The sequence below is a fragment of the Podarcis erhardii genome (genome assembly GCF_964252035.2).
Source record: "Podarcis erhardii genome assembly, chromosome: 8".
Taxonomy (NCBI): Eukaryota; Metazoa; Chordata; class Lepidosauria; order Squamata; family Lacertidae; genus Podarcis; species Podarcis erhardii.
The window spans coordinates 37,345,239-37,489,417 of NC_138499.1; the positions used below are offsets into that span (position 1 = coordinate 37,345,239).

Sequence of the window (144,179 nt, forward strand, 5' to 3'; positions counted from 1 at the left end):
ATTCATTATTTCTTTGGTTTTAAAAACTGCACTTTTATTATGTGACCTTTTACTCCAGCCCTTGTTTGTTCACATGAATTTTAGCTTCTCCCACCTCACTCAGTTACTTTAGGTAATATTTAATTTCTGACCCCACCACAATAAATAAAAAGACCAACTAAAGCCAAGAGTGTTCCAAATGACCTGATTAGTCTCCCTAATTCTTTCAGGAATTCCTTCTGGCTTTCAACCTGATTAAGATTAGGTGAATGATCTTTCAGGACCTCATGACGGCAGTTTTTCTTTAGAAAATCTCATTCTATTCCTTTTATTGAGTTTGAGTTTATGGTAAAGGCCATAGCTTAGTGATAGAGCACATGCTTTTATTGCAAAAAGATCTCAAGGTAGGACTGGTGACTCCTGTCTGAAACCCAGGGCAGGTGCTACCTCCAGACAGCATAGACAAGCTACGTGGACCAATGGTCTGATCTGGTACAAGGCAACTTTCTGCATGCTATGTTGCTGTGCATTTTGTATCCTGCATCTTTCCTACAAAGACATCATGGATGAAATTCAGCATCATGCTATGACAGACATTCCATCTTCATCAGCATTTCAGTTTTCCAAACAGAATGATCCTTGCTCTCCTTCCCCTGTGTGTCGTTCTGTGGTTTCTACTGACCCCCTGAGCCAATTAAGTGGAAGTCTCTGCACAGGGCTTCCACTGATGGAGTTTGTTTGGTTAATCCTGTTCCATATTGCTATTTCATACCCCTTGTTGTGTGTCATCTCCTTCCCTTGCTCTGCGTTACAAAGTTCTTGTTTCCTCTTTTGTTTTCTTCTTCGGCTAAATATTTTAGAAAGTCTTTCAACTATCTTGCCAAACTGAATTTTGTTGTAGCTGTAGCTTTTCCCCTCCCATAGTGTTCTTCAGATTTAGCATTGCCTTGTTAAACATGGAACTGAATCACTGCTTGTATATATGCATATTGGTAGGTCATCACACACACTATAAAGCAATGGATGTATCCTTCATATTTGATAGCCACCTGGGTTACTAGCCTGAGTCTACTAACCAGCAGTCAAATAATGTAAAGATAGCCTAGGGGTGTGTAAAGATAGCCTATGGGGTAACAGATGCCCCCTTTTCCACTTTAGAAAAGTAGCTTTGATCGACTGGGATCATGTGGGTCAAGCAGGGAAGATTCACAATCATATGTCTATTCCAAAACTTCCCCTAGTGACTCTCTACCCTTAATGTTCAAAATGAGTGCTTTGTGCAGGCAGTAACACTTCTGAAACCTCTTGGGAGAGCAAAAAAGGGCAATTTGGAGAAGGGTGTTGAGATAATTAAACACTGTTTCCCTCACATACGTAATTCCTCTACTCCCAACCATCTCCTCTCAGAGCTGCTTTTCTTAAAAACAAGTAAAAGTGATGGGTATCTACTATACATAAGTGTACACATTGTGTAACCCATGCTGGTGGGCAGTACAATAAAATTTCCCCTGAGTTCTGGCCCAGAGACAACACTGAATAAGCAATGTTACCTTCTTTATTATGGAAAACCCTTATTATATAAGGGGTTTTCTGTTTTCGTTTTTCTGAAAAGTTAATCTTTCCCCCAAGCTTTGTTTACACAGCCTCACTGCCCTTGTGGCCATGTAGACTTATAGTTGGGCACATCCTTGTTTAAAGCAAATGTAGAAAGAGGAATAACCTTCTGGTCCCCAAAGGGTCAAATTAGATTCAGCACATTGACTCACTTCAGAGTCTTGCTCGTTGATCAAAGAACAAACAACAAAGGTCCTGCAAAAAGAAGCTTGTGTTGACATTTCTGTTTCAGGGTTTGGTGTTCTTTGTCTTCTTCCTCTTTGCACCTTCCTCTAATAAAAATGTACAAGCACAAAATGTAGTTCATAATTTGTTCTCATGTTTCTGAGCACCTTCTGCAGCTGTGTATAATGTGTCTACAATTTTCACTGCCAAGATGCACGCAAAGGGAAACTTTGGAAGTCACTCAGGACACTAAGTGCATCACTGCTACGAAACAGCCATGTTGAAATCCATTTTAAAATGATGTTTATGGCATGTGTAAAGAACTACAGGCAGGGCTTTTTGAAGGGTTCAGCTGGGCTTGTTCAGTACATCAGATTGTGTATGGCAAGCAATGTTGATCTGTTCCACAATAGGTTGACTAATCAGTGGCTTCAGGATAGGCCCACTACTTGCATAGCCTGATGTGAAGAGGCCCTACAGCACTGTATTTTATTTACTGTTGCTACTAGGAACTTCTCCTAAATTTCCAGTTTGGTTCCAAGGCATGCACAGCCTAAGATATGGTTGTTAAGGTGTTTTCTTATAAAATTAACCCGGGAAGTCATCCTGCTCTCCACAGTGATCATTACAGGCTGGAGGTTTAGGATAATTGGTACCTAAGTAAAGTCCTGTCGAATTGGACATGCATATGAGTGTGGCAATTGAGTTATAAGACAATGAGCATTTGTCTTCTTCATTCATCCTGATATGCTTGTAGGGCCTTTACACATGTCTTCCCACTAGTCATTCATTCACCTCACACTTTTTAGTGCATTTTCACCATCACTTTCCAAATGGCAAAAAGTCATGTTTTTTAAAAAATGAATTTGTTGCAGCAGGGTTTTAATCCGTTTTTATTACACAAACATAAACTTCAGATATGTACTTGAACCCCTCCCTCAAAGCAATGAGAGTCTGGAATGCTTAGTAATAGCATTCTAGGGCATGAAAAAGAAGTAGTCCTCCTTTCTTAAAATGCAAGTGAGTCTAACTCAAGACAGATCGCTAGAGGCTCTCCAGCATACAGAGTAAACTTGCTACTCTGGAGTCATGTGGTCAGTGCTTTGGTCATTGTGTCCTGGGACTTTGCAACATATCTTTCACCAGCTTTTCCACATAATAATAATAATAATAATAATAATAATAATAATAATAATAATAATTTATTATTTATACCCATAGCAATACAGTGGTACCTCGGGTTACATACGCTTCAGGTTACACACTCCGCTAACCCAGAAACTGTGCTTCAGGTTAAGAACTTTGCTTCAGGATAAGAACAGAAATCAGGCTCCGGCAGCATGGCGGCAGCAGGAGGCCCCATTAGCTAAAGTGGTGCTTCAGGTTAAAAACAGTTTCAGGTTAAGAATGGACCTCTGGAACAAATTAAGTACTTAACCCGAGGTACCACTGTACTTGGTTCTTTGAACAGATGCATTCTAACATGGGACAGTTCCTGCTCAAATGTTGTCGGCTTAGCTACAAGTCTAGACACAGCTGGACACACACGTCACAGTTCTCCAGTGAGTTGGTTTCAAACAGGGAAGTTGTGGCCCTTCAGATGTTGTTGGCTACAACTCCCATCCTCCCTCTCCATTGGCCATGCAGGCAGGGGCTGATTTGTGTTGAACTCCAACAACATTTGGGTCCTCACCCCTGTTTTAGAGGCTCCTGGAGGCAAACAAATCCCTTCACCTTGTAGAGCATCTATCTTTCTTCACAGCCTAATTGTTTGCCTTAAATGCCTGGATTTGATTGCTCCACCTACCCACCCATCCCTGTACTGTATTATATTTCATTAACCCATATCATACACTGACTAATAATACCATCGCATTTCAGGATTCTCTAGAAATGCATATAAAAGTGAAAGGGGGCAAACAAACATCAACCAAGCTTCCTGACTCTCGTATGTGTTTGTCACACGCAGTCATAGACGAGCTGTTCTCCAGTGCGAGTCTCTAGCTCCTGCTTTGCGCGCGCACGCACACACACAGAGAGAGAGAGAGAGAGAGAGAGAGAGAGAGAGAGAGAGAGAGAGAGAGCCTGGCTGCCTGCGGAGAACAGACTTCCGCAAGGCAGCCTTCCAGAGACAGCCGGAGTGCTCAGAGAGACGGAGCTGCTGGAGAGCGCCTGGGAATGGCTGACAGCTACATTGAGGAATCGGATCTCTTTCCTGAGAAAGAGGAGACTTTGGAGTGGGGTTATGAAGAAGGTAAGGAGGCTGGGGCTTGAAACTGTGAGCTGTTAGGTGGGCTGAGCGAGTGAAGCATTTTCACTGTGTGCCTGAGTGTGCATGTGTGTGAGAGAAAACTTAAATATAAAGTTCACATTTACTCTTGTCACCAATACGCCTTGGAAATACTGTTTGAAGATCAGGTGTCATTTTAGCACATTGAAAAAGGGTGTGTGTGCAAACTATTGGGTTAAGAAAAGCATGTTATTTAATTTTAGGTTAAAAAAAACCAAACAAACCAACAAAACACAGAAACTCTAGAACTGCTTCAGCAGTAAGCCCTTCTCTTTCTGAAGGCAAAGATGCAGCATTTCCACAAATAAGTTGCACATTCCCTCGCTGTGTTTGAAAGCCAAACACTGTAGCTCTGACAGCGCCACTGGCTGTACACACAAAAAGCTGGATTGCTTTTGTTGCTTTTTACTGTCCAGTGAGCACAGACTGAGGGAAATCAAAAGGGATTTGTAATCTCCACACACATTTGATAATCCAAGCTGAATTTAATAACATGGGTACAGAAATGTTTGTGGCTAGGACTCACAAATGTGTAAATGAAGCACACAGTCACAGTTGTATATGAGTTGTGGAAATGATGGTCTTGTGACAGAAGGCTAAGAAAACAAAAATTGCTGGTTAGATGTGTTAGCCCACTAGTGGGGGATCCTAAAAGTTAGCAGCTGGGTAATACCTCTTGATTGAAGCCAACTAAACCTTCACGAAGTAGTGGGTGAACTTTCAAGCTTACGGAGTGTGTGTGGGGTGGGTATGGGTATTACCTGCAATGTTGCTTTTTCACTCCTGAAAAGATCCAAGTCTACAGTTTCTATGATGAAGTGAAGATGTTATGAAAACTTAATGAGATTAGTAAAATCAAGATCTTGGGTGCAAGCATAGTCTGACATTTTCTTCAATCCGAAGAAGCATTCTGGTGAACACAGATACTTGCTTATTTGTTTCATGATGTTTCATTTGAAACTGATTTTGTCCCAGCAAAGTTTCTCTTCAAAACCAGAACTGGGTTTCCATGATTTGGGCTTAACTGAATCAGATGCTGGTTAAAAAGGCATTGCTGTCCAGTTCAGATGGGTCATTGATCGTGGCAAGCATTTTACATTTGCTTCTTGGAATATAGAAATGTTAATTTCTTTTATCAAATATATTTTGTCCCCTAATGAAACTTCTTTGGCATGTTTCACAGCCACCTGGACCAAATTAAATGTGCCCTTTTATTTAACGTGCATGTTTTAAAAAATATGAACGGCAGGAGCTGGGCTGGGCTGGGGGATGATAAATAACCTGATGAAAATTGCTCTTTGAAGTTTCTGTTTTCATGGCAAATGTAAATTTCCTCCTAATGCAAACAGCAGCTTTCAATGAGTGTTTTCCTATCAGGACTGCAGCAGGGGAGGAGAGGGTTAAAATCCACTTCCCTATCTGCTGTGGATCTTATTACTTTTAGCACCCTAACAGTTTTAAAATATAGGCACAGTAAGTGTAAAGATTCACTTAACTAGTAGTGGCTAGCGTGGTGTTGCAGAACCACCCTCCTAACACTGTCATTACTGCCATTTATTTGGATGGTGCAGGGAGGCAGGGGACAAGGTGTCACTGGTCATGTCAGGGCTGTGTTGACACTGATGGAGCCAATCCTGCACTCCTGCAAATGTGCCCACACAGCTCCGAACATCACCACTGCCCTGCCCCACCAGTGACACTAGGGTCAGGAGGCCAACAACACTCCCCACTATGAGGACCGATTCTGCATGTAATATCATTCATATATATATATATGTGTGTGTGTGTGTGTGTGTGTGTGTGTGTGTGTGTGTGTGTAAAGGACTCCTGACAGTTAAGTCCAGTCATGAACGACTGGGGTTGCGGCGCTCATCTTGCTTTACTGGCTGAGAGAGCTGACGTTTGTCCACAGACAGTTTTTCCGGGTCATGTGGCCAGCATGACTAAGTCGCTTCTGGCGAAACCAGAGCAGCACACGGAAACACCGTTTACCTTCCCGCCGGAGCAGCACCTATTTATCTACTTGCATTTTTACGTGCTTTCGAACTGCTAGGTTGGCAGGAGCAGGGACCAAGCAATGGGAGCTCACCCCATCGCAGGGATTCGAACCGCTGACCTTCCGATCAGCAAGCCCTAGGCTCAGTGGTTTAGACCACAGCGCCACCCGCGTCTCCTGATATCACATATAGTTTGGCCTGTTTTGTATTTTGGACATCCAGAATGAACAGGATGATTTGGGCAAATCCTTTTAAGAGTTTTGAGAAACTTGCATCAGCATAAGGATGTAGATGGAATATATTTTAGGGCTCATGATTCGAAGAGCATATAGAAATACTTTAATATTTAATTTCAAACAAGTATGTTTTCTTTTGTCCTAGGAGTTGAGTGGGGATTAGTCTTTCCTGATGCTAATGGAGAATACCAGTCTCCTATTAACCTGAATTCAAGAGAAGCAAAATTTGACCCCTTGCTGTTGGAAGTATGTTTATCACCAAACTATGTTGTGTGCCGTGACTGTGAGGTCATCAATGATGGACACTCGGTTCAGATCCTCTTAAAGTCCAAATCAGGTATGCTTTACTATTCTTTATTGTTTGCTTGGGGATATGTCCAAACCATCATTGCTGTCACATTTTTAAATTATCCTATCCTTATCAACAACAAAAAGCAGACAGTTTCATACACATTAGCTCAATATTCTCACAAGCACCCTGTAAGGTCGGTGTTATTATCCCCATATTACAGGTGTGAAGACTGAGGCTGAGAATGGCTTGCCTAAGGCCACCTAGCAAGTCTATGGCTGAGGTGAGCATTGAACAAGGGACTGACTGACATGCTTCACACTCTTAGCTACTTCAGACACAGGCTCCCATTTCATTTTTTCCCTTCATTGTGCAAGTCATAAACCCCCGACATACCCTTCTTTTTTCTTTATTGAAAAACTCTCAGAGAAAACTCTGTGGATGCTTGTTTGTAACATAAAAATAGTCAGATACAAGTCATAAGACTGCAAAGAAGGTCCCAGAAGCGTTCAGGCAAGGAGTGCAATGCTTCAAGCGTATGTGCTTTCAGCCACTTTCTGGCTGCCTTCCTCTGGTTTAGACACATAAAATAGGGAGAAATAATGCTAGAATTGGCTTCTAACCAACAGAATTGTAATAATCTGTAACAGTGATGGAAACTGGCTTGGCAAAAATGGGCAACACTTAAGATGCCCTCTCCATAATCATGGGTCTTTGCGTGCCTGTCCCATCCCCAAATTTAAAACTGTCTCTATGGTTTGTTTTTTTTAACTTTTATTAAAAAGAGAATTCTCCAACTTGCCACTATATGCTGACATACAACCCCAGCATCAAGAGTTAGCAATAGGAAGAAAGCCTTTTATTTATCATATTCTTGGCAGTCTCTAAATGCTACGAAGCAGCTGGAAGACCACAAGGAAAGTTCTCACTGTGTCTCTAGCTGGCTGGTCAGCAGGAAATATTTGTCAATGGACCCGTACCGGATGCTTGCAACTCTTAGGTTGGGAAGAACACAGGAAGGCGGCTCAGTCCTTTGGTCTATCCAGCTCAGTATTGTCTGCACTTACCAGAAGCAGTTATCCAGATTTTCAGGCAGGGGGCATTCAAGGACTGAACCCAATACCTTCTGCATAGCTCTACCTACTGCTGAGCTATGGCCCTTGCCCACCTGCAGTCCCTACCTGCAGGCTCACAATTGAATAGACATGATTCCAAGGGGAAAAGGAATGGGAGGGAAGAGGAAAACCTTTGGCGCAGCTGCTCCTTCAGTGGCCAATGGATAAAGCCAGTTCAGTCTCTCTTCCCCTTGCCAATTTTCTTCCTGAGAGGCAGAGGGTGCTGATGTTGCAAGAGCCCTTTATCCCACAGTTGCTGGTGGGGGTATTTGAGGGAGGCTCCCTTTCTGCTGCTCTTCTTAGAGCCACTTAAAATATTCTGCAGAAGTGACAGGAGAGGAAGTACAATTGACTTGTGCTTCATCTGTCTGCACTTGGAGGCCATGTCCAAATTGGAGAAAAGCATCTAACTTGTATGGGAAAAGATCTTCAAATTCAGGGCAGAATGCACATCCTCAGGGATGCGCATAGATTTCCCCCCAGCAATATTATCTGGAAGCAAAGCAGATCCTCCTTCTCTTACCTTATGTGGAAAATGTCTGAAATGGTCCACGGTATTCAATATCAGGAAGAGGGCTATAAAAATCCCTAACTTTTTCACTGCTGCTAGTATCTCATGGGAAAAAACCTAACATTTTAGACATTCCCCACTGAAAATGTCCTTACTGCACCTCTAGAACTGATCATTCATGTACAGTATATATCTACTTTTTCAGCAGAGAGCAAACCATGAATAGATAATATGGGTAGAGTTAACTTTTAATAGCAAAAGAGATGTGTTATATGGTTAAAGGTGGAAATGTGCATATTCTGTCTAGATATTCTATTCATGTTCTGGAGGAGCAGCCTTATTACAGTGAAGCAGATGAAGAGTCTTATAGCACCTAAAAGACTATCTGATTTGCTGCAACATAAGTATTTGACAATGAAAGCCAGTATTCAGCAGTTCCTGCTGCAATAAACGAGTTAGTCTTTGAGGTGCTATAGAACTTCCTTTACCAGTTTGGAAATTTGCATTCAGTTTTCAAAGGGAGAAAAACTATGAAGAGGAAGCTGACTGTCAGCCTTAAAGGTAGCAGTTTTATATACAGGATCCAAGAGAGTCTCGTGTTTTGCCACAGACTCTGCCAGTTTCTGTAACCAGGGGAACACAGGATCACTAATTGCTCATGTAATGGCTTTTCTATAGACCATCCTCTGAGTCTCAGCCCTGAATCTACCGGAAGCCATCCTGGAAGAATTGCTTCTAGCATGGGACTCATAAAATACCCATTAGAATTGAGAGTAGTTCTTCAAAGCCCTGTGCCTACTGAGTCTACAGGCATGTGGCAAAATATTGTCTTTTGAAAAGTCAGCCTTGGGAGATCTTCCTTACTTTCTCTGCTCTGAAAGGACTGAATCAACTCTCTGAAGAACGTCATGGTTACTTTTCTATTATCATCCATTCGTATCCCTTCCTTATGCATATCTCATTACAATCTGTGTCAGTCAAACCTGGGTCACTTTGTTGCTTTTATGTAGACTGTAAAAAACCCCAGTGTTCTTGGCAATATTCCAAATATATAATGCTGTGACTTGTAGATCCATGCCATATCACTGTAGATCATTCACTCAGTGTTCTAGTTCTTGTAGAAATTATATGCAGATATATATTTTGATTTTCTTCTTCTGGGCTCTGACATTTGGATATGCTGGGTTTGTGAAAGATTAGCAAGTTATACTTTTTTAAAAGCGAGGCCATAGAATAATAGACAGTTTATTTCATGCATAAGATGATATTGCTGAGGATTCAAGCTTATCTTATCTATCTATGTCTGTCAGTTAGGACAAGCTGTTAGTTTGTTAGCCGTTATGGGCCCAATTCAGATGAGCATGGATGCAGCACCCATGTTCAGAGGGACCCTGCCAGGCTCAATAGACACATGTTTTCTCCCGACATGCTGGATGGGGAAAACAGGGCTCCATTAATCTCTTTAATGCATACAGGTGCTGTGCCTGCACTTGACTAGACTTGGCCCGTATGTGACTAAAATGGTTGGGAATTTGTTTTGTTTTTTTCATGTTCAGCTTCCTCACAACAAACGTAAGTTACATAGTATGCACAGAACTCCATCAGCTAGTAAAGATGCAGGCCTGATGTATGGGTATATACACATTCACACCTAGAAGGGATAAATACAGACCAGAAAATTTATCTTCATGAAAACTGCTCTGCCTCATCAAATTAAGAACGCAACAAGAAGTGTGCAGCCATGGAGCACAGTTTGTCACATGTGACCTCTATCTCATTCTCACTAACTATTGTTCTGTTGGCTGAGAAAATCTTCAGAAAATGGCAGGCTATGAATGTCACCTGCTATTATTTGTGTTCTTTTGCAGCGTTAGCAGGAGGACCCTTGCCTCGGGGGCATGAATTTGAACTGCACGATGTCCGGTTTCATTGGGGGAGAGAAAATCAGCGTGGCTCTGAACACACAGTTAATTTCAAAGCTTTCCCCATGGAGGTAAGAGTGGTCTTGCCCTTATCTAGCCTTACACTTTTCCTTTGAATTTGAAACCAATGTCTTAAAAACCTGTTGGTTTGATTTTAACCCTGCAGCTTATTGATTTATAGTAACTTTTAAAGGCTGTCATCTTAAGTATGCATTGGGAATTTATAATTAACATGTATAGCATTGTGCCTCTGGTGCAAATTCTACTGCATGATTAATCGGTCATAAAGTTAACCTTCAGCACTATTAACTTCTGCATTAATAATATTCTAACAACCTCTGCTAAACTTAGCATTTCCTTGACTACTAGCTGGAACATGGGCAGAGGCACACCTGGCTTCCTTTTTTTTATTGACAAATAAACGTAAACCAAGCCAAAATCATCAATGGATTTGTTCGTAAACAGCTTTCATTACTTAAAAGCAAGATCTTGAATGGTACTGATCCACAGTTGGTTTCCAGTTTTTAGTGAAATGCAACTTTTAAAAACAGGTATAGGGTTACTACAGTCCACAATGTGAGCTATGCGCGGTAGTCCAACTCCATGCGTGCATTTATGGTGCTAGTTGGTGGGTGATATTGAAGTGTTTCCTCATGCTATGCAGTTAATCTTTTTATATTATAAAAGCTCTTTCAGTGCATATTTGTTTGGCTTTAAATATTTTCATGCTATTTATCTTAATCCCCTTAGAAGCTTGAAAACAAATTTCCTTGCTATTTTAATTCTTCGTGGGATTTGTTACGAAGCACTGAGCTGCTGCGATAAAGGCTTGTTTTTAAGTACTATGCCAAAAGGATTTTGGGCCCACTTCAGACATTAGCTCTGCTCTGTCACTAAAAGGGAAACATTAAAACAGTTGAAAATCTGCACAAAACCTCGAGCAGTTAATTTAGAAAATTAAAAGTAGGAAGGGCCAGTTCTGTTCCTTTAGAACGTCAGGAATTTCATCATCATTTGTTCTGAAAATGAGCATAAATCACAGTGCAGAGGTCTACTCAGGTGTAAATCCCATTGAGGTCTAGGTAAGTGTGCCTACTCAGAAGTAAGTCTTATAGAATTCAGTGGTGCTTACTTCCAGGTATGTGGTGTTAAGATCACATCCTTGATGTATGAACTCCCTGGGAGCCCGCGTGGTGTAGTGGTTAAGAGCGGTAGACTCATAATCTGGTGAACCGGGTTTGCTTCCCCGCTCCTCCACATGCAGCTGCTGGGTCACCTTGGGCTAGTCACACTTCTCTGACGTTTCTCAGCCTCACTCACCTCACAGCGTGTTTATTGTGGGGGAGGAAGGGAAAGGAGATTGTTAGCTGCTTTGAGACTCCTTAAGGGGAGTGAAAGCCAGGATATCAAGTCCAAACTCCTCCTCCTCCTCCTCCTCTTCTTCTAAACATGCATTTTAGGGGGAAACTTTTCTACTGGAACTAAGGAAGTTAAACACAATTTTAATCTTTGTATGATTGTTGTGCAACAATCTGAAAGCACAAGGAAGGCATTCTCTTACAGAGTCAAGTTCAGAACTGTTTTGTCTGCTCTTGAGCCACAGGTTGCTTCCAGGTGACCTGTTTATTGAGCTTCATCCTGAGTTACACAAGCTACACAACTTCCCATCAATCGTTATCCCACGTTTACTAGTCATGTATGTTCCATTGTTTTCCTTACCACAGTCAGTTTTTGAGAAACAAGCAGATCTGATGCACAATAGCACTTTAATCTACTGTAATTGCACAAAACTGAATTTGCTGGTATTCAGCTGAATCTTTCACGCAAAATTCTCATAGTCTGGAGGCAATCCCAGTGAGAGGCAGGGAAAGACAACCTGGAGGTGATATTGCAGCAGGAAAAAGTAGGGATGAGTAATCAACCCTGCCTCCTCCTCCCCCCCTGAAAATCATTCCTTTCCATACAAAACAGCCCCCATGGTTTAAAAACAAGCATTTGAATGTAACCGCTAGTTTGGCTCTATGTGTATGTTGGGTTGCTGCTCCCAACCAGATCCTATGCATCCGGTTATTAACATGGAAACAAAGTCTCATGTTACATCACCCGCATAAAACTTGGGACCAATTTACCTAAGGAACCACCTTGCCTCATCAATCCCTGCCCAGTAACTGCACTCCTCAGATGGGGCATTGCTGAGAGTGTCACATGTCCCAATGGTATGCTTAGTTTATACTAGAAAAAGGACATTTAATGTTGCAGCTGCAGCCCTCTGCAATCAATTCATATCTGAAAACAGCCTCATTGCCAACTTCCTCCAGCTATTCCCAGTTTAGTCTCAGTCTGAGGGCCTGTTGAAGCTTGCTGGTTTTCATAAAGATCATTCAAATGAAATAGGCCTGCCTCACCCCCCCCTTTTGAAAATCAAAAGCCCTGTCCTGATTTTTAAAAAGTAGGATGAAATTTCAATGGGATCAATGGGAGAGGATGCTATTTCTTTTGGCCCAAACATTCTGAATCTTGTGGAACACATGAGATCTTGCCTCAGATTGGCCGTGATGCTAATGCTGCTTCTCAACTGGTGGTGGAGGTGGTGGGGCTGGCAGTGCAGGCAGCAGTGGCAAGATGACATTTCCCGTTTCGGCTCAAGTGGTGAAACAGGATGCCCTGCTGATCTCAATGGGCACCAGCCCGCATTGCCTAATAATATGATAGAGGAAACGTGCCCTTTAAAAACTGCATGCAGAAGGTGGAGTAGCATGATTGGCTTTGGATCTCTGCAACCTATATACACAGATGAAATTGCATGTTATCATCACCCACCTTTGGGTGTAGACAGTAAATATACAGTGGTACCTAGGGATGCGAACGGAATCCGTTCCGGAGCCCCGTTCGCATTCTGAAGTGAACGCAACCTGCATCTGTGCGTGCGCATGTCGCGTTTCGCTGCTTCCCTGCATGCGCGTGACGTCATTTTGACCGTCTGCGCATGCGCGCACGGTGAAACCCGGAAGTAACGCGCTTTGTTACTTCTGGGTCGCCGCGGAGCGCAACCCGAAAATACTTAACTTGAAGCACATTTATCCCGAGGTATGACTGTACTCATAATATACATGTAGGTGTGTACTCATTAATTTCATAACTTGTGAACCCCAGGTCTTCATGTATCTCTGTCTCTTCTAGTTGTACAAAAATTAAAAAAGAATATTAGCTTAATTTACAGAATTATTGGCCCTAAAATTCCTAGCTAATACAGCATAATGTTAAAATATATTTTTAAAATACTTTTTTTTTTTTGCCTTCGAAACCTGGAATATATTTTAAAGATTGACAATGAATAATCTGGATAAAGTTTTAAGGAGAAAGCTAATCATGTGGTACAAAAAGAGATTTAGCTAAATCTGTGAACAGCTTTAAGACGGGAACCACAGGCTTTAGCTACTGAATGATGTTAGATATCTAAATCTACTGAAGCCAATGGAGCAAATGACAAAAGATTCTAGCTTTGCATATTCACTTGCTTTTTCATTTTAGTTTCTGCCAGAAAGCTGCAGAATACCAAAAATATATCCATATAGAAACATTGAGAAGAATGTTATTATTATTTTTTCCAAAACTTGGAGAAGCTCAATACTGCCAAGTTCCATGTTATTTTTCATTTTTAAAATGAGAATAAAACAACATCCTGTATCTTTAAATGAAACAATGTAATTTCATTCTTCCTGCATATCTGGGAAACTGGTACTCAAGGTTAGGACTTTTTGGTGCATGGCTTAACAGATTAGCTAACTAGAGGTTTCCAGTATGACCTCTGGAAACTGACATGCTCAAAATTAATTATTGCGTTGTCTATTGACCAACTCTCCTTATGAAATTCAGAAGTTGTTCTTGGTTGTATTTGTTAACCTTCAGTAAAATCTTCACAAAAATGCTCTGGACAGCTGCAGCCAGGCATGGTAGACCAGGGGTAGGCTGAAGGTAGATTGGAATCTCCTGGTAGACCTCTGGATGACTTGCAGTAGATAGTCAAGGGTATCTGCTTCCCAGTTGCTTACTCATAGCCACAACTAAAAAAGCTCAGCCCTCTCTCACAAAAATTAGCATGCTGAGAAAGAATGCTTTACTCCTTTGCCCCACCATGGTCCCAATCAAAACTAGGACCCCCCAGTGCCTGCTAGTTGCTCCAGGAGGAAAGCTTCCATTCAATGAAAGCTTCCCACCTGGAAAAATAGCAAAAGCTTGGTGTCCAAATTCAGATTAGAACTGGGTGGGGGCAAAGGGTTAAAGCTCCTCTCCTCCCCAGGCCATTGTCCCTTTCCCATCCCACCCTCCACCCCTGTTGAAAGGCATTTTTAAAGTCACTAATTTAAGGGCTCATGACACACTTAATACGCCATCTTATTTGACCCTTAGAGCAGGCATAGAGAACAGCGCAACAGCAGATGTTTCACAGTCTTCCGTTCACAGTTGTTAAATGCATTCAATGTTTTCCTAGTAGCAGATTGTAGAGAATGGTAAATTTGTATGCTTTATAAAATTGAAGTCTTATCCTTAACCTTCTGTCACAGAATGAAAAGTGTGTGTGTGTGTGTGTGTGTGTGGGAAGCAGTTGATACCACCTTTAAATACAAAGAAGAGGCATGAGAGCGTAGCAGTTATTTTATTATCTGTTGATAAGGTCTTCAGAATATTGGGTTTGTTTGATCAGGTTTTATTTGATGCAAGTGGTACATTCGCAGGGCCTAAGATGGACTTTGGTTTCAGGTAATTGAGTAATGAGGGTACTGAATACTGCAGCTGCTAATTAACTAAGACATATTAACAACACATATTACTTGCAGATAGAACACTTAACAACTTGGCACTGCACTGCTGTCGGGACTGCCCTGGGGCATTTTCAAAAACTGGTCTCCTTTCCTGGGAAATGTTGCAGGAAAAGCTAGGGTGGCCTCAAAAGCTAAGTCATCATCCAAAGAAGAGGACAAGGAGTATACAGATATGTATAACATGCATATATATATATATATATATATGCTAATTTATATGCATTGATGCTAATTTAAAATACTTCAAATAATATTTTAAATAGCAATATAATAGCATAGTGAAAAAGGCCATGAATTAGGAACCCATCTGCACTATACATTTAAAGCAGTATTATACCACTCAAAGCAGTATCGAACCCTATGGAAGTAAGCAGATCACAGAAGAGCTGAAAGTGAAAATACATATCATTTTAAGGCTCCATGTTCTCCATATTTTCCAGAGCTATTTCTTGCATAGATAAAGACAGATGCTGCAAACCTACAGAGGCACACAGAACAAACAACAGATCCTTCTAACTGCTCTACGGCTACTTTTGAAACAATAACATTAGAATTTTGATCAGAAGTGGTGTGTTTTTCTTTCGATCTGTTCTGCACATAAAACTTAAGACGAGAGAGTGAGAATGATGCAATTTAAATCTAACACAGCAATATTGCCACAGCTACGCTGCTGAAATATTGCAGGGAATTGCAGAGCAGAGATTTATGGTGGTACCCTCACTGCCCCTCTTTCCCCTCTTCTCAACTTTTTGTGGCACCTTGGGTTTCTAAGCAAAACCAGAATAAAAGGGTTTGTGTGGAGGGATTAAAAGGGGTTTGTGGATGAATGAGTCATCTATCCTTCCTTCCTCCAAGTCAGGGCAGCAGGGCAACGGGGATATGTGAATGCAGCTAGTGAAGTGTGCAGACTGGCATGAAAGCATAACCTCTCTGTGCTGCACATTCAAAGAGGAAGCCTTTGGTGGTTGGCTGCCCTTCCAGAGGGACTGATTGTTAGGAGTAGGCTTCGTATCCTATCGCCATGCTCAGTGTTATTCCTCTTACATCAGCTGAGGCAGCAATGGGTCTGAAGATAAAGAAAGCAGTGGTGTGTAGCTTCTCATAAGAAGCCACACGGCTTCTGATTGCTTTCCAGAAGTGGATAAGGTGACATGAGACGTTTCATGCTTTGCTGAAAATTAACAGTGTGCTACAAAAGTAGCCGGAACAGATCTACCCCGGGGTGCTTTATTCATTAGACCATGTTGCCTAAGTCAAAAGGATGGTCTCTAATCTCATATTCATGAAAAATAAAATTTCCTCCTGCCACATAGTATGCTAGGCTGAAAATTCCTTTCCAGCATTACATGGCAGTCCCATTAGGTGTGCGTTGTACAAATTAAGCCGATCCACCCTCAGGAAATGGGAGCTGAGGAAAGGAAACAGATCTTAGGTAGTGCCAAAGAACCGAGACTATGGAAACCTGTTCCCTGAAAAGGTGTCTAGTCTGGACTAGCCTGGACTAGCATAAAACAGCTTACCATATTAAATCTCTGCCCTTGTGGGAAGTCCTTCTGATAATGCCATACTACTTAAAAAAATATTTATTCTGTTTGGTTTGAGATGAGGTTACTAACATGTACACTCTTTGATTAAAGTAAAGATATCCCACTTCTACTTTATCTTCCACAATTGTTTCCCTGCACCAGAACTTTTGTTGTTGCTGTTGCAGTTGTTAACATTGTACATAGAACTTTTCCTGAAATGTTAAGAAGAGCGAATGGATCAGGTCAGTTTATTTCTTGAATCTTTTGAATTTCAGGCAAGCATTCTGTCTGACCATTTGCTCCAAATTCACAACAAATCTTAACTTCATTGCCTGTAAAACTGTTGCAGCTGCTCTGTGGATAGGAATGGTGTAAAATCTGTGATGTGTGGTGCTTAATGCCCCATTCAATTAAGCACAAAATAATTCCAGTGGTCTCTGAGATTTCCATATCATTAACTATTCATCGTTTCCCTAAAACCAATGTTCTGAACAAACACTGATTTGGCACTATCCCATCAACAAATCCATTCTCTCAAACTGGCCATTTCTCCTATTCAGAGCTTTTCTGCTTTTGCCCACTTTATCATTCCAGACATATAATCAGCTTCATCTCACCGAGTTGCTGCTATGTTTACTGCAATAACATTTCACTGTTAGTTTGAGGCTTGTCTATTGTATTTGCTTGCTATCTCTCATTTCAAGTTGTAAGCTCACTCATGCCTGGCATTTCTGGGTGTGCGCTGCTATCTTTCATAATTTGGCATGTCATGGGTTTAGATCATTATACACGGCTGGGCTTACTTTTCAAGGGGATTTACTCCCAGGTTGGTGGGGCGCAGGTGGCGCTGTGGTCTAAACCATAGAGCCTAGGGCTTGCTGATCAGAAGGTCGGCGGTTCGAATCCCCGCGATGGAGTGAGCTCCCGTTCTTCGGTTCCTGCTCCTGCCAAACTAGTAGTTCGAAAGCACGTCAAAGTGCAAGTAGATAAATAGATACTGCTCCTGCGGGAAGGTAAATGGCGTTTCCGTGCGCTGCTCTGGTTCGCCAGAAGTGGCTTAGTCATGCTGGCCACATGACCCAGAAGCTGTCTTCGGACAAACGCCGGCTCTCTTGGCCTATAGAGTAAGATGAGCGTGCAACGCCAGAGTCATCCGTGACTGGACCTAATGGTCAGGGGTAGCTTTACCTTTACCTTTAAGTGGGTATATAGAACTGCAGCCGAAACAGAGTGATCTTTAGCAGGATTTCGTTATAAGTCCTTTGAAAACAGATAGCTTTTATATTCAATGGGATCCTTTTCCTCCAAAGCTTTCAGTGAGTCAGGAGGCTGAGAACTTGTGGTTCTTTAAGGCAATTATTGGAAAGGGTTTTTGTGGGAGGGGATGGCGGCAACCTAGGGGCCACCCCCTCTCCTTACTGCATAGTTGGCACTGAAGCTCGATGCTGCCATGCCAGAGAGGAACTGGCTGTGAAGCATGCTGCTCAGTCAGCTCCAAACTGGCAAGACACTGTATGCATCTGCTTTATTTTAATGTTTAACTTTTTGTGAGCTGTGCTGGGAGACAAAGTATAAATAAACTGAGTAAAATGCATAGTTCTGAGGATGAGCCCCAAACTGCTGTAGGCTGGCAGGACTGATTGCACAGTAAGCTAGCCATTAACATGAGCAGTAGAGTTTTATCAGAGTTACTTGATCCATCTCTAAGGATGGGGGGAGAAAGTGAAGCACACCGCCTTTCTTCTGCATCAATATTTTTAACTGTTTCTAATATTCCACTCTTTTGGGAAGGCTTTGTTCATGTGCATTCCTCATGACACTTTGGGGGAAGGTTTGTATATCCTTTTTTTAAAAAAAATCTATTTTTTTAAGGTATGAACAATTTTTTGTTCATACCTAACAACTCTTCAAGGGACGTGGGTATGCTGTGGGTTAAACCACAGAGCCTAGGACTTACCGACCAGAAGGTCGGCGGTTCGAATCCCCGAGACGGGGTGAGCTCCCGTTGCTCGGTCCCTGTTCCTGCCAACCTAGCAGTTTGAAAGCACGTCAAAGTGCAAGTAGATAAATAGGCACTGCTCCGGCGGGAAGGTAAACAGCGTTTCCATGTGCTGCTCTGGTTCGCCAGAAGCGGCTTAGTCACACTGGCCACATGACCTGGAAGCTGTACGCCGGCTCCCTCGGCCAATAAAGCGAGATGAGCGCCAGAGTCGGTCATGACTGGACCTAATGGTCAGGGGTCCCCTTTACCTTTAACAACTCTTCAAAGGGCTCCTCCATGCTGGTGGTTTTTTTGGGTGTGTGTGTGAGAGAGAGAGTGTGTGAATTTGGCAACATGTCATTGATGTGCTAATAGTGCATTAATGGTGGGATTAGACTGGACCGTCCACACATCATTCCGTTAAATTGTTCTGCAATGCTTCCCCAATGAGCCAGCATTATTGCCCTCTGGAGGAGGAGCACTAGTGTGCTACAGCACAATGAAAGTGGGACAAAAGAACACCCCGAAAATATTTGTGGTATGAAAAGTTGCAGAGTTTCAGCTGGAAGCTATGGGACATGCAACAATTGGGAACAAAGCAGCATGTCTACCCTGAAACTTTGTGAGCCAAAAAAGTATTGAAAATAGGATTGCCTAGAATCCACAGGGATGCTCACCACTTCAGAGAGAAGTAAAGGTGCAACAGAGGAGGTCAGTAGTTCCTGACTGGCAAGGCAAAGCTTTGGAGATGAAGTCAAGGTGTTGGTTCAGGACAACTAACTGTGCCCCTGAAGCTGGGATCAAACATTCAAGTTGTTTTAGTGAGGTCTTGGAGCAACTGGTTGAATTTATTGGCAGGGATACATAGTCATTGACTGGAGGCCTCACCGCTTGACATTTAAAGGGCTGGAACCTTCTTTTGTCATTCCACTGAGGTGGGGAGCTGTGCGGTTCCCATCTCAGGGCTCTCTGGAGCCCCTAAGGCATCTGTGGACCAGCCCATCAGAGTCTGGGGGGGACCAATGTCTCCTCATGGCTCAGAGGAAGGGAGGCAGGCTCCGGTGCCTGCGCACACATTGTACAAACCAGGGGGTGGATCCATTTTCTCCTCAGAGCTGCAGCAGTTGAAGGACAGTGCCTCCAAGGAGTCCTGGTCAATGGCCATGACAATGAGACCTGTACTCATTCAGAATTTGAGCAGAAGCTTGAAATAAATGGAAGCCATGGTGCTGTAATATCTTTTGAAAAATTGCCCATAGACTCAATAAATGGCAATTATTTGGAATCAAAGAGACACTTCGCCAGGAATCCAGCTGTAAGGTGGGATGGAGTCAGTCAACCTACTACCCAGAACACTGAAATGTTCAGATCGAAGATTTAGATTGCATAGGATTTTGTTTTCATGAAGTGCATTGAGGTTCAGAATGGAACAAATTGTCCAGAGTTTAAATAAGATGATTTAGTACCACATACGGTAATTCCTTAGGATGACATGGGCTGGAATCTCCATTGTGCAATCAAGCAAAAACAATTCAAATCCTGCTACTTTGAGATGACTATATAAGAATACTTAGATTTAATCAGGTGTTGAACCATGATTCCTTTAATTTCTTTTTCAGTTACAACCACTAACACTAAGATCCATATAATATGTAAGAAATTTCCAATGGTTGTACAGACTGGCAGTGTGATGTTATGCTTCCAGTTCAGCTGCAACACTTCAGGGAGGAACTTTGCCCAGTTGCAAGTTACAAACAGCGGGCAGAACCCTACAGTTTTTTTCCACTTGCTTGTTGAAAATGCTTTGCTGCGATGCCTTTTCACTGGCACAGTGCAGGGAAGTTCTGGGAAAGTTGCCATGTAATTATCTATTGCAGCTAACAGAACAAAGATTCCCGTGGCCAGCTGGGAAAACTAACTAATTTATTGCAGCTTGAACTTTTGTAGAGTCTACAATCAGATGCATCATGCATGGAGGCAGGGGTGCTCCAGTGGCTTTTGGAAAGCTGTAAGGAACTGTTGTTGGCGCTGCAGCTTCCTTCCTTGTCCCATTTCCATGCTCATCTGTGCCATGTAGTTACTTAGATGGACTGCTGCTATAGTAATGCTTGTGGCTACAGCTACGCCAGTCTTCTTCTTTAGGGATCACTCGTAGCTGAGTAAGATTGTCTTCCATAAACACAGTTTTAACAGTGAGTCCGTAAGTGACTGTGGAGGCCAATTCTGGATCCACACGTCCTTCCACAGTGGAGGCATAGGTTTCCAGGTGGGAGTTGATCATGGTGAGGGTTTGCCAAGCATGCCTTCTCCCTTTCGTACTGAGTTTGAGCATCTTCAAAGCCCATGACACCTTTAATAAAGGCTGTTCTCCAACTGGAGCGCTCGCAGGCCAGTGTTTCCCAGTTGTTGGTGTTTATACTACATTTTTAAAGATTTGCCTTGAGAGAGTCTTTGAACCTCTTATGTTGACCAGCAGCATAACGCCTACCAATTTTAAGTTGGGAGTAGAGTAGTTGCTTTGGAAGATGATAACCAGGCATCTGCACAACATGGCCAGTCCAACGAAGTTGATGTTGAAGAATCACTGGTGATCTTTACTTCTTCCAGTACACTGGCATTAGTTCACCTGTCTTCCCAGGTGATGTGCAAAATTTTTCAGAGACACCATTGATGGAATCTTTTGAGGAATTGGAGATGACATTTCTAAGTGGTCCATGTTTCACAAGCATGCAGTTAGATTGGTAGTACAACAGCTTCGTAAACAAGCATTTTGGTTTCCCTGCAAATGTCCTGGTCCTCAAACACTCTGCACTTCAGGATGAGAACAGAAATCACGTGGCGGCGGCAGCGGGAGGCCCCCTTAGCTAAAGTGGTACCTCAGGTTAAGAACAGTTTCAGGTTAAGAACGAATTAAGTTCTTAACCCGAGGTACCAGTGTACAGTGCTTGGAGACAGACAGTCAGATTGTGTATCCACACCAGAGGAGAAATGACCACTGGGAGGAGTGCAGAGAGAACAAGCATCTGCCCCAGCTTCAACAAAACATTTCTCTTCTATATTGGTCTCTACAGCCAAAGTGGGCACTGGAACTCTCCAATGACTTGACTTCATCCCCAAAGGTGCACTCCTCCATTTTCTCCCGAGACAGACAGATGCCAGCTATAAGGCCTACTATTATCTACCTAGTGTCCCACAGAGAATTTTCCCAATTTTGCTGCATTTCAGCTGGAGAGATAATGGACTGAACTTATGAATACAGTGGTACCCCGGGTTACATACGCTTCAGGTTACATAAGCTTCAGGTTACATACTCCGCTAACCCAGGGTTAAGAACTATGCTTCAGGATAAGAACAGAAATCGTGCTCCGGCAGCACGGCAGCAGCAGGAGGCCCCATTAGCTAAAGTGGTGCTTCAGGTTAAGAACAGTTTCAGGTTAAGAACGGACCACCGGAACGAATTAAGTATGTAACCAGAGGTACCACTGTACAACGCACATGGTCTACAATTAAGCTTTGAGCCCATCACAGTTTAGGAGCTGTGCTGATAATATTGAATTCTGTACTTCACCAAAACAAAGGGTCAGATTACCCAATGGTTATTCTTTCCCCACTTCATAGATCATGTGGGCTTCAGTCACAGCCCCCTCTAATGCAACAGAATCAGTGTTGCTCCCACAGCCTGTAAAATATCTGCTGCCATGGAGAAAGGAGAACAGGAAAAACAGCCTACATTTCCCCCAGATTTGCATTTGTTCAGTTTTATTTCTCTTTGGCTAAATTTCACTTTTAAAACATGCATCTTTAGTTCTGCTGAACTCTTGCCCCTTGCCATTCTCCATTTGCTCTTTGATGCAAAATGCCTTTTTTTGTTTTGGGCAATGCCAATATACCACTACGCTGTTTTCTTAAGCAGCCCACATACTGATTCTATGAATTTTAATTCTGTTCCTTTCCTCCTCCAGGCGGTTAATGGCTAACATATATTGTTTTAAATCACCTTTATTGAAATTGAATGCTCTAGTATCACCAAGTCAGAATGAACTCCCGTGAAGATATGGAGCTCAGTTATCATATCAGGATCCTTAGTGGCTTTCTCAATTGATCTAGATAAGTTTTCAACTTGGTACTGATGTAGATTCTTGTAAATTACTAGATGTTATTTTTATTTATAGAAGCTGGTTTTCCAACTTTACATTTTGCTAAAATGTTTAGTAGTTTATAATAGCTATTGATCAACAGATATAGCTTCCCACCATTCCTTCTATTAGGCTAAATAGCAAAGGCTTTTAAAATCACTGTAGCACTTGTAGGTTCAAGAGGTCATCTAGGTATTACTACTATGCTGAAGTCAACTCCTATATTTAGCTCAATAAGCCCCAAAGGTCTCCAAGAGATTTACTTACAATTAAAAACATACCATAGAAAAAATACTGTAATAGAAAACACTAACAGTTCATACAACAAACAATACAACCCCCCCCCAAGCAATGAGAAGCTCTGACAGCACACTAACAATAAAACAAAAACGACAGCATTTCAAAGTCCTGGGGAAAAGGTAAGATTTTATTTGGCACCAAAAAGCTGTTTAAGGTAAAGGACCCCTGACAGCTAAGTCCAGTTGCAGACGACTCTGGGGTTGCGGCGCTCATCTCGCTTTATAGGCTGAGGCAGCCAGCACTTGTCCGCAGACAGTTTTCCCGGGTCATGTGGTTAGCATGACTAAGCCGCTTCTGGTGAACCAGAGCAGCACACAGAAATGCTGTTTACCTTCCCGCCAGAGTGGTACCTATTTATCTACTTGCACTTTGACGTGCTTTCGAACTGCTAGGTTGGCAGGAGCAGGGACTGAGCAACGGGAGCTCACCCCTTCATGGGGATTCAAACCGCCGACCTTCTGATCGGCAAGCCCTAGGCTCTGTGGTTTAGACCATGGTGCATCCCCTGTGAGGATCAAACTCACAACCCCTCGTTTACAAGACCAGTGCTCTAACCACTGAGCTATGGAGCCACCCATACATGCTGTTAGTGCCCTGCAAATCTCACTGGGGAGAGCATTCCACAGACAGGGAGCTACAGCTGAGGTGGGACCTCCGATGACAATCTAAGGGTTTAGGTAGGTCCATATTAGCACACCATTAAAGTCACTTGTTTGCAATGTATTCCCAATTCAACACCTTAACTTGCAAGAAACGCAGCCTTATTAGCTCAAATAATAATGCTTATAGTATTAGCATTTATGCATCTACTTAAAATTTATCTGTTCACATAAGCTTTCCCTGAGGGGTGATCTAGTTATGTTGCTGTATTAATCTGATCTAGTGTTTACATGTCTTGTATATGTTTTATGAATGCAATTGATTTTATGCTGTTCACTGCCACAATTCCCCCCCTTAATGTTGGCAGCACAGAATTTTAAATAAAGAAGTTAGAAAACAGAGTGTAAGGCAGGAATGGTGAACCTGTGGCCCTCCAGCTGTTGTTGGACTCCGACTCTAATAAACAAAGCTGGCTGGGGCTGATGGGAGTTGTCAGAACAACATCTGAAGAGCCACAATGTGTCTATCCCCGGTGTAATGATATCTACCACAGAATAAATTTACAAACATATTTGTCCAGGTGTGTTTCAGATCCTCCCTATACATTAAAGCACATCCAAGAATCCTGGGGACTGTAGTTCTTTAAGTTTGTTAAGGGTGCTGGCAAATGTATTTCTGTAAGGACAAAACTACAGTTCCCAGGATTCTTTGAGGAATGTCATGTGTTTTAAAAGTGCATTGGATGATCTTTGAATTTTTGGTGTGGATCTACCCATCATTTAACCGTATGATGCAAAAGGCAGAAAAATGTTTTGGAGCATCCAGAATTTTGTCATCCTACTTCACAATGGTGTATTTCTCAATAGCTGCTTCTTCCTACACCTATAGCACCAAGGCTATAGGTGTAAGTAGGCATACGCAAACTCGGCCCTCCAGATGTCTTGGGACTACAACTCCCATCATCCCCAGCTAACAGGAGCAGTGGTCAGGGATGATGGGAATTGTAGTCTCAAAACATCTGGAGGGTCGAGTTTGCCTATGCCTGGTTTAAGTGTATACACCATACGTTTAAAGCACATCACTTCCCCCAAAGAACCCTGGGAACCATAGTTCCAAACACCCTTAACAAACTACTGCTTCCAGGACTTGGGGGGGGGGGAGTAATGTGCTTTAAAATGAATGCTGAAGGAAATGTGCTTCTAGCAAGAGGAAGGACCTACGATCTGAATCCCTCTACTAGTCTTGGTTTAGTGCAATGGGTGCTGAAACCGCTGCACTAAGCCTCTTCAGTCCATCTGGACTAATGGCGTGGAATTGCCACAGACTTCCTGTGATGTGCTGGTGTCTGGTGCCCAGATCCAGGGTCAGTGTGTCCTTACCAGTTTCTTATACTTCTAGCAAATGATGTGAACCGACCTTTCAAAGGGGGTGGGAGAGAAACAGCTGAACTTATTGAGTCAGCTTCCTACCATAGTTTCTGTTTCATGTCCTGCTCATATACCATAAATGTGACGAAAACTCCTTGAGCTTGGGCCTGAATATTTATACCTCTGGGATTCTTAAAGAAGAGGTAGGCACCAGGACCCCCTGGAGAAGCACCCCAGCTTCTTGTCTTCTACTTGCCTTTCCTCCAATACTCATTGCTTCCATGCAGTGTCTCTTTCCTCCATTCCCTTCAAATTCCAGGAAAGGAAAAGGAAGAAGCAAACTAATGAGAAGCAAATGTCTACCCAGGTCTCTCTTTTTTTTGGCCAGGGGCTCCTTGGTGGTGGTGGTGGGCTTTGTGTCTTCTACCTGTGGTTTTTCTTTCCTTTTGTGTTTTTGCCAGCAGCAAATTTGATTCAACTGTCTCCATTTGAATTGCATCAATGGAAAAAAATCTGCACCCCTTAAAACCATTGTCAGGGACAAATGCCCACACCTAGCGAAAGGGATCGTGAGCCTTTGTCCCACACTGTGTGGTTTTCTTTGCGGTAGTCCCTTTCTGTGCACTACTCTGAGCAATCCAGTGTCAAAGCTTTTGAAAGAGAGACCTTATTCGGCTGTACTAACTTGTCCAAAGCTCCCATGATCTCTGGCTGCCTGCATATTACTCTGCACCAGGCCCGTGCAAAGCTTGTCTGAGGCCCAAGGAAGGAGTCATGTTTGAATGCAGTTATAAACTCAAACAGAAAAGCAGCTGGTTCCTGGCAGGACCCCCGTGGGCTTAGCCCTCTGAGGCCCAGGACAAGTGTACCTGGTTGTGTCCCACTCTGCACAGGCCTGCTTTGCACTGCTAGGAGACTTTAATCTCCTGCTTGGTGAAGCTGTCTTTTGAGGTGGTAGATCAAATTCAGATTGGCCTGGAAAGGAAGCAAGCTTTTTCCTGCATTCAGGGAAGAAATGCTTCCACTTGCTTCCAGTCCAATGCAGTGTGAGAGATGAGTGGCTCATCTTTCCCTGGGTACAATCCCTAATTGCAGAGCTAAGTATCAACGTTCTTGCCTTAGTGTGCAAATTGCAATATGCTTACATTTGTTTGGGGTGCTGTAGTAAGAGGAAACAAGCTGTGGCTTTTTCATAGGGCATTGCTACATAGAAACTTGTCACAAATGATGTACTTTTCAAGAATGACGGAAGGAAATGAGAGAGGCGGGGTTCATATTGACCTCATTGCTCTTTGGAGGATATGGTCAGCTAGGAACAGTTTGGAGGAACAAGAGAGCTACATTTCAATCTTCAGTTTGTATTCCTGGATGTCTGAGTTCAGGCACCTGAGAAAGTATTTCCTGGCTGGGCTTCTTGGTGTGTATTCTGGTAACAGGGTTAAAGTGCATGCTCTTAGATCTTAATATAATATTTCTGTTCTCTGAACTCACAACCTTTGCAAGCCCCACATTAAAAAAATGAAACTTATTTTTCAAAAGCAAATACTGTCTAAATACCGTAAGCTTTGTTTTTAAATGAGAAAAACTTCCCCTGAAACTTCATCAGTAGTACTGAGAGTCCATTTAAAGAACTGCTTTTCCCCAGGCCATTTTCTTTTGATATTGAAAATATGGTAATTGTTCTGGTATTCCAAAATAAAGAGCACTTCTAAATGGCTCATTGGATATTGCAAGCAGGTAAATGGGAGCAGCATTTTTAAACTTGCCATCTTTTCAGAGTGTAAATCCAGATTAAATGGAGGGGGGGGGAATGCAGGCTGGCATTTTGATGCCAATGCACCCACAGAAATTCTGCCAAAATACACACACACAAAAACCCCCTTTCATGCATGAGCAGCACTGATCCTACAATAAATCCTCATGTGGAAGCACCCATAAATGTCTGAAGTCATAGAACTGTAGAGCTGGAAGAGCCCCCAAGGGTCATCTAGTCCAACCCCCTGCAACTAAAGCATCCATGACAAATGGCCGTCCAACCTTAAAAGGAAGGATTAAAAACCTTCAAGGAGGGAGAGTCCATAATCTCCCCAGGGAACTATGCTATTTGCATGTAATTTTTCTAAAGAAGAAACACCCCCCCCCCTACATTTCCAATTTTGTACCAGCCACAACTTGGATATTTAGTCGCTTAAAATTTCTTATTTCCCTGTATTTTAAACACAAACCACTGTATGGCATAGAAGACCCTCTCTCAAATATTATAACCATTTTCTGTAAATGTTTGCTGATTCAGCCAAATATTTTTTTCAGAACCCAATCCACTTCTACTTGAAATAATTCAGTAGCACAATAGCTGTGTGGCTTTTTGTGTATGTTTTTGTTCCCTAGTAACTTTGGAGCTACTGTAAATCAAAGTCTTAGATTGAGCAACTTGTACATAACCTTCACTTGTTTTCCTGGTATCTCTGGCTTGTTTGTACTGTGAATGATGGATGACCCAGTGCAACATAATGGCAAATTCCTGGAATCTGAGTCTGCTATTTGAAAAGATGCATGTTCATATTCACATCAGTTATTGATGTTTACTAGCCATATAGTCAAATCAGTGCAATATGTATATGTGTGTATTATATGTGTATAATATATGTGTATTATATCTCCATGCATCCATGTTGCTCCCCGCATCTATTCAAAGATGAATTGGATGATTTCATGAACAGCTGCAACAGGTTAAATATTGCTGTGAATTTCAGAAGGGTTGTACAGCTTAATTATCTAACAGACCCACTATCTAAAAAGAGGTGTTAGGCTAAGCTGTAGTATCTGACAACCCCTAGAGCTGGTAGGGTGGCCTGTGCTCAAAGTGGCCATGTAGGCAGAGCCAATGTGGTCACATGGGCAGGCCAAAGTTCTGGTTTTATTCCCATTCTCATTCTATGCAAAGGTGTAGACAAAACAGCCCTTAATGCCTAACTCACCTGAAAAATGTCCAACCTTAACTATTTGAAAATGATTCATAGATGGTACCTAACTCCAAGTAGGTTGGCTATGATATATAAAGTACAACAAGATATGTGTTGGACATGTAAAGAAAAAGAGGGGGCCTTTTTTCATATGTGGTGGACATGTAAAAAAGTAAAAGAATATTGGGAAATGATTTATAATGAGTTGGAAAAAATGTTTACAATTACCTTCCCCAAAAGACCAGAGTCCTTTTTATTAGAAATAACCCAGACAGAAATTCCTAGGTGTCAGAAAAGCTTATTTATGTATGTAATAACAGTGGTCTGTGTTTTGTTAGCCCCCAAATGTAAAATAAGCGAGGTCCCAGACAAAGAGGATTGGCAACTTAAGATGTTAGAATACGCACAACTTGCAGGTTTAACACATAGAATAAGAGAACAATAAGAACTTATATTTAAAGAAGAGCGGAAAACACTTATTGAATATATGGAAAATAATTGTACACAATTGAAAACGCTGGTTGCATTAAGATAAATTCAACAGTGTAATTAATGTTTGAATGGTGTAAAAATGCAAAACTGACTTGAATTGTTATAGTAAAATATGCAGGAATGGAAGATATATAAAATGATATCTCTCTCTCTCTCTCTCTCTCTCTCTCTCTCTGTGTGTGTGTGTGTCCAACCTTGGTTTAGAAGTGGTCCCTGCTGTCACAATGTCTAGTATGGGATAATGGGATAAAGTTGCAATAACCATATATTACTCAGACGTAAGCCCCATTAAATTCCATGGGGATAGCTCCCAGATAGGACTGGAGCCTGAACTGGTTAGTCTTAAAGCTGCCACACAGAACTATTAACAAAGTCCCCTCTAAACTTTTATTCCTCCTGCCACCAACTTACTCACTTCTATGCCTTCTTTCCAGAATGTGGGGTGATAGTAAATGGATTAGAGTGCAGGAGGACACGGTTAAAATCACCACTCATTTATGAAATCTCCCTGGGTGACCTTGGGCTATTCCCTGTCAGCCTAGGTTTCAGGGTTGTGAGGGTAAAATGTGGAAGAGGAGAGTCATGAATGCAACGTAAGTTCCTTGTAGGACAGAAATGAAATGGTTTAATTGGAGAACATATGTCCTCAAAAAATATTGCCTTACTGGCAAAATGAGGAATTAGGAAGGGGCCAAGTGCTCTGCTGGAGTTAGCAGAAGACCTCTCAAGGCCACGGATGACAAGAAAGATGTAGCAGAATTAATATCAGTAGGAAGGGGACCAAATGTTCTAAGTATGATTGGGTATGCACACACCCACCCAACAGAACTTTATGTGCATGAAAGGAAACCAGACTTGCTTGTTTTTAGTTGGTTCAATGCGGAATTTCTGGCCATGGGAGGGTAGCAACATGGACAAGCCAGTTACATTGGGTCTGTTCATGTATTAACTACATTTATATCACTTCCCTAAACAGGAATTCTCTGGGTGTGTCCCAAAGCAAAGCAAAACAGTTAAAACTGTAAATTAAAATCAAAGTGACAACCAGTGCCCATCTCAATACAACGTTACCTGCTTAAAGCAAAGCTAAGAAACAACAGGATCGATATGGTGACTAGCGCTTCCCAAACCAGCAGCAGGAGTGCCCCAGATGCAGATTAAACAGGACAGTGTATACAGAGCCTTACTCTCAAGTTTTTGGGGAGTATTATAAGTAAGTTTTGTGTTTCAGGTTAAAAGATAAAATGTGATTGCCCTGCACAAAATAGTTAGGCTCTTTTTAATGGGGAGTACAATATTTTCTCTCATTTATGGAGCACACAAACAAACATACTTTTCTTTTAAGAATCCTAAAATAACTTAGTTTTGGGGACTTCGGTGCGGGAGTGGGGAGGGAGTCTGTTTCAGATCCTTACCTCTCAAATGTGACCCGGCAAGAAAGTCGTGGTAGCTCCATCCAAGAGGTGGCAATGAGACTCAGGAAAGTGGTCACTCTAAACTTGGCTATTGTCCATTGGAGCATTGTTACAGCCGCTGGTGGCAAGGTATATGTTGACCTTAACAAGATAACAATAGGAGTGGAACTGAGCATTGTTTTCCCAATAGGGTCAGTAGCTAAAACGTTAACTCTTTAATTCAATAAGTTTCTTTCCATACATGGAGTTTCTTTTTCGCGCTGTATATATTATGCTCATCAGGCGGCATGAGTGCCCTCTTGTGGCGATCAAGAGCAAAAGCAATCGATAAAAGGCACAATCCTAGACAATCCATTCATTCAGCATTAATCTTGATTTCTTTGCACAAAGTTTTCCAGGAGATTAGATGCAGGTTGCTTCCAGATGGACCTGCTTATTAAGCATGCATCCTGATTTCTTTTTGACTATTTAATAAGCATTCCTTCTGAATCATTTGCAGAGAGGTCAGATGACGGTCACTCCCACCTCTTAGGCCACATGCACACCATACAATTAAAGCACTATGATACCACTTTAAAGAGTCATAGCTTCCACCAAATTATACTGGGAATTACAAATCCCAGAATTCTCTGTGAAGAGAGTTAAATCGCTCTGCACATTGCTCTGGGATGGGAATTGTAGCTTTGTGTGATCAGCACCTTTAAACTGCAGTTTGTAGGATTCCCTATGACACTGAAAGCAGGATAATCGTTCTTTAAATGTGTAGTGCAGATGTGACTGACACTGCATATCCTACACTTTCAAGTTCATTTCCCCATTACTTTCCTTGTCTGATTTGGGAGCAGAGGAGAAACTGGGTTTGTTCTGCAAGAGACCAAATCAACCGTAATTGTGCAACCTAAATTTGCCATTTTGTCTTGGGGCACCCATTACACATAGACTTCAATATCCCGTCTGAATAATGTCATTTCATTTCTATTGCTTTTCCTGTAGAAGAGACTGGGGCTGAAATGTCAACATAGGATTTGGTATTTAAATGGATAATTTAACATTAGTCAAAGTTAGAATTAAGCATGCTTGTAAAATTGACAAACAATTGAAAAGAGCAAAGTATAACAGCATAATTTGCTTCTTCATATTCATTCAACATGCCACACTTTCTGAATACCAAGCTGGGTAATAAGTACCTGATGTTTAATTGTATATTGTTTAATCTGAAGATATATATATATATATATATATAACAAAAGGAAAGCATACTATGATTACAGGTGAAGATTTTTCAATGTCCAGCACTTAACTAGCTGGTGGCGAGTAGGGCCAGCCCAAGACATTTTGGTGCCTGAGGTGAACCACAAAATGGTGTCCCTCTCTCTGCCAGGAAAGTAGGGGCAAGTGAAGAAATACATCAGGAACGGGGGGGGGGGGGAGAGGGGGGAATAATGATCTATACAGTGGTACCTCAGGTTACATACGATTCAGACTCCGCTGACCCAGAAATAGTACCTCGGGTTAAGAACTTTACCTCAGGATGAGAACAGAAATCGTGCTCCGGCGGCGCGGTGGCAGCAGGAGGCCCCATTAGCTAAAGTGGTGCTTCAGGTTAAGAACAGTTTCAGGTTAAGAACAGTTTCAGGTTAAGAACAGACCTCCAGAACGAATTAAGTTCTTAACCCGAGGTACCACTGTATTGGGATCTGTGGCCCCTGTTGCCTAAGGTGGTTGCCTGAGGCAGTTGCCTCACCTTGCCTTTATGGGTGGATCGGCCCTGGTGGCGAGTACTTTAGAATTAGGCACTTAAATTTTGGAAGCTTGGGTTTCACTATTCATTTTTCATCTTGTAACATATACTTGATTAAGACAATTACACACCTTTTTAACAAGACTTGCAAAAGATTATTGCAAATTCTGAGAGTGGATGCAGTGATATACTCTTCCTTCACACCTAGCGGGCAATTCCGGCCTCTGGTAGGCGGCAGCAGCATGGCTTAATGGCACAAGGGAGCCATTCCTGCATATGGACGCTTGCCTTTCACCCTGGGCAAAGCTCAAGGAGGAATGGGGCAGATAAGATCTGCACGTTAGCTGCCAGCTACTGTCGGTGGGACTAAAACTGAGAAAGCCCTAAACACTCCAGGGCTGGATCTATGCTCACTCTTTAAATGTTCTTAGAACAATTTTTTTTTATATCACTTTAAAACATAAGGTCTACCCACTTATTTTACGGGGCAAGCTCTGCAGCACCCTCTGGTGTCACATTCTGATAACACATCATTAACATTTTAAAGAACATTACAGTGGTACCTCAGGTTACATACACTTCAGGTTACATACACTTCAGGTTACAGACTCCACTAACCCAGAAATAGTACCTCGGGTTAAGAACTTTGCTTCAGGATAAGAACAGAAATCGAACGGTGGCGTCGCGGCGGCAGCGGGAGGCCCCATTAGCTAAAGTGGTGCTTCAGGATAAGAACAGTTTCAAGTTAAGAACGGACTTCCAGAACGAGTTAAGTACTTAACCCGAGGTACCACTGTATATGGCTATATCAGGGGCCAGCAAACTTTTTCAGCAGGGGGCCGGTCCACTGTCCCTCAGACCTTGTGGGGGTCCGGAATATATTTTGAAAAATATATATGAATGAATTCCAATGCCCCACAAATAACCCAGAGATGCATTTTAAATAAAAGCACACATTCTACTCATGTAAAAATACCAGGCAGGCCCCACAAATAACCCAGAGATGCATTTTAAATAAAAGGACACGTTCTACTCATGTAAAAACACGCTGATTCCCAGACCATTCGTGGGCTGGATTTAGAAAGTGCTTGGGCCGGATCCAGCCCCGGGGCCTTAGTTTGCCTACCCACGGGCTATATCATAACCCTTTAAAACTCAGTCTTAGCGTTAAAAACCACGAGTGTAGAGGAGTCCCAGGGCTAGGGTATCTGAAGGGTGTCCTTTTTCTATGTAAACTTGGCCAAATTTACTGATATTATTAGAAGGCCTGCTATAGCTTCCCGTTCCCTTTTGTGCTTAGGTGGGTGGCTACTAGACAAGGACTTTTCTGATGCAGCATCCCAAATTCCAAAAGAGTAATCAGGCGCAATCTCGTTTTTTTCAGGTGGAGCGGGGAAAAAGAATATTTTCCCGTAAGGAGCGTGCTGATTTATTATGGCTTTTACAGTGTTTGCTTGGGGTTTTTTTAGTATATTTGATGATGCTATATTACTGTTCCTGTGTAATAGTTTTAAAATTTGTTTTGTGAACCATTTTGGAAATTCCTCTGCTAAGATAGGACAAAAATATTGTAACTCCCTCTCTGTTTCTCTCTCTCTAGCTCCATCTAGTTCACTGGAACTCCACAATGTACCACAACATTGATGAAGCAGTGGGGAAGAAGAACGGCATAGCCATTATTGCTTTATTTGTGCAGGTAACTTTCTGCTGTCTTTGTCATAATCATAATCATCATTAAATCCATTAGTTGCTTTTTTGCCACAGGCAGCTCATGACCATTTATCATGACTATTTCTTTTAAACGGTGTGTTCAAAAAAATGTCATAATGTGTGCAGTAGAATATTATGAAATACTAGGTTTAAGAGAAGAAAGAGAAGGGCATTCTGAACATAGTCAAACTTAGGTTATAAATTGTCCCTGGAAATGAAAATGATTGTGTGGGGGTTATTAGTGGGCTGGTGAGAAAATAACATTATTTTTTATTTTGTAGTGGGCATTAGAACAATTCTACACTTTAGAAAGATCAAAATGGATCAGATTTAATAACTTGGTTAAAGAAACTTAGGATTTGCAGTGATAATATTTCAAATAAGGACAGCTGCAAATGGTCTTATTTTTTATGATATGGCAGAGTTTATCTCTTTGCAGAAGAGCATGAATATGGTTTTCAAAGTTCAGCTTTGTGGCTTATTTGAGTTTGTAGATGACATACAGCAATCAGAACAGGAATAATGCAATGAATGAATGAATGAATGAATGAATGAAGGCAGCAATTCCCATTCTGATCTGTTTTCATCTCCATCAGCACTGTTTCCATTCCACTGCACTTTGGTTTCTGCCAAATACTGTGTTAATCATCTTGCTGTCTGCTATTTAATGTAAGTTGGATGATTTGTGTAACTATTTATGTAACTTCCTTTCATTTCCACGTAAAGGAAATGCCAAAATGTTTTTTAAGTCATTAATTACGTATTGTATGTGTACTAACAAGGATGATGTGAACTACTACCAATCGCTGAAGAGACTTCTGTTCCTGACCACAGACAAACATGCAAACTGATGCCAATTTCCCTTCCTCTTTCCATTTCCCCCCCAGAATTCTCCAACATTCCTAAGTGAGAATGGCGTTTTATATTAAGATATAAATTGCCAATCTAAATCCAACTTTACATAAAACATGCTGCTTATCTATTTAAATGCTTGGAATATATAAACAGAAAGAATGGTTTGATTATATCAAAGTGAAAGGGATGTGGGCAGTGCTTCCCCCCCCCAAAAAAATGTTTAGGGGTACTCTCATTTTCCTACTCATATTGAAATAATGCCCCTCAATGAGGCCAAACTTAGATTCAGAAAATGTTTAGGGGTATGTGTCCCCTGTGTCCCCCTAGAAAAAAGCACTGGATATGAGTGTAGTGGTTGTCTGAGGTTTCTGTGAAAAACAACTTCATTCCAGAAGAATTCACGAGTGTTTATTGCTTTAAGTACTAGGCAAATGCTCCTTTATGAACCATATTTGTGCACCATGACCCTAACTATGTTTATGTGGAAGTAAGCCCTACTGATTTCAATTTACTTCCAAGTAAGTATGCTGAGGATTGCAGTTTTAGCCAGAACAAATTACCTTGTTCGCTACAGAAGCCAAAGAAGACTGCACAAATCTTGTTCTAAGACTTCTATGCAGCCCAAACAGGTGGTTGGGCTACCCCTCTGCCCTTCACATATTTTGAGCTTCAATTCCCATCAGCCCAAGCCAGCAAGAACACGTTGATGCTGGTTGATGGGAGTTGTAGTCTCAAATATCCAGGGGGCACCAGGTTGGTGAAGGCTGCCTTTTCATAACTAGTTGTGCCATTTCAATATTGTATGGATGGGGTGGGGAAAGTTGTCCTTTATGTTTCAAATTGATTCTGGGTTAGCTTATTTTATTTTTTTTGCTTCTATTAATTTGTCATGTTTTATAATATGATTATAAATGCCTCCAAGACTGTTTGAATGTAAAAGTGTATTGATTATGGTCTTGATGCAGAAATAGGACCGTTAAAAATAATGGAAGCAGCTCTCAGTTCACTCGGTTTTGTATCCTAGAGGACTCTTCCATAATTGCTTCTGAAGCGGCCTTCCAATTTCAGCAGAACTAACCTTGGAGTTACTCAGAAAGTTATGTAAAATTGTTAAATAAAACTCTTTAGCTTAATAATCTCTCTCCACTTTTTCAATTCAATTTAATCAAGGGGCTCCCACCCACCCCTTTTTTCTTTTTCGCGTTGCTCAGTATTTTTATTTTAATTGAAAATGTTTCTGCACTGCATCCTTAAACTTGATGGAGAGTTGGGTGCCCTTTGCTTAATGGCCTACTAGAAGAAAGCCAACTTCACTCAGTGGATTTCATCCAGCTGTAGTTGTCCTGTTTCAGTCCCCAGCATCTCCAGGCAGGGCTAGGAGACATCTTTGCCTGAAATCCTGGGGAGCTGCTGCTGTCAGTCAGTGCCAGACAGAACTTGAGCAAGATGAAGCAGTGGTGTCACTCAGTATGAGACAGTTTCCTACATTACATTGAAATATTCAAGGAATAGCTTTCTTATCAAGCAGTTGAAAAATGAGGAATATTGGTCAACATTGCACAAAATTAGAATTTCTTCTGGCCAATGAAAACAAAGGCATTCCTGGCACCATGGCTACTTTTGCCTTGACAGCCACAAAACAATGACAGATCCATTACAATTCTCGTAAATGGATTGTAATCAAGAAGCAAGCTCTTAAAGAACTTTCTGTGTACGTTTCAAAGTTGCTATTTGTGTCTCTGTTCCCTGATAGCTGAGATTTATTTATTGCTTAAGTGGTAACTTTTGTCTGACATTTTTCTTGTTATGGCCTATGGCTTAAAGCAGATCTGATGCTAAGCTGAACAGATGGCAATTGCATTGGTACGTCTGCACTGGCAACACATGTATAAGGTTGTTTAACCACACGGATCCCTCTTGCTGGGTTGGGGTGAATGTTTTGACACTTGAAATGCTTCTAAACATGTTGTTTGCATTTGGCATCTGAAACAAATTTATCTAAAGTAAGAGAAATCTTCTCTTGGCCTGACAAGAGTCCCGTGTACCCTGCAATGTTGAGATAGGAGTGTCCTCCATTTGCTTTACCTTGTGAATGCATCCCTTCAACCTCATGAGGGGTGAGGGAAGGCTTGGTACATTTGAGTTTTCTTAGTTTCTAATTTTTATCAATCTTAAATTCAGTTCTCCACATTTGTCCAGCAAGTTGTGAATTTTTCTTTTTTAAAAATCCTGAAGGATTTCTCCTAAAAACCACAGTTCTGGATGCAGTTTTGACCAACATACACATTTTTGCAAGCAATTTCCCCTAACATAACACATTTCTGTAAGTTATTTTCACCAATGCATTCATTTTTATTTACATTTCCCCTGATTTACACATGTTCATAAGTGTTGTTGGGTTGGAGAATTACACTGCAAAATTCTGATAAGTGCAACTGCTGACGAATGTCTTTGATATGGTTCTCATATTATTATTATTTTTTGGGAAAGTGCAAATTGGACAAATTCAATTTTAAATGTGAACTGATTAAATTTCTCCTCCAGCCCTACTCATGAGTTATGGAAGCCCCATATGTACACAGGATCCCTCCCCAACATGATTGAGGTGACTGAAATGCTGGCTTCCTGGCCTTCTCTGGATACATGGTATAAGGCAGCTTTCAGTGAAACCATGCTGACTTCTTCAGCCACAATGAACCAGCTCTCTGTATAGACTTCTAGCTCTCAAAAACCCGAGTGAGGTGTATGGTGTTGGCATGCACATTATCCTCACGGTTCATAGCGTATGGTCTTCAGTTACCTGTGTAGTAGTTAGTTGTGCTAGTTGTGTAGTAGGTTATATCAGATTTGAACTGGGGCTCAAACTCTGCAATGAGGCTCCCTAGGGTTGACCTTGGGCTAGTCACCTAAGGTGGTTGTGAGGATAAGATGGGGGCGGGGAGAGGATATATATATATATATAGAGAGAGAGAGAGAGAGAGAGAGAGAGAGGCCACCTTGAACTGCTCAGAGGAAGGGCAGGATACAGTGCCAGGAGTAAAATAATTTACTCTTGCCCTCTTTGTAATGTGCAGATCCACTCAGAACAAGAGGAGCCAAAGATCTGAACTTTATCTGTTTGCTCAGCTTTTCAGAGCTGAGCAAACGATACCTTGCTCTCTATGTCACGCAATGATGCTTGATTATGACATGACAAATGATAATTACTGAAACATTAAGGCAAAAATAGGCAAGTTGGCTTATCCTGAAGTTTGATACCTTGGTACTCTTGTTTTTATCTTGTCCACTCTATTTACCTCTCTGTAAGTTACTTCATTCTGCATCTTTGCTTGAACTTCATGCAAAAGGTCATCCAATTTGGTGGAAATGAGTACGGAACTGACTTCACTTGTTGAGAACTTTGAAACCTGTGTTTCATCAGAGGAGGGAATACTGTGTGTTTATCTTTATTTATTGTGCATTATGTTTCAGATAGGAAAAGAGCATTCAGGCCTGAAGGCTGTTACTGAAATTCTGCAAGACATCCAATATAAGGTAAAGCTGTTAATTCTCCTTTCTAAAAATGTTTTGAAATGAACTAAGTATGATAGCTGCAGGCTGCATTTGAGTTCTCTGATTTATTAAGTAGCTTAGCTATATCCAACATAGGCGGCATCATTTTGTAAAAATAGAAACTTTTTTTTTAAAAAAAGAGAGAGTTTGATAAATAATTTATCTTATAATTTGGTATTTTTATTAGATAGTCAATTGTTTCAAAATCTGCTCTCTCTTAAAAACTAGAGAGACAAGACTGATTTCTGTTAAATTTTCAGGGAAAGTCCAAGACAATACCGTGTTTTAATCCCAACACATTATTACCAGGTAAGTGCTTATTTGTATGCCACAAAACCATGCATGCACAAAAGACTATAGAGGCCAAGAGTGGTGCTGCCAGTGCCTGCAGCCAGACCCTGAAAGCTTTGATAGAGGCAAACCCATGGCTGTACCATGGCTGCTCTAGGCATGATTCCTCTTTAGAAGGTAGTTACCTGGCCATGGAATGCACCTTGCACAATGATGGCAGCAAGTGAGAAGCACAGGCTGACCTTCATATTTGACATGCTTAGACTGCCTGTATTTGGGGAAATCTGAGCTTTACTGAGAAAGCCCTTGTTATGGTGTTGCACAGAGATACACATAAACTGAGAAGGGGCATGCTAGTGAAAGCCCTTGCTGGTAGTCCGTGACGAGAGGAGAGTATCCCACGCCAGTGGGGATTGCAGCCCATCTTAGACCCTTCTTGGGAAAAGAATTCAGATGCAGTTTGCTGCAGATGTTCCATTCAACATCTCTTTGCAGGGATGTAGTTTGGGGATGAAGTGCCTGCAGCTAAGACTTGTTTTCCAACATGCTCCCCTCCGGCTGCACCTGGCACAGCTCTAGATAGACTGAAGACAGGATTGTGCCCTTGATTTTGAAAAGAAAGATGGAGCATAATGGCAGGTTTTCAAACCAATCTCTTCCATTTAATTTCAGACCCCCTGCTACGAGATTACTGGGTGTACGAAGGCTCTCTCACGGTTCCCCCCTGCAGCGAAGGTGTTACATGGATCTTATTTAGATATCCTTTAACTGTATCCCAACTTCAGGTAATGGCTGTGCTTATAATGACCTTAGAATGTAATTCCGAGTGAAAGGTTATAGCGTGCAAAATATATTGCAGGGCAGGATACCTGCTTCATCTTGAAGATCTCATTAGATCAGTTGGAGCATGGCTTTTAAAATAAAGGTTAAATCTTTTGTGTCACTGAAAGCAATAGAAAGGTCAGAAATGGAAAAAAGAACTCTGTTGACTTTTATCCTATGCGCCAAATATATATATATATATATATATATATATATATATATATATATATGCTTTCGTAGATTTTCACGGGTACAGGAATGCAGGTTTTGGTGTCCTCGGGTGTCTTCCCGTGTAAAAGTTGGGGTGTCTAAGAAGAACAGAAAGCACTCACCAACCTGAGGAAAGACAACAACATAATCATTCTCCCAGCAGACAAAGGTAATGCCACAGTGGTGATGAACACATCGGACTACCAAGCAAAACTATCAAATCTACTCCAAGATCCTGCCTACAAACCTATAAAAACAGATCCCACCACCTACCTGGAAAAAACCACCAAATCCAAAATAAAAGCCTCTCCTATCAGTGAAGAAATCCAGCTAAGAATCATCCCCAGAGAAAAATCATCCAGATGCCCCAAACTCTACGGCCTCCCCAAGATACACAAAGAAGGAACACCACTCAGACCAATAGTCAGCTCCATAGGCTCACCTCTACAAAATCTCGCTAAATTTCTCGCCAAGCAACTTCAGCCTATGCAGAATCCATCTCTTCACACGTACCAAACTCCTTCCAGTTCATAGAAACAATAAAGAAGCAAAACCTACATCCTAATGACCTACTTGTGAGCTTCGATGTTGTATCTCTCTTCACACAAGTGCCCATTAATGAAGCCTTGACAGCTATTCAAAACAAATACAATCCCCCCGAATACATCTTGGACCTGACCAACCACTGCCTAACCAACACATACTTCATCCACAATGGACAAAGATACAAACAGATAGAAGGAGCACCTATGGGATCACCCCTCTCACCGGTCATCGCAAACCTGTACATGGAACACTTTGAAACCAATGCTTTAGACAAGTCAGAACACAAACCCAAACTTTGGCTCAGATATGTTGACGACACCTTTGTAATTTGGCCACACGGGAAAGAAAAACTGGATAGCTTCCTCACACATCTCAACAACTTACACCCCAAAATACAATTCACTATGGAAATAGAAGCCAACAACCAACTTCCCTTCCTTGACGTCCTAATCTACAAAAAACCTGATGGTTCCCTAGGACACACTATCTACCGGGAAAAAACACACACCAACCGCTACTTACATGCACAATCACACCACCACCCTGCACAAATAAACTCCGTAGCCAAGACTCTCATCTCCAGAACCAAACGCCTGGCTGACAAAGACCACTTGACAACTGAGTTACAGAATCTCTCAAACGTGTTAATTGCCAATGGATACCAGCAAAACAGGATTACGAAGCTAATCCAAAAGGAAACACCCCCCAAAAACCAAGACACAGAAGAAAACAATGGCATGGCCCTCCTTCCTTATATCAAGGGCACTACAGATAAAATTAGCAAAATCCTCCATAAACACAATATCAAAACAGCCTTTTGCACCAACCAAAAAATAGCCAATATCCTCAGAAACCCCAAGGATAAAATCCAGTTGGAAAACCAAGGGATCTATGAAATACCCTGCAAAGTCTGCCCAGCCACGTACATTGGACAAACAAACAGACGAATAAATGCACGTATCGCAGAACACAAGAATGCCGTCAAAAAAGAAGAAAAAACTTCCTCTCTTTTCCAACACATGAAAGAAACAGGACACGAAATTAATTTTGCAGATTCCAAATTGCTCTTTAACACGGAACATCACCACAAGAGAATAATCATGGAAGCCATCGAGATAGAGAAACACCCTCACAACATGAACAAGCGTGACGACACATCCCGCTTGCCAGACATCTGGAAATTAGCCCTCCCCACAAAAACTGACACCAGATCCAGAGGCACACAGAACGCCAACACCAATCAACCACACCAGACCCAAACCCAGACCCTCTCCACAGATGAATTACAGACACCATCCAGTAGCCAATCCATGGTGGCACCTCCGGATGCTGCACCCCCCTGCAATCCCTACACAGATCTGGCTGACACAAGCCACAAAACCACAGCTCGCCCCTATACACGAAGCCAAGCCAGAGCACAACTAAGTACAGTACAGCCATCTTCTCAGGAAAACTCTTCACAAAGTTCAAGAGGTCAAGACACAAAGACTTTAACAACTAATCCACACCTAATGACCCACCTAAGTGGTACTCAGGATATCACTCAAGAAATCACTCAAGATATCTCTCAAGTAATTAAGGAACAAAATAAGAAAAGGCACACTAGCCTGGGAACTTCCTCTCTGCCCAGAACATTGGAGGCTATACACCACACCCCCTCTACAGTATTTATAGGAACTCAAACACTGAGATCCTGCTCTGTTCCAGTAACAAGAAGCCGAAAGCACCAGCCTGAAGATGACGAGTGAGACCTCGTCGAAACGTCGCCTAGACACCCCAACTTTTACACGGGAAGACACCCGAGGACACCAAAACCTGCATTCCTGTACCCGTGAAAATCTACGAAAGCATATATATATATATATATATATATATATGGGAAAGACAAAAAAAAAGATCACAGAGTAAAAAAGAAATGAAGCCCCTTGTCATTGTCTGCCTTTAAATAATTACTGCTAGTTGTTTGAACAAAGGCACACAATAACTCTGTTTGTGCAGTGAGGGTTCCTGTGGGTACTGAACATGCCCGCCTGCTTATGTCTGACCCCCCCCCCCCCGCAGACACAGGGCTCCTGTTCTATTGGGGATCCATTATGCAACATAGTATTGACAAAATAACAGTGCATTAGTGGTAGATTCCTTCAGCTTTACTTTGTTCTTCAACACTTCCGCAATGCTACCACGTTAATGGTATCCAGAGGGGCTGTAGCGCAACAAAACCAAAATTAAACCAGGATATTTGTGGTATAAAAAGCTATGGGATTTCAGCAGGGTGCTACAAGAGATGAGCTAATGTGAAACGAAGCAATGTAAGCACCGCAAAATCTTTGCTGGCATGTGTGTGTGAGAGAGTGCTTCTACATTAAGCATTTAACTTCCAATGGTATCCTGCAACCTGCTGCACTTTGGGTGGGTGCAGCAGAGGCCCCCGTGGGGGTGGCCAGTGTGGTCACTGGACTAAGGGGACTAGGCTAGTCCCCTAAATGTTCCCCTGGTGTCTCATTCCAAAGCCTGGGAAGCTTCTGCCCGGCTTAGGGAGGAAGGCACAAGTCTCTGATAGGTCCAAGAGCTGTCCTGCCATCTTCCCAAAGGCCATCTGGCTTTTGGAAGGAGGCGGGGGGGTTCAGTCATCCTGTCAGAGCCCTGGCAGCTCCTTCACGAAGCCTGGGAAGCTTCTGCCTGGCTTAGGGAGGGAGGCACGATGCTCACGTGCACAATGTCAGGACGTCACAACATCCCACGCATGACATTGACCCCCCATGCCCCTTGCAAGCTGGCACCTCTGGCCCTAACTGTTCCCCTATGAAAAATTTCACCGCATGCCACTGGTGGTGGAGTCACCTCATCAGAAGAACCCAGTGAAGGGGCACCTCTGCCAGATCCTCCCCCTGCTAACCACCTTAGGATTTCTCTGCCCATTTATGTTCTGTTATGGTTGTCCGGAGTAAACAGTTGTTAAGTATATCTGGTATTCACTTCTCCTACTGAAGTAAGGACTGAGAAGTGCTTCCCACTGAATGATGTTGACTCTCTCCCTTATCAAAAACATCATTAAAATAAAGCTTTTGTTACAAGTGTGAGGCACTCTATTCAACATGCATTTATTTGAAGGTCTCCTAGTACTACTCAGAAGTACTGCAACTGTGATGGAGCTTTTTTCTCATCTCATTTTTGTTTGCTTTATCTCTCCAAGACTCCAAAGATTGAAACTTTTGAAGTGTGTTGGAGAAATCACTTTTTCCTAAACTGCAGTGACATCAAACTATCTTAGTGAAGTTTCAGTTCAGGTTTCATTTGAAGCATGTTACCTCTCTGTAAGATACTCAAAATCTCACTATTCTTCTGTAAGATACTTACGTTTTCAGAGAAGCTTATTTTTTTTCTTAATCCACTTAAATAGACATAAAATCAATGAACATCTTCACAATCTGAACTTTTCAAGTATCTCCCAAGAACCTCCACCATCTTCCTTCCTTTCATCTCTTCTATGAAAGCTGCTCCATTCTGCCTTTCAAAGCTAAAAAGAAACAATATGGATTTCAAAAGCACTAGTCTGAGGAACAATAATCTTAGCAACCCAAGCTGTTCATCAAATAAACAAGCGTATTGAAAGAAGTCAGTTTTGAAGTAGATGGCAACCATAATTATAGTTATCTTCTAAAATGTCATTGTCCTTGCACTGTACCGATGTGAAGATAAATCTTGAGTTGAATCTGATCCTACATTGACTTGCACACAGAGAAGCCTCCTGCCCCCATTCTTAAACCGTGGCAATATTTTCTATGAGGTGTAAAATTTGTCATCTGGGTAAGGGCAAGAATAGATTGTTGTTGTTGTTGTTGTTTTTAAAGCATGGGGGTGTGAACGTACCTCTTGTGGAATATATGATACACCTAATGCTATCTATTTTAGGGGTGATTTTTTCCCTTAACTTTGGGTTCAGAAAAATAGGGGTTGTCTTATATGTGGGGACTTCTTATACATGGAAAAATACGGTACAGTCGTACCTTGGTTATCAAACAGAATCCATTCCGGAAGTCCATTCGACTTCCGAAAACGTTTGACAACCAAGGTGCAGTTTCCGATTGGCTGCAGGAGCTTCATGTATTCAATCAGAAGCTGCAGAAGCTGCATTAGACATTTGGGTTCCAAAGAACGTTCACAGACTGGAACACTCGCTTCCGGGTTTGCAGTGTTCAGGAGCCAAAATGTTCGAGTTGCAAGGCGTTCGAGATCCAAGGTACGCCTGTACTTGCTTAGCATATAACCCACATTTTCATAAAAATATATCAAGAAGGTGTAAACCTAATAAGAATAAAATCAGAAAAAATGCATTAAAATATAATTGAAAACATTAATAAGAACCAAGTGGTTAAAAAGAGAAAATTCATATTGCAGAGGTTTGTCTAAGCAATATATATTTAACATCTCAGCTATTGTGTGGATCCCAAAGCAAATGGCTCATTATGGAGTGGGAGCTTTGGGAGAAAGAAGCTTAAGGAAGAGCTTAGTAGGAAATCACATGCTTTGTATGGCGAAAGTGCCAGGTTCATTTCCTGGCGTTTCCAAGCAAAGTGTGGAAGGGAAACACATCTGAAGCCCTGGCAAGCTGCTGCTCATCAATGTAGAGAAGTTGTTGCTGTTGTTGTTGTTCCTGTTGCTTCTATACAACCTGGCTTCCCATAGGAACCCAGGGCAGTGAACATCATAAAAACAATCCATGAAAATGTGTTACAATACCACAAAAACAGAAAAAAACCCATATGCTAAAAGAATACCACTAGCTGAAATTGCAGTCAACACTAATGTCTCAAAGGCCCAGGAGAACAGATATGTTTTTCATTTGTGTTTAAAAGCCTGTATGGGGACAGACATACCTTCCCAGGGAGGGAGTTCCACAATCTGGGCATTATCACAAAGAATGCCCTGTCAAAATGCGGCAAGGCAACTTGTGGGATCTAATTTGTTTTTTTAGAACCCTGAGGTTTGCCAACCACAGTCTGGAGCAAAAGACACAAGGCACTTAAAGAATTCTGGGCCTAGGAATTAGTACCAGCACTGAACTGGTGTCACAGTCCTTCCATATGAAAACTCACTTGTAAACAAAACCCTGTTTTCTGCAGGATTTGGAGTAAGAATGTGTAGGGATTATAATAAAATTCCTGATTTTATAAGGTTTTCTAAGGAAAAAAAAGCCATAGCACAAATAGTAGAATGGTGGAATATATCGTAAAACACACTTTTTCCATCCTAAAAAGTAAGGGGAAATGTGTGTACGTCTTATGGAGCGAATGCAGGCTGCGCAGCTATCCCAGAAGCCAGAACAGCAAGAGGTATCGTTGCTTTCGCTGTGCAGCGATCCCTCTTGCTGTTCTGGCTTCTGGGATTCAGAATCCCCCCCCCCCGTGTTTTCCTCCTCCAAAAGCTAGGTGCGTCTTATGGTCTAGTGCGTCTTATAGAGCGAAAAATACGGTAGTTTAGGGAGAGGAGAAAAATAAACAGTATTTACATTTCCTTACAATGGAGCTGATGTATAAAACAACAACTGTTTTCTTGTTTTTATTAGATAGAAGAGTTTCGAAGACTGAGGACACATGTTAAAGGGGCAGAACTGCTAGAAGGCAGCGATGGAACACTAGGAGATAACTTTAGACCCACACAGCCACTAAGTGACAGAGTCATAAGGGCTGCCTTCCAGTAGCAAAGACAAATAATGGAAATAATTATAATGTAAGTAAAAACAAAATAGAAAGGGACATGTGGGAGTGGAGACCAAATGCAAAGGGGGCAGAACTCTTTAAGGTTTGTGTCCAACTTAGATTTTGGGTAGGTGTAGTTTGCCTCCATCCTTACAGGACAAGCAGCACCTGTCAGAATTCACTCTTCCACACAACTGTTGATGGCCTACAGATAGAGGAGTGCTGTCTCCCTTATCATGAGCAGAGAAGAAAAGAGAGAGTCATGCATGTCATAGAAATAGCAGTTTTCTTGCATTGGCACTCAGTTAAATGTGAGTCCCACATCTGAAAACTTTGCAGATGACTGCATAAGCCAAGGAACCACTGCCCTCTCTTCCTGAATTTTTGCTTGTTGTCCCGTTGTGTGCCTGCCCTTCACCATATTGGAATTTCAATTATATAGTACTCTTCTGCAATTCCACAATGTAATTACTTTGTTTTTGGAAGGAGTGATTTCAAATGCATCTGGATTCCTGCATAGAGATTACTTGAGGGGGAAGTCACAGACATACTCATGTAAATTTTATTTGTGAGAGAATGAATAATGTCCTAAGGCCACTGCCGGTAATTCAAATATCAGTAGCATCAAAGTTATTTGACAAGATGACTTTGAATTTTAAGCATGGAAGAATTACTTCTAAAAAATATTGATCTGAAATGGCAAAGCTCTTTCAATACATTTAACAGCATCTAAAAATAATTCTTGGGAACAGCTTTGTCAACCTGCCCATAACTTACAAGGTAATACTTAGATCCAAAACAATATAAGTGGGTATTCACTGGAAAGTTGAGCCAATTAAGTAATTTAGGAATTTAGAATCAAAAGAATGTGTTTTGCCACACATTATTTTATCCTACGCAGCAATTTAGTATCCTTCAGATCCTGTTAATCTTTGGTTCCCTTCATCCCTGACTGACCACAATAAGCACCACATTGACAGGCGCATTGTGGTCAGCTTCCCAAACCAGGTAGAGATTAAATAATGCAGGACACAGGTGTGGGTGGAAACAGGCCACAATATTTGTTGACCAAAGTGAGGTAAATGGGGGTTGGCATGGCATTGGGTCAGGATTCATTAACCCCCTAAGATCCAGTTACAGATAGGTAGCCGTGTTGGTCTGCCATAGTCAAAACAAAACAAATTCCTTCCAGTAGCACCTTAAAGACCAACTAAGTCAGTTCTTGGTATGAGCTTTCGTGTGCATGCACACTTCTTCAGATACACTGCAGATACACTTCAGTGTATCTGAAGAAGTGTGCATGCACACGAAAGCTCATACCAAGAACTGACTTAGTTGGTCTTTAAGGTGCTACTGGAAGGAATTTGTTTTGTTTTCCCCTAAGATCCGTGCAAGTTGACCAGCATACAGGGGCCCAATGTGGTGCACATCATGTGACTGGAATCCTGCTGGTAACCTGAGATGAATGGCCCTGGCTTTGGCCTAGACAGAGCTCAAGTGCAGAGCTGTGTGCCCAACTCAAGAGGGCCTTGAGATCCTACTCAATGCCATTTAAGCCCAAGTTATGATCAACAGCTATGTAGATGATGCCTAACAGTCACCTGCTATCCATTGAAAGAAACCTCTCAACTTGAAGGCTAATTGTGGTTAAAGAGTAATATTACTTTCCAGCTCTGTAAAATAGCAGCCACTCAATGCCTCAATGGAAGACCTAGGACGTGTGTGTGTGTGTGTAGAAGCTAGGAAAACCTCCAGTCACAAGGTGAGAGAGGACTAGAATGCCCCCAAGATCTTGCTGAGCCATGCAAGAGGAAGAAGCCCCACAAGATCCCAGGGAGTATTGGTCCTTCCCTTGGCCATGGCTATGTCACAATGCTGGGCCAACATTAATGCTGAGAAACTGGTAAAAAGTGTGCACCAATAGTAATAAATACAATATTAAAGTATTCATGTTGTGTCATGGCTGAGCTCTTCATAGTGACCTTGAGTTAGGGGATCATGCCCTGGGGATTCTGTACCCCTAGACTTACCTAAACAGATCAGTGGGCGGTACACCCCAAAGGCAGCACTTTCCAGGAGGACATGCTGCTGCACTCTGTTCTCAAGAGCAGTCAACCAGATCTTTCCAGCAGGGATTCTGAATCAACACACCGACTCACCTATTACTGTTTGTTCCCCTGTAGGCTCTTCAGTAAAGATGACTGGATGTGGAACATTAGGCCATTTATCAATGTCACAGAGCTAGGATGCAATCTGGAACACACTGTTCCTTTCAACCTCAGCTTAGACAGCCTTCAGATTGCACTGAACTCTGATGAATTTTATCCTTTATCGGAGTAACTTCTGTTACCTGTGAAGCTGTTCTAAGTTTGGCAGACCTTTGGTACCCTTCTACACTACCTGCTCAGTTCCAATTACAAATTTCCACCAGCTACTGATAACCTCAAGCACCTGAGTCAGTCATCCATGGCCTAGCCCAGGATCTAGAAGTTGTCCACGGCATCTGGAATAGGACATCTTGTGCCTGGTTGAATACATGCTTATTACTTTTGCTGGAGGAGAGCTGAAGGAAAATGTATCTTGGAATCTGTTCCCATATTGGAAAAGTCCAAGTAGTTATTGTATCCTTCTCAAGTGTTATTTCATTTATGTTACTGTCTATTTTACTTCTGCAATCAAAGAATGGAAGAATAGACCTGAAGGTAATTTGAGGCATCTACAGGTATGCAGAAAGCGAGGCGTCACTACACCCCAGAAAAACATTTGCCATTTTTTTGTCACACATAGCTAACCCATTCTAGGGCCCATCTGCACTATACATTTAAAGCAGTACTGTACCACTTTATGGCTTTCCCCAAAGAATCCTTGAAAGTGTAAGGTTGCTAAGGGTTCTAAGAGTTGCTAGGAAACCCCTATTCCCCTCAGAGAGCAACAATCCCCAGAAGTCCCTGGGGAAGAGGGGGTTGATTGTTACTGTATTTTTCCATGTATAACACAACCCCATGTATAAGACTATTTTTGGGAGCCCAAAATTAAAAAAATTAAAAATTAAGGAAGTTGTTGAATATAAGATGAACCCCAATCTATTACTAAAAATTTTAAGAAAAAAGGTTGTCTTATACATGGAAAAATACAGTAAACCACTTTGAAATTTCAGCTCTGTGAGGGGAACGGGAATCTCCAACAACTCTCACCACCCGTAATAAACTACAGTCATGACTGTTTAGGTGGTATAATACATCTTTTAAAGTATTTTGCAGATGGGACCCTAACATCCTCTTGAAAATAAGAGTTGAAAAGTGCATAGTAAAACCTGTGTAATCCTGGTAAATATATGACTCCCTCTGTATCTTACACATTTTGATTTACGATTCATATGCTTTGATAAACAATTATACATGATACAGTATATCCCTGTGAAATAAGATTGAATTAAATAAGTTGATTTCTGCTGGCTTGATGTTTTCTAAGAGACCTTGATGTTTTGCGTCGATATGTATTTATTCTATCCTGATTACTAGAAGCCTTTGTGGATTTCTGAGCCATACTAAGGAGTGGCCTGAGGGAGAGAAACATAACGTTTTAGAATTCTGTCCTTTTCCAATATGTTAACTCAGTAGCTGGAATGGTCTTCCATAAGTCATTCTTCTCTCTTTCCTGTTTTTTATTTAATAATGTAAACATAAGCCTATTTGAAAGTATGAATATTAATTTATTGAAAGTAATGAAGAAATAACAATGCGGGAAAGTCAGTATTTCTTTATTTTTGGAATCTAGAGATCAGATGGTCTCTACCAAGGGGATCAGATGCGCTCCTGCCAATATGAAGAGGCCTGACGGGAAAGATAAGAGACAGAGAATAAAGAATTCTCTAACACGAAGAAGAGAAAAATGGGACTTAGGAAGTAACAGATCTCACTCTCAGAATATTGAAAAAACATGAGCCCCTTTGAACTTGCTTCAATGTAATCTGTCCACAATATGTATTAGTACTAATTATTTGAAATATTGTTTACTGATCAGCATGCACTATAGCAAGAAGAGTATGCATCTCTATGTCAACCAAATCATAATTTCATTTAAACAGCATTGCAAATGATGAGTACTGTCTTTCCCTCGATTAAACTTATTAATAACAAATTCATTGGTTTTCCAGAAAATTCATGGGTTTTCAGCCAATAGTTTCACAATTACATTTTTGGAAGCTGTAGAATAATCTCCAGTTAAAAGTAAAACAGACAATACAGTGGTACCTCAGGTTAAGTACTTAATTCGTTCCGGAGGTCCGGTTCTTAACCTGAAACTGTTCTTAACCTGAAGCACCACTTTAGCTAATGGGGCCTCCTGCTGCTGCCGCTCTGCCACTGCACGATTTCTGTTCTCATCCTGAAGCAAAGTTCTTAATCTGAAGCACTATTTCTGGGTTAGCGGAGTCTGTAACCTGAAGCATATGTAACCTGAGGTACCACTGTATATGTAATGTATTGATGGAACCCTGAGCTTCCAATATTCTGTAAGCTTTTTCTGACAGGGTTATGCTAATATCTAATTCAAATTAATGTCATTCAAGTCAGGACATCACACAGGCCTTTAATATTTATTTATTTATTTATTTATTGTATTTATATGTTACCTTTTCTCTAAAGGTGCATACATACACAGTTTTCTTCCCCTTCTGTTATATTCTCACAACAACCTTTTGAGGTAGTTACAAAGAAAGAACAGAGCAGGCCTAATATCACCCAGGAGTGGGAATTTGAACCCGGGTCTTCTCTGTCCTAGTCCAACACTCTAATCATTGCACCACACTGGTTCTCATCAAATATAACATGTGCTATAATATAGGTGGAACATAAATAAACAAACCAACAAAAATAAATAACATGAATATATGAAAAAGGGATATAAATCCATATCCAAAAGCAACACCTAATGTCGGGATGTGTTTATTTGATAATTTCCAATAAAACCTTTTCCTAAAGCATTTCTAATTTTCATATTAAGTTTGTTTTTATATTGAGACTTTTACCTTTAAGGAAATCTATAGGTCACACATTTCTTTTCAATTAACCTAATTTATAATTAACACGAAAAGCTGTTTGTGTCGCCTCCTGTTCAACACAGCTATAATAAATGCAATAAAACACGCTTTCACATGGTTCCTTATAGTTATGTTTCATTTCTTTAATACAGTGGGTATATTTCACATGCTGGTACAGCTTAATTTCATTTCTGAACGAATATTCTGCTTGAACAAGTGAAAAGGGTATAATGTGTAAATTCAATTAAAGAGTAATTAGCTACTCAATCACTCTTACATCACACTTGGGACTGGCTAAGAAAGAAAAAAGCCACTGTTCACAAGTATATGGGAGAGCAGTGTGTTAATTAGTTTAGTGCTAATTGAAGCTGAGAAAGTATGTGACTGCCATGAGATAGATTTTAGCAAAAGCTGTCATAACAACAGTGCTTCAGTTTATTTCTGCATATTGTAACATGGAACTTTCACAGTAAGCCACAGCCCAAATTAAACTATGTGTTTTCATCTTCTCTGAGGAGTGCTTGCTTGGGGTGTGTGTGTGTGTGTGTAAACTGTGCTCTCTTAAATCAGTACTGTACTAATTTTCTCATTTAGTCAATAGCCAAACAATGAGCCAAAGATTCCTGTAATTGTATCATTCTATTATTTACAAGAGATGAGCCTGAGTCACTGAAGGTGACTTGTGATTTATGCAACTGAGATCCAACACAGCTCAGAATTTTAACTTCTATTAATATGACCCTTAATACAGTTCATTCTTATTATTTATTAGACTTATTAGCTGCCTGTTATCTAAAAGGTTTCAAAGCAACTTGTAATATACCATGGCGAGGGGGAATAATATATAATATCAACATTTTCATGCAGCACCGACAATTCATTCACAAACACCACATATCTACCCCCTATAACAGTCACACAAAGCTTTGGAAGCTAACAGCAGAACAAAACCAGCTTAGTCCCTCAAAGGCCTGGGAAGTGGTTAAATGGTTCTTTATCTCAATGTTTGACTGGTAATTCTTTGAGGACCACAGGTGTGATTCTGTTTGACTTAGTCAAGTGCCTAGCAATGGCCTGTGATGCAATCACCTATTTGGCTACATGGGTAGAGGGGGAAAATCGCCCACACTGAAAGGTGGTTTGCACTTTCAAAGCAAATTTTGCCAATCATCTGTTGGGTGGTTACATAGGTGCAGTTGCACCCAGTTGTACCTTGTCAAAATATTATAGTATAGACTTGTTTTGGACATTGTTATGGAAAACTGATACATGAGTCATTTAGCTGGGGAAACCCAGCCAGATGGGTGGGTTATAAATACCGTAATAAAATTATTATTATGATTATAGCTGAAGTGCTGTTAGTAAAGTCTGAAGCCAGTATGTAAACTATGCCAAAACTGATATATTATCAATATTCTAGCTCAGGGCCTGGCGAAAGTACCCACAGCTGATTATTCAGAGCATGGAGAAGACTGCGATAGTAATGTGGAAAGTACAATGTAAGTTTGATATAGAATAATAATTTATAAATCTAAGAGCTTGATCCAGTCCATGTCCTACAGGTGTAGGGAGGAAGAAATCAACAGTAGGGGAATATCACACATGGAAAAGCTACGAGCACGAGTGGGAAGTAATTGGTTAGTGATGGATCATTCTGTAGGTTTGGATATAACACAGGACACTGGAGGTTATAATTAGAGGCTAGCAGAAAAAAGCAAAACTAGACTTCTGATCATGGAAGCAATCAAGAACTTCTAGAATGTGAGCTACTGATGAGATCCTGTAAGGTATAGAGAGGAACTGGTGGGGCAACAACCATCAGACATACTCAAATTAATACTTGTGAGATGCTCAGGAAAAAGAGTTTAGGCAATCAGTGAGCTCACAGGTGACCTTGAAGGCAGTGCAAGCAAGTGTGAAACATCTATTCAGTAAAAGCGAGAGCTGCAGTAAAAGTCAGTGAACAACAAACATCTTCACAGTTCTGATGATAAAAAATAACAATTAGCAAAAACTCTGTGCAAGACTGAAAATAAAAGACATCAGTTGACAAGACATCTGTGGAAATCTGACTACATGTGCAAAATGCAAGGCTGCTTTCTCCATAATGCTAATTAACCATTCCATAATCATTAGAGTTTGGTGCAGCTTTCCAATTATAAGCTAGAATGGTTTTTTGTGTGTGTGCAGCAACTAAGAAAATCTGCAACAATAGCTTCAGCTTCCAAATAATTCAGAAGTAAAGTTAACACGTCAAATCAAAGCCTTATACCAGTTTGACTATGTAGACTATGTGTGCCATGAAAGGCTGACATTTTTCAGGTACTCAGTCCACCCCACCTCTACCCCACTGCTGTTTTGAACATGCTGCTGGAGGAGAGAGATTCAAGAAGCATGGAGCCCTGCAAAGGAGAGGAGGGAAGGGGAAGTTCTACTGTGTAAATGGAAGTCTTCTTCAGGTGTGGAACAGCAGTGTTGGAGGCAGTGAAGTCCCACTTCATTCTGGGACTTACTCCCAAGAGTAACTTCTTGTGGAAGGAGAGCAGGCTGCTTAAGATAATCTCTGTGCATTTGCTCTTACATGCTTATAGTATTCTTGGCGCAAAATTAATATCAGTAAAGAACTCTATTAAACAGACTTATATAATCTATAGTTGCAGCTGGGCAGTTGACAAGGAATTATGGGTGGCTATTCCTGACTCACCCCAGGAGTGATAGATCATTTGCTTTAGGAGCTGTGGGGATCTCATTGCCCTCTATGTACACAGCAAAAGGAACTAAATGTATCATATTCAATGGGAACTTTAAACAACTGGACTCCTATTAGCTTTTTCCTTTTTAGTTCAGGAAGGGAAACTTGGTATTATAGTTGTATACAGAGGATTTGTTCAAAGCAAAAACTGTGGGAATTTCCAAAGTTCTGTGCACCATTCAAGACATTGCTGTTTTCTGTTTCTGTACAAAACATAAGGCTTTTAGGTTACATTTGGAAAGAAGGTACGCAACTGATTGAAAGTAATAAAATCCACTGTGCACAGAGTGGGGCAACTCGATGAAAATGTCAGGGATAAGTGAGACTTGTTCTAACTAGTTCCACTCCATTAGCATTAGTGGATTTTCTCCTGATTTACACTGCTGAGAGAGAGAAGAGTCAGGCCCACCATACTATTGAAGAATATATCAAGAAACCTCCACCCCTGCTGTCATGAAACTCCTTTCAGTTTTCACTGTCTCCCTGGCTGGACATAAACAGTCTTTCAGGCTCACTGTGGAATTTCAGTAACATAATTGTTCCATTCTCTTTTCAGAGAGGGGGAAGACAATGTCCCCACAGTGCCTTTGGATGAGAAATGGAAACGTTTGAGGCTGCAGCTTCAGTCTCGCCACAAAGCCTGCTTTGTCTGCCTTCATCTAATTCAGCCTTGATAGACAGCTATGACAGTTGCCCTGTCCACACGGTCCAGTGAAATTCTGGGAATGAGCTTTATATTACAAGGAGAAATCACATTAAAACTCCCAACTAGCTAGTCTTAACTTTTTATTGCTCATGACAACCAGGTTTTGCACTGCACTACTCTATAGTAGTCTGCAACTCCCAGCATGTTTGGTGGGAAAATGATGAGTGTAAACAACACACCTCAAAGGGATTGTATAAATAATGGCAACTCTCAACATCTTTTTTTTAGTATTTATTCTCCTCTCTTGCATCATTCTAGTATAAAAGGCGCAGATGCTCCATCATCATCATCATCATCATCATCATCTTCATTATCAGCAGCCCACCTTTTCTCCTGACAGGACCCCCATTAATGGAAGGCAACTTGGACTCATTGACGTGATCTAAATGGAAGCCCCTTCTGCAAACAGAGCAAAAGTGACAGATCCAAACCACTGACTGCTTTTATATCCAGTGAAAAGTGATGCTGCAAAAAAGGAAGCTCTAACCACCACAAAGAGATTTAAAATGCTGGCTAGGCAAAAACCTTATAGCAGGCCATATTTGCCCAGATTTGTCCCCCACAGAGAGCGCCAATGGGGTGCCTTTTAGAAGCTGGTCTTCAACTTTCAACATCCCAGACCATAGCTGGGACTGATGGGAGTTGCAGTTCAGCAGTATCTGGTGAGTACCATAGTGGCTATTCTTAGTCTACTCTGCCTGACAGTGGCTTTCCTGAGTCTCAGACTAACATCTTTCCCAGCACCTGTAGCCTATTCCTTTTAACCAGAGATGCCACGAATTGAACCTGGAAACTTTTGCAGCTGAATCACTGAACTAGGGTCCTTTCTCAAATGAGAACAAAATTTATTTACAGTTTAGATCTTGACTAATATATCTGGGTACATAGTTCAGTTCACTGCTATTCTTTACCACACTGCACAGATTTGACTGTACAACTACAAAATATTAGTGCAGAACTTACACCTCCTCTTTTGAAGCAGCTAGGCTATTGGGTAGGGGATGAAGTCAAAGGCCTGGATATCGTGGCCAAAGCTGCTTCAGCAACAACAATGCAATCCTCTACATATTTACACAGACACAAGACTACAGTCGTACCTTGGTTTTCGAACAGCTTAGTTCTCAGATGTTTTGGCTTCTGAACATCACAAACCCAGAAGTGACTGTTCTGGTTTGTGAACTATTTTTGGAAGTCAAACATCTGATGTGCTTCTGCAGCTTCCGATTGAGTGCAGGAAGCTCCTGCAGATAATCAGAAACTGTGTCTAGGTTTTTGAACGTTTTTGGAAGTTGGATTCCATTCAAGAAGCAAGATACAACTGTACTGAGTTCAATGGGTTCAATGGGACTTAACTCCCAGGCAAGAGCATATAAGATTGTAGCCAAAAACATTATAGGAGTTGGCCAGAGATATTCCCTTCATCACAGGGAATAATAAGATTATATTGAGATTGGAAACCATATAAATCATATTTTTGTGATTGCGAAACAAAGGGAAAGCTGGTAAGACCAAGTTATAATGAAACACAAAAATAATAAAAATATCCTGAGGCTCACCATTCATTAAGACATCTGTAATTGTTATATATCTCCCACCTTTGCAATAGTCATTGATGCTAAACATCATATGACCTGCAAGTATGACATGTGCATTCAGTAACACACATCAAGCTCTCTTCCTGTGCAAACAGTCCTATTTATTTAATGCAGCAGAGCTGCTTGGTATAATAGTGTAAATGTAAACATCAGAGTCCAGATGAAACAGAGTTGCAGCAAATGCAACTATATATCTAGCAGTTATTTGGATTCTAGCACTGACCAGTAAACACACACACACAGGGTCAGGTCCAGAGATCTGTGAACAGTTCCTCTTCTGGAATGGGTGCTCTCAGCTCCCACAAATGAAAGGAGGAAAATAATTTCTGCTGATTCCCTTGCACTGTCTGAAAATTTGCACATACCCTATTGGAGAAAAGCATGGGAGGTGATGCGTATGTGTGGGTGTGTTTTTACAGGATGAGAGGGGAATAAACTAAAACAGCCCCTCCCCTTCCACTCATGGTATATACTGGATAGACCCATTCTATGAATGGAAGGAAAATTTACATGAAAATAAGGACTCTTCCATCTGCTGTATACACTTTTACATTTATATTTATGTAGAAACATGTCACAGTATAAGGATGGCAGCATTTTTCTTTATTTCTGCTGTGTTCTTTGAAATGTAGTTCTGAAGACAGATCCAAAGCACCCCACCCCCCGGCTATGCTTTGGGCAACCAGAGGTTTTTTTTACATTTGGAGTAATCTTACCTAATCAAGTTTTTGTGACGCCACTTCCATTTAATCTTAAAACCTATTACAAAAATTGAAGACTGGGGCTTTTATCCAGCAACATCTTTCTCTGTCCCTGACCCCATCCCTTTGTTTTGTTTCCATTTAACATGAAGCCTGACAAAGAGTTCTGACTTTTCAGTTAATCCCAATAGAAGGTGTTTAGGAAGTTTATTGTGGTAATAAATCAAGACGGAATAAGGTAGCCACAGTGACAAAGTCATGCAAATGTAAGAAAATTCTGTTGCATTTTCCACAAACGTAGAAAGCTTGCCTTGTACCAGGATTGAGCTAAGCCTAAGATTGTAGGCTCAGGCTCTTTGGCATCTTAGGCCAACACCATCATTTGCTCCATCATACTTTCAACTGGGTTTGCCACGCATTGAACCCAGGACCAACGAACTGTTGTTGTTTTTGGAGTATTTATGCTGCCTACTAACTGAAGTTCTTGAGGTAGCTTATAATGTAGTTTAAATGCAATATAACCGGCAATGATACAATAGTCACTGGAGTTGGGCAAAGGTGTCTATAAGTTCCACCTTAGGCTTTAGATGTTCCAGCTGCTACTCTGCACCTGAATCTCAGGACCTGGAACAGAGTGTTGAAGCAGCCTGGTGATAGCTCTCCATAGGCCAAAGTTTCCCTCCCTGGCTGCTGCTGATGTCTCCCATAGCCTCTGAACCTGGGGGCAGATGCAGGGGGTTCTGGGACAACAAATATGTTAGAAGTTCCCATCTCAGTCCTTAGATGTCCTGTCTGCCATTCTGTTGCAGGATTTTTGGCCTCAGCAGGTCAACAAGGAAATAAATCAAGCTCAGACATGGCTGCCTAAGCAGCTGCATGTTAATTCTTCACAGGCTCCTCTCCTGTAGGGGCCTCTTTAAGCATCCAAATGCCCCATTATTATTTTCTCATTTTTTTAAAAGAGACAATTTGTACTCCTGAAACCTTCAGGATATTCTTGTAAATAGGCTAGGACATTATTCTTTTAATATAAATATGGTCATTTCAATTCAGGAAGGAAGATCCATAGACAGGGCTAGGCTGCCAGGGTTACAAGTGATGCAGCGGCAAATGTCTATCTGGATATGTATCTGGGTAGCACAAGATTCATAAGGGTCCAGCATTTGTTGACTCAAGAAAATGTAACTTGATTCAGGACAGATGGCAGGGAACAAGGCTTTTTTCTTTAAAAGGGGGCATTTTTAAAGGAAACATTGAGAACAGTTATTTCAGATAGCAGACCATGTGTGTAGTATCCTGGGGGTTGGGGAAGGGTACTCACCGTGTGAGGAAACCTTGCAATGAGTCTGCCCAAATACTAGGAAGCAGAATGAATCAAGATAACATCAAAAACTATATTTATTAGTACGGAGTAATATTCAGCATAGGAGCCTGGACTTACAGGGAAGACTAAGGTTCTAACTAGTTCCCTCTTAACTATGGAGGGAACCACACCCACTGTAGGGTTGTCATATGTCCACATTTTCGTTAAAATAACCGAAAAATCTCAGCTTTGGGAATTTTCTTTAAAAAGCTCTGGATTTTCAGTACTTGAAATATGGCAACCCAAGTTACAGACCAAGCATGCTTCTTAAAGAGGCAGGCCATTTACCAGCTGAACTGTGGTGACATTTAACTAGCCATTTTTATGCTAACTTCACATTTTTAATAAGCAAAACATGGCCTTTATTCTAGAAATGAATTTGGTTTTATCAAGTGGAGGAACATTTGAAGAATTCTTTTAACTGGTAGGTTTTGTTTTTGTTTTTTATGAGGATATTTTTTACCTGAAGGGCTGGAAATAAACAATCTGTCAGGGCCCTGTTAAAATCACTTGATTTGATGTGGATGTGGATCCTTGTTCCAGGAGCTTCTTATTATCATGCATGACTAGCACTGGATCCGGGCCAATGTGCTCAAAATCAATGCTTGGGTAGTGATTGTGGGTTGTTGTTTTTTAAATACACATGTTGATCAACTACCTTTTCTCACTGTGCAGCTTTTAGCATTGGAAATTACAGTGTTAAGGTAATAACTGAAACTACAATAAACACAGGAAAGGAGCACAGGAAAGGGAAATAATGGTTTCTTTAAAGGGGAGACGTTACGTCATTTACTCTGCAACATATTCTCCATCTCATAGCCAAGATACTCTAGCGCAGTCTTAGATAAGAAGCATGTTTTATTTGGGGAATAAATATCTATTTAAATTATTTAACACAATTCTATACTACCCTCCATTAAAATAAATAAACGAGTTCCAGGGTAGTTTACAGGCAATGTAATCCAATCTCCATAAGATCAATACATGAAAACCACAATATGGGCAGGATCTAAAACAAGAGACTAAGTGCTTTTTATTCATGAACAGCAAGTGTGTTGGTAAATAAGTAGGTCTTTTAACAGGAACCTGGCATGTGAGTATCCTACATGTGCAATTTTAATTTATTTTTTTTCACATAGCTATACTACTGTTTTGGGAAAGATTGAGGGCACAAGGAGAAGGGGACGACAGAGGATGAGATAGTTGGATGGTGTTCTCGAAGCTACCAGCATGAGTTTGACCAAACTGCGGGAGGCAGTGGAAGACAGGAGTGCCTGGCGTGCTCTGGTCCATGGGGTCACGAAGAGTCGGACACGACTAAACAACTAAACAACAACATACTACTGTTGTCCTATCCATGCCACTAAGCGTTCTTGCCCCTCATCTCAATAATTCCTCTTTCATCCTCCACTACCTTTTCCTGTTCAGAGTCTGCATGCCGATATTTCTGAGTCTGAGCCATGAACATTTAAGCTATTTCTTTTTCACAGGAAGTATGCAAGAGCAAACATTAATAGCCCTTAGTTATCATGTTTCAAATTGGGCACAATGGAAGCTTGTGCTTTTTTGGGTGTGGTGCTTTTTTAAAAAAAACAGATACAGAGGTATTGTACAACAGTTATATTTAGCTTGCGCAAGACCTCTGTATTAAAACCCTCTATACCTGGGTTCTGAGGGGACTGCATCAAAGGAAAAAAACCCTCTATAGCTTCAAATGTATCAAGGTGCATGTTTACTTTCTTACAACTAAATATAGGGCACACTCTCCAGCAGATCCAGTTTTTATAATGATGGAAGATTTAAATTTTGCAGCACAACATGACTGCTGGAAAATAAAAAATATGTTACTTATTTCCACAGTTAAAGAAATCAGATTCCTGTTTCATGTCTCCTGGATCTTATGGTTCTTTTAAGCCTTTCATACACATGGAAGAAGGCATCCGAAAGGATACTTGTGTTGGATTAAGCCACTTCTTCAACTAAATATCCAGGAAACGGGGTATATATAGAAGCCAATCACCAGCACAGAATATATTTTATGAGAGTTTCATAAACCCTGCCTTCTTCAGTGTGCTGTGATATCTTTATACCCACACACCCACACACCCTGTAATTACTGTGAGTGGATGAGTGACTTTAAAAGAACATAGAAAGTTTCCTAATCCTTGACTCACAGCAGTGGATTTAAGATTCACAGAAAGGGAAGCTGAAAAGACATACTGATTCCTCTTCTGTTTAAAGGTGATACTCAATTATTTGAGAACAAACAACCCAGACAGCTAATGCATTCTATTCCTGTTGACATTAATGGAAGTTTTCTACACAAACCTGGTTCCAGCAACCAAAGGGTATAGATGGGCAGAAAAACATGTGTTGCTTCTGTTCAGTTCAGTAGTGCTTGTGATATGTTCCTGAGATTATTTGAGGAATTGGAACCAAGCTTCTACTTTCTGTCTTCAACATTTGCTATGCATGCAGGAGCATGCAGGTGTACGGACTTCAAACATGACCTTAGACACACACTCATAAGAGGCGGGAACATTTGCAGGAGAAGCAATCAAGTGCTGTTCTAAAGTGGGCCTACCTAACCCTTATTTAGTCCCCCAAACATATAATCATACAAGGCTTATTTAAAAAGTGATATTTTTCATTACAAGAAAGCAAGCATTTATTAAAGGAGTGGCAACCAATGTGGAACAGCATGTAGAAATACATGGAAATCATGAGTGCCTAACACACTCACCATTTATTTAAATGAAATACTCTAATCTACAAGAAAAGAGAGTGAGTGAGCGTAATGTGAGTTCTGAACTCTAAAAATAGGGACAGCAGCAAGGTTATACCTTTCTCAGCTTGTGTTAGATTGATCCTGCACTTGGATGAATAAAAACAACCAGGACCTAAAGTTAGATTTCTGTACTTGTGAGAGTTAAATTCTCCTTCTAAACCTGCAGACAGCAGACAATAGAGCCTTTACCCATTTATTGGTCTGATGTCCAGGGAAGCATAAAGTTGTTCCTGAGAGCGGTGTGGAGAAAGTGGAAGATTGTTAGAGGCACAATGTGATTAACTGAAGCCTTAAATGGGATTTTAGATCTCATAGCTATGCATGTAAAATGGGAGGGGGAGAGTTTAATTCATACATTGCAGGTGATGTGATATTGCACCTGCAAAGAGGCTTCTGGTCGTCTGTGCAGACCAACCACATCATGTGCTTGCAGCAGCCATGTGAACTAGCTAGTCCTTGCTTATTTGGTCAGTGCTTGACCATGGCACCTGCTGGAGATCCATCCCAACATTTACCTTCCCCCATGGGCTGAAGTAAAAGTGCCATGGGCACACCCTACACCACCTTGTCCTGGTCACTAGAAGTAAGCCATCAGCCTCCTTCTTTGTGGTCAAGAAAACCTGTCCCAGAACTTGCTTTAGCCCTTGGCATGGGAGTAGGTGAGTGCAGGGAAGGACCCTCCATGGCAGCCTCAACCAGCCTCTGAAAAATATCCGCCTGCTGCTTTCTTTTATGCTCAAGACATGTAGCAGAATAGAACCATTTGCTCATTCAATGGGTCATGTATAAATTGTTCTTAAGGAGCTCTTCACTAATGTCCACCTCCTGGTCGGCTTAAAATACATAAAACTGGCCTAAGGGAAGGGAGCCCACACTTTCCTTAGCATTAGTTGCATTTTCACTGGGCTTTCTGCTTTGCAACTTATTTTTGGGTGGAATAAATTGGTGTTTGTTGCAAATTGTCTTTTCTTATGCAAATTACTCAAAAAAAGTTGTCTGGCTGGATGTATAGAAATGTAGCAAATGAACAGTCAACCAAACAAACTCAAAAGACCTATTCTCATTTTTGACAAGTATGGGTCTATTACAAACACAGAGAATACACCACATTTACTGTAACAGCACTGTAAAATGAAATATGTTGGAGAGGACACACAAAGACTCTTCTTGCCAAGGACAACTCCATTAAGCTTAACTGAGCATTTATATTGTGTGTTGATTTCAGTGAGATATAAGTATGCCTATCTTGCTCTGGATAGTGTCTGTTGTCTTCAGCAGAAGAGAGTAGGCATAACTGAAAGGTTGGTGCCAAAAGTGATTAGTAGATCATATCCATAACTCATCTTAACACAATAATACTACTGACTGTTGACATGTCCCATGGGTCAGGGGGCTGCTGGGCAATGGGTGTAATGTGTACACAGATACTCAGAGGCGCATGGAGAATCAAGCCTGCTATCTTGGCATTGGACTGCTCCAGGTGTGAGGCGTATATTTTAGAAAAGAATGTCCATGACTCTCCCAAATGCCATCTGTTAGAAACAAAAGAGAGATCTGTTCTATTTCATTGCAGTGTGTACTGCTGGTATCTTTTTGGATTATTTCTTCTAGCTCTGAATTTCCAGTCACCCCTCGTACCCTGTTCTTTGTCTGGCCCAATTCCAACTGACTCCAGCTATAGAAGCTGGCAAGGCTGCCCCAAACCCTTTCTCTGCCTGATGCAAAATACAAGTTTCCTACTTCCCACCCCTTCAATTTCATGTACAGCAGTCAGCCAGACTTGACAGATGATTTCAGTAGAGGGAATGACCAGGGAGCTCAAGGAAATGGCTGGAGTGGTGGTTGCTGCTTTCCCCCTGCACCTGCTACCTGAGGACATTGCCTTCCTCTGCCTAATGGTGTGGTCAATCCTGGAGGTGCTCAACATTCCTGGAAACCACCTGCTACTTCATTGAAAGCCAGATTTCTTACTTTCTCTGGTCCATTTCCACCTGGTTTGGGGACTATAGTTACCAATGATGCTGCCAATTAATTAATGAATTTCATTTATTTATTCAATGCAATTGCGTGCATTTTTCAAAAATACAAATTGCTTGTGCAGACTGGGGCACAAAATCTCGCCCCCATGGTTCCTACCCAGATTGGGGACCCTGCACCTGTAATTTGCATGGAAAAAATACCTGCCACTGAAGTAAACAAGATGATGATGATTTTTTTCTCATGCACTGACTGGATTGGGGTGTTGAGCTGGATCATAACCACTGCAGGGATGTGGTAAATGCTTTAAAAAATATTTTTCAAGATGCACTTTAATGTAACTACTTTGCCAAGCTGGCTTCGATGCAAAATTAAATTACAAAACAAGCTCCCTACACTGATTTCTCAATCTGGATCAGGCCCTTTGCATTGGCCATTTGTGTGTGAAAGAAAAATAACCTGTGCATTTAAAGACACAGAGACATAGCTAACTAAACATGTGATTTGGCCCTAAGACAGTGCCACCTTCATCCTCTGAAGAAATTACCTACTTAGATGATGTAACTCGTTTCAAAATTATGTTCACATATGACATGAGATTGCTCATGTCAGTAAAAGTATATTTACAATTCAAGCCCATAAAAGTCTTATATGTTTTAAAGAGGATATACGGTACTTGCCACTTTTGCTTCCACCATTATCTTTAAAACATATAAATATATATACTTTTACTGACATGAGCAGTCTCACTGCTGACCTGCACCTGGTGATGACAATATTACATTTAAGAAAATACCTGAGTCTCTTTTCCAATTTAGAATGCAGATTTCTTGGTTACTCAGTTGCTAATAGAGGTTGACCCAAGAACTTGCCAATGTTGTTTCTCTCTATGAAACAGCAGCATGCAATATCAGACCTGTGGAGTGATAGTGCCATCAGCTGTCCTGAAACTACATAGCAAACAAACACTTGTATATCTGCTGAAAGCATTCCTGTGTGTTGTAGGGCAGCTGTCCTTCTGGCGCTTTGGGTTGCTTGTGAAATCTCTGTTTCCCATGCACAGGGCAAAGCCAATGTTAAAGAAAAGGTAACACAAATGCATTTAGAGCATTAGGTCAGCAAACAGAAAGACAGGCATTTCCATATGCTGCCACCAGAGGATGTACAAAGCACACACATTGCTGGACCAACATCTAAACAAAAATTAAGCCTGATCTCCCAGAGGTACTATATTTCTAAAGGGAAGAAAAATGTCTAAAATAGTCCATAAAAAAAGAACATGCTGGGGAGAGATATTTACTAAGTTAATTTACTAATGCATTTATCCCACAGTTTCTGTTAGCCAAAGAGTAAATAAGTATTAGTTAAGCTGTTTTGATGAGATACACTGCTAATGGAGATCAGAAGCAGTCCACCTTTAACTATATTCCTGGTAAACAGAGCAGTCATATTGTTCTAATACAGAAGACAGATGAAAAAGCTGTAGCAAATTAAGAAGACATGTGAATAAAGAGATATGTACAGGATAACGTATTTATTTTCCTCTTCCATTCCTTTCCTTCTCCTTTTGTTGGTTGTTACTCTTCTCTCTCCCTTCCATTGGCTCCTTTGTTGTGGAAACACCAGTGTGGAAACTTAGGGTGATACCTAACATTGTGCCAGCAAATGGGGCAGGATTTCCCCCTTCTTGCCCCTGCAGCTGCCTGTGTGCATCTAAAACCTGCTCTAAAAGGGTTCCTCAGCTAGGGGTGGATGAATCTGTCAATTTTGGTTTCTCCCAAGTCCTCATTTTTCCATTCTTAAGTTTGGTTCTCTAAATTTCCACATCCTTTTATCATTGTTTTTAAGAAAACCTTCTCACAAAATGTGTTAGCATTTCAGGTCCCTTCTTCACTTCAACCAGTACTTCAACCAGGGCCGTGTCATTTTAAGCAGCCATGGCTCCCCTCCCCACAAGAACCCTGAGAACTTTACTTCCCTAAGGGCTCTGAGAGTTGTTAGGGTACTCCTATTCCACTCCCAGAGATACAATTCTCAAATTGGTTTAACAACCAATTCCTCTTCCCAAAGAACTCTGGGAACTGAAGCTGTTAACCTTTTTCACACATTTGTTGTTGTTTAGTCATTTAGTTGTGTCCGACTCTTCGTGACCCCATGGACCAGAGCATGCCAGGCACTTCTGTCTTCCACTGCCTTCCACAGTTTGGTCAGACTCATGTTGGTATCTTTGATAACACTGTCCATCTGTCCCCTTCTCCTTGTGCCCTCAATCTTTCCCAACATCAGGGTCTTTTTCAGGGTCTTCTACACATATTTTTATGCAATTTCCCCACTCACACCCAAGTTTGCCGGGAAATTTGCCCTAACATAATACAGTGAACGCTCAGGTTGCAAACGTGATCCGTGCGGGAAGCACGTTCGCAACCCTCAGTGCCGCATTTGCACATGCGCAGGTTGCGATTTGGCGCTTCTGCACATGCACATGCACCAAAACCCAGAAGTAAACCATTCCGGTACTTCCGGGTTTGGCAAGGTGCGCAACCCGAAATTGCGCTACCCGAAGCGTCTGTAACCTGAGGTATGACTGTACATTATCAAAATAATAAATACATGTTTTATACACACCTCAACCTAGTACATGCATTTTTGGACACTATTTGACCAGAGAACTGTGTTGCAGAATTCAGAGAAGTGAAAATTTCAAAGGATGGCTGTGCTTTCTTCTTAGGTAGCTTTGCCTTTAAATGCAAACTAGGCCAAATTCCTCCCCAATCCCTACACTCCACCTTCCACCCTTCACAGTAGATGTTAGTTGTACAGCGAAGGGCTTCAGAAGCAGGATGACACCTAGAGAGCGTAAGAACTCAAGGAGTGAGTCTCTTTTTAAAACTGAGTGTGCACTCTCTCCCCTCTGGTCCCGCCAATGTGTGTGCATGCAAACAGTGTTGAAAGACCTGTATAATACCAGATTGCAAAAAATGACTCTCCAATCTTTGCAAAATGGCTTTTTGAAAAGAGCAAGTGTGTTTATTGTAGATTTCATGGTAATAGTTAAAACATGTATCTCACACTATGGGGATAGCTAATGTCTTCCAGATTTCTGGACTACAGTACAAGTTCCATCAGGCAGCATGACTAACTGGAGTTGTAATGCAACAACTTATGAAGGGAACCATGTTGGATATCGCTATCTCTACAAAGAGAAACATCAAAAAATACTGAATGGGCTGCTCCTGTGTCAGCAAGGTTGACTTCCTTTGAAAAGCTACTAAGACGGTCAAGTTTTCTTAAGAGAATTGCATGTTTTGTTCAGTATGACTGAACGAAGACATATTACTGTTGCGCTGCATGATCTAAGTGGTGTCATCTCTTGCAGTACCACTGAAGATGATAGGTCATGTTTTTGCATCATCAGTTGTTTCACCAGTGCCCCTAAAGCAGATCACCAAAAACAACTTGTTGTTTGTGTATTTGGTTTCCATTCCAAACCCTATTGCAGAATGAATCAAAGACATAAAAAAACCACTCGGCCACCTCAAAAGTAAGCTATGTGCAGTGAAAACACTGTATCCAACCCATTAAAAACGACAATTTTTCCCTCTGCTCTTTGAATAACACTTTTTTTTTTTTTTTTTTGCACAGCTGAGCTTCAAACACTCCTCATATTTAATTTGGAAAGGTGAAGATATGGTGTCAATGACATTATGATCAGTCTGGAAGACAATCTTACTCAGCTATGAGTGATTGCCGAAAAAGAAGAAAGAATATCAGTCTCAAATCTGCTTCATCATAGCCACCATGGCAGAGCTGGAGAAACAGTTGCCCTCTAGATGTTGCTAGGCTACAACTACCATCATCCCCACTACTGACCATGCTGCATGGGCTGATGGGAATTGGAGTCCAACAGCATCTGGAGGGCTGCAGGGTCCCCGCGCTTGCACTATGCTTATCATCTATTCTATGCAGTTCTCTGACTTCCCTGCTTCCCTGTCCTTAGAGTAGATCTATGCAGCCACTGCTTTAGTTTTGTTGTTGGAGACTTACATAAATATGAGAAACTGTTCCACTCAGTGTTGTGAGTAATGTGGCTGAGAGACATGAAGTGAGTCTGTGTATTGAGGTATACTGAGGGTGAAGGCCAGATCATAAAAAGGGAAATCAATGTGGCAATTCACATGTTGGAGTGAATGAGTGTAAAAGAAAAGAACTGGGTTGTGATTGCTGCCCAGCAATGTTTTGGAAAGAAATCAACAATATATATTTCAGCTAATACAGGCACAATTCATGGTCCTTTCTGTATGTTGTGATGCAAACACAAAGAAAGTTATGCAGGGATTGTGAGGCTTTCTACAACAGAGACTCCTCAACGTGTAAACAGTTAATAAAGTATATCTTATGTTTATCTTATGTTATCCTGTATTCTGCATGTTATTAATCTAAGAATAATACATGATACCAGAAGTGGTCAGGTGCGAGTTGGACAGACTGCACTGAGCAACAAGGAAGGTGGAAAAGATACAAAAGACCAGGAATAGAGGATGCTAAAGAAAAATAGATGGAACAACCCAGAACTCCAACACCTCTTTCTCTCTCTAGAAATGCAGCAGAAAGCTGGAAAAGGTTCAGACAAGAATTTGACCTCTTTATGAAAGCAAATGGAGCTACAAAGAAAGACGGTGAGCAGAAAGTAGCTATTTTTCTAAATATTGCTGGGTCAGAGCATTAGATGTATTTAACAGTTTGCAACTGAGTGAAGAACAACAAACGAATTATGAGACTGCGTTACTTACAGAGATTTCAGGAATATTGCATTCCCAAATTAAATGAAACCTTTGAGAGATACCAGTTTCATATGAGAGCACAGAAGGATAGGGAAACATTTGAATCCTTTATTACACATCTTAGACTGTTAAGCAAGACATGTAATTTTGGAGGACTTGCAGATTCACTCATTAGGGAGCAAGTTGCCATTGGAATTCAGGCTTCAGACCTAAGAAAAAGATTGCTTGAAGAATCTGACTTAACTTTGGAAAAAGAAATCAGAATTTGACACACACAGGGCCAGGTCCTGGAAGGAAAGCAAGAAAATGCAACTGTGTACGGAATCAGACAATATTTGAACCAAAGGGGCAAAGATGGACTATTCCAGTGTGAACTGTTGTTTGGGAGAAAGCTAAGAACCAGATTGCCTGGTTACTTGGAGACAGACTTGAGGCACAAAGATTATGTAAATTCATGGAGGGGGGGGGGGAGAGAATTCCAGACAGAAATTCTATTATGATATAGGCTCCAGTGACCTCAAATCTTTGCAACAGAGTGACAGTATATGTATATACAATGGAAAAATGTGGGCATAGAAGGCTGTGGTCACTTGAGAAATAGCTTCTTGGTCTTATGAGGTGATGACTGAAGGAGGCCAAACACATAGAAGAAGAAGAGTTTGGATTTGATATCCCGCTTTATCACTACCCGAAGGAGTCTCAAAGCGGCTAACAATCTCCTTTCCCTTCCTCCCCACAACAAACACTCTGTGAGGTGAGTGAGGCTGAAAGACTTCAAAGAAGTGTGACTAACCCAAGGTCACCCAGCAGCGGAGACGCGAACCCGGTTCCCCAGATTGCGAGTCTATCGCTCTTAACCACTACACCACACTGGCTCTCAGTGTGAGAAACAGAAGAGATTTTCAACTGGTTTGTAAAAAGGAGCAAAAAACAATGTTGGCTGCAGATACAGCAAAATCAGAAGAGCTTGGTGGTGATCAAAGGCATCAGGCAGCAGACATGACCAACTGCAAGCAAGAGGCTGAAATACTAACTACAGTGGTACCTCGGGTTAAGTACTTAATGTTGGATTTCTGCCTCGGGTCAGAGGTATGTGCCTATCTGTCCAGGCACCGGCTGAATTCCTTTGACCTCCCTCCGGCGACTCCCGGCAGGAAAAACACACGAGGTCCGTTCCGGCGATTTTCCTCAGGCTGTGAGAAAAACACACCACTGCATCTCCTGCTTCTCCTCCTCCCTGCATATCCCCAGGGAGGGGAATCAGACTCAGACAGAAATGTATCTACATGTCTTTATTTCTGTCTCTCGTAGCCATACAGTAAAAGATGTCTGCTCTCTTCAACAAACAGAGAGAAACTCCGAACTCCACCCATGTACATCCTGTACAGGTCATATGACACACACTGAGCTCACATCCTGTGCTCAATAAGAATGGACTGCCCCTTTGTTTCCATGGCAACAGTCACAAACATCCTGTCTGGCTTTGCAGCCACAAGCAGCTGACTGAGCTGCTAGAGCCTTTGCTTGCTGCAGCATTGCTGCTTTAGAATAACACTTAATTCATTCCGGAGGTCCGTACTTAACCTGAAACTGTTCTTAGTCTGACGCTGCCGGAGCACGATTTCTGTTCTCATCCTGAAGCAAAGTTCTTAACCTGAAGCACTATTTCTGGGTTAGCAGAGTCTGTAACCTGAAGCGTATGTAACCTGAAGCGTATGTAACCTGAGGTACCACTGTATACCTCATAGATCTACAAGGCTGAGGAAGCCAACCTAGAGGCTAATAGAGAACTGTTGACTGACACATTCCTTTTTGGAGGAAGTGGGTGTCAAGGAGGGGATCACTTTCCCAAGTCCTCCCTCCAGGCTACTAATCAATCACATGCAGGCACTGAACAGGTTATCAGGCTTTATTGGCTTCTTCTCTGGCACCCAGCTATAGAACATCAAACAGCAAGTCTAATACATTGTGTGTTCTCTCCTTCCCCCTACAGGTTAACTCAAAGATTTATAGGGGCTGGGGAATGCTGGCAGCCAGTCAGCCCCAACGCATGCTCCCACTTTGGGGACTAATTGTTACCACCTGCCTGAGAGGCCCCACCCAGTGATACTTGCTCACAGGATCACTACTTCATGATAGTGGGTTCCTCACTTTAAGTGGGTTTTGCCTAAGTGCATCACATGAGATGAGAAGGGGCCTCTGGGTAGCAGAATGATTCAGCAACAGAGAAGCTCTGGCTTTCTATAACAGAGACTCCTCATCTTGTAAACAGTTAATAAGTCTTACATTTAAACAGTCTTATATTTATGGACATCCTGTACTCTGCAAGTTATTACTCTAACAATAACACAGGGATTTTGTCTATTGTGATTAAAACTGCAAAGATCATGGAGGCCAGAACTGAACCATGTTATTGAAATAATCAAACAACTTCCCAAAAGTGTTTCTGACAAATTGCTAAATTAAAGACATACTTATGATATCATCAGGAACATCATATTTTATTTTGTAACATCTACACGGTTTGCCCCATTCACAAGTCTGCTTAATCATAATAATTGGAACTGCCCAATGCAATTAGCCCGAAGTGAAAGTGTTGCCATTATATTAGGCTGTTTAACTTTGAATGTCCCTGCATGAATAGGTAAACACCGAACAATTCAGTGGGTTGGAAAGCTAGAGGTTTCAGGTGAAACAAAGCAGGCTTTGGCAAAGGGAGCTGCTTTCTTGCAGCAAATGAATGGCCTTTATACTAAAATGAACTTTCACAGATTTTACTTATTCACTTTCAATTCCTAACTAATCAACTTGATCAATGTAAGCAATGTATTTTATCATTTATCTTCTTCATCATCATTAAGCCCACTTGTGGTGCTTATATCGTATTTTTGTTTTAACAATATTTTAGTTAACTATTCTGAGTTGCTAGATAAAAAGATAAGCTATGTAGAAGCAAGCAAGCAAGCAGGCAAGCAAACCAAATAAAAAAGCAACAGCCTTTTTAGAGGCCTCTTATGTTACAATCTTATATAAACTTACCTGGGAGGAAGTCCCACAGAACAGAGTAAGGGCTTGTCCACACTTCCTCTTGTCCTGCTGCTTCTCTCCAGGAAATTCTTCAAAGGTCAGATGCATATGCTTTTCCATGCAACAGTAACAAAACACAAGCAATAAAACTTAGGTTCCAAAATGGTAAATGTTTCTAAATTATTTCTATAGAAACACAAAGATGGCTTGCTTAAATCACAGAGTCTAAGCTTAGAGCATTCAGCCAGTGGCGTAGCGTGGGGGGTGCAAGGGGGGCCGGCCGCACCGGGCGCAACATCTGGGGGTTAGGGTTAGGGGGCGCAAATCCACGGGTTAGGGGGCACAAATCCATGGGTTAGGGGGTGCAAATTACTTGCCTTGCCCCGGGTGCTGACAACCCACGCTACGCCACTGCATTCAGCTTAGACCTTCTTACTGGTAGGGTTCACATGGTGGAATGGGAAGAACAAAGGCTTGATAACTCTTCCTTCCAAGGTGAGAAGGAGTGGCCTACCTAAGCCTGGCAGGACAACTTACTCTATGGTCTTAACCCCTTCATGCATTAATCCAAGTTAAGCATGTTGGTTATATGAGGCTGCTTATCCCACAAAGTATCCATCTAAAAACAAATGAGCAACTCAAGCCCTTTGTCTATTCACATGTGGAGTCAAAAGCATTTGATCAGTGAACCCAATAATAATAATTCATGCATCTGATCAACTAAGATTTCTTTAGTCAAGTGATCACCCTAATATACCCTAGCAGCTCACAAGTTAATCTATACATCAGGAGCAGTTTTTCACGCTGATCTTCAAAAGACTTGCCATGAAATGTTTGATCTGATGTTTTTCTGTTTTTGTGTAATAACAGAGAAATACCTTCCTTCCCCTCCCCCTTCTCCCACTCTTGAAGTCCCTGAAAAATTTGTTACACATGGCAGCTTTCAATTATAGTTATAGCATTCTGCTTTCTGTAATGGACATCTCCCCAGCCAATTTCTGGGGAGTAACTTAATCCACAAGTTTCCTTATTTGACTAGGACTTTTTGAGCTTTTTCTCAGCACAGGGCTGACAGAAACCTGTCTTGTTACTTGAGTCTTTGTAGCACATTTCCCAGTTAAGTTGTAAATCCAAATGAGATTTTATGACAGAACTCTGGAGCATCAGGTTGATCTAAGATACAGTACTTGCTTGAAGACTTTCAAAATATAAAACAATGGAATATAAAGCAATATCCATTTCTGGTCTGGGCAGGAAAAAGTTCTATTCCAAAAAATGTTCATGGTACTCTTTAATATAAAGCAGCTCTCTGCTGCTCAACCTAGCAATTTGAAAATTTAAGAGATAAGAAGAGCATTTATGTCAAGTGTGTTTAAAAATAAGATGTTCAGTCATTATGGCCACCCAAAATCTACTGCCTTAGATTTGTGGTCTGAAAGTCACAAACCCAGTAATGTTCCAACCTTGAAAACTGGGCTCATCCTGCTTCCAGTAAAGTTGATTAGAGTTTCCGCATTGAAATAAATAGGATTTCAGTAAGTTTTTTTTATGGTAGCTTCATAGGAGTTTTTATAAGCCAAAAACCTTCTGCTTTCAAGAGACTAAATATTTCCATCTGCACTCAGCTGTCCGCCACATCTCCAGGAAAGAATTATAAGGAAAACTCAAGCATGTCAATAAATGTATCTCCGTAGTGAGACCTGGTTCTGAAAATGTGAAGGAAGGGTTTTACTGAATTGCATGTGCTCTCTATAATAAGCATCTTATTTCAAAGCCTTATGTCCTAGTTATGAATTTTACTGCTGATGAGTGGACTCCAGAGATATGTTGGTGCCTTACTGACTACATGGGTGGAGGGGTCTTCTCGCACAGAGTTATTTGTGGTATCAGGGTCTCCAGGCTGGATTAGCCATTAAGCAATTTGTGCTTAATACAAGTATGAACACAGCCCATTTGGAGCCTTCTTTTAGAGTAATAGGGATGCGGGTGGCGCTGTGGTCTAAACCACTGAGCCTCTTGGGCTTGCTGATCACAAGGTTAGTGGTTCGAATCCCTGTGAGCTCTGTTGTTTGGTCCCTGCTTCTGCCAACCTAGCAGTTCAAAAGCACGTCAAAGTGCAAGTAGATAAATAGGTACCACTCCAGCAGGAAGGTAAATGGTGTTTCCGTGTGCTGCTCTGGTTTTGGTGCTATATTGCACCAGAAGCAGCTTAGTCATGCTGGCCACATGACCTGGAAAAAATGTCTGCAGACAAACGCTGGCTCCATTGGCCTGTAAATTGAGATGAGCAATGCAACCCCAGAGTCGTCTGCGACTGGACTTAACTGTTGGGGTCCTCTACCTTTACCTTTTTTTTAAGCGTAATTATCTTTGAATGGCTGAAACTGGAGATAATTATTCATCTATCACAGAATTTTATTATAAAAAGTCAGGATGATATCTACATCGTATATTATACAGCTATGAGAAATATAAAGTCACACCAATTCTGGGCAAGACAAACTTAACAAAACAAGAGTATATTTTATTTATTTTTTGTTTGTTTTACATATAGGAAATCAAAGTTGTCAGAATGATGGAAGAACAAAACTCTTACATGCTCATTCATAAGTAAGCTACACTGTGTTCAATAGGACCTGCACCCTGGATCAGGTTTTATTATTGTGGTCTGAGGATGTAGACAAGAAGTGCAGTCAACCACCTATCCTCTTGACCCTTGCCCATCTTGGCTTCTTAAAGCTTGCTGTAGGGGAGTGTCTGTGTGGGTCTAGGGAGTGATCAAAGTTTCATTGGAGGATGGAGAGGTACTATCCACTTTGAAGGAGGTGATGGTTCATTCCCTCCATAAGAAGGTATCCCTGGACCCAGAAGAGTTGAACAACTATTATCAAGTGGCTAAGATCCCCATTTTGGGGGCGGGGATTGAGAGAGTAGTGGTGGCGGTCCAGTTTCAGGCAAAATTGATCCAGGATAGAGTTTTTCTCTTTTTCTTTTGCTGGGATACGTCCCCCCCCCCCCGCAAGACACTTGTTTTGCTTTTAAGACTGAAGCTAACTATTGTGTGCAATTTCATACCTAGAAATAAAACTTAATAACGGATTTGTGCACCCCATATAATCCCATCTTCACACTACATCTCAGAACTGTAACTGTAGAGCTATGATGATGATGATGATGATAATACCCTCAAATATAGTGACCATTATGGGTTAATATTTATAACTGGAAAAATATCTTTTGACTTTTCTCTCAGTTTCTACCCAATGTATTTCAGCAATAAACAGCTATTTTCTTATTCCACGATAAAAGTGAGTCAGAGACATACCCAGATGTTCCGCTTTAGGAACAACTGCTATGCGAAAATTCACTTATCCGAACATGAGGAATTAGCATTTTTTACTTCCTTGATTGCCTTTTGCTAGTTGGCTGAGGAATGGAGGCAGGGAGGGTGTCAGGCACTGGCAAAGAGCAGCCTGAAAATATTTCAGACCATCATTTTATTCTGCAAGATGCAGCAATCAAACTGCAGTATCACACACAGAAATACCGCATCCACAAAAACATTGGGTGTTTTTGCAAGTGTGCACACTGCAAAGGCAGTGTGGACGGCTCCAGGAGAACGGTGGGAAGACAGGAGGTTTGCTGAAAAAACAGTACTGATAAATGCATAATAACTTTAAAGCACTTTGCATACTGAGAAGCAATATAAAATGCTAAAATAACAATAATGAATATATAGGAAAGTATGAAGAGCCAAAGCATTTTATACTAAATTTAGACAGATCTTTACGGTCTAGGAACTGGCATTTCCATTGTGAAATTTTAAGTTAATTTTGCCAGCAAATCCATAGTTTCAAATGGGCTTCTGGGCATTCAGCCCTTCTAGATTAAAATAAGAGATCCGAACAGTGTGTATTTAGAATTCTGCAGTATATTAAGTATCTTCCAAGCACAACTTAAAGCTTATTATGCCCTTTACATTTTCCTATGAAGTTCATTGTTGTCATAGTAATTCTGTCTCACTTTGGATGAAGAATGTATTTCATTTATTTGGGAATTACTAAGGTTTGAGGTACAGTGAAGTGGTTAAATAATTGCCAAGTCACCATAAAGACATGACTCTGTTTAATGTGCACAATCTTAAATCCATTCAACTACAAGCCAAGCAGAACTAATCAAAATATTGAAGATAGGTCCTTACTGCCAAGCATCTCTTCAGCATTTGCCATTCCAGGCATTTATAAGACCAGAATACGAGTTATTTTATAGCAAGGGAATTGGATTTTTGTATGTGTGCGTGTGCATGAAATAAGCCATAGCTTAAATGAAACAAAATAAAAATTTTCTAATATAATACTACAGAGTTAGAGGCTTGAGTTCTTTTTATTAAAAAGTTAATATAGCCAAAAGGAAGAGCTACTCTAATCTTGAAGCTCTCCACCATTCTATATTTCATGTTAACTATACTGTTACACCTTAAGTACCACATTCTGCTAGACCTAGTCTAGTATGAATATGAAACAGAGAGATAAATAAATGCTTGTTCAAAATTTGGAAATTTCATAATCACAATTAGATTTTTCTCGTTTGGAATGATAGTATCTGTGTGTCTGTTTATTTGTGTTTTTGTGTTTATTTGCATTACTTGGGAATAATCTATGACAATTGTGATTGTTCCGGGGAAGATAATGATCAGCATGAATGTATGGCAGGGGCAGCCAATATGGACTCCACACCCATCACCCCTGACCTTTGGCTATGCTGGCTGGGGCTGATGCTGTTCAACAGCATCTGAAGAACACCATATTGGCTACTTCTAAAATTCCACACAAATATTCCAGAATTTTCTCCACAGCATGTCTAGAAAATTGTTGTTAGCCCTCAGCCCAGAAATATGGGGTTGCCAGTCTTGGAAAGCTAGAATGATTAGGAAAGTGATGGGTATGAGGATGAGAAAGCATCCTTTTGGTCACTGAGTAAATAGTATCTGCTAAGAGCACAGCCTTTTCAGTGGTGGTCCTGCAATGTCTGAATGTCCTTCCCCAGGAAATCTACCTTCCTTCTTTTGTTGTCATTTTCATTTCATCAGGCCTTGGGGCTAAGCCTTTTGATTGGCTCATACCATAATGGTCCATATCTGGCTTCCCTCTTATGGTAGATGACCCCAAGTCAACAGGTTCTACCTGCTTCAAGGTAGGTAGAGAACCCTGACAAACAGCTGATATTTAGCCACCTTCACTTCGGCCAAGAAAGCATTGTCCTAGAAGCGGAATATCTGTAGCCATGAAGAGACTTAATGATACTGCTGCTGGGGGAGGTTGGCCCTAAAACATGACTCATCTGTATAATTCTATGGAATATTTTAACTTCCTGCCCTGTGTCTCTTAACTGTTAAAACAAATTTTGGATTGCATGTCTTTCCAACTACTGTAACCTCACATGTGGATTTCATTTGCTGTCTGTGATGCCTTCCCATTATGTGGCCCTTCTAATAAAGACTTCTTTGGGCGCTTTAACATTTCCCCATAATACATGTATGTCAGAATACACAATGATGCCCCTTTATTTTGCTTCTAATAAAAACATGAAATGTTGAAAGCACAGCTGATGGCTGGAGATCCATGCTCTCCTAACTGCTGCTCTTATTTAACTCCCTTCTTCAGAGGTTTCCTATGAATGCTCTTTCTCCTAAATGAGAAGTCTCCGAATATGTCTTCTTCTTCTTCTTTGGTGATCGCTCATAGCTGAGTAAGATTGTCTTCCATAAACACGGTTTTAACAATGAGTCTGTAAGTGACGGTGGAGGCCAATTCTGGATCCACACGTCCTTCCATAGTGGGGACATTGGTTTCTGGGTGGGAGCTGATCACGGTGTGGATTTGCCAATATGTAAATGCTGCTTGTTTAGAATGCTAATCAAAACAAAATGGAAGAAGCTACTTTCTTGGCTTGCTGGGCAAAATGTGCTGCTTCCTTAAGAATGGGCTCCTTTGGCATCATATTGAAGGGCAAAAACATATCACTAAGAAAAAGGCCTGTATCTCCTTCTCATCATAAGCTTCATTAGTGTGGAATAAATAGTTGATTCATAAGAGATGGATCACATTTCGATAGGATCAGAGTCATAGTGGAATATGCATAAACAACCTTTCCCTCAGAAGCAGTTCCGTGACCGGAAGTAACTTTGGTGTTATCGGACTTGTAAGCTGTGGCATTGTTTGATGGAGCTCTACTCTGTTAATAACGGGATCAACACTGAAAAGCATCAATATTGCTGCCATTCCTGGCAGGCACTGCAGTATTATGCACCCAGATTGGAGTTGCTATCTCATTGTGCAGATGCAGAGACCCGGATAATGTCCAGTTATTGAGACCCTGCAGTAGGAGGACAATGTTCTATTCATGGGCTCTGCAGAGCAAGGTCAGAGAATGAAACCTGAACTAAGTGTAAAGCTCAAATTAGTTTTGATGAGGACCTCCCTGTGATGAAGGGTTTGGAAAGATGGGCCCTTTCCCAGAGCTGCCTGCCAAAAATGTGGCCGACTCACCTGAATACACGTAACGGGATTATTACAGACAATATACTTGGAGAGTCAGTGTAAAGCTTGCAAGAAGGATTTTTTTTTTTTTAAAAAAAAAATGTTGATCAGGCTCAATTTCCTATTTCTGGAAACACAGTAGCAGCTCTATCAGTCCTTTTATAGCAGGACCACTATTTTAGGAGATCCTTTGGAGGCTGGCAATAGAAAGAGACACAATAATATTTATGCATGGTTGGCTGGCTAAAACTATATTTACATGAATTTAAAAGTTGGAGCTGACAGATATAATTACGTACACACACCCTCCTTAACATTGCTGACACCCTGTGGTCCTTCTTAATAGCTCTTCTTTATGTAACCGCAGCTTGCAGAACAAATTTAGAAAACTCTTTTTTTATTATTATTTTGCAGAAGGCATAAAATAGAAACCATGTCATCAGCATTGGTTATCAGGAATAATACTAGACAACCATTCTGTACCATTAGGCTTCTGCAAAATTTTCATATAAATTGAAAATAAACCTATTCTAAACCATTTCTGAAAACATTCTTATTTCATGGGAAGGCCAGTCCCAGAGCTACTATAGTTTTGCATAATAATATTATCACATTGTGAAGAAAGTGTGACTTGGATAGACTTTTGTCACTCAGGGGAAAAACTGTCTGCATTTCCTCAATACATGATGGTCATACTTAGAGAGAGGTAGCCGGGTGGGAGAGAGAATCAGAAAAAGGCCTAAATACAAATTTCTAAATATAAAGTTGCATATCTAGGTGACCTTACCTATAACACAATTTCAATGTTATTAGTGGTGGTGGGGACCCTCAATTTCAATGTTGTTAGTGAGGTTAGAAGTGCTTGTTTATTATGGTTGATGTCTGTAGGCTACGCAGCTTCATTTACAGTCCCTCAGACAGAAATGTGCTGAACTCTGTTTTCAATATGCAACTTTTGGATAATGTTATTGGTAATTGCTTTTTAATACAGAGCCTGCTTTGCACTAAAACAGTCACCAAGATCCAGATGAAAGCAACCTCAGTCTAATTCACCTTTTCTTTCTTTCCCCTGGATTTTCCTTTAAAATAACTCTTCACTGGCTTTAGATTATATATTAATACACACTTACTTTCATCCCCTCCCCATAATATACCTTTTCCATGCATGCAAATGCCAGGCATCAAATTTGCAGATGCAGTTTGTGCTTTCAAATGCCCTGGATATAAAAGTGGAGAGGCTACATGGAAGAGGAGGCCATCCTTGACTTTCAGCACTTGTGTTGCGTGTCAAGACCCCGCAGCCACCCCCTCATTGGGAAATAACTCACACAAGGACACGGATATTAGCTTTATGTTATTGGGCAAATTTTGGCCACAACTTTATTGAAATTACAGAATGTGAGTGGTATTGGCTTAGGCAGTGCCATAGCGTGGGGGGGTGCAGGGGGGTCCGGCCGCACCGGGCACAACATCTGGGGGTTAGGGTTAGGGGGCACAAATCCACGGGTTAGGGGGTGCAAATTACTTGCCTTGCCCCGGGTGTTGACAACCCACGCTACGCAACTGGGCTTAGGCATTGATTGGACCTGACTATATCTGACTCCTGCCCATTGTGCAGGAAGTCCAGTAAGGGTAAGCCACCGCTAGGGGGAGCCCTGTCGATGTGAACCAACTCAAGCCCTCCCTGGCGTTCCCGTCGGGGTCGTGTCAAGGCCTTAGTCCCCCAGCTGGGTTTCAGACTAGATCAACACCCCCAGGTTCCTTTAACGGAATACCCTTAAGCATGGAGGGCCAGGTGATGGCCACACCTCCCCTCCCCCACACAAGGTCAAACAATGCCTAACCGCCACAAGAGCCCCAAAGGCTCACCCCCAAATACCCTCACATCTGTAACCAAAGCCTCAGGCCCTCTGCAATGTCAGCCAGCCATATATCATTCCCCCAGTCGGAAAGGTGCACACCATCGTCGCGAAATAAGGCCATTTTACTGAAAACAATGGAAGGGTACTCCTCTGCCAGTTTTCACACCACTTCAAGAAGGTACACAGGCATTATTTCATCAGCACCATCACCTTCACCATCACAACCAGTATCATGTTTCTTGAAGATTGTATCACTTTTCTGATACAGATAAGCAAATATATATTGCCCCCCCCATCTGTCCGCCCTCAACACCACACCAACCTCATTTTCAATCTGAAGCATTTTAACAAGGGCACTTACAAATAGAAACATAGCCATGTTCTTGCTGCTACCTTTCTCTCTAGTTTCAGCCTGCGTTTATTTTAACATTTTCAATGCTGCTTTTCATTTGTGACAGTAGCAAAGCAGTTCACAATACAAAAAAACCCAAAAAATTTAAAAACTCTATAACACCAAAATTATCAGTTAAACTGTGACAAAAACTGAAGCACCCAGGACCGGTAGTAGTGGTCAAGCAAACTCAGGTAAAGAGATGGATTGGCAAAAGTACCCCTAAGTAGGTGCCCATCTAATTTCCAGTATCCACGTATTATATTCATTTCATAATTGGCAGCTTCATAACTAGTGCAGAAGATTATTGGAGGGGAGGGGGAACCCTACTTAACCACTGAGAGTGCCACACAAATAGTCCCAATAGCACAATAACCAACTTGAGAGTTTTATGTATTTATTTCCATTTATTTATTGAATTTATATACTGCCCTATACTCAGAGGTCTCAGGGCGGTTCACAGAAAAGATCACAATATATAAAATCAAAATAAGAACAATAATACTCCCCCCCCCCAACAGCCACATTTTAAAAGGGTATAGGATGTCAATCAAGTCAACCAAAGGCCTGGTTAAAAAGGAACATTTTTGCCTGGCGCCTAAAGGGATATAATGAAGGCACCAAGCAAACTTCCCTGCGGAGAGCATTCCACAGACAGGGAGCCACAGAAGAAAAGGCCCTTTCTCGTGCTTCCACCCTCTGGACCTTTTGAGGAAGAGGCACACCAAGAAGGGCCTCAGAAGATGACCTCAGGGTCTGGGTGGGTTCATATGGAAAGAGGCGGTCCTTGAGGTATTGCGGTCCTGAGCCATTTAAGGCTTTATAGGTCAAAAGCAGCACTGTGAATTGGGCCCAGAAGCTAACTGGTAGCCAGTGCAGTCAGACAAGGATCGGTGTAATATGCTCAAACCGTCTTGCAGCAGAGCAATCTGGTGAGTTCATAACAGATAAACACCTGAACAAGATGTACACCATAACATTCCCATCTCCAGTGACAGCTGCAACTGGGATGGACTACAGCTCAGTTGTTGGGCATCCAACTTTGCATATAGAAAGTCCCAGGTTCCAGATAGGACTGGGAATGTCCTCAGTCTGAAACCCTGGAGAGCTGCTGCCAGTCGGTGTAGACAATACTGAGCTAGATAGACCAGTGGTCTGATTATGTATAAAGCTGCATCCTGTGATCCCAACTCCAGCTGTGCTATCAGGATATGCTCCAGCTCACCTAAACGTCCCTGGATGTTGTGGTCGGCCCCATTTATACACGTCCCTGCAGCAACGCTTCCAAGCCTGACCAGTAACAGTCATGCACATCATGTTGATGAACTTGTATTTTTCTTTCAGAGGTGCTCTGTTCTCCCTCCCATTCTCCTGGACAAAGAGAACGAAAATATTAACAAGAGGCAAATAAAACAAGGGTTTTATACAGATCTGTACAAAAGTATGCAGACATGATTCATAACCAGGAAGTAACCTGCCTGCCTGCCATTATTTTAGGAAGGTTTCTCAGTAGGTATTTAATGAGCCTTAAATGCTATCTCCAACCAGCTTGAACAGGAAGAGGAATTATGTCTGAAACAGGTGATCGCAAAAGCTGTGGCCTAGTGATGATACCGACATGCACGGAACATGGATGCCTGTTGATCTCTGTATATGTACACAGTACAGTAATGTCTGCAGCAGCAATCTGTTCTTCCCCAGTAGCTATTTAGTTGTGGTAGCCAACACGTACATAGGCCCATCCTATATGGATGTTGTTTGATGATGGCAGCTGTGGATTGCAGCTTCCTTGGCCACCTTTTATTTATTTTGAAGTATTTACCTTGCATTTTGGTAAAACAAAAGGTAACAAAAACGCTCACAAAGCAAATATCAATAATAAGACAGTCTTTGTCCTTGGGCTTACAATCTAAAAGTCATGGCATGAAAGGAAGAGGGAGCAGGTTGGAAGAGGGGGAAAGCAAACTCAGACAGTAGTTCTTAGTTACAGAATTCTTGTAATGACCAGTTGGAATGGAATAATTTTCAAGGAAAGAAGGAGCCAAAAGCTGCTGATCTTTCAGAATAACCGGTGGAGAGACCCTGCAGTCTGTCCATCTGCTAGTGTTTTGTGCAATTAAATCATGAACATAACAAAGGTAAGCTATTTGAACCTTGCTGTGAGTTTCTTTGCCTCAACTGATATCTGAAAGAGCTCTCCTTCTGATCACTGCTGAATTTAAAAAATTATATGGATGTGCGTAACATGTTAGAGACTGTACACCAGAGCTTTCTTAATGATTGATAGAAATGCATTAATCTATCATTTCTCTATTGGCTTCGGTATTTCATTTTCTTTCTTTTTAGACATTTTGAATACAAATGTATGCTAGAGCATCACTTTATTATTTACTTGAACATTTATGTATCTCTTTTATTCCATGGGAAAAGAGAATCTGGCTCACAGTTCATGTAAACGTATTTGTAACCCTTTCTGTGAAGTTATTTCAACTGGTATTAGCTGAAGGTTCAGACGGGAAAAAGACCTCCAAACCTGAGCATCCATTGACTGGCCCCTCTGTATTTTCTAGAGTGGGTAATCCAATTTATTTGCCTTATTGGTCTTAATATTTTAGTAGATCTGAAGGAGACATGCAGAATCAAAACATAGTGTTTCAGACATATGTGTTTCCTTTCCACAGAGTACCAACAGAATACAATACCTAATTAAATTTTGTTCAGTGATAATGGGTACTAGCAACAGCAAGAATATAATCATTATTAGCTAAAGGGAACTAGTGAGAAAGAAGTGCTATCATGTACACTATGGTTGAGCCCTTGAAAAGAGTTGTGGCTGTAAAATCAATCTAACATACCAGCAAGCAAATAGACTGCCAAAGTATCCTTTGTCCATTTAATTTGGCATTACAGACAAACCTTGGTTCTCAAAGGGCTCCGTTTTTTTAGCGTTTCAGCTCCTGAATGACGAAAACCTGGAGGTAAATGCTCCAGTTTCCAAATGTTTTTCGGAACCCGAAAGTCCGACGCGGCTTCTGCTTGAGTGCAAGAAGCTCTTGTAACCAATCGGAAGCCACGCCTCAGTTGTTGAATGTTTCAGAATGGTCTTCCGGAATGGATTACGTTCGACAACTGAGGTTTGACTGTATATGAGAATCTGCCCTTCTCCACCTGAGGTTGCTGAAAATAAGGTGGTAGCTAGGGATGAGATTCAGTCCCACAGTCCAAACAAATGATTACATCAGTAATAGTGTCAATCTGTGTTGTGGTAGTTGTGTGTGTGCATGTGCGTAGATGCTAGATGCAGATTCACCCCCAGCACCATTTTGAGAGCACTGTGGTACATTGAGAAGGGCAAGACCTTGCATAGAATTTTTGAGTTCAGTCTGCCCCTCCACTGAACACTCATCTCCATAGTAGAGTATCATGCTTTAAGTTTCTGACATTCCAATGAAAGGGACTTGGAATTTCTTGTATGAACTGGAGCTTCAGTGCCAGAGGTACCTGAGCATCTCTACTACGCTGTGCAAATCCTTTATTTTACTCTGAATCCAGTTTCAATTCATTTACATTAGAATGCAATGTGAAAATGGCATTCATTCAGCAGGTATTTTTTTTTTAAAAAATAGTACTCTTGAAACTTTTAAACCTTGTAGATCAATAAAAAAGGGCTATGTGAACATAGCTTCCTAAAATTCTCAATACTATTTTGCAGAGAGCGAGATTCAGGGGTGGGAAGGCATTTTGCCAAATATTCTCTGGAGTGGACAGAAATTGTTCAAAGGCTTGGGAGCAGCATGAAGAAAGAAAAAGTTCAAAACTTTGTATGTGTGTGTGGGGGGATTCAAAGTAATTTTGGCTGAGACTTAAAAGAAAACCCACTCTAACCCCCTTGATATGAGGAGCAAAAGTCCCCCAACTACTCTCAAAATACGAACAAATGGCAATATTGTCCTATGGGGAAGAACTTTCTGTATTGATCAATTATTTCTCAGCTTGAAATGTGCTGCTACTGTACATCTACTTGATTATGAGCCTTGTTAGCACATCCCCAGTTGATTCAACTCGAGTGCTTCTGACATTAGCAAAGTTACTCACATATTCCACCAAGCAGCAGGGAAAAGCTTGCTAATGAAGAAATAACAAGTTGAAGATTTGAATAAATATATAGCTGATTGCAGGGAGGCAGAGTTAATTTTTTGTTTTTATGCTGGCAACTAAGAAAACACGGTTAAGATGGTTGCTCGCACCCTCTGAAAATATGTTCTTGTAGTGTTACTTTTCCTGTGCCACAGGGCAGTTTCATTTCCTGATTCTATTATATACTAAGTGGCCACCTGAACCTGCCAATGAACTTGTTCCATTGTGTTTTTCTATTTTTAATCCTGAAAGAGTAAACACATTTCTCATCAGATGTGTTACAGACTGCTATACATTGCCGAGATTTATGAAGGTGCCACTGGGTTATTACAGAGCCATTCATTTATAAATAAGTGTCCATTCGGAAAGGAAGCCAGAAATGATAGCAGCATTTTCCATCATTTCAAAAATCTATATTAAAAAAATGATGCACTTTTTACGGTGGCAACAGCTCTATTGCTGTAATTTGGACTTCATGCTTTTCGACGTCTGTATGCTTCCAGACCTAATGTATGATTCAGGTACAAAAAAAAGAAAAAGGGTGAAAAAGATGATACATTAGATCCTTAAGAACACAGGCGGCAAAAATGAATGTAACGGCTGTTTCAATATTCATTTATGAAAGGTGGAATGCATTCAGCAAGCCTTGCTCACTCCCCATCATCCAAGCTGCAAATAAATACTGTATTTTGGATTTCAGGAAGCCTTTGTGAACTTCTCTGTGAAATAACTTCTTTCACATGTTTTTCAGATGACACACTGGTTTTTTTCCCTGGGAATAGTAGCAGCTTTCCATAGAGATGACAATGATTCCCCACCCTTCACCAGAATGCTACTGCAAGGTGGGTTACTGCAATGTGAAACACAACATTAAGGGTGTATCATCGTGAGTGTATCCAACCCACTTGTGGGAGTGCCCACTTGCTTGCCCAATCCCATTGCTTGGGATGAGAGCAAAGCAAATGACTGTGCCCGCCCCACTCTTCAAAAGAGGAGCCCAGGGTGTTTGTCAGGTGTTGATACAATGTTTTAGCTTGTGCCTAGTCGTGTATTTTTGGGGGTGCGGGTGGCGCTGTGGGTTAAACCACAGAGCCTAGGGCTTGCCAATCAGAAGGTCGGCGGTTCGAGTCCCCAAACGGGGTGCAGTGGCGTAGCGTGGGGGGTGCAAGGGGTGCCGGCCGCACCGGGCGCAACATCTGGGGGGGGCGCACTCGCCGCCTCCAGAGTCGCCGAAGAGCCTCGGGGCTCAGCTCCTTTGGGAGGAGGGGTCGGGCTGGGCGACCAGGGGGAGCAGCAGGCGCCAGCAAGGAGGTCCGGAGCCGGAGCCGGAGCCTGGCCAGGATCGCGCGCAGGACGGGGCGCAAGAGGGAGGGGAGAGTCGAGCCTGTCCCCCCCACGAGGACTGCTGCGAAGAGGCGGGAGGGAGAGGAGGCCCCTTGGGAGGAGCGGGCAGGTGCTGGGGCGGCAGCGCTGGGCGGGGGCCGAGGGGTGGGCGCCCCCCTGCGCGGGCATCGCCGCGCCGCCGCCGCGGGCTTGGCTGGGCCGCCGGCCGAGGGGAAGCACCAAACAAGGCCAGGATCCAGGCCCGCCCCGCTCTCCTTATTTGGCGCCCGGTTCCGGCTCCCGGGTGGCCTCCTCCCACCCGCTCTCGCTACCAGTGGAAAGAGAGACGGAGGCGCAGCGAAACCCGCAGCCTTTGCAGGCGCCGCCCGGCTGGGGGAGGGGAGCACGGAGGAGCCCCGCGGGGCCTGGGCCCGGCCAGCCGAGCCTCCCGAATTGTGCCCCGCAGCCAGGATCTTGTGGCGAGGAAGGAGCCCAGTCTGCGCCCTCCTTCCCCACAGAGCTGCAGAGGGAAATCAAGGTTCTCCTGCTAGTTTCTCTTCTTCTCTTCCCCACACTGCGTTGCAACCGTGCCCCCCCCTCTCGGTGCACATAGCACGATTGCAATCTCTCTCTCCCCCCCCCAAGTTAAACTAATGGAGCAAGCCAGCGCCAAAGATTTGTAGAACTGTGAATACCCCAGCCCAGGCAGCAGCAAGAAGCTGGCAGCGGCGGCAGGTTAGGGGTTAGGGGCGCAAATTACTTGCCTTGCCCTGGGTTATGGGGCGCAAATTACTTGCCTTGCCCCGGGTGCTGACAACCCACGCTACGCCGCTGACGGGGTGAGCTCCCGTTGCTCGGTCCCTGCTCCTGCCAACCTAGCAGTTCGAAAGCACATCAAAGTGCAAGTAGATAAATAGGCACCGCTCTGGCAGGAAGGTAAACGGTGTTTCCGTGCGCTGCTCTGGTTTTCCAGAAGCGGCTTAGTCATGCTGGCCACATGACCCGGAAGCTGTACGCCGGCTCCCTCGGCCAATAAGGCGAGATGAGCACCGCAACCCCAGAGTCGATCACGACCGGACCTAATGGTCAGGGGTCCCTTTACCTTTACCCTAGTTATGTATTTTAGAACTCTGCTTTTGAACTTATGGACTGTAACCTGATCTGTGTTTAAGAAGTAGATTTGGAAATCCCCCAACCCACTCTGCTGTACTTACTGTAATTGTAAGTGATAAAGGTTATGACAGTATTATTCACAATACTAGTGTTAGTCTCTTTCTTCCCATATGTAGTTGTTTGCCCTGAGAAAAATGCACCATGGGAATCCATGAAAATACAGTGTTGTCATGCAACTGATCCAGCAAAAGCTGCAGTGCAGGCAGGATTTGATTTCTTTGTTGAAGTGCATCCTACAGGTGTAAAACTGTGCTACAAACTTCTGCACGAGGGACCCGAATCCATGTTGGATCAGCTCCCAAATATGATACCAAATAGATAAATGTCAGCTTTATGCAAGATCCAGTTCCATGGCTTCCTTCACAGATGTTTAACACCAATCTGTTTAACAAGCACCTGTATTCAGATCGCCATGTATATCTATGGGTTGAGTTCCTAGTTACAGAAGTCAAGCAAACACAGGATAATTACTGTTGTAAGCTTCATGTACTTTATTTAATCTGAGCATCCGATGAATGCATGTGCTATTTTGTACCTTCGAGATTGCTGTTTAATAAAAAAGCCAGATGTCATATTTTTGACAGGTGTTTGGGTCTTTATTTTGCCTTGAATCCAGTGAAAGGGTCAAAAAGAAGACCTGGATGCATCAGTCATCACTGCAGAGTTTCTTGTTTCCATTCAAAAATAATTTAATGGGATGTCTGGAAGGTTTGTAGTCTTTTGTTTTCCAAATGATATTAAACACTTGAGATGGTATCTTGGAGTAGTAGATGACTGCATACATAGATTAGGGAGGATGCCTAGCCCTGCTTAAATAAGATATTGTTCATTCTCGATCTGCAAGTTTAAAATAAAATTGCTTATTCCCCAAACACACAGCTGAAAAATTCTGTAGGCTGCAATCCTATGCATACTTGTATGAGAGTAAGTCCAAAGGAACTCAATCTGGTGGTGTGAGACACCCTGAATTCTTAATTAAGGTTGGGATGTATTTGGATATGTATTATGGTGTAATCAGAGGTGTGGTGGATCCCCAATAAGCCTCTGTTGTTAGCAGATATGACAGCTAATTAAGTCAGGCAGAAGTCTTAAATTATGACCCCTCCTTAATCCTAGAAAATGAATATGAGTTAGGTGCTAATTAAGCCAGGAGAGCTTCCTGGAGATGGTAGTATGGGCTAACAATTAGGAAGTTCAGAGCATCAAACGGGCTAAGTGTGAAAGGTGTAAATTGAATAGAATTCCTCCCTCAGGGGATAAAAAGCCAAGGATTTAGACCAGTGTGCTTGACTTAACAGGGATGTAAGCTGGAGAGGGCTCAGGGCCTGATGCTTGCTGTCTGAATGCAAGGCTACGGCTATGGAAGAAGCAGGGACCTTTTGGGGTGCCCATGCTGTGAGCCCCTCCATCTAAGTTCAGGTTGCATATATAGCATATATATGTGTGTGAATAAACCATATATCATAAAGACAATACAGTTTCCGCTGTGCCTCATTTGTCCAAAAGGAACACAGACCCTTCGTTAAGACATGCTTGCAAGTCCTGGAATCTCGCCCCGCTTGTGGAGATTGGGATGGCAAATAACAGTAGGATGTACTTTCAAGTAGACATGCCTAAGAATGTGTTGGTAGTTATAAGAATGTCCAAAAAGAAGATCTTTCTTTATTTCCATTGACATCTTAGGCTTAGTAAGGCAAAACTTGCTTACTGCAAATGCAAGAATTTACACCAGGCATCACAAGTAAAAAGGTTGAGAATATAGAAACCGTTGTTTTCCCCTTCATGTCATTACCCCCACTCCCGTTTTGCATGGGTTAATCTCCATACACCTTCACGTTGCTCTCAAAAAGCAGATTTAATGCTTTGTTGGAGATCAGACCAATGAATAGATAATTTCTCTATTGCAGGGCTGCCTACTGGATTAGGAGAACTGAACTCTCATGGGCAGTGAAATCTTGATCCTAATTTTGGGTCCAGAGAAATCCAAGCACAGGATTGCTCTAATGAGGAACTGAGAAAAGTATGTTTGTTCCCATCCTCTTTTTCAGAATTCCTTGCTAACATTATGCTCATTCACTTTGTTTCCTTGTAGATTTGGATCTTTCCTTTATTTCCCGCTGCCTGCTGAGTTCTACAAGGGCAGCACAGTGAGATCCACGAGGAGGAAGCAGACAGACAGGGCCACTCTTTGCACTGGTTGAAAGTAAGAAGGTAGACAGGTGAGGGATGGCTGATGGAAGATGGAGGTTTGGTCTAACATACCAGTCTCCACTGAATGGGCTAGATGAAATACATATCAATGACAGGTGTGGATAGCTCATCCGGTAGAGCACAAGCTTCTTCATAGAATCATAGAATCATAGAATCATAGAGTTGGAAGAGACCACAAGGGCCATCGAGTCCAACCCCCTGCCAAGCAGGAAACACCATCAGAGCACTCCTGACATATGGTTGTCAAGCCTCTGCTTAAAGACCTCCAAAGAAGGAGACTCCACCACACTCCTTGGCAGCAAATTCCACTGTCGAACAGCTCTTACTGTCAGGAAGTTCTTCCTAATGTTTAGGTGGAATCTTTTTTCTTGTAGTTTGGAACCATTGCTCCGTGTCTGCTTCTCTGGAGCAGCAGAAAACAACCTTTTCCCCTCCTCTATGTGACATCCTTTTATATATTTGAACATGGCTATCATATCACCCCTTAACCTCCTCTTCTCCAGGCTAAACATGCCCAGCTCCCTTAGCCGTTCTTCATAAGGCATCGTTTTCAGGCCTTTGACCATTTTGGTTGCCCTCCTCTGGACACGTTCCAGTTTGTCAGTGTCCTTCTTGAACTGTGGTGCCCAGAACTGGACACAGTACTCCAGGTGAGGTCTGACCAGAGCAGAATACAGTGGCACTATTACTTCCCTTGATCTAGATGCAATACTCCTATTGATGCAGCCCAGAATTGCATTGGACACTGTTGGCTCATGTCAAGTTTGTGGTCAACCAAGACTCCTAGATCCTTTTCACATGTACTGCTCTCAAGCCAGGTGTCACCCATCTTGTATTTGTGCCTCTCATTTTTTTTGCCCAAGTGCAATACTTTACATTTCTCCCTATTAAAATTCATCTTGTTTGTTTTGGCCCAGTTCTCTAATCTGTCAAGGTCGTTTTGAAGTGTGATCCTGTCCTCTGGGGTGTTAGCCACCCCTCCCAGTTTGGTGTCATCTGCAAATTTGATCAGGATGCCCTTGAGTCCATCATCCAAGTCGTTGATAAAGATGTTGAATAAGACCGGGCCCAAGACAGAACCCTGTGGCACCCCACTAGTCACTCTTCTCCAGGATGAAGAGGAACCATTGATGAGCACCCTTTGGGTTCGGTCAGTCAGCCAGTTACAAATCCACTGAGTGGTAGCATAGTCAAGACCGCATTTTACCAGCTTCTTTACAAGAATATCATGGGGCACCTTGTCAAATGCCTTGCTGAAATCAAGGTAGGCTACATCCACTGCGTTCCCTTCATCTACCAGGCTTGTAATTCTGTCAAAAAACGAGATCAGGTTAGTCTGACATGACTTATTTTTCAGAAATCCATGCTGACTATTGGTGATCACAGCATTCCTTTCTAGGTGCTCACAGACTGTTTGCTTAATGATCTGCTCCAGAATCTTCCCTGGTATTGATGTCAGACTGACTGGGCGGTAATTATTTGGGTCCTCTCTTTTCCCCTTTTTGAAAATAGGGACAACATTTGCCCTCCTCCAGTCTGCCGGGACTTCGCCTGTTCTCCAGGAATTCTCAAAGATGACGGCCAGTGGTTCTGAGATCACATCTGCCAGTTCTTTTAATGCTCTTGGATGCAGTTCATCTGGCCCTGGAGACTTGAATACATCTAAATTAGCCAAGTATTCTTGTACTATCTCCTTAGTTATTCTGGGCTGTCATGGTCATGAGTTCAAGCCCCACATTGGACAAAAGTTTCCAGCAATGCAGGGGTTGGACTAAATGACCCTCATGGTCCCTTCCAATTCTACAATTCTATGATTCTAAACAAAAAACAAGTTTGTATTATGGAAAATCAGACTAACCAGAAATAAAAAACAGCTTATGAACTGAAAATAACAGCTGATCTGTAAAAACTGTGCGGTTCCTGGTTGTACTTAACTTGTACTCAGATTGGTGGATCAGACTCTTTCTGGGGCTGCCTTCCCCAAGTTGGCACCATCCATCAGCCCCAGTCAGCTTGGCCAATGGCCAAGGATGATGGGAGTTGTAGTCCAAAATTTCTGGAGAACATCAGGTTAGGGAATGCTATATACTCATTTAAGTACCTGACTTTGCTGGTAGCAACATTGATCATGTAGGTCTGGAAGTTGGTGCTGTTTGGGGACAACTGACAAGGCTAGGTTCCAGTGCCAGAGCAAGGGGACAAGAGGTAACTTTGAGATGACTTTCATGTTCTGTTGCTTACAAAGCAGAATGCATAACCAGGCTCAAAGCCCACCCTTTTAGCTCCCTTGGAGTACTTTCATATACAAAGTTAGTACAGGTGCTAGTAAGAAGATAACATGATGGAACTCACTATTCTACCTAAGCTGCATATTTCTATTTACTTTGACATACTCCCATTGATTCCTGAATAAATGATAAAACTATCAAAGCTGGTCAGATACCAGAATGCATTGTGTACCAGGGCCATATTTTATTGTACTTGGAGACACCATAGTTTTCAAAGTCTGTCTTTCTCTGGATCTGCAATCTTTGCTATTATCCCACAACAGCCTGCAAATGGTTATTTGCCTGTATTCAGTGATCCAACCCTCACACACTTGAAATTGCAACCAGCTAGCTCTAGCTCTGTTCATTTAACTCCCATTACCTAATACTTCCATTAAAAGGACATACTTAATAAGATTAGCAGTACAATCTGTGACTTTAAATCCACTGGGGAGTAAATAACAAAGACCCCAGCCAATGTAATGGCTCTTCTACATACTCGACTCCTCGATGTCTGCGTCTCTTCTGAAGTGGCATAAACAAAGAGCAGAAACATGGCCACAGCTGCCCGAAAGCAGGAGCATTTACTGTGCCTTGAAAGTTGGCCCCAGATGTTTCCAAGCATTGGCTCAAAAACTACACGGCACCTGGAATTTATTTAGTTTGTAATGTCCATAAAATTAAACCAATTAAATTAGTTGTAATTTACTGTAGTAGTTTTTTAAGTACATGAAGCAAAAGCGTGCCTCTGTTGAGGTCAATGGAATCCTTGCTGCTGAACGCAGGATTTATTGTGGAAAGGCATTTGGTGTAGAACCTACATGATTACAGGATTGGAGCTCCATCCATCTGAAACCCAAGCTACCTACAGCTCAGTTCTGATAACTATGGGTGGGTCTTCTCATGTGGAGCTTGCTCATCAGCTACCAGTCCACTGGAAGAAAATGTGCCTTCTGGGTGCAAATGACCTCCATGGGCTGTACAGTCTTAAGCAGTTGAACTTTTCACAGAAGCCTCGTTCAGGAATTCAAAGGAACAGATGGGGGTGCAAACTGTGTAGAAGCACAAGGATATTCAGGTTGGTTGCACCTCATTGTCATCGCCTACTTCTCCATGCCCTCTCTTGAGCTTTCATACAGTGAGCACAAAGGTCTGCAGGAGATTCTAATATCGGAATCTGCAACCAGGAACATGCAGAATTCATGATAAAAGGGAGGGTTCTAACCATGTCTGACTGAATATGGTCAGAATCTCAATGCAGATCTTTGTTCTCAATGTGCAAAACTTTTGGAGAGGATGAAGCAGAATCAGTGGACATAGGGTTGTTTGTTATAGGGACAGCATGCCCTACATGGTTTGAGCCCTCACAATTTCTTTTGAGTGCCTTAAGACATTTGAGCTATTAGGCCCCCCCCCCCCGCTTTTTAAAGAGTGTTATACTGTTGGGATACAGAATAAAATCCCCATCACCTCCTATATAAATCAAAACAGGTTCACACACACACAGTTATACACACATACTTTACTATCACAATATTCTTAGTTGTCCATCTTGGAAAGGTACAGAGGAACTACACCCACCCACACACCAAAGCTCAGAGCTTCCTTCCTTAACATATATTTTAAAGGTGCAAAACAAAGAAAACAGAATGATATTAATCAGGGTAGTGATTTTCATATAGAGTAGGAAACAATGTTTACATTGCAAGATGGGAGGAGCGACCCATGGAACAAAGGACTACTATTTCATTCATAGATGATAAATACTGGAGTCTGGGAAAAGAAAGGGAGGTTTACTTCTCACTGTCTATCCTTCAGATTTACAAGGTCGTAACATATGGATAAGAGTGAACTGTTACTTTCTTGTTAATTGCTTCTCAACAGGGAAGAGGGGCCTCATCGGGGAAAGTCAATGTGAGTCCCTCAGCAAAAATGGCACACAGATTCCTATAAAATGTTCATATTCTAATTTATGTGCATGAAACACATTTATAAATAATTACCATAATCTAAATAAACTTATTAGAGTAGGTAAAACTCAACAGGTGTTCTGTGTGGCTGCTCAGTTTGCTGTCCAAGTGCTGATTGTTGAGTGACAACTTCAAGGCCTCTGCTGTTAATTCTTATGGATATCCTTAAACTGAACTCGAACCAGAAAACCGCAGACCTTCAGACACAGAGAACTGTCCTTTGACAGCCAATGAAATAGAGGGCTGCCTCTGTAAAGTAGGACACAGGGCCACCCTGTTGATGGGAGCCTTTTGAGCAGTGACAGTGTCCCTACATTCAATCATATCAAGTTCTTATTCTTTCACTGAAGAAATGAGTTGTGCATCAATCATATATGTGAGAGTTATAATTGCAAAGAAAGGCAGTGTGGGTGAGTAATGCAGTTCTGAAAGCAAAAACCTCATATAAACATCATCGTATTTAAAATTATACAAACTGTAACCACACAGCTTGTTTATTTTTCACCTGTCACTAAGAAGCTTCTCAACCAACCACATGTTTCAGGAGGCATTGATGGGATTACATATGATCAGCTTTTATCATCTTATTATTTTGTGATATAGCACAGAAAGGCCAAGAGAGGTGCCAGCATCTGGAGTCAGGCATGGGTCAGCAACAAAACACTAAAGCACCTCATTGTTCTGCTTGGACACTGAAGTCTAGCGCTTTCTGGCAGTTCCCTTGCTGCAAGAAGCCAAGTTACAGGGAACCAGGCAGAGGGCCTTCTCGGTGGTGGCACCTGCCCTGTGGAACGCCCTCCCACCAGATGTCAAAGAGAAAAACAACTACCAGACTTTTAGAAGACATCTGAAGGCAGCCCTGTTTAGGGAAGCTTTTAATGTTTGACAGACTATTGTATTTTAATATTTTGTTGGAAGCCGCCACCCAGAGTAACAAAACAGCTCGGTCCTAGTGGTCACAGCAACTCTTTCCAGTAGACCTTGCCCCAATGAAGCTGTTGTGAGGACTGAAGGTCCCCACCTTCCCACTGCTCTCTAAGGCTCCTCCCCCTGGTTCCTTCCCCAGCAGCCCAAGGCTTTGTCGTCTTGCCTCTTATCGCTCCACCCTCTTCATTTCTCTGCGTGTTCTGGGAGAAGAAGAAGAAGAGAAGAAGAGTTTGGATTTGATATCACGCTTTATCACTACCCGAACATTCTCCTTTCCCTTCCTCCCCCACAACAAACACTCTGCGAGGTGAGTGAGGCTGAGAGACTTCAGAGAAGCGTGACTGGCCCAAGGTCACCCAGCAGCTGCATGTAGAGGAGCGGAGATGCGAACCCGGTTCAGCAGATTACGAATCTACCGCTCTTAACCACTACACCACACTGGCTCTCCAGACTGGAGGGAGAGGAGCTAGTTGCAGCAGGAGGGGAAGATTCCCTAGATTCTTCAGCAGACTGTCTCATCTCTGTCTCCTGGCCCCCTTCCTCTCCTGCCTCTGAGTCTGGAGTGGCCTCTTCCTTCTCACTAAAGCCTCACTAAATCTCTTCAGCTTCCAACACCTCATCCTCCCTGTCTGCCCCCTTTTCTCCCTCTGACCACTCATCATCATCATCCCACCACCAGTTCCCTGGCTCTGAGCTTTCTTCACTGGGGGTTCCCCAGCTGGTGCCTCCTACTAGTCCTCTGCATCCAACCAGTCCATGACATTACGACTATTTCCATCAAAAGAATATAAATCATGTCTTTTAAAAACATATGACTGTTCCAGAAATCCATTTCAGAAATCCATTTGGTGGCAATTGAAGGAATACATTTCATTGCCAATTGCAATTTCTCAGCAGCCAGATTTCTGAACGTAAGCACAAGAAAAATTTGAATAAGGAATATATGAAAAGCATCTTTTTTCAGCTAGCAATGAAGACTTATCCCTTCAGCATATTACTGATCAGTAGTACCGTTCCAGAGTAATTTGAACCCATTTTTGCATTATTTGTACAAATAACATGCATTTTCTCACCATGCCATCTGGTGTCTGGTGGTAAGATGCTCATGGATCTTTGGTCTATTTGGAGCAAAGGACAATAATTATTGTCTTTATATTATGGAAACAGTAGCCTGGGCACAAATTATATAGGATGCACAGAAATAGTTAATGGCCCTTCTTTAGTGTTTATGTTACTAAGGAATGGTAACGAGTAGACACATTGAAATTAATGAGCATGACTCAGCTAGTGGCATTAATCTGGCCTTGACCCAAATTAAATTTCAATATCTAAAACTTTATTTGGCCAAATAAGTGCAATCTTCATGTCGTCTGAACTGGACACAGAATTGCTCAAGAACTTCCACTTCTAGTTTGCATTTTGCATGAGAAGCCTATAGAACTACAACATTCTGAACTTGTTCCTGTTAATAACCTAACCAGATATGGAGGCCTGGTCTGTGACCATGAATGGCTACAAATCTTTCCTCTCAAATCAGCCCACATGGCCTAGTAATAGACATCACTGGGGGAGCTAAGGCAATTTCTAGAAAACACTGCAGGGACAAGACATTTCCCTTCTGAATATAATAATAGAAACACCCATTTTGTATCTTTCTTAGAAAATAATATCATAGTTATGTTCAGTCCCATAAAAAGCCTCTCCATTTTATGGCACTATCTGCACAAAACAAGTCATTTAGATATTATAACAGTATTTTATATTATACCTTATACCAAAGGCTCTTTTGCCATAATAGCAGAAAAGCACAATATCGGGTTCATGAAATAAATACTGGTTTAAAAAAATTCTGCACCCTTGTTGTATTGTTGATGGTAACCAAAGCCCCCCATTTCTGTTCCTGGAATTGTTGCAAATTACTTTTAACATACTATATATTTCAATAATATCTAGTTAAGATTTTATGGTGACATTTTAGTCTAAAATATGATGTACTGTTTTTTCCATGTTTTCATAAAACATTACCGTGGGTGAGATTTTCACATTAACTACAATTGCAGGAATGACTGATGTTCAAATCTAAAGACAATTTCTGTCATTATTAAACTTCATTATAAAATAACGTACGTGGGTGGAATTGCGGTTTGATGCTTTTGTAATTTGCTCTACCTTTCCCAATGTACTTTTCAGTTACATTAACTGAATCATTTCATCTTATGAATGCAAAGATGAAGGAGAAGAACAAAAACATACCCATTAACTGAAGCAGTGCAAATGTGCATCGTTAATGGAAACCATTTTGACATATTGTGTTTGATTCCATGGTGTATCTACTCAAACAATTTCAATGGTATATTAAAACAAAATGCTACATTGTGCTCTTCACTAAGAATGCAAGTAATAGACTTCAAAAATTACTTTTCAGCTGAAACTGTTGGAAATGAAGCAATGTTTTACATTATGAAAAGCTAATGCTAGCAAAGGGGGAAAATGGGCTGGAATGAAAATTTGGGCTTGGAGGGTTTTGTAGTTGTTTTCGCAAAGAACAAACGCTACATACAGTGGCAGAGTTTGCTTCAGAAGGAACACACTAGCATCTATTCAGTAATAATTAATTCATTGATTTTCTTACAATTAAAGCTTTCTTGGTGGGAGGCCACACTGAGTAATTTGACAGTATTCGCTCTGGCAGAGCCAAAAGCTAATTGCATTTAAGCATCATGATGTTTCAGAACCGCTGTTTCAAGCATGTCTCCACCGTAATTCTAATGCATACTTTGTTCTAGAAACAAATCTGGCAGCGTAGCACAGTGCATAAATAAGGTTGATGGTGAAAGTATTTTCAGCTGAAAGCTCCTGTTGCTGAAGTTTCACATTTGACATTTCATAGAGCTGCCATTCTTCCAGTCCCTTAAAAAAAGTCACCACTCCTCTGTGATATAAGTAGAGCTGTCGAGGCAGCTAACACTGGAATGCATTTGGGGAAGAGGGTAGTTCTACATATATGTTTCAGCTAAAGGCTAGTTTTGGCATTTCGATGAGATCTGGGCTAGGGAATTTTATTTTAGATTTGCAACTGAGTGTTCATTTGATGGATGAACTGCAACCTTCTCTGGGCTGATCCAGTGCAACAAAGAGCTTAAGCTAGACTTGCTTGTGCTGTTTGTCTGTCTGAATTGCTGGAACAGCCTGTTAGCCCAGGGGATGTCTGTCATGATACTATGATTAATATGCAACCACCAGTGAAAAACTAGCTGTAATATCCCTAAATGTAGCCCTTGAGGAGCTCTGCACAAAAATGATGCTTACGGACTTTTATTTTACAAGGACAAGGAAGAAGTAAATAAGTTGTCATCTTTTTCTCTATCTTCCAAAATACTTGAGTCCAAACATACCATTTCAAGCAAATCAAACACTATCAATAAAACATACATATTACAGACCACAACAACTTCTTTTGTGGTTAAGCTGATACAGCTCTGCTGGTTTGTAGTCTATAGAAAAACAGCTTGAACAATACAGAAGCACATTCATTCCTCAGGCTTCAAACCTGTGCACACCCGTTAAGGAGTAAAGGTGCCTCTACACTAGGTATTTTGTGGGGAATTGCCACTTTTTATGTGACATCCATATGATGCCATCATCCATGTATTGTCATCCTGTATTATCCCCGTGGTTCTTCCATCTCATTTTTTCAGATTGCAGAAAGTCCAACTTTTTTCACTGGAGCAGGAGACTAGCATGATATCTGCAGTTGTAGATGCTTTTAGTGCTACTCCTCAATCTTTTCAAAGGGGTGGAACTTTGACATCAGGAAAGTGGACCTGTCCCAGCTCATCACACATTCATTATACTGTAACAATTGTGATGAGCAGCATTTCATGACCTTGTTTTTGGTTTTTTTCAATCAATCTTTCAATGATTGTTAAAATGTTTCCCCGGCCATTTAAGTAAAAGAGAAAAGAGATGTACAATATTCAAACTCCATAATGCTGTAACATCTTTGGAGTATGGTGTTACAGCGCAATTGCACCTTAATAAACAAATATTATAGCAGTTACAGCACTATAGCAGACTATAGCCATAAAAGTGCTTCAGCAATATTTGAAAACAATATAAAATGACACCCACAAGTGTTATAATGATTATGTGCTGAGCATGGGCCCACCCAGTATGGACAAAATACAGTGGGTTGCACACAGAGATAAACAGACAATAACATTGATGATAGTGTAGAAAGTCACCTGGATCCTATGGTTTATAACAACTATACACAATCTGGTCACGAATATCCTTTTCTTGGGTAAGGTGGTGGAGGGGGTAGTACCCAAGCAGCTCCTGGAGAATATGAATTACTTGGATCTGTTTCAATCTGCATTCAGGTGCAGTTTTGGAACTGAATGGAAGACCTGTATAGCAGGATGGGGGAAGTGCGAGTCTGCTTCTTCTAGGAGCTCTTTTTACCAACTACTGCTGGAATATCAATTATGGTTGTTCTTGGACAAGAGTAGTCTGCCCATGGTGATTCTTGCATTGGTAACCTCAAGACAATTATTGCAATGTACTCTATTTGGCGCGACCCTTGGGCCTCGTCCCGCTGATACAAAACACTGCAGCTAGACTGTTAATGGGCACAGACTATCACTAGAACATAACTCCAGTGCTCCAAAAACTGCACTGGCTGTCCATAGATTACTGGGTCATGTTCAATTATTTGTATTATTTTGTATTAATTTATAAGGCCCTTCTTTGGGTGTACGGGGTGTTAGGGGAAGGGTAGTACCTCGGTTGGGGGAAATGTCATGCTCCTTCCGGGGTAGTTTGTCCACCTTTGCTCCCCACCCTGCACTCAACTCTCACCTGCAGCTCCTAGAAGCTGTCAGCATGTGACAGCAGCCACAGCCTGGGAACGGCTTTGACTGGCTGGGTAGTCGTTGGGTTTCAAACCCTTGCAGGTGAAGACAAGCTCCAGCAGATTGAGTGGATAAGATCAATAGTGGGTCCAATGGTCAAGAAGAGGGTTACTGCACATGCTGTAGAGGGAAATGAGGGGCAGATGGGACTCATCAATCTGGGAAGGCAGCCCATGATGGAGAAGAACTCTGGTCGTAAACCTTGACTGCCTTGTGGCTATACTCATTCATGAGAAAGGCTTCAGGAGTAAACCCTGAGGAAAATTCCATGTCTGCTGCTTCGGGAGAAGAAAAGGCTTATTGTCTGGGCAGCCCAGGACCTTCAACACACTGCCCAGGCTTACACTCCAGAGAAGTCACTACGGTGCTAACACAGCAAAAACAATGTGTGAGGCAGCAGTTATGAGTTACTGACCTCTGCAGCCACAGCAGTCGCTGTGATTCTCCGGTAGGGTAAAGGAAAAGGGACCCCTGACCATTAGGTCCAGTCGTGACCGACTCTGGGGTTGCGCGCTCATCTCGCTCTATAGGCTGAGGGAGCTGGCGTTTGTCCGCAGACATCTTCCGGGTCATGTGGCCAGCATGACTAAGCCACTTCTGGCGAACCAGAGCAGCACACGGAAACGCTGTTTACCTTCCCACCAGAGCAGTACCTATCTATCTACTTGCACTTTGACGTGCTTTCGAACTGCTAGGTTAGCAGGAACTGGAATCTAGCAACGGGAGCTCACCCCGTTACGGAGATTAGAACCGCTGACCTTCTGATTGGCAAGTCCTAGGCTCTGTGGTTTAACCCACAGCACCACCCGCGTCCCTGATTCTCCAGTAGTTTGACTTAAACCACTCTGGAGGCACACTTCATTGTCTCTCAAAACAGACTGATGCCAACAACAAAATACTTCAAGGACTGCCTAACCCCTTATATCCCTTCCCAGTCACAGACATCTTTGAGGGGAGTCACTGTTAATGGTCCCCCACGACTTGGATTCATGGCTGGTACCAATCAGGATCCATGCATTTAGTATTATGAAGCTCCCTTCTAGTTGAGGTCAGACTGCTTACCTCCCAACAGAACTTCAAGCAGTCATTTTAACTGAAATTTGATTTTGTAGTGTTAACTGATTTTTGTTTTTTTGTGTTGTATCTCTCTAAACCACTTAGAGACTACTGTATTTAGGTACTATATAATATCAATCAATTATTTAATCATGGAAACATCTAACATTTTGAGATATACAATCACAGCTGACTTTAGCAACGCACTACACCATTGTGTAGTAGTGGGTGCCTGTCCTGGCTCCCGACTGATCATCTGGAATTGTAGGATAGGGAGTTGGAGGAGGTGGATTTGAGTGTCAGTGGAGATCGGGACAGGGTTGACAGAATGTATGAGGTAAGTGTTATGATGGGAGGAAAGTGAGGTGTGGACAGGAGAATGGTGAAGACAGGAGGCAATTTTATTTGTATAGTTTATTGTGCTGTGCATGTTGAGAAGACTGTATAAACATAATATGTTAAAATGTGAATAGAATCTGGAGTTCCCGATCAGAATTAGTGTTGGTTTTCTGTACCTCAATGTTTCCATGGTTTCAGTGCAGAAAAATTCTCTGCAGATACCAAATGAAGTTACATGTCACAGGGCTGAAGGGATAATTTCTGTCTAAATACATTTTTGATGAAGCTGTTAGTGACCTGGAACAGAGTTAAGAAATAAATATGCCATCCTCAGATTTGTGGGATAATGAGTGGCCTTTGAATGCTAAAAGAAATATAAACATTAATATAGTCCCTGGAGGAAAGAATTAAAATAAATCAATTAACCTTTTGATATAACGGACAAATGATCTGTTGGATCCTTCAGACTATTAGAGTGTAACTTATGGTTTTAGCAGTAATTAGGAAAATCATTAGCAACACCTAGATTATGTAAAGGCAAATAGGAACAACAACAACAACCCCTACCCATTGCCAATTTTACAAACTACTTGTTTCCTTAGACAAACATTCAAATTCAGATCACCATGCCAATACAGAAGACTGGGCACATTAATTCAGTGCAAATATTGGTTTAGTTCTACCAAGCATAGCTCAGAAAATCACAGACATTTTCTCCAGACCCTCATTGTTGTTGTTGTTTAGTCATTTAGTCGTGTCCGACCCTTCGTGACCCCATGGACCAGAGCATGCCAGGCACTCCTGTCTTCCACTGCCTCCCGCAGTTTGGTCAAACTCATGTTCATAGCTTCAAGAACACTGTCCAACCATCTCATCCTCTGTCACTCCCTTCTCCTTGTGCCCTCAATCTTTCCCAACATCAGGGTCTTTTCCAGGGAGTCTTCTCTTCTCATGTGGTGGCCAGAGTATTGGAGCCTCAGCTTCATGATCTGTCCTTCCAGTGAGCACTCAGGGCTGATTTCCTTAAGAATGGATAGGTTTGATCTTCTTGCAGTCCATGGGACTCAAGAGTCTCCTCCAGCATCATAATTCAAAAGCATCAATTCTTTGGCGATCAGCCTTCTTCAGACCCTCATATTCAACTCCAAAGAAACAATTCCCTCACCAGACCTTGACCCACATAGCACCAGTTCCAGCCATAGGGAGCCTCAGCAGTATTTGGTCCATCATCCTTATCCTACTCAACTACATTGCCCTGCACCATATGTACCTGTCCAAATCAGGCGGGGCTAGATGTCACCACAGCTGCCCACTTTTGGTAATTAGGGCTCCTAATCTGGCCAATCAAGCCACTGCTGGGCCACCCTCAAGGGCAGGAGTGCTCCTGTGAGGACTCACAGGAAGGGTTGGCTGCTCAAGGCCAAAGCTACACCTCAGTCTTTCTTGCGCATTTCCCACTACATTAGGAATGGGGAAGGAATTTGATTAATGTCACATTTAAAGGCTAACCTACTAAATTCACACTTTCTGAAACAATGTGTGAACTGAAGTTCTCCTAATTTTGCAGTGCAAGTTCTCTAGCTTGGTAATGTGTATAAAATGCACACACTGCGGTAAAAGGTATATATTCGGCAAAATTGCATACAAAGATATTTGCAAAAATGCATTGCATTAGAGTAAAGCTGGTTGGCAAAAAACATGCATATTAGACAAAATTGCTTACCAAAATGTACTTATAAGGAGAAATTTGCACTAAGATACTGGTGAATATTCTTGAGTATTTTTTTTTTAATTGCAGAATGCTGCAGAAAGGTGGAAAGCTGACTGGGAAAATGAGATACAGAGAGAACCAAAAGTGACATATCCACCCATCCCTATCTGCTCAGCCCAGTAATTTGCTGTCATTACCAGAACTGAATGTTCAGCTTCTCACACAACAATGCCTTTTCCCTTTCTACACTTGCTGGGTCTCATTCCACCTAAAGCTCCTTCCTCACCTGTACCCTTTTTTTCAAAGGTTGAAGAGAGTTTGGTTCCAAGGAGGACTCCTTACCTCCAGGGTATCTTAGCTACTCTCCACTTTCCACTGAATAGCGATCAAATAGGTTCTTCCACAGAGGTTGGAGAGTTTCAAATGGTAAAAGAACACCATGTTAACCACATCACTAACTCTTCATGGCTGTTGTTTTTAAGATAGCAGCCTGGGGAGGGGGACACACAAAATGGTTCAGGCTGTTACATGAGGTTAGGGAGGGCTTTAACCTTTCAATGGTGTTATAGTCCCAAGCAAGGGTGCCAATTTGATTTAAAAAAAATTTGGGGGGAGGCCCAGGTAAGCCACCCCCTGCATAATCTATCACAAGATGCAGTACACACACACCATTTGAACAGTGGTGTAGCGTAGGTTGTCAGCAAGGCAAGTAATTTGCACCCCCTAACCCCTGGATTTGTGCCCCCTAACCCGTGGATTTGCGCCCCCTAACCCTAACCCCCAGATGTTGCGCCCGGTGCGGCCGGCCCCCCCTGCACCCCCCACGCTACGCCACTGCATTTGAATGATAAAGCCCATATCTTTGGGGACTCCCAGCCCCCTCAAATATTTTATTGGAGGGGGGTGATGGGACCTTGGCCCCTAGGAGCTGGCTCCTATGGTTCCAAGCCAAAATCACCCCCTGCACCTGCTATTTGTCCTGGAAGGAAAGCTTTCGTTGGTACCATTGTCAAATTTCCACCCAGGGGAAGGAGCAGACTCATTTTCCCTGCATCTGATTAGTATCAGGAGCATAGCTGGGGCAAAGGATAAATGATGATGATGATGGTGTTGATGATTTATATTTGTTAGTCACTTTATCTTGCCCAGAGTGACACAAAGCAACTTCCAACCAACCAACCAACCAACCAACCAACCAACCAACCAACCAGACAACGAATTCAACATAGATACATTAAAACCAAGAGGAAAGAGAAATACCCCAGAGTCAATTCCTCACGTCTCTAGAAAAAGAACCCTGTCTGAAACACTGGACAGTTGTGTCCAGACTGTGTAGGCAATACAGAGCTCAATAGTTTGAGTCGAAATAGGGTAGCTTCCTATGTTCTTAGCTTGAAGTTCAGGCATGCTTCCCATGGCCCCTTGTAAAGTCTACCTCCCCCCACCCACTTGCCCCCTGTACAGCAGGGATAGGTAGAAGGTAGATCATGATTTATGTAGACCTTTGGGTGATTTGCAGGGGCTCAGCAAGGGTTTCTGACTGCCAGTCATTTAATAACAGCAACAGCAAAACAACTTTCCCCACTTGAATTAGGCTGATAAACTGGACTGTGAGCTCACTCCAGATCTGATTCTGCAAACAAAGTCCTTCAGGCATCCTGCTTATCCATTCTAACTGGGTGTCCCTTGCAGCTGGCTGTGACTGGTAGAACTTGGTGGATCTTGGGGTTCTACTAAAGGTAATAATCTAGATCCAGCAACTCTGAAGTCTGCCTGCCTCTGCCATATTGGATTCCCCCCTATGGTGCTGATATCTAATTTCCATCTGCAGCACGGGATGAGAACAGCAATCGATGGGATTTGCTTAGGAGAAGTAAGTCCAACTGAAGACAGTGACAGTTACTTGCAAATAAAGGTGCCAAGGATTGGGCTGTTTTAAGTACTGCCATTTGAACGCTCTGAAGTAGTATATAAATGTTAAGTGTTATTAAGTGAGCAAACTAGAAGCAGAATTTATTTGCTCTGTTTCTTTCCATACTTCATCATGATCAGTGCAGGAATGATGTTGCACTAAATGTACTGCAACAAGAGTAGAAAGAGAGGGCTTTTTCCATTTAATAAAAGGACTGTTGAAGTCAGTATAATGGCTTATTTAAAAGAAGCGTTCATACAATATAAGTGAAGAGCAATTACAGAGAAATGCTTATTTTCTTGCAAGTTAGAATGTTTGTGGAGCACCACAAAGTACAAAATAGGGCTCTTAATCTTGTTGGTTATCTTGGAAGCTTCGGTATTTTTTTAAAAGTATATAAATATGTAAGTACTATTCATTTTAGAGGGGAATATTAGAATGCTGTAAAATTCCCTTTTCATTTCAGCCTGTTGTAAATAAACTGAACCTTTACAGTAGGTTTTTGTCAGGCTCCCAGAAAGACAATTTTATTTTATAGCACATCCTAGACTGACAGCCAGAAACTGTTCTGCACCACCTCAGTACAAACAAAATTAGCTTCTCACAATATTTTTGCAGATGTTAAAGGTCATTAATAGAATGAAACCAGATGACTAAAGCAATACATTTGGAATGATTGGGTTTTATTTTTCTCCCTAGCTTAAAGACACAGAGTCCCCTTTTCATGACTACTTGGCTGCATTTCAATTTTTTTTATTAAAAAAAAGCCATTTAATGGTTTCCAAAACCATAAAAGTAAAAGTGTTGGTATATGTATATCTTGGCTTATATAGTCTTCCTTGTGTGACAGTTCAGGGATTTTTACAGGGATGGATATAATATTAACTCTTCAGACAGCACACTGCTTTAACAATTGCTCAATCTCTATATTCTTACCAAGGTCAAATGTTCTTCAGTGTTCCAATCAAACAGTATGATGCCTGGGATACTATTCAATGTAAAATTAAAGGAGAAAATCTATTTCAAAACAAGGAATTTCCATTTATGTAATTGTGCAATTGGGTTAATTATTGCAGTTGTAATGACTTAAGGCTTTCACAGAAATTCCAGATTCAAAACCTGCTTAAATCAGTGTCAGTTATTTTAACTATATTTGCTAATGCGATCTGAAGCAAAAATAAAATAATAAACAAAAATAAACAAAAATAAACAAAAAACATTTCCCCTGCTCTAGTGATTTCTGGTGTGGCTTCTGATAAACGTATGAAGGTGCCCCTCACGAGGTCTTTCAACTAAGATGGGTGCAAGGAATGTGGTTGTCTTCTCAGGTGATCCCTTCAGGTACCCTGGACCCAAGTTGTTCAGGGCTTTGTATATCAATATAAGAACCTTGAATGTGGCCCAGTAGCACACGAGAAGCTGGTGTTGTTGGTTTTGAAGAGGCATTACATGCTGTTGGCTGTTTGCCTCCAACAGCAGGTTCAAATTCAGTTTACTGGCACTCACTCAGCCCACCACTGCATTAAGGCACATGTCTAGGATGTGTGCAGCCACTGCTGATTCAGAGGTCAAGAAAAAACAGAGCAGTGCATGTCAGTGGTATACTGGTGGCACCATGCTCCAAAACTTCCAGTGACTGCTCCCAGCAGCTTGATGTTGATGTTAAATAGCATTGGGTGCAAAAGGGTGCCCTGCGGAACATGGGGAAGCATGACCTTACTATTTCTTTTACAGTTTTTCCTGCTCCTCCCTATATAACCGGTTCCTGAAAGCAACAACTGGAGATGTTTGCTTGGTCCCTTGCCAGTTGTGCAGCTGAAATGAAGAAAGCTAACCAAGAGTGGGCTTTTGTGTGAAATTACTATGAGCTCCATTCAGTTCTCATTCTGAAAACAAATTCGGTATGTTCAGAATGTGCTTACAGACACCCCTCAGAAGTTGTGGTTTGTAGATAGTTGGATGCTAGTAAATAAGCAAAGTAGATCCAACAAGGCTGAAGTCTGCCCATGCCTGGGATGATTCCATTTTCTCAAAAGGAATAAGGCCAGCATTCTATGTTCTATATTGTCTATGTACAACAACTGGAGAGAATTATTCCAATAATATTAAGATACTTTTGTACTCAAGTGTGACTGACTAGATAGGACAGCTTTTGTAGGGGGGGAAATTCTAGTCTCTAATTATCCAGATCAGTGGATATTAAAATTGGGAAGAGGAAAAGGGCTCCTGGAATAATTGAAAGTGATTTCCCTTTTTGCTTTGCTTTCTCTTTACATTTATCTGGAAGGACTGTGTAATGTTTGAATTCTGAGTAGCTCTGACAAACATCTGGGTTTTAGTGTAGATTTCACAATGGATGGAAAAACCAGGGAAAGATACATCAATTTAAAAGACTGGCAGCCAAATTCTACACAATGGTACCTGGGTGTAAGCCCTGCTGAGTCTAGTGAGACATATTTGGAAGTATGTATGTATGTGTAGGACTGCAGACATGATTACAGCATGGAAGCAGAGAATTGTAGAGTTGGAAGGGACCTCAAGGGTCATCTAGTCCAACCCCCTGCAATGAAGGAATCTCAGCTAAAGCATCTGTGACAGATGGGCATCCAACATCTGATTAAAAACCTCCAAGGTAGGAGAGTCCACAACCTCCTGAGGGGCCATGCAACATTTACAAAGAAAAAGATATACAAAAGATATGCAATATATACAATGTGTTGCAAAATTCCTACCCCCATACAAAAACATTTTGTAAACTACAGTGGTACCTCGGTTTTCAAATGTCTCGGAAGTCAAACATTTTGGTTTTCGAACGCCGAAAACCTGGAAGTAACTGCTTCGGTTTTCGAATGCTTTTCGGACGTTGAACATGCCACGCTGCTTCCATATTGAGTTTTCCGTGCTTCCAGAAGTAAATGCTTTGGTTTTCAAACATTTCGGAAGTTGAACGGTCCTCCGGAACAGATTACAGTACGTTCAAAAACCGAGGTACCACTCTATTTTGTAACAAGTCAGGAACACCACACCTTAAAGAGGTACCAAGTCTGTTGTGGTAGCACTATGCACCAATGTATCCTGCAGCAAGCATGTGAAATGTGAAGATAATCATGTACATGCATCAGGGGGCAAGCCAATTAGGCCTGGCAGTGGTGTGTTGTAGTGTTGCTTGTTTTGATAAATGTAAGCTGTCCAAAGAAACTTATATCATGCAGTACAAAACATAAGTAATATAATCACATTCAACCATACATAAAATGAATAGCAGCATTAAAAGGCCGAGTCAAAATTTATTAGCAGACAACTGAAATAAGTAAGTCTTAATCACTCTGTGAAAGACAAATGACAATGGAGCCAGGGAGATCTTCCTTGGAAGAACCCCATAGCTTAGGTGCCTCTACGGAGAAGGCCTGATCTGTTACACTTGTCTGCCTGCCAAACTTTGGTGGTGACAAGCAGGTTGAAACTTCCTAGATATTCTTCGTTTTAGAAAAGCTATGGAAATGTATGTCAGACAATTACCTCTTATTATTTTCAAAGCAAAGGGATTTGTGACTTTGGCATGCATGCAGATCCAGACCACCTGTGAGGTGGGGTGAGGCAGCCATACCCTCCAGCATTTCTCTGATGAAAATAGGGGTGTCCTATTCAATAATAATAATAATAATAATAATAATAATAATAATAATAATAATTTCATTATTTATGTCCCACCTATCTGACTGGGTGGTCCCAGCCACTCTGGGCAGCTTCCAACCTATATAAAAACATAATAAAATTATGCCGGGCTGCCTTCTGATGTCTTCTAAAGGTTGTATAGGTGCTTCTCTCTTTGGCCCAGGTGTCACATAACTCATTTCTCCAATGAAAATATGGACGTCCTGAGAAAAATTAGGACATTCTGGGATCAAATCAGAAACCGGGATGGCTTCTGTAAATCTGGGATTGTCCCTGGAGCATAGGGACATTTGGAGGGTCTGGGCAACTGCCACAGGTGGCAGACCCACAAGAGGGGCACCCCGCCCATGCCACCATTTCCACTGCTGTCAGAATGCTCACCTCTTACCAAGTTTCAGCAAGAGGGGAACGCTCTGGTGAGTGGTTTTGCTGCTCATCTTCCCCTCTCCTGGAGCATGGAAGATGAGTGGCAAGGCCTTGCGGATTGCTCTTCCTCTTGCCAAGTTCTGCAAAAGGTGGGGGAAGTGGTGGTGGGGGTGGTATAAGTCCCCCCCGAGGAACAGTCACAAGGGATCTAAAACAGGAAAGAGAGTGATTTGGCCCCCCTTGCCATTTTTCTTAAATAGCATCCCTTAGCATGCAAAACGTCTGATAATAACTTCACAAAAGACTTCCAGATGTTTTCCTGCTTTTTAATTTATTATGTATTCCATTTTCATTGCTATGATAAATATATGTTAAAAACCAAGTTTACTAATTTGTCAATAATAATTTGTTTTGCTTCCCTTATTCTCAAGACAACAATTTGTATCCCAAATGATAGGTGTTGCATACTTTACAGATTGTGGCTAATACGTATATTATAGATGTATGAACAGGACTCCACTAATGAATTGTCAAATGAAGAAATAGCTGGATGTAGACAGACCGAATATACCTCATTTCCTTAGATGGTTCATTGCATATTACTTTGTGAGGGATATACCAATTATTATTTTGTTAGTGTCAGGATTATTTAGCTTACAAAGGAGATCAGTGTGAACTCATTCAACAAATATAGTAGAAAGAAAATGTTTACACATCGTGATGAGTTCCAATTAAAGAACATGCAAATAATTGAGATAATTCAGAATTAAAACACTATGTGAATAATCCAGGAATTACATGGGAAAGTATATTATGTGTGATTGGAAACTTAATTGAATACAAGGTGCGAACTACTTCACAGCAATCTTGAATGAACTAGGAGGCAAATATCCTTGTATTTATGAATAAATATTTTAAGGCAAAATGATGCAAGTAGTTTCGTTTAGTTAGCAATAGCATAATTTTACACGATTAGCCCAATCCAAACCCAAGATCTGGTATCTGAAATAGGCAAATCTTGGGCTGTCCTGGCTGAGCTGGGGCAGAACTCTCTCATCGCAGATCAGCTGGGGCATCGCTCCTGTAATTTCCTGAACCTGGCTCAGCTATTTGAAACTTCTTTTGGGTCAGTCACATGACCTGACAACTGGGCAGAATGTACACTGACAAAAACAGTGCTCTAAGTCAAACTCTGCCAGGCTGAGGCCAGCTCAGCAGTAGCCCCACTTCTGAATGGAGTTTGGACTAGGTCATATTCCACCTGCGCAATTTACCCTAGCATAAATTATACTGGCTTCCTATATTTAGGATTGATCTGTATGAGCTTGAAATCTTGTGGAACGTAGTGGAGGTTGAACAGAAACAAGCTAGAAAATTTGCCCCCCCAATGCTCTGATCCCTGTGGCAAATAGCTTCGTGAAATGCATGTTTTGATGGTGAAGTTAAGCATGCTACATTTGGCTTCCCCAGTCTGATAACCTCTAGATCAGTGGTATCCAAACTTTTTTCAAAGAGGGCCAGATTTGATGAAGTGAACATGCGTGAGGGCTGGCCAAGGTTGTTGAGCTTTTTTAAGCAATAAATTGCCTTTTCAAAATTGCCTGGCAGGGGGGCCATTTGAAACCAGCCCAGGGACCGCAAGTGGCCCCCGGGCCAGACTTTGGACATGCCTGCTCTAGATATTTTGGACTACAATTTCCATCACCCCTGACCATTGACCATACTCGCTTGGACTGATGGGTGTTGTAATTCCCCAAATCTGGAGGGCAACAGGATGGGGGAAGGCTGTATTACATCATCAAGGATGCTCCAAAGAATCCTTCTCTTGCCTGTTGCTCCTCTTGTCTGAAATACATTCTGACACTTAACCTGGGTTTGAACCCCTCCTTCTTGCTTCTCTACTCTTATGACCATTAGGCTATTCCACATTACAGTTTCCTAGAAGCTACAGAAATCCACTTCCTAGACATGGCAAAATGGCTACATCATGCTTGTATGGTGGATGGCTCTTGTAGTAGGGCATGAGACTCTTAATGTCAGGATTGGGGGTTCGAACCCCACATTGGGCAAAAAAGATTCCTGCATTACAGGGGTTGGACGAGATGGTCCCTTCCAACTCTAGAATTCAGTGATTCAATGAAACTGCTTCTGCATGTTTGCCTGAAGAAGAAAGCTTCCACTGATGTCAATGGGACATTCCCTGCCAGGGCTAATAGAAGCCAAAGGAGAGGGGGCTTCATTGAGGTTCCAGCAGTGGGGAAGGGTTAAATGTTCCCTCATTGCAAACTGCAATCTTTGGGCTCCCCTACAGTGGATGAATTTATACAAAAATATTTTATATTATTAATTAAAAAAGTACCATACATGTCAACTGCTTTCACGCAGTTGACATCCCAGCTGGACCATAGAGTAAAAGCCACACCTGCCCTATTGAATGGCCAAGGAAATGCTGTATTGCAGAAAGTGACCTGTATATCATCTCAACAGTTAACCTATATTCTACAGAGCTGAAACTTGCATGTTTCCAATATTTAAAGATGCTATTTATTCTGAGAGTTAACAAGAATGTTTTTCATCAATACACATGACTTTCCATGTAACTTGCTCAATAATATATATGCTTTTCAAACAGACTGTCAACAGCTTTACTGTGGAGACTTTTTTTCAATTGATTCTAGCACGAATCCTTCAGAATCACAAGCAAAGCAGCTGGAATCACCATCTGAGCATCCCTTCGTTTGCATTCAAAGCGTTTATTCACTTAAGAGCTTGGAAGGAGCTAAAAGAGAAGAGGAGGGAAAATCTAATAAAGAAAACACAGTAGTGGGCTTGGTCACAGCACTACACTTTGTGCGGTAGCACTGTATGCTGCTAGTGGTACTGGAATGATGTCTGGTAGCAGTGGATCTCTGTTTTCCAGGAATACTTACTTTTCACTTGTTGAAGGTGGATAAAGGAAAAACCTCACTTCCTGTTATGCTGCACTGCAACCTCAAAATGAGTTGCATCAGGAGTTCTTATAAGGAGAAAACATTTGACAACTCGAAGGGCTGTAACTGACTGGTGACCACCAGCTGGGAAGACATTTCATTCATTCATTCAAGAAATTTCTATGTTGCCATTCAAGTCTGTGGAACCAAGATGGAATCTCAGGGGAACGCATAGCTGTGAAATTTGCTTGTGTTTTGAGTAAGCTGGTCTGTTTATGGAAGATATCCATTAGTGGAGGAGGTGAGAGTCAATTCTCAGCAATTCTCTTTTCCTCTGGATTGCTTAGATGAGAAATGGGGGTTTTTTTTGTGTGTTTTTTTTTGGCAGGTGGGGGTTTGCTAGAAATTGTCTCTTTCCCATTTCCATTCCTCCCATCATCATAGGAGAGAGCTCTGAATACCACCCATTATCTTTTCCTCTCTGCTTCCATGACTCATCTGAGTTCAGCCACTAATTACCTAATCATCACAACACATGTGATTGCAACTGTCTTTAAACATATTGTTTTGGACAAGCAAAAAGAAAAGAAAAGAGAGTAACCACTGTACTAAATCAAGACTGCACAACACAACACAACACATGCACACAGCACTTACAGTGCAAATACATGCACTGTAAATGTTGGTTAGTGTTTGGAAGAGGCTAATGCAACATGTCAGTGTTCCTGGAAACAGCAGACAACAAGGCAGAGTGCTTTCACACTTCCTTGATAGGATTTATGAAGGCCTTAACCAACATAACAGCAGTGACTCTGAATGCTGCTTGCTGACTTTCATCATACACTGCACCCCATACAAATAAAGACAATGAACCTGGCTCTGGCTAACTGATCCTCTCTTCAAGTGAGCAAACACAGCACTCAGCAAGGATTGTATCAGAAACAGTGTCTGTTCCGCAGCAGATTATAGAAGCAAAAAATAATTCTGCTCTCAGCATGAGGCAGCTGGAAAAGAAGTGGTGTTGGAAATGCTCAGAACAGGGGGAGGGAGGGAAGGGCACAAAATTCAGTCCGGAAAGTAGCTACTTCTCCAGATAACTTCTAACTGATTGATTGATTGATTGATTGATTGATTGACTGCATTTATGTACCACCTTCCTGCCAAGACAACCAAGGCAGCTCGCAATTTTAACATCCTAAAGCAAACAGATTAATAAAGCAAATCTAGAGCAGTGGAGTCCTCTCAGGCCAACTATTGACACTAGTGCCGAGGTATGGGGTCTCTTTCTTCTGCCTCCCCTCAGGATGCACAGGTCTTAAGTGGTCCATGGGAAGATGGGGTGGGCCTGGCCCTCCAGTTCCGTTGGGCCTTGGCACAGTGACAGGAAATAATTGAATAAATAGAATCATACCAGGAAATGGCAGGAGAGAGCTGAAGAATCCTTGTGACTCATGATGAGACCCTGAAGCCCGAAGAGGGCATCAGCATGGGCAGAAGAAGCCCTGAACAGACCTGAGGCACAGTGTGGCTTTCTTTAGGCTGCTCAGCCTCCCTGCCTAACAGTTGGTGTGTGGGGTACTGCAGCAGCCACCACCACAACTTTCTTGCACATTCTCCAGCTTCCTGCTAGCCCCAGAAGTTGAATTCTAGTCGAAGAGCAGGTGTGCAGAGTGGGGCAGGGGGCAGGGGCTCTGCCCCCCTCCAACCAGTGAAGAGCCTAGGCACCCTCAAAATTCCTCAGCAGCCATTCGTACACACTGCAGGGCATGCTCGCATCATGCACGCCATCCACACACCCCAGAGGGTACACCTGTGACAGCAGCATGCCGTGGGACATATGTACACAGCGTGAGCACACCACGAGGCATGTTGATGTCATGCACACACATTGTGGCCCTGGGTCCCCTCAATCCCAGGGGCAAAGCAGCACACATGTTGAAGAGACAGTTGTATGGAGAGAGAGCTGGAGAGCAGAAAAAGGGTGTTTAGAGGTTTTTTAGAGGGGGCTCCCCATTTTACATGATTTCACTTATGTGCACCGGGGCTGCAATGTAACCCCCATGCAAATGTGGAAACACCTGCACTTAACTCCCAGACCTTTTATCGCCTCTGCATATGTCATTCATCTAAAGATTTATGGGCAAGAGTCACAAACCTCATAAGTCCACCTTAATTTCCTCCCTGAATTTCCCCCACCAGCTCTATTCCCTTCTCCTCAATTTTCTGCCATTCCTGATACAATTGTTATACAGTGTACTGTGATTCTGTGAATGGAACAGGCATATGGAGCTGTGGAAGGCAGGAGTAAGTACTAAGGAGAGGGCATGGTGTATAGGTATAACAACAATATTACATAAACAATATTACATAACAATATTACATAAACAATGGTGTATAGGAATAACAACAATATTAATTTTGGCTGTGAGATCCTGCTTTAGGGTTTTTGGGCCCATGCCCCATTTTAAGCACCTTATCTGCTGGCACAGCAATTCTTAGGATGAAGCAGTAATTACTTAAATAAATCATAAGACAGAGAAAGAGAGAGAGAGAAAGAGTCTATAAGTAGCCAATGTGCCTTCTCCCAGAACCCACATTTGTACAATGAAAACAAAAAGCAATACCAGAACGTTCCCATTAAGGTAGCATTTGTGCAACATGAGTCTTAATGAATGCTTTCAATAAAAGGTCTTATTTGCTCACTCTGTAAGTGAACAGCATTCCACTTTGCTAGGATTAGGAATAAAACCCAAATAAATACTCCTTTTCTCTCTTGCTCTATCCATATATATATATGCTACAAGACAGGCCATCTTGCCAAATGTCATCCTGCCAAAAAAACAAGTTAATGCTACAACATCAGAGTGATCAAGTTGTCAGTTTGTATGAAATGGAGCTTCATGCAAAAGGCACTGTTTGGAAATAACTCTGTACCAATTAGAAAAGACTGAATCAGAGTGCTGTCGTTTCACATTTCTAAATGTTAATGATTTAACTCCAGGAATACGAGGAGGGGGGTTGTTTAATATAAGAAAAAGATTGAAATTCTTCATATCATTTATATAACTCATGATCAAAATGAGACCAAAATGGTTTCCTGTACCCCATTTCAGATGAACTGAAATGCAAAAGGTAATTGACAATGCTACCTCTGAAAAGATCAAAGGTACAGTTATCTGTGTGCAGCGATTCAATTTGATATAGCAAGATTGCTAGTCAGAAAAGATCATTAATTTTTTTTATTGGCAAACTTCTCTGTTGAAGGAAGAAAAAAAAAAGCCTCCAGAACATACTTTGATAATTCTATGTTTCTCAGTCTCAGGAAGGTTGGAAATTATTATATTGATTTAATTTCCTTTGAATAATTTTGCTATTTGGTGGGTATTATTTGAAATTTGAGTTGTGGAGTAAAAACAGAAGCCTCAAACCATATAAAGTTTTAAGACCCCTTCATACATATATATAAAAAAGAACATGTGAGGACTTCAACTGAGCAAATGATGGGAGCAGATCCAACCCATCTTCCTTCACTGAGTGGAAGGGTTGGATAATGCAGCTTTCATGATTCTTGGGAGGTGTCCATGAACAGTCCGCTGAATACACTTAAAAGTACTTTACAGACTTTCCATCTCAACATAGAAAATTTGGGAGAGAGCAGGTGCATGCAAATATATTGTGGGCAGGGGCAGTGCATTTGACCCCATTCTTGTCACTGTTTCAGACCCCAATGCATTGCTTTAGAATCCAGTGTGGTGTAGTGGTTAAGAGCGGTAGTCTCGTAATCTGGGGAACCGGGTTCGCGTCTCCGCTCCTCCACATGCAGCTGCTGGGTGACCTTGGGCTAGTCACACTTCTTTGAAGTCTCTCAGCCCCACTCACCTCACAGAGTGCTTGTTGTAGGGGAGGAAGGGAAAGGAGAATGTTAGCCGCTTTGAGACTCCTTCGGGTAGTGATAAAGCAGGATATCAAATCCAAACTCTTCTTTTTTAGAATCCCTGAGAAAGGATTTTGTCCTGACTAATTTAAGCCCTATTGCTTCAGAAGGGACTTTAAACTTACTGAATTTGGCTGCATCGAGCCCAAAATATTTTGTACGTTCAGAAAAAACACCTGTTATTATTCTTAATTTGATTTATTGCCTGCCCTTTGCCATAAGGGTATAGCCAGGGTGGGATAGAACAATGTAAATATACAACATTAAACTAACTTAAACAAACAATTGATAGTCAAGATGGATAGATATATAATGTCAATAGCCAGGGTAAATTATTTCAAAGTACAGCGGTACCTTGAGTTACAGACGCTTCAGGTTACAGACGCTTCAGGTTACAGACTCCGCTAACCCAGAAATAGTACCTCGGGTTAAGAACTTTGCTTCAGGATGAGAACAGAAATCGCACGGCGGCAGTGGGGGGCCCCATTAGCTACAGTGCTACCTCAGGTTAAGAACAGTTTCAGGTTAAGAATGGACCTCCAGATCGAATTAAGTTCTTAACCCCAGGTACCACTGTATAGGATCTGCAAAATGTTTTTCAAGTGTCACACTTCATTGTGCTATAATTTTTGTTATCCAGACAGCTCAATAAAATGTAAAACCTTCACATTTATTTGCTGTAAAGATATATATGTGTGTGTGTGTGTGTGTGTGTGTGTGTGTGTGTGTGTGTATGAGGGGTGGGGAATCAGAGGCCCTGCAGATGTTGCTGGACTACAGTTCCTATCATCCCTGACCATTGACGGTGTGGACCAGGGCTGATGGGAGTTGGAGTGCAACAGCATTTGGAGGGCCAAACATTCCACAGCCATGCTGTACATACCATAACTTTTTTTATCGTCCAAATTGTAATTGTGTCAGAACTGTGAAGCTTTTTTCTTGCAATAGCTCATTAACAACTGAAATGAGTGAAAGAAACAGAAAGTAACACCTCAGTTCTAAATGCTATATGTTAGGTCCTCTTGACAACTCTGTGTAAACCTATAATAACCTCATATTTTTCAGATATGTCATTGTTGGTACAGTCATTAGCAGTGCTTTTCCCCCCTAAGTGCCTAATATTCACCATGTTCCTTTCTCCCCACCTTTTCTCTCTCTCATACACACAATCTCTCCTGTCCCCCCTCAATTAATTAAAGCCCCTCTTTGCGCCCCTCCCCCTTCTTCAACCTCGCCCCCACCCTGCCCTGTCTGCTCTTCACACCCACCCAGGATCCTACCCTCCCTCATCTCCTTCTCCCCCCCTTCCAGCTCCTCCCAGCCACCAGCAACACCACCTGCACTTGCCTCTATGGCTTGCTCCAACCACAAAATGGAGGACAGTGGCGCTAGCAGCAGAGGCAGCTGCCTCCTCCCCCTTCTCTCTCTCCCTCCCTCCTCTCCCTCTCCCCCTCCTTTTAGGCATGAAAAGAGCAAGTGGAGATGAAAGGGAAGTGGCGCTTGCGCCTGCCCGGCCACTCATGCGGCAGTGAGGCAGTGGCATAACAGCATGTCCAGGGGGAGAGCGCGCACTGCAGGCAGCCGAGGGGGAGCGGTGCAACCTGTTGCCTGGGGGTGGCTACTGCAGCCCTGAAAAGGGGCTTCCTTTTCCTCACCGCCACCTCAGCCTGCTGCTTTTTGCAAACCCCCTTTGCTTGCTTGCTCTCCCAGTCCTCCGTTTACCTTATCACAAGATTTGAAAAGAAAAATAAGGCACTTTGTACCCCTGAGTACCGCCAGAAAAAAAAAGCACTGGACATTATACAGTAAGCTGGCTTTACTTGGAGTCCAGTTTGTATGGTACTAGCCTCTCCTTTCATAAGAAGGAAAAATCTTAAATCTTGACATTTCCAAAACACACTGTAAAAATGGATGAAGATCCCAGTTTTAAAAATTCACTCTGGTTTTGTTGGGCAATGTTTCTTGGAAATGCTCAGTTGATGGATCTGTCGCACACCAGAAAATGACACCTTTTCAAAACACTGTATTTTATTTTGGGAAAACAGAGAAGTACAAGGTTATGGCTCTGTAATCTGGTATTAAACTAGAGCATCAAACCCAGTGCGCAAGAAAAGACTACTGGGAGATGTCTACAACTGATCTCCCCGCCTTGTGAGGCTTAAGATTACATAAACACGTTCTCTTTCATTTAACCTCCTCAAAGCCTGTCTCTTTGAATCAGAACTCATGTTGGCCACTCCAAATTATTGAGACACAACTTATCTACAATAGACTGCTCCAAAGATTACTGACAAATTATAAGCAATTTCAGCTGCCTGTAAATGTTTCCTGTGGATCATTTTGACTGACCTTGAGATCAACCTTAAGCAACATGGATATTTGTCTTTTCATATATTTCCCCAGTGGATATGAATATCAGTTGTATTAAAAATGATGGATGGTGGCAATTTCCTATTAATTTTGATTAAAAAAAAACCTTTAACACTTTTGATGTTGACCACCAAAAAAGAATGACTGTATTTCAGGTGAATGTTTTGTCTGGCAGACTTTGTGTAAACAAGGTTTGAATGATCCCTTTGAATAGTTAGGGAGGTGGGGAGCACCATTGGCAATTGTCCTAGAATCACAAATAGTTTGAGAAGGCAATGAAATCACCTATTCAACAGAAGCGATTGGCAGACACTAGGAGGAAAAAGAAATGCCTTCTTTCTTTCGCCTAAAAAGAGTGAACCCAATTGATACATCCTCCTAAGAAACCTGAGTTTGCAACATGTGTATGATAGAATTGATGCTATTTGAAAATAAAATGGCATTCACAATTTTTTTCAGTGCTCTTCAGCTTTGTGCACACAATGGACAAAGGGATGTGGCAGGAGAGTTGCAGTTCTTTATCCCTAACACACCTGATCTACCTACTCGCAGAGCTACCTTGCCTCAACATGTACATAACGTGAACTGATATGCATTCATTAAATGAATATCATATATGCTGGCCCAGCCCAGACCTCATTCAGGGGCAGAAGGGATAGAGTTCAAGATTGTGCTATGAAAAACAGTTCCCTATGTTCAAGCTTTTCATTTTGCCAAATGTTTTTTTTTTTTTTAAATAATTTTTATTGACTGGCCAATCACATCAAATTAAATCACATCACATAAATTCCAAATTCCAAAGCCAAATTTTTAAATTTTGTTGGGGGAACCCATACTTCAAGATCCAAAGGGGGATTCAAATCATCTTCTTATTACTGCGTTAATGTCCAAATCAGTCCCAATCAGTCCAGACAAAGTTCATGATTCTATCCACTCTTATCTGGGTATTTCCACATCATATCTTGTTCATATAATTTCTCTTTTTCTTTTACAATCTCTTCTGTTAGTCTCCTTAAGCCAATAAGCAAACATAATAATCCTGTGTGAATTTCCCATTCTTCCAATCTAAGTCCAGATGGTTTCCATATATCTCCTTCGTTGATAACATCACTCTTTCCATCATAAATTAGGCATTTGTCACTCTTAAGTCCCACTGAGGAGTTAATCCACGATATGTAAACAGCTCTATTTCTCTCTTTCTCCTCCCAGACTCAAGAGCTCCAACAATGCCTCCCAAAATGGTGACGGCATTTTTAACTGCGTCATTCCAAAACTCTTAACTTTCCAGCTTCGTCTTGAAACATTGCTTTGGTTCGAAAGTTTATCTCCACACAGCCTTAAATCCACAGCTTAAGTCCTTAAAGCGACATTTCTGACTCGTTAGGGGAGGGGATTCTTATTTAATCACATAAAAAGGGAAAGGAAGGTTTTTCCCCCCTCCCCCCTCAGTCATTTGCCGTACCGTATCTTGACGTATCTTCTCATGTTTTATTCTTGTCTTGTTATCAGAGATCTCTTCTGTCAGCAGTCTTTACTCCCCCTTTTTCCTTAAACTATGTGCAATTTATCTCGTCCAAATTGTTTCTTTTGAAGATTCTTGCAACTAGAGGCGCGGATCAGAGACAGCATCGAGGAGTGCCGAAATCCCACAGGAGGGCTTTGTGCCTAGTGCCCCCACCCCCACAAATTCGGGGGTGGTATAGGGCACAGCAGGCAAGGGCCGCCCCCCCCACAATCCTGGGGGGGTTAAGGAGGCTAATTACCGCCATCATAGCCTCCAAATTACCTTGTGTGGGTCGGAGAGATGTTATTGTCAGCCATCTTCTGATGCGCCACCTAGTGGCCCCCCTTCATTTTGCCAAATGGAACAACCCCCCCCCCCGTTCTCCTTCTGTACAGTTCTGGGGATTCTCCTGACCTGCACCAGAGCCAATTGACCAGAAGGCTCCACAGGCCAAGTCTGGCTGGTGGCTCATCTGAAAACAGAGCATGTCATGGCTATGTCATGGAGACATGGTGGAGGATGCCTAGGATTCATTGGACAAACACAGTAACAAGCATGGTGGGAGTATACCGACCACACTGAGAAACAGTGTGGCATAGTGGTTAGAGTGGCAGACTAGGAACTTAGAGGGCAGAATTCAAATCCTCACTCAGCCAAAAAGAGTACAGGGTGACATTGGACCAGTCAATGTCTCTCAGTTTAATCTATCTCACATGGTTGTGAGCTCAATAGGGAAGTAGACCCATGCATACCACTTTGGGCCCCTTGGACAAAATCTGAGGTGTCAATTTAATCAGAAATAACAGTAAAATAAATTTCTCTCCATTGAATCCAGTGGGATTGAACAAGGGCAGGGCCTGATGCTGAGAGCTGGAGGATCCCTGCCTGTATGCAAATACTTCTTGATTGTTTTGGGTACATTTATATTGAAGACTAAACTGAGTATTATTATGCAGAACTAAAATATTCAATCTATGCTTTATATTTCCACCCCTCCTGGGGTTGATTTACAGTGCATTTATTATTTCAGAGGTTAATGACAACTGATGCTCCAAGCTTGTCATGGATCTTTGTAGTTTTATGCAGCTAATAGCAATGGCTATGAAATAAGCTCCCTCTCTCTTTCTCTCTCTCTCTCTCTCTCTCTCTCTTTCATAAAAAGCTTCTTTTAAGCCTGAAGGCACAGTCTGTGATAAAATAAATGTTACAGACATAAAGCCCCAATAGGCAGGCCCAGAGTCATTGTGATGTATCTTGATAGTCTCTCAGTTACCTCTAATTCAGATATATTCATATACAAATATAAATGTACCACCTTCCCCAGAGCTTCAACCAGATATCGGAGAGTCAAGCTGGGTTCCTTCCCTTCTATGCATCATTATCAGTAATAAACTCTCTGCAGGCCAGATGAAGGCCTCAGGCCAGGTAATTGGAATATAACATTTTTGATAGCACATAAAAATGAATAGTATCTAGCTCATTTTCTCCTACCTGGGTTACTCAGCAACTAAGAAGACAAACCTCTTAAATGAAAGGGAAGGGGGGGCACACAATGCAGAAGGAAAAAGGGGTCCAATTTAAGAAATTGTGCTGCCTCTGAGGTCCAAATCATTTCTATATGATATACTATAGCATGGCATAGTGTAATAGTACCAAATGCCTTTTTCTAAGTTTCTCTGACTTGTGGGACTTTTGCCACACTGCACCCCATTCCCCAGCCACACTACATCTCCCCAGGCCACACCTCTAATCAATTCTGCTTTTCACCATTCTTGGGTGCTTTTATTCGGCTGGGGTATGTCCCTAACTCTGACAGTGTTTGCCTGGTCCAAGTGAGGGGTATGTGAGAGAGTGTGTAGAAACCAGCCTACCATACAAAAGTAAGCTTTACAACTGTTGCTCTGCCCACTTTTGCCTGGGGCCCCCTACACCTGTAAATGCGGCCTCTGGACGCTTGTCCAGAAGTAATGAAACCTCAGGATTCCCCACCCCATAAGAGCAGCAAATAGTATGCTACAGTATGAGAACTTCCTTTCCATTGCATGATCCAGAAATTTCATGCCCTGCATCACCAAGCTGCAAGTGATCCATTCAAAAGTGGCAAGGTGCTATGACAGGTAGAAGTGTGAGCAATTTAAGAGTGCCTCATCCAGAATACTCTTACCGCACATAAACACTTGTGTGAGACTTGGAATTTACTAAAGTTGTAAAGAATCCTGACTACTAGTATGTATTCAACTTCCATGTTGTACCTCTGCACTCCTGACCTTTGCCTGCTGGTACTTCTCTTGATACTGCTAACTGTGTTAATCTTTATGTCTATAGTTATACTAGACGAATAACGGGAATAATGTCTTCACTAGATGTCTTTTTCCTTGGGCAGCTGCGTACTGACTTAGCAGCTATCCAGGCTTTCCAAATACCATGATTGTTTCAAGCTCAATGAGACAAGTTACAATGAGACAGAGGATGAAGCCTTAGCATGAAGACACGTTAATATTTTTTAAACCATTGCAGAAGTGGCTTTGAGCCCTGAAAACAAGCACAGACATTCTTCCTGAAACAAGTTCTGGGGTAAAATTATATGATTTTTCATGTTTCATTCTTGTTGGTACCTATTGGTTACCTCCTCTGAGATCACCAACATGCTACAAGTACCAATTCCTGGAGCAGTTTCCCTCCAGTTTTTTTGTTTTTAATTATCATAGCCTATATCTGTGTTGGATTTGAAATGGTTTTTATATAAGAAATTATTGTACTGTATCCAACGCGATTGCTCTGCTAACCTACAGTTGTTAAGTCGCTTTGAGTTGTTTCATAGAAAGTAATTCATAAATGGGAGTAAATAATTAATTAAAACAAATATTTTTGCAACTTTCAAGGGTTTGTGATCCCCACCTTTCCGAATATGAAGGTGAATGTGTATGCAGAGAAATGCCTCTTAGGCTGCATTGCCATCATTTCACATCACATGCTAGCAAGACATGCAGGTATAGAAGAAGCACAAGAGTAGCTGGACCTTTGGGGGAAGTTTTGCCATTTACTCAGTGGAATAGGTGTATACCTTTTCATTTGAAACCAGCTTTCTTGTTCAGCCTAGTAATCCATTTCAGTAAACACTTCTCTCCAGCTGTGTCAGGTTTTGCCCCCACCCTCACAGGTGCTTGCATGCTTACTGATATGTAGAGAGAGGTCTAGGTACTGAATCCCATGTGCCAAACTCAGAATTTGCTTGTAATACCAAAACACACAAAGGCTTAAACCTGTCTACTTGATTGCAGTTACGTTACATGCATCTGCATTCTAAATAAGGATTTTTAATATAGGAGTCTGATGCAATAAAGTGCCATTCATGTTTGTAATTTAGTTCTAACAACATTAATATTTATAGCAAGAAATATAGCTAATATACATTTACCCAGAATTACATGCTACACTTTTCTTCCCAGTCAGAGAAACCACAAATCAACCAGTATTCCCCCCCAACCCCCCTCTGAGCAGCTTCCTCACAATTCTTCCATAGGCCATGCTAAGTTAATATATCAGTAGAACAAAGCTGGGCTTTATGATGCTATCCAGACACATAGAGTCTTTTGGAACAAAACAGAAATGAAGCCTGGTGTGTTATCTGGCAGCAACTCATAGTAACTGTTCAGTTTTCAGCGGACATAATTTTTTTGACAGAGCCAAAGAAATCTTATGAAAATAATCCTGCCATATTCTCGTTAGAATGTAACACAGCAGCCTCTGAGAGTTCAAACATAATGTTGCACGCCACCCCAATCTCTGAGCGGTGTGAGATTTCAGGGGTACCAGGCACACTGAACCAGGGTCTATCTTTCCTTTAGGACAATGAGGCACAGCAGAGACCGTGTTGTCTTTATGACATGTGGTTTATTAACACATATATACAATCTAAGGCCTACATGGAGAAGTCCACATCATTACTCCCCAAGAGGTTTCTGTTCCTCTCTGAACTGCAGCCTTGCAGCTTAACAGCAAAAAGTACCGTAATGTCTCTCTTGTTAAGTGCAGTTGTTTAATTGTACATTGAAATGGAAAACAACTCTGTGTATGTCTGTATGCATATTGCTGAAAGCATGGTATGGAAAGTTCCATCGAGCTAAACAAAAGTTCAGTGCTTAGTTGAGAATGTAGGTATCTTTGCTAGCTCTCACAGGGCAACTTAGATCACATTGCATTTTGGGTGTGTTAGTTGGTCTTTGCTCTGAAGCATCCGAGAAGAAAGGACGTGTGCTTAATCTCTCTCCAGGAAAACAGCCCTCAGGCTAATGGAGGCTGTTTGGAGAGACAGAGCTCTTGCTTTTTACCTCTGGATTGAAGAAATTAATATTTCTAAGATGTTTTGCCTGTGCATGGTATTACACAACTATTTGGCTGTAACATTATTTGTTTTATATCTGTTTTGAAGCAAGTTCTGACATTTCATTTTAACATACAAGTTATAATTATATTCCAACTTTAACTAAACCCAGGCATTTAGCACCCTCAAACTTATAACAATATATACAATAAAGGGAGGTTGAATATTATTATTATTTTGCTGAACAAATGTGAGGAAATTAAATGGATTGTACCTATGAAAGCTGTTTGAACATCTATCCTGTTCACATTACTAACTTATTTAGAGCAAATATTCTGGAACCAATAAAACTCTAGTTATAGAAGACAAGGTAGTGATTGGACCAGCTATCCCTAATATTACAATGCAACTCTTTAATTACCTAAACTTCTCCCTGCTTCCACTTATCCAGATAATATTTTGGAAGAATTGGGAGTTGCCAAATACTGTGAGATAGATACCTGGTTGGCTGTTGTATGTAAAGCAGGAACAAATGTCTTGGGAAGGCAGGATAAGCTGTAGCTGAACATTAAACAAATATACATTCCTCTAGTGCTCATCCCCCCCCCCCGCCGAGTTTATATTGGACTTCAGCTTACATGCTCATGCAATAATAAGCAATAGTACCATTTTTAAAATAACATTTTGTAATAAGCAAGGAGCCAAGGATTAAATGCTGGTTACTGAAAATTTCATAACAATTTTTATATTGCCTATTTCCACACATGTACACCATGCAATAATGTGTGTGTGTGTGTGTGTAAAGTTATTACCTTATGAAAAGAAACATTTCTTTGCATACCCAGAGGATGGAAGGAGGAAGGCAGTATTTTGTGTGGCCCAAGTACCTTGCGCACGTCAACATTTGCCACTTAGTACTGGCTCAGACATTATAGTCTTGGTCCAATAAACCTTCTATCAGAACAGATTTCAGGGCAGTGCAAAACTAATGTAAAATGCAAAAGCGTGCAATGTACACTGAGATATTGCATTCGCTTTAGCATGCCTGGGTAAATAAGTATTTCTTAACGTAGTGCCTGGGTTCTTGGTTTTTTGGGTGTGTTTTTTTTTGTAAAGTAGGCACCAGATGCACCTCTCCTGGGAGGATATTCAAAAGTCAGGACACCATCACTGGGAAAGCCTAACACACTTACATTAAAGAAAGCACTGTTGGATCTCCTGGCTTGAATCTTCTGACTTGCAGATGGAGCTACAGAGAACGGTGGAGTGCAAAAGTAAGAAACCCTGTGAATCTCTCCTGATGCTATGAAGGGGCACCTGCTGTTTCTTATCTGTGGAGAAACTTCACTTGAAGTGAGACATCCGGGGTAGGAATGTGTGTTGTGGGTTGGATGCACTCAACACTGTGCATCCAACCACTGTGAAAGTGGATTGGTGGATCCTAGCCACCCTTCCAATGTGTCACTGATGCCAATGATTTCTCTCCAGATGCTCCCTTGGTTCTCCTAACATCCAGTTTATGCTTCCATGCCTTTATCAGAGGCAGCAGGACTCAGGATCAGAGCAATTACCAGAGTGCCTTTGAGCTTTTCCAGAGAGACAGGGTCAGTGTTTCTTTCCTCTGGAGACACCAGACCAAAAATACCTCACCTTGGCATCCACCTAATTTGTGATCTGTTTGTGGTGGTGTCTTCCTATCCTCACTCTTGATCCCTGGTCTTTGAATCACCTGCAGGTGTGTGTTCGCTATTATTATTAATAACTGAGCACTGATATATGTTTTTGTATGTATGTGGGGTTTTTTGAACTGATGCCCTATACTTCGAGCACCTGCCCTTGCATTCCAGGTTTCAGCCTGTGACAGGAAAGTAGCTATGCCAAAATGTAGGATGAGCATTAAGGTTTGCATTAGAATCATAGAATCATAGAGTTGGAAGAGACCACAAGGGCCATCGAGTCCAACCCCCTGCCAAGCAGGAAACACCATCAGAGCACTCCTGACATATGGTTGTCAAGCCTCTGCTTAAAGACCTCCAAAGAAGGAGACTCCACCACACTCCTTGGCAGCAAATTCCACTGTCGAACAGCTCTTACTGTCAGGAAGTTCTTCCTAATGTTTAGGTGGAATCTTTTTTCTTGTAGTTTGGAACCATTGCTCCGTGTCCGCTTCTCTGGAGCAGCAGAAAACAACCTTTCTCCCTCCTCTATGTGACATCCTTTTATATATTTGAACATGGCTATCATATCACCCCTTAACCTCCTCTTCTCCAGGCTAAACATGCCCAGCTCCCTTAGCCGTTCCTCATAAGGCATCGTTTCCAGGCCTTTGACCATTTTGGTTGCCCTCCTCTGGACACGTTCCAGTTTGTCAGTGTCCTTCTTGAACTGTGGTGCCCAGAACTGGACACAGTACTCCAGGTGAGGTCTGACCAGAGCAGAATACAGTGGCACTATTACTTCCCTTGATCTAGATGCTATACGCCTATTGATGCAGCCCAGAATTGCATTGGCTTTTTTAGCTGCCGCGTCACACTGTTGGCTCATGTCAAGTTTGTGGTCAACCAAGACTCCTAGATCCTTTTCACATGTACTGCTCTCAAGCCAGGTGTCACCCATCTTGTATTTGTGCCTCTCATTTTTTTTGCCCAAGTGAAATACTTTACATTTCTCCCTGTTAAAATTCATCTTGTTTGTTTTGGCCCAGTTCTCTAATCTGTCAAGGTCATTTTGAAGTGTGATCCTGTCCTCTGGGGTGTTAGCCACCCCTCCCAGTTTGGTGTCATCTGCAAATTTGATCAGGATGCCCTTGAGTCCATCATCCAAGTCGTTGATAAAGATGTTGAATAAGACCGGGCCCAAGACAGAACCCTGTGGCACCCCACTAGTCACTCTTCTCCAGGATGAAGAGGAACCATTGATGAGCACCCTTTGGGTTCGGTCAGTCAGCCAGTTACAAATCCACTGAGTGGTAGCATAGTGAAGACCGCATTTTACCAGCTTCTTTACACGAATATCATGGGGCACCTTGTCAAATGCCTTGCTGAAATCAAGGTAGGCTACATCCACTGCGTTCCCTTCATCTACCAGGCTTGTAATTCTGTCAAAAAATGAGATCAGGTTAGTCTGACATGACTTATTTTTCAGAAATCCATGCTGACTATTGGTGATCACAGCATTCCTTTCTAGGTGCTCACAGACTGTTTGCTTAATGATCTGCTCCAGAATCTTCCCTGGTATTGATGTCAGACTGACTGGGCGGTAATTATTTGGGTCCTCTCTTTTCCCCTTTTTGAAAATAGGGACAACATTTGCCCTCCTCCAGTCTGCCAGGACTTCGCCTGTTCTCCAGGAATTCTCAAAGATGACTGCCAGTGGTTCTGAGATCACATCTGCCAGTTCTTTTAATACTCTTGGATGCAGTTCATCTGGCCCTGGAGACTTGAATACATCTAAACTAGCCAAGTATTCTTGTACTATCTCCTTAGTTATTCTGGGCTGTGTTTCCTCTGCTGAATCATTTGCTCCAAATTCTTCAGGTCGGGCATTGTTTTCTTTATCGGAGAAGACTGAGGCAAAGAAGGCATTGAGGAGTTCAGCCCTTTCTGTGTCCCCTGTTTGCATTTCACCATCTTCTCCTCTGAGTGACCCCACTGTTTCTTTGTTCTTCCTTTTGCTACGAACATACCCATAAAAGCCTTTTTTGTTGCTTTTAACCTCTCTAGCAAGCCTGAGTTCATTCTGTGCTTTAGCTTTTCTGACTTTGTGTCTACACGTGCTGGCTATTTGTTTGAATTCCTCTTTGGTGGTTTCCCCCCTTTTCCATTTTTTGTACACATCCTTTTTTAATCTTAACTCAGTTAAAAGTTCTTTAGATAGCCACCCTGGCTTCTTTAGGCACCTTCCATGTTTCCGTCTCATTGGTATTGCCTGAAGTTGTGCTTTAACTATCTCCCTCTTAACAAACTCCCAGCCATCATGAACTCCCTTTCCCTTTAGTATTACTGTCCATGGGATCTCACCCAGCACTTCCCTAAGTTTTGTGAAGTCGGCTTTCTTAAAGTCAAGAAATTGAGTCCTAGTATGCTTGGCTGCTCCTTTCCGCTGTATAGTAAACTTTAGAAGAGCATGATCACTCGCGCCTAATGATCCTTCCACTTCTACCCCACTAACCAGGTCATCAACATTGGTTAGGACCAGATCTAAAATGGCTGTTCCTCTTGTTGCTTCTCCCACTTTCTGGACAACGAAGTTGTCTGCAAGGCCAGTGAGGAATCTGTTTGACCTTATGCTCTTGGCTGAGTTTGACATCCAGCAAATATCCGGGTAATTGAAGTCCCCCATTACTACTATCTCCCTTCCTTTTGCATGCTTGGCCATCTGTTCCAGGAAGGCATCATCTATGTCCTCCGTTTGGCTTGGGGATCTATAGTAAACTCCCACAATGAGGTTCCTGTTATTCTTCTCTCCCTTAATTTTGACCCAAATGCTCTCACTTTGGCTTTGAGGTTCTAAATCTTGGACCTCTTCACAGGTATACACATCCCTGACATATAACGCCACTCCTCCTCCTTTCTTGTCTGGTCTGTTTCTCTGAAATAGATTGTATCCCTCCATTATTACATTCCAGTCATGGGACTTATCCCACCAGGTTTCAGTGATGCCTATTATGTCATCTTTAGTTTGCTGTACCAAGAGCTCAAGCTCATCTTGTTTATTTCCCATGCTTTGTGCATTAGTGTACAGACATTGAAGTCCATTAATCATTCCCCTGTGTCTCTTATTTAAGGATTTTTTCCTCCCACCACTAGGTCTGCGTGCTGTTTGCTCCATTTGGTCTATGAAATTTGGATGATCATCTTCATCAATTGATAGACTCCTACCTTCAGGAGCACTGTCTCCCTCCCCCACATTAGTCAGTTTAAAGCCCTCCTGATGAGGTTTCTGAGATTTTTGGCAAAAACATTCCTCCCAACCGTTGTGAGGTGCAGCCCATCGCTTGCCAGAAGTCCATCTTCAAGAAACTGCAGTCCGTGATCTAAGAATCCAAACCATTCCTGTTTACACCATTTGCGAAGCCAGCTGTTCACTTCCACTATTTTTCTCTCTCTCCCTGGGCCACATCGTTCAACTGGGAGGACAGATGAGATGACAATTTGTGCATTTAATTGCTTCAATTTCCTGCCCAGAGCCTCATAGTCTCTTTTGATCTTCTGGAGGCTATTGCTTGCAGTGTCATTGTTTCCCACATGAACCAAGAGGAAGGGGTATTTGTCAGTGGGTTTTATGATTCCTTGCAGTCGTTCAGTTACATCTTGGATCTTAGCCCCGGGGAGACAGCACACTTCCCGAGACATCTTGTCAGGCCCACAGATCATTGCTTCTGTTCCCCTCAGTAGGGAATCCCCTATCACCACTACACGCCTCCTCTTAGGTTTGGTCGGGGTTCTTCCGTGATCTGTCCGTTCCAAGGTCGCCTGCACATTCCCTGAGGACTGACTTTGCTGCTCGTCTTCATATACCTGATCGACTGTAATGAGGGAGAGATCCTCAAATGGAGTCTGCTCTTCGTCTTCCATGCTAGGGGAGAGGACCTCAAAGCGATTGTGTATTTCTAAACAATCAGAGCGAACCCTGGGCTTCCTACTTCTTTGTGTCACGTTTCTCCATATATCTGGCTCCTGTGTTGGTGAACTAGCCTCCTTCTCAGGGGAGTCCCCTGTCTCCTCCTTGGTGGAGATGGTGTGCTCTGTTGCTTCCAAGAAGAGCTCCAGCTCTCTAATTCTTTGGAGCGTAGCTACACGTTCCTCCAGTTGCTGGACTTTGTCTTTTAAGAGGGCAATCAACATGCAATTGCTGCAGGTAAAGCTGCCTGCAACCTTTGGCAAGATGGCAAACATTGTGCAGGAACCGCAGGCGACTGCAGCTGCTCCCTCACTCTCCATCTTGAGAACGTGTCATTGGGGCTGGCTACAGTGGTCCTCCATCATAAGAAGCGTGCAGACAGGACAAATAACTCTCCCCCCCCAAAAAAACCTAGGTCTCCCCCAACAAACGTTTGAGACTAGCTCCCCTAAATGTACGAGATGGGTCAAACTGCGCGCGCCGCCAGGCGTGCGCCGCTGCCCTGCAAGCTCTGATAAGCTCCTCCCACAGCTAATCACCTACCTCAACAGAAACCCTGCCCCCTCTGACCTTTGCACAGGGAAAGCAGCTAATCAGCCACAAGAAACACACACACAAGGAAAAAAAAAAGTACAAATCTTTTAGCCACAGATTGTATGTTTATTTCAACAAAGACTAGAAGGAATGATGGTTTGTATGAGGAGTTGCTGTAGCTTAGTATTGGAGTGAATAGTTCTTATGCTTGAAATGCCAGTTCAGTCCCTAGCAGCACAAGATCTAAAGGAAAACCTACCCATATCTATAGCCTGATTACCCATATAAAACTTTGGAGGTGGGGCTGCAGAGGTGACAGGACCAGATAAACAGTAAATAGATAAATAGTAGAGGAGGGGAACCCACCGCCACCTACCTTTTCTCTGCTCCAAATGGCTTCCCTCAAGTAGCTTGAACCCATATGAGGTTTCAGACATGTCCTTGCCTTTGTCAGCATGGACCTGGAACCCCACAGAGAAGAAAGCAGCTGGTGGAGAAGTCATATGGAGCAGAAGAACAGGAAGTGGGGAAAGGGTTAAGCACTACCTACCCCCTCTGCCTCTTAAGCTCTGAATAAAGATCCTGACCTTACTCCTATGTTGTTGTGTTTGGGATCTAAGTATTTGCTCTCTCCCTTGCTTCTTTGTAAATTGTAACCTTTTCTCCATAGAATATTAGATTTGACATTTATTATTTCCAGAATCAAAATGTCTCTTTGTCATTATCAAAGTAATATCCGTTTCCCATCAAACAGCAGGCCTATATATATATATAGAGAGAGAGAGAGAGAGATCATGTTCTTTTTCTGACTCCATGGTGAGTCACTGCTATCATTAGTTGTACATGCACATTTATCAATCTATATTCCTGAGTCATGAATATTGCAAAACAGCAAAGTCAAATATAGCCAAAGAGTGGCTGGGGAAACCCATTCAGATGGGTGGGGTGGGTGTATGTGTATATATATGTGTGTGTCTGTGTGTGTGTGTTATTGTTATTAATGCTCAGAGGAAACGTGACTGAACATGAGCTAGAACCCAGTTGAAGGCCTATTCCATGGTAATGGAGGCAGCAAAGAAATAATTATTCTCTTCCACCCTTGCAACTGCACAAAGTCATCTAATGGAGATATTATGGGTGGTCAATGGCCTATTGTCCATAATATTACAATTCAGACAACTGGATAGCAAAGAATTTGCATGACACTTCACAGACAAAATCACTTGAATTAGCTCTGACTTGTGTGGTAAGAATTCAATTCTACGCCACCTTGTTTGTTACCCACCTTTTAAATAAACCACAGAACCAAATATACTATTTCAAGTCCAGTATCCAGATTTAGGGACCTGACATTTATTATAGCAATTGCAATAAGACAGAGCTCACTCAACTCAACATGCCGGTTAAAGTGCCTCAAGGCACTTCAGAACAAAAGCTTATATAGTTGTTCAAACACAGCAAACTAAGAGTCATAAAACATCTTCACATACATTAAGAAAGGCTACAGACCATGGAATAGAAGACATGTATGTCGTCTTCCTCCACTATCACCTTGGGGTAGACCAGAAGTGTGTAAGCCTTTTGCCCATTTTAGGTATCAGATGTCCCACGTTGTCCTGGCAACCTAGATGATGTCTTTACTGACATTCCTGCCATTTGTGCCACTTTCAGCGTTAGAGAAAGATGGATGGAATGCAACATATGTTGGGGTTCCTGGATGAGACAGATTAGTTAGATTTATCTCAGGTCTGGTTATGGAATAGACGCTACTTTGGTCACCTTGGTAGATGATCTACACTGGGAATTGGACAGAGGGAGTGTACCTCTGTTGGTTCTGCTGGACATCTCAGCAGCTTTTGATACCATCAACCATGGCATGCTTCTGGACTGCATGTCTAGGATGAGACTCGGGGGCAGTATTTTACAGTGGCTTTGGTTGGTCTTGGAGAGGCGAGTGTGGTGTCAGTAGTCTCCTTTTTAACTCTGTGGCCATTGACAAGTGGGGTCCCCCAGGGCTCCATCTTCTCCCCCATGCTAATTAACATATACTTGAAAGCACTGAGAAAAATAATCCTGATTTAGGGGATTTGGTACCATCAGTATGTTGTTGATACACTGCTCTATCAAAATTTCCCTTTCACATATATTTTATTTTTATTTGTAAACATTTTTGGGGGAGAGATTCCCTATAGTTTGTAAGGGGCGGGGGGGGGGAAGGTAAGAGATTTCAGGGTAACAAGATTTGTGGGTGAAGCAATAATCCTTATTTGCACAAAACTGTTCACCAGAACTTTCCTGTGAAATGAGCAGTTCTGCATAGGTCAAAATTATGCCTAGTGTTACAGACACAAAAGTTGACTAAATGATATATAATCCATTTGTCAATCTTTTTAGTACAGTACTTTTCATTTCATGATCAAGAACTTTGGGATCTAAGATGAACTAGAATACAGGATTACTGTATTTGAAATGTGGAATGTAATTTCACACTTGTTCACTTTAGCTCATTTCATATGGAACTGTATCCCATAGCACTTTTTCTCAACCATGCCAAATTCCCAGTAAAAGTGAATAATGGGTAGTTAGTGGGGTTCTTCTTCTTCTTCTTCTTGATCCACTTTTGGAGATGTTTTCATTTGAGCCAGTTAGTGCATTCAGGAATCCTGCTTTCTCTCTCCCAGGTCTTGATAATACCTGCAGGTCACTTATTATCCATTATCTCATCCATGATCAAGCTTTGCTTCCATTGATAGGGTATGTTAGGTGAATCTTACCCAGAAGGTTAAACTCAGTATTCCTCCCATCTGCAACTTCTCAAGAATCTGTGAAAGTGGAGGCGTTATAATGCTTACTGTGTTCATGCGAGGTTACCGATTACTACCTACCCACAAGGGTACAGATATGATAGGATATGATATGGTAAACTTTTATGCATCTGTTGATTTGACTCCCAGCTATGTGTATCAACCCTACACCATTCAGATGTGGGGGGAGGGGGGCAAAAAAGAAAGGGAAATAAAATTTAAAAATGATGTACCATGAATTTTTATTTTTTTAAAAAAATCAAAAGGTGATGCAAAAATGATAAATTAAATAAAGGTATAGAAAATAATGATGTGATGGAATAGAATGAGCACAACCATGGATTGTAGTTTGCCTTGGGCAGTTAAAAGGCTTGGAGCCAGCTCAGGGTATAAAGTCGCATTAGCATTAGATGGCAACTTGCAGGTGCTCACATCATATATTTTCATTATCTTAGCCTTTAGCTCTTGTATTCTGGAACTGCCATGTCTTTTGAAATGTGTTTATGACTTAGGAAGTACATCCTACTGTTGGTTACAGTACTTTTTATAATAAGCACATTTCTGATAACTGGCTATTTTTGTTTGTTTGTTTGCTGGAATGAATATTTATAAGAGGGCCATCTTATCCAGTTGTCTAAATAATGAGCATGACTGAAAAGTAATTTATAACAATGTGTAGTGGCCCAGATTGGATGGGATTATAACATGTTTTTATTATGTGACTTGATGACATGACTGAAAGGTAGCAACTAAAATACCCATATTAAAAAAACCCAAACAGATGTCTGCACTCTCTTCTCTTTCTCAAAAGTGCATCCCTTTCTATTGTTGCATGCCACCACCATCTCTGAGTGGTGCAAGATTCTGGGAGTTCCAGACGCTTACACAGGATTTGTGTTTCCTTTTGTTTTGTTTTTTTAAAATAATATTTATTACTTTTAAAACTTACAAAAAAGAAAAAGAAGAAAGAAGACAAAATAACAAAAAAGAACAAAAAGGAGAAAAAACAATACAATACAATATATAAACTATACAAAACACAACCTTAACACATTAAACTAAACACAATAAACTAAACAAAACAATACAAAAACAATTTAAAAGCATACATCATACCTTTTCCATATTCTGTCTTTCATTCCCTTGTTTCATCGACCTCCTCTCACCTCCCTTTTTGTATTCTACTTCTATTAGTTGTCTCAGCAATTCCTTTCCCTCTTTCTCTATTTTCTGTCATATAAATGTCTTAACATATTTTTAATCTTATTTTCCATTAAAACTAGTATACTTATTTAAGCTTAACTCCTTAAAACATTTCCACTAAGGCCATAAAATTTCATTCCAACATTTTTCTATCACTCATTAATTTTACAATATTTCTATATATAAACTTTAAATTTTCCAATCTTCTTCCACCATCTCCTCTCCCCGGTCTCGGACTCTGCCAGTCACTTCTGTCAACTCCATACAGTCCATCAACCTGGAGATCTTATGTCCGAGGCTCTTAACTCTTTTCCACGTCCCTTCTGCAGGTCTTCTTCATATTCTTTGATGCTAAAAAGCAGATCTCGGGGAAACTCCGACCTAACGATGCTTTTATTCCTTCTCGACAGGTCAGCCAAATTTCCATAGTTAAAGCTAAGATCCATAAAGTATTTCAGGGCATGTTTCAAGATTCCTCCAAATCCAAAGGCCCCCAGAACTCCAATCTCCTCCTGACCCAAGTCCGTGTCCCAAAAGTCAGTTAATCCCTGCATGGAGGGATCTTTCCAACTTTCCTTTTCCAGTCCAGGCCGGGCTCCGATCCTCAAAATCTGACTTTTTCTAGTTTCAGTCATAAAAGGCCTCAACTTATAGTCCTCAATTTGCCTCTGTAAGGCTGAGGCTCCCACTTGTATTACTTTAGGTTTGACAACAACAACTTTCTCCTTCTCCTTTTCCACAATTTGTCCTGCTAAATTAAATTCCTGTACCAAATCCTGCATAATTTCTGTATTGGTGCTCACTTTTTCGTCCCAAATTAATCACTTTTTGTCCCAAGTTATCAATTTTAGTAGTCAAAGCATCCGTCTTCTTGTGAAGTTGTTCCAACGAGTAGCTTATCTTACATAATGCAGTTACTAAGGCTTCTCCTGTTGACATTCTTAGATGGTCCAAGGTCAATCCCTGATTCTCACAGTTCTTATCATGCAGCTGGAGATTCCCCAGCTCTACTCTTGTAACAGTTTCAAAAGCTCCCTCTAGAGGGAAACAGTCTCCACTTGTATCAATCCTTTCAAGCACAGTTCAAAAAGTAAAGTAAGTTTCAATTTTCAGTTACTTTTCCTCCTTTTTAAACGCAGAAGAGGACAATTGAAACAATATATTTCTCTTATTTAACTAACTGTCAACATACGTTCTCTTCACTGTCAATGAACTCTCCCAAAATGTCAATCTACTGGCAGCCCGTTTCCAGGTTCAGAGCAGTGGTAATTTAATTTTTATCACTCTTTCCTGCAGGCTACACAATCCAAAATTTCCCCCCTCTTCTCCTGCTTCCAAGGGGGGTTTAATGATTTCAATCGATGGAAGTTTAATCCTTTACATAAGGCTTTCCAAGACCTTAGCTTGCAGCTTCTTTGCTTCAATCTATTTACAAAAGGGGAAGGCGGACTTCCTGTTTGAGACCTTCCCGTTTCGGTACCAAATTAAGACGTTTGTAAATCCAATTTTCCGTTCTACTCACGGGTAGTTGTTTGAAGTCAAATTGTCCACAGGAAAAAGTCAGCGCTCTCCGGCAACAGCAATGCGGCTTCACTCCGTGAAAAAAGCAATCAATTCGAAGCACCGCGCCACTCACCCCACGTCGTTCCGGATCTCCAAAACTGGGTTTCCTTTTGGAAGTGAGGCACGGCAGAGACTGTGGCGTCTTTAGGATAAATGGTATATTTGCACATATATACAACCTGAGCTTTTGATAGAAGGGTTCACAACATCAACACCCCAAGACAGCCTTGCTACCCTGATAGCCACAGCCTTTGGCTAAAGCAGAAATTAGCCATGGCTTTTTCTCTGCCTTTCCAGCCGGCAGCTTCTTCCTGTAGGTCACATCACAGCCAACTTTGCCCTCAAAACTCCTGCTTTGTCCTACTAACTATTTAAGAGAGGGAAGGGGGACACCCATTTATGATCTGGCACAGATACCCCTTTCCTTGGTTTTCTTAATGGCTCGTCACCCAAGCTAGATGATTGGCTATTCCAGCAGTTGAATCCATACTGGATCCAGGAATTAGAAGGGGGTCCAGGCATTCCGCCTACCACTCACCCATCAAAACAAGATCATGCCATTCTGAGGCATTAGTCTGAAAGTCAGTGAAGGGAAATTTTACAGAAAAAATTGTTTGTGTGTATGTTTGCATTTGTGTCACTATTCAGTGCTCACCAAGTTGTTCATTTCACACGAAGGAATGTCAAATGTGTTTTAAATATTGTTATAGGATTGGTGGGGACAGGTTGGATGATGTCTGAGAGTCCCAACCAAACCCGTGATTGTGTTTCCATAAGATTGTGGTTGAAGAAACAGGTAGATGGCAAACTTTCATAAAATATTGCGGGAGAGCAGTCTGTACAGTTTAGAAATCATTTACATTTATGAGTTACCTTTTAACCTAACCCTCTGGTAGTCAAAATATAGCAATTCAATCAGCCAAATTAAAAAGGTGAATCAAAGAATACAATAAAATATCAAAACAGATAAAATACAATATCAGCATGAAAAATGTGAATACATCAAATGGGGGTACAGTGATCCCACAGGGGTAAAAAAACAACAACAACCCAGAGTGCTCAGACACTGTCAGACTAGACTAAATTCATAATGTCAGCTTTTAAACAAAATTGAGATGCCTAATATTAAAAACGGGAAAGGGGTCTGCATGAATAACAAAATGGTCTTCACTTGCTGCCCCAGAGATGTCAGTATAGGTGTCAGGCAGACCTCTTCAGGCCCTCTCTCTCCTTGTCACCCTTTGTACTTCAGATGGACGGAGCCCTCATAGCAGGGTCTCCACTAATGATCTTAGGCTAGGGGGGAAGGGACATTCTTTGGAACATTGAGGTCCCAAGCTATGAAGGACTTCATATGCCAAAACCAGCGCTTTGAATTGCTCCCACTTTTATAGGACTGCACTCCAGTTCTTAAACTTTAACTAAAAAAACTGTGAAACAGCTCTAAATGAAAACATGAAATGTGCCAGGTGGGGCTGGGGAAGATGTAATGAGTATATTGTTTTGACACATTTGTTTTCCTGTTACAAAAGGCATTCATAATTTCCTGTTTGACGTGATCTCAGCATCCAGTAAAAAGCTGAGGATTTTTCATCCTTCTGACAGGACTCCATTAATAAAACAACAATCTTTTGTGTGTAGTAATCTTTAATCTTATTTTGTCACACACTTCTCAGTAGCATTTCCCCTCGTTTTACAGTATAATTTATGGCACTGAAACAACTCCCTGCCCTGAAAAAGGTCAGTCTGTCAAGGTTTGCTTGTCTTTGAGGAAAAGTAATAGAGCATTATTTATGAAGCAAAAAATACGCTTCAATACTTTAATCAATCAGAAAGATCCTTGGACTATTGTATCTTTTGCACACACACACACATGCACACACACAAATAAGCAAAGGATACATCAACCTTGCGTTCTGTTTTATGTTACAAAGGGTCTTTACCTTTTATGTCTCCTTCACCTTTTGTATTTGCTGCAATATGAAAAATAGAAAGCTGATGATGTCTGATATATGGGAGCAATTTGTAAATTATGAGTGCACAGCCAATCTTTTTCAAAGATCACACAGTCTTTGGACAGATTAACTAGACCTATCGAGAAAGCTCAGCATATTAAATTCAACACTGGGGAGCAGGGTGGGAGTGGGGGTAGGAAGGGGAAATGAGGAGGACAATGCAACTGAAACAACAGCAAATGGAAGAAACTGCAAAAGGCTCAAAGACTATTATCTTAGAAGGTTGCTCACAACATTCAGAAACATTGGGTAGATTTAAGACATGCTCATCATGAGCACAAGATGCTATATGGGGAAACAAATTGCTAGTCAATTAGCAGAAACAATCACACTTAATGGGTAGACAAATCCTACACTTGCATTATGCTAGAGCTATAGATAATGGCAGTGGAACTCCTGCAAAAGCATAGGAGGGGAGGGGAGGGGAGGGGAGGGGAAAACATTCAGCCAGAAAATACAAAAAGAGTGGGGAAATGACAGGTACTTCTCCCCGCCCCATGTACCTGGAAATACTACTGGTGGCCACCAATGAGAGACTTCTGTGGAATTTCCCACATACTGAGGGAGCCAATCCACATAGACCGACCTGGGCACAAATCTGTCACATTGCCTCCCTGACAACACAGAAGAAACACAGAAAACAACACAGCAGCCACAGCCGAGAGAGTCCTGTGGTGCAGTTTGTTAAAGCAGCCCAAAGCACATTCTGGAGGTGACTGGTTTGCATCCTCCAACTGGTAAAACCTTCCCCCCTTCCACAACGTTAGACATAAACCTAAGTAGCAGAAACAAGCAGCCACATGCTTGAGAAGCTCTTGCTCAACTCCACACAGAGAAAAACAATTTTTCTCGCCCCATCCTGTCAATGGAAGAACAACATACAACCAGAAAGCAGCCACAAGAACATGAATTCTGTGGTGCAGTCTCCTTCAGTATGCTTCAGTTCAGGTCTGTTTGCTCTCTGGTCAAACAATCAAGGAACTAGCCTTCATATAAAGTTCTTTTAATATCTAACAATTATGATAGCTAGGGAATGTAATCTGGATTTTAGTGTTCTGGATAACCAGATCTTGTTTCTGGAGTGGCACCAATTCATTAGTGATTCCTACTAACACTTCCTTTTTTTTAGTTTCTGGACATTGTTCAGAGTGCTGGACATCATTCTGAGGTTTCCTGCAATATTCACTAGGCATTTTTATTCTCACAGGTTGCATATGTTCAGACCATTGGTTGCAGGAAGGTTGTGTTCAGCAAGCGCAAGTGGAATCCCTCGTTCTCCTCCTCCCTCCCACTGCAGCATTCAAAGGAATCCCAATGTGATCTCATCAAAATTCCCTTTTCTTCAGATGTTTACAATCAACAGGCAGATGCACTCATTTTATTATTATTATTATTATTATTATTATTATTATTATTATTATTATTTACCTAGCCTTCACCCTAAGATCCCAGGGTGAGTTACAACCTTAAAACATAACATCAACATTTGGTAATCCTAAAAGAAAAGGATGTGGGAGGAAAAACTGGAAATTGTGGCAAATTAGAGACATTGCAGTTGGGAATAGAGGATAAACTCTGTTCACTGAGCATTTCATTGTGGACCTACCCAATCTGCAGTTCACAAAACAAGATGTGAATCAAAATGCAGCTATCCTTAGAAATTCTCCAGATTTTGCAATGCACCAAAAATGACCAAAAAGGTATTTATTAAGGGAATGTGTACATAAAATGCACATTGTAGTAAAATTCAAAATATTTATATGATCTGAAAACAGTGAAAACAACATACAAAAATGCATTGTTTCAGGCAAAATTGCTTGCTGAAATTTGTATTTTGGGAGAAATGTGCACTTCCTTAAAAAAGAAGCAAACTGAAGATTGGAAAAATGAGAAACCGAGAGAAGTCAACACTGACATATCTGTCCACCCTTCGTTGCAACTGCAAAAATGATTTTATAAGTATTCAAAGTTGGAAGGGGGCTAAGAATGTGGAATAGAAGCAGGATGGGAAATATGCTCATCTCCACTAATTCCTTTGCCAAACCAAAATAAACACCCCACAATTGAGTAAGAACATTTTTCTTGATTTGCTTGTAAGAAAATTTGTTTTATCTAGTGGAATTGGGTTTTTTTAAGATCCATTTCAGCTGTAATAGGAACTTTGCCATTCCAGATTTTATATCACCATGCCAGGTGACTGTGGAAAGGAGGGTTGTTGTTGTTTTTTTACAAAAAAAGTCCCTCTCTTTAGTGATAAAGGGGATCTAACAAGAAAGGAGCAGTTGGCTTATACAGTTTCTACTTCTTGCTGCAATCATTGTCTCAGGGATAGATTCATATCCCGCATCATTTTCTGTTACCTTTATGTTTTTTCTTTCAAGAATGAGAAATGAAAATTTTAATGCCTCATATATTTTGTGAATTACTGTAGATGTGTATGCTGTACTGCTTTGATCTTTCCTATATTCTACAGTTTGATTGGATTGTGATGTGAATAGAAAACAGCACAAAACAAATCAGTTTCTGAAAGAAGGATTGTAACAAGGAGTGCGGTGGTGCTGGCCTCCCGAGAGAAATTGTGCTTCTGAGAGATGTCAGTGCAGACGGCCTCCCCTCCCCTCCCTGACATGCTCAGGGAAAGAGAGAGAGCCTGAAAAGCTTTCAAGGTGCTGGGTTGCAGCAGGATCTCAGGCAGCGCCTTCTGTGTCATCTTCCCTCTTGCCCTGCTCTGCAGAAGAAGCAGAACCTCCCAGGTATATGGCCGGCCTCAGGAAACCTTCCGTGCAGTGTACTCAGTGGTAATTGTGGGCAATGGGCAGAGGAGAAAGTGCCAGTTCACCCAAGTACCTTAGTTTTGTTTGTTTTTTTAAAAAAAACATTAACCAGCATCACCAATACCTTCATCATGTCATGGGGGAGACAGGGACTGTGCCTGATAGCCTTCTTTGCATTTCTGTTGGTTGCGTGTCGAGGTCCCCAAGCCTCGGGGTCCCAAATAAAACACAAATTTACACAGAATTTTTGTTTAAGGTTTTTGGCATAATTTTTAAACCATTTTTTTTTAACCAATGCCTAACCGCAACCTTACAAGTTGTGACGATTTGCTACGCAGTAGGCAAAAACCAAATAGCAACAGCCAATCAACCAAATGGACAAAATTCCTACCAGGCCCCTGCCCCAACGGCAGATGACCCCATGACAGGCATAGCAAGGTCAATGCACAAGACCTGAAATTAGGGAGGGTGGGCGGGTGATCCGGTGCACGCAGCAAAAGAGGAAGCCCCAAGCTGCATGCCCTGCATATGAAACCTCTGATCCCTCCCCCAAATTGGCAACATCAAATTTACCCCAGCAACTCAATAGACCAATCACTGCCAAAGATCATCTATACTTTCCCGCCCGGCAACAGAGGGGTGGCCTGGCAGACCCCACCACAACACCTGCTCTCTTTGAATGAGAACATGCTCTCTCCTGCCAACATCTGTAGAGGCGCGTTTGCTGTATCTGAGTAGGTTCCCATTGCAATGGTGAAGCCTGATCTGCCTGCAACAGGCTTTCCTCTGCAAGGATTTCTCTTTGTGTGGACAGCAGAGTTGATGGAAAATGTAGGAAGCTGCCTTGTACAGGCTGAGACCATTGGTCAATCTAGCTGAGTAATTGTCTACACTGACCAGAAGCAGATCTCCAGGGTTTCAGGAAGCGAGGTTCTCCCAGCCCCACCTGGAAATGCCAGGGATTGAAGCTGGGACCTTCTGCATGCAATGCAGATGCTGTAATACTGAGCCATGGCCCTTCACTATAACACAACAGGGGGGAGTGAAGCCAGTTGGTGCAGCTCCACTCTCCCTTCCTCATGGTTGTTAATGTAAATCATGTGGATTGTTGAGCATTGGAGTGGACATCCAAATAAGATTTCATTCTCAGAAAATTAAGTAAGTGGGATTGCAGCGAGATGTCTTCCCCTGTTTTTTTTTTTTAACATTTAACCTGAGGCCCTCCAGATGTTGCTGGAGAACTTCCATCATCCCTAACTATTGGCCATGCTGCTGGAGCTGAGGAGATTTGCAGTCTAACAACATCTGGAGGGCTATAGGCTTCCCCCTCCTGCTTTAAGTTGTCTGAATAGTGGACGTCTAAAGGAACATCACCTTCAACATATCCTTTCTCATCCCTTAACTTCTTCAGTATATCCTTTCCCATTCCTTAATCTCTCCAAGATAGGCCTTATTGTTGATGCCATTTCCTCTGGAGAGTCACAGCCGACCAGGCAGAGGGATTTATCTCTTCTTATAGCCACTGTTTGGAACACCCTCCCAAGTAAGGTCCCACTAGATTCCATGTCACTCTCTGTGCTTATAGGGCAGCCTTTGCCCTTCAATTTTAGGGAGACTTTTGTGTTCTAGTTGTTTAGTGCAGGGACCAACATGCTGCCCTAGAAATGATGCCAACAACAGCTTCCTTCTGTTGCAGCCAGCATGCTTAATAGTCAAGTTTTAGTCCCAAATACCTGGATGGTACTACATCCAAGTTTAATGGAACTGATCCCCCCACCCGCACCCCTTGCTTATCCCTAGGAGCTATTTTTTGTTGTATTTTGCTTTTTTTGTAATTTATTTCATGCGTTTTATCTTGTAAGATGTTTGGGGATTTTGGCTGGGAAATGAATGAATGAATTGCAAAATGAATAATAAATGAATTATATGAACGCTTTTGAGTGATGATTTATTGTCACAATTCCAATGGGAATCTGGTAATGTAATAGCTGGTAGTATCCAAATGAATATTGGTAATAGCTAAAAATGGGAAAATGTAAAAATATTGATTGGGGAGGCTGCATAAGGAAAATCTGGCAAACAGCACAATTATCTAAATTAACTGAAAGAAGTTTTTTTTAAAAAAAACACCAAGATTTTTGGAACTGTGCTGTCCATTTATTGGAGGGACAAGGAAACAGGAAGCCGGGGAGAGAGTTTTGAAAAAAATACAAGTAATGGGAAAATGAAATATTGCTTAAAATATTTTAGGTAGACCTGTCAACTGATTAGAGTCCCCTCTTCCCAGTTTTACATTGAATAGTTAATCATATTATTTAAATATTTATCATTCACAAACACCAACTTTCATGGACCAGAGTTGCCTAGAGCATGGAAGGAAAAGGAAGAGATAAAAATAACTGCATGATGGACAACACCGTCTTACATATCATATTCCCTGGGAGAACAACATGTAAAAGGAAAAACATTTCTATGTTTTGCTTCAGATTTATACAAGTATATGTAGCTTTTTTGTGTCATATTGCTCTTACTTTTATTACTATTATTTGTATCTCGTCTTTCAGGAAACAATTCCTTCCAAGGCAGCTTACAAATGCTAAAGCTAATATCGCAATAGGTTAGGCAAGGTTGTGGGCTCTTTATTTCTTCATAAATTGTGCCCTTACCCATGAGGCAAAGCCGGAGGGGAGAGATCTGAGGGTTTGACTGTGGATATTTGTGTATGCTGTCGGTTACAATCCAGAAAAAAATGTGTATCCTGCTTGTTAAAATTTTGAGGAACAGGTGTTTTGTGAAAGTGCCATAAACGTTTTGCCCTCTGTCATCTTTTTGTAACTTCAGCCATTTATTTACTTTTCTGAGGGGGCTGTGTTAAAGTTAGATCTATTGGGATTCATCTGAGCTCTGAAAAGCATACGGAGCTGAAAGAGTAAGTTGGAAAGAACATTACTCTTCCAACTTCCTCCTCCAGTTCTACCTCCTCTTTAAGGGAGAAGAATTGTAACCACACATGACCGCGGGGCAGTGAGATGGGACCTCAATGTGCTTCATGCATGCCAGAGAAAGATTCAAGGGCACCATCTCACTCACAGGCACCATGTTGGCAATCTATGCTTGGGGTCTTGTTCTTGCTCATTTAAGACCACCGGCTTTGATCCTAAGATTAGCTAATTTAAGGAAGCTCACAGAAGAAAACTTTCCCTTTCCCTTTCCCTTCCCCATAAATAGTCACCTACAAACCCTGGAAAGCCTCTTGTGGGGTTGAGAAGCCCTTCTGAACAGGATGAGGAGTAGAAGACTGATGATGGATGGGAGAAACAGCAAAAATCAGCTGAGGTCTTCTCTTCCCAGTTTTGAATGGTCATTCCCCTTCTGTGAAATTCCTTAAGTTAATTAGTTTTAGAATCAAATATAATCTGTTTGGGGGAAATATTGCACTTAGCATTCAGCCTGCCTGGGCTGGTTACACTTACACTGTTAACAAGCTTGCTAGAGCTACATAGATTTGTTACCACATTTGTGCACATAATCTTCAGCTAATGTCACTATAAGAACCTGTTTGCACTCATGTCAATTATTTCCAAATTAGTCATCACAGACGAATTATTGCCGGGAGTGGGGAAGACGCTACTGTCATCTGTTGCCCCTCAAAGCACAGTTCTTTTTGATGGAGGCTAGTCAATCAGCTAAGAGCCATCAAATGTTGAACATGCATGTGCGAATTAGCCTTAAGTTAATGCCAGGTCGTGCACAATTGAGGCCGTGTGGTTTGTTAAATATACTGGCCCATGAGTCATTTACTGCCTACTAACCTACTGCTCAGATTTACCCAGGGAGATGACATTCCTGGAAACCTGTGTGTATTGTTAATAAACTGGTTCTCTTTTTATCAGGCTGCCAGTGCTGAGATAGGAATGTGAATGTTCAAGGAATGAATTACACCTCAAGTATGCTGTCAGCCTTCTCTTCATCCCTGCAGAATTTTGTTGCACTGTCGCTGCAGTGTAAACCGTCCCCCACTCTTTTTTGTATTTTCTGCACCAGTCATTCTGAAACTGTTCATTTCGTTTTCTGTTGTCTGAAGCAGCAAAACTGATGCTTGGCTTTTGCTTTGTACCATTCCCTAGCATATTTTGTCTTTAATTAAACAATTTCAGGTTAGACTCTCATCAAAAGGCCTTGTTTTATTTTTATTTTTTAATGCTGATGTACATAAGCTGCCTTTCAGCTGAACTGCTAACAACTCTGCCTTTGGAACTTAGGAAGACACTTTTGATTTTGTATAGAAAATCAAACAGAGCAACTTTGATTCAAAATATCTCTCTCCCCCCCCCCCGTCCACTGCCAGTACAGAATGTTGAACCCTGCTTGTCAGCACATCTCTAGGTTTTCCTCCATCTAATAAGCTAGCTAGGCCTGTGCTGCAAAAGAACATTATAATATTAACAATGCTGCTGGAAAGCTCTCTGCTTTAGAATGAATTAACTTTCACTGCAGTGCAGAAAAACACCAAGTAAAATTGGCTCAGCTCTGAATAGTAAGTTTAACCCCTTAGATGCAGCACCAGCTCATAGAAAAAACCTGAATACTAAGTTTAACCCCTTAGATGCAATACAAGCTCATGGAAAAAATCTGGAAGAGAGAGGAGATCCCAGCAGACGTTAGGGATGCCAAAATTATCAACCTTTTTAAGAAAGGCGATAGAACAGATTGCAGAAACTACTGAGGCATCTCTTTATTAGCTGCAGCCAGCAAAATTCTTGCAAGGATCTTAGCAAGCCATCTTCTAACTATATCCGAGGCTACCCTTCCTCAATCCCAAAATGGTTTTCGACCTTCTAGGAGGACTGTGGACATGATTTTCACTGCTTGACAGCTTCAAGGAAAATGCAGAGAGCCAAACCAACCCCTGTATATGGCGTTAATTGACCTAAGGCCTTCAACACTGTAAATCATGTCAACTTCACCATGATCAACTCCTGCACAGAAACCTTTGTCCTCACTGTGGAAGGAAGTGTGGATCCAGAATTGGCCTCCACAATCACCTACGGGCACACTATTAAGACCATGTTCATGGAAGACAATCTTACTCGGCTATGAGTGATCGCCGAAGAGAGAATTCAACAGTTCTCAACAGTTCTTGTCAAGCAGCTATTTAAATGTATGGAAATCATGGAATAAGCTCAGTGACAATTTAAAACATTCTGAGCTTTGCGTTTGAAACTTGAGCAGTTTGAAAAGCTGCACAGATACATTGATGCCTTCCTAAAGGCTTTTCTGGATCCACTATTGATTCAGTATTTCCTCTTGAATCTTTTCCTCTGAAACTCTTATTTTGAAATGGAATAGCCATACAGACTTTTCAGTGAATACGCTTTTGATCCCTACCCCCAAAGTTAAACTTCAGAAATATCTACCTCTTCAGCATTGATGTTTTGAAGGCTATAAGCTAGAGATGGATTTAAAGGCACCAACCAGTAAATGCTAGTTATTGGGCCTCAGTTATTTGGTTACACTGCTTTCTGTGGGAGCAAATTTCATAGTTTAACCAATGTCATGAGGGAGGAAGTCCTTTCTTCTGTCTGTCCAGAATCTTCCAACATTCTCCTTCATTAGATGCCCATAAGTTATAGGGTCATGAGACTGGGGTGGGGATTTTCTCTAACCACTTTCACCATGCCAAGCATAATTTTATCAATTTCCATTTTGTCACCTCTTACTTACTTTTTACCTAAGCTAAAAAGTTGCAAATGCTGCCACCTGTCTTCCTGGGGGAGTCGCTCCAACCCCTTCATCCTTTTGGTTGCCCTTTTCTGAATCTTTTCCGAGTCTACAATATCCTTTTTGAAGTGAAGTGACCAGAACAGGACACAGTATTCCAAATGTGCTTGTATGATAGATTTGTATAACCACATTATGATATTGGCGGTTTTATTTCATGTTCGTTTCCTA

General features: G+C 41.7%; 1 protein-coding gene and 1 long non-coding RNA gene across 5 annotated transcripts; one reads left to right on the forward strand and one right to left on the reverse strand.

Moving 5' to 3' along the window:
* Nucleotides 1-3,840: 3,840 nt before the first annotated feature.
* CA8 (carbonic anhydrase 8) lies at nt 3,841-49,287 on the forward strand. Of its 2 annotated transcripts, none has more exons than XM_081874728.1 (9): nt 3,841-4,012; nt 6,427-6,618; nt 10,065-10,189; nt 33,063-33,158; nt 37,499-37,561; nt 37,840-37,888; nt 38,543-38,655; nt 45,015-45,182; nt 48,925-49,287. In XM_081874728.1, the coding sequence occupies exons 1-8, from the start codon at nt 3,937-3,939 to the stop codon at nt 45,147-45,149; spliced, it is 849 nt and encodes a 282-aa protein (XP_081730854.1). In that variant the 5' UTR covers nt 3,841-3,936; the 3' UTR covers nt 45,150-45,182; nt 48,925-49,287. The 2 variants fall into 2 exon arrangements, with proteins under 2 accessions (XP_081730854.1, XP_081730853.1); XM_081874727.1 differs by lacking the exon at nt 48,925-49,287 and adding an exon at nt 47,331-48,603 and having other exon boundaries at nt 3,855-4,012.
* LOC309349149 lies at nt 4,576-70,117 on the reverse strand. 3 transcript variants are annotated; one of them, XR_014159768.1, is made up of 4 exons: nt 69,891-70,117; nt 42,806-42,965; nt 29,722-29,862; nt 4,576-4,644 (listed from the first exon to the last, which is right to left on the reverse strand). It is a non-coding gene; the product is annotated as an uncharacterized lncRNA (long non-coding RNA). The 3 variants fall into 3 exon arrangements; XR_014159769.1 differs by lacking the exon at nt 69,891-70,117 and adding an exon at nt 47,307-47,397; XR_014159770.1 differs by lacking the exon at nt 4,576-4,644 and adding an exon at nt 25,761-26,277.
* Nucleotides 70,118-144,179: the final 74,062 nt, after the last annotated feature.

Excerpts from the sequence above, each read along its gene's own strand:
- CA8 (XM_081874728.1), top strand. The coding sequence starts at position 3,937 with ATGGCTGACAGCTACATTGAGGAATCGGATCTCTTTCCTGAGAAAGAG. Across the intron at positions 10,190-33,062 it reads TCAAAGCTTTCCCCATGGAG|CTCCATCTAGTTCACTGGAA; the intron begins GTAAGAGTGGTC and ends CTCTCTCTCTAG. Across the intron at positions 37,889-38,542 it reads TCCCAACACATTATTACCAG|ACCCCCTGCTACGAGATTAC; the intron begins GTAAGTGCTTAT and ends ATTTAATTTCAG.